This window comes from Diceros bicornis, chromosome 10 (genome assembly GCF_020826845.1).
Source record: "Diceros bicornis minor isolate mBicDic1 chromosome 10, mDicBic1.mat.cur, whole genome shotgun sequence".
Taxonomy (NCBI): Eukaryota; Metazoa; Chordata; class Mammalia; order Perissodactyla; family Rhinocerotidae; genus Diceros; species Diceros bicornis.
In genome coordinates, this window is record NC_080749.1 from 70,348,878 (window position 1) to 70,493,056 (window position 144,179).

At 40.0% G+C, this 144,179-nt stretch overlaps 1 protein-coding gene and 1 long non-coding RNA gene across 2 annotated transcripts; one reads left to right on the top strand and one right to left on the bottom strand.

Moving 5' to 3' along the window:
* Positions 1 to 24,013: 24,013 nt before the first annotated feature.
* Positions 24,014 to 97,611, bottom strand: LOC131410922 (uncharacterized). The gene is made up of 4 exons (XR_009221435.1): positions 97,453 to 97,611; positions 96,027 to 96,117; positions 27,865 to 27,921; positions 24,014 to 24,870 (listed from the first exon to the last, which is right to left on the bottom strand). It is a non-coding gene; the product is annotated as an uncharacterized LOC131410922 (long non-coding RNA).
* A 262-nt stretch (positions 97,612 to 97,873) lies between these two features.
* On the top strand, positions 97,874 to 107,695 carry NABP1 (nucleic acid binding protein 1). The gene is made up of 6 exons (XM_058549459.1): positions 97,874 to 98,420; positions 98,708 to 98,846; positions 101,504 to 101,575; positions 103,247 to 103,322; positions 103,771 to 103,837; positions 105,170 to 107,695. Exons 1-6 carry the CDS (start codon positions 98,330 to 98,332, stop codon positions 105,337 to 105,339), a joined length of 615 nt encoding a protein of 204 aa, XP_058405442.1. The 5' UTR covers positions 97,874 to 98,329; the 3' UTR covers positions 105,340 to 107,695.
* Positions 107,696 to 144,179: the final 36,484 nt, after the last annotated feature.

Genomic DNA, 144,179 nt, shown 5'->3' on the forward strand with positions numbered 1-144,179 from the left:
TGAAACTGGATCACTAGAACGGAGAGTGATGGCCACCTACTCAATTAGGGTGGCTCTGTGTGGTGTGCCCCACCGCTGTGTGTCTACCTAATTTGTATACATGTTCATTGTAATCATGGAGCCTGAGTCTTGGGAGCATTTGTAAGAATCATAAAGCTAACTGGGTGAGTGTTAAATTGAGAAGGGACTCCAACATACTTGTAAGTTTAGCTATTTCAGTGTCACTGCATTTGACACACAATTATACAATACATGCATATACAGAATGACAAATGATTCTGACAAGGAAATGAATCTTGTTACTTTATGGTCACACTTCTATGACAGTACAATTTTATTTTGCCGAAATGTATAACTGTATTTATGCACATATACACACTCCTTCATGGCCTATTTCTATACCCAACCCAAAATAAACACAATAAAAACTGTCTCTTTACAATCCAGTTAGTTATTTCTTGCATGTGTTATGACAGAAGCATTCACTGGGATTTCTGTTCTTGGGTAATGAGGAGCTGTGATAGACAGTAACAGAAGAGGCTTCAAGTGGAAAGTTCCCCCAGATTTTCTCATTGCCTCCCTCCAAATTTGATATGCTATGATGTTTTTAGTCTTATTATTACAGTGTCTGGGTGGAGATGTTGAGAAAGAACAGATGAAGCACTAGAATCTAAAAATGAGTAAACAGCTGTCAAGAGAAATTCTGAAGAAGTGTCCTAAAGCTTGGAGGTTTAAAGAGTTCATTCTTGGCATCATTGCCTATAATCAGTAATTAGTAACCCATTGAAATGGCATTTGTTAAATACCTACATTACAGATAAAGACTATTGAAATTGCATTAAGCCAGTGGGAAAACATGGTGCAATATTCACTCTAGAATAGATTTCAGTTGCTGAGAGTAGGTAGTTTGCCTGAACCCAAGTGGTTCTTGGGAATCAATAACCTAATTAGCTCCAGGAGACAGAGCTCCAGACTTAGCAGAGTGGTACAGTTGCTGGAACATCTGCCCACGGGCACCCACCTTAGTGGAGAGATCATTTTTTTGCAAGTATTAAAGCTCAGAAGAATTCAGAAAACAGCTTTCCAGGTGCTGAACAACTATTTATCAATATTACAGTTGGACTCATTACTGTTCCTGCCTTGAAGCTTTTGCTGAAGCCTCCTTCCAATCAGTCAGCTCAGGGTTTAATCTGGTTAATCCCACTGAGCACTGGAATCCTTTTTCTGCTATAGCTTTTCCTCAGTCCAAGGAGAAGGGACAAATGTTTAGCTTCACAAGAGGTTTGTGTTCTCCAGCACTGCAGCAATAGCAGATATATGTGGCAAAAAGGAAGCAAATTGTTTTTCTTTTTCGATGGATAGATGAGAAATATTTGTAGTTTCTTAAACTCAGGTAAAGTTAAACCATGTGTGTTTCTGTTGCATGGCTTAACTGACTGCTGGGTGTGTTAAAGAAGTTAGTTGATGATGACGATCAGGTATGGTGGCATTTTCCCATTTCCAGAAGTGCTCAGTTTGAGCAGATAGTGGGTACAAAGCATAGGGTTTAGAAGCCCAGGCCCCCATAAAACTCAGATTAGAAGGTTGTCTTTAGGGCTGGCCCAGTGGCGCAAGCAGTTAAGTGCACGCACTCTACTGTGGCGGCCCGGGGTTCGCGGGTTCGGATCCTGGGTGCGCACCAACGCACTGCTTGGCAAGCCATTCTGTGGCGGTGTCCCATATAACGTGGAGGAAGATGGGCACGGATGTTAGCCCAGGGCCAGTCTTCCTCAGCAAAAAAAGAGGAGGATTGGCAGATGTTAGCACAGGGCTGATGTCCTCACAAAAGAAAAAAAAAAAAAAAGAAGGTTGTCTTTGCCACTGCCTATCAACCTCCTTTCCTATCAATCAAAATATTTGTGGAAATTAATGGTGGTCTGAATTATGTCAGTGGCATGAGATAGAGGTAAAGGGATGGCTTCAAAGACATTAAAAAGGTAGTATCAAGAGGATTTGGTGACTGTATTAGCTTCCTAGGGCTGCCACCACAAACTTGGTGGCTTAAAACAACAGAAATTTATTCTCCCACAGATCTGGAGACCAGAAGTCTGAAATCAAGGTGTTGGCAAGAGTGTATTCCCTCCAGAGGCTTTAGGCAAGAATCCTTCCTTGCCTCTCAGCTTCTGGTGACGCCACGCATTCCTTGGCTTCTGGCTGAATAACTCTAGTCTCTGACCTGTCTTCACATGGCCTTCTCCTCCTTCTCTATCTTCTGACTATGTCAAATCCCCTCCTGCCTTTCTCTTTCAAGGACACTTGTCATTGGATTTAGGGAACACCCAGATAATCTAGGATGATCTCATCTCAAAATCATTAACTTAATTATATCTGCAAAGACCCCTTTTCCAAATAAGGCCACATTCACATGTTTGTGGTTAGGACATGGATATATCTCTGTGGAGGTCACCATTCAAGTCACTTACAGTGACCACCTGAATATGTTAGTTTGTTTGATTGAGAAGGTGCCAGTGAGGATGAATCCCAAGTCCCTGGTCTGGACAGATGGGAAGATCGTAGTTTGGCATATACCTAGAGAGGAAACAGAGGAGATGCTGTTTTTTTCATTTAGTTTTGGACACTGAGTTTAAGTGGGGGATAGAGAAAGTGGAAACTGGACATCACCATTTTGCCTCATATCATCACAGTCTTGAGATTTCCAGTAACGCATCAGTGTTATTCAATTAGCAGTCATGAAAACAGATAAAGGCTACAGCACTTCTGAGTTAGGTCTTAGATTATTCTATCATCTTTGCAAAACTTTACTTTAAAAATACTTTAGAATAAACAGTACGATGTACGAATGAAATTAATTTTTCCTTTATATCCTACCAGCAGTGAGTTAGCATTTAAAGTATCCTGATCAGGAATCCATACCCCAGGAATGATTACCAAGCACTTTAAATATTTCTGTGGAAATCTGCACATGAGGATTTGCTAAGCAGCATAAGAAATAATTTTTCACTGATGAAATGAGTGTATTCAATGTATATGTAGACTCTCAAGTCCAACCACCTTTGCATGAAGACTTATGGGAATCTGGCAGGCCCAGCCACCCAGCCCAGCTACTCCAAAATTCCCTTCGAGAAGCCCTCAAATGTTGACCTCATTTAGTCCCAGGTCCCACACTTCACAGAGCACCTTCTCCTGATCAGAATGTGGCCTGTTCCCACCATTAGAACATCATGGCATCTGCCTTGGAGTGAACCTTTCATGCAAAGTGCCTGTTGGCCTGTCTGAGGATAGAGAGTGTGACTTCCCCAAACTTACCAGTTCTAGTTGACTGTTTTTGTGCCTACTTGTTAATAAATTTGAGTATTTCACAGAATTTGGCTTCAGATTGACTTCATCTTAGCCAACCGCTTGTTGAACAGGATGTGGGAAAGCTGAGGTAGACTTACCTACTTCTAATCCCCAGAGGCTATTGGTCAAAAGTTTTATTTACCAAAAGTCTCAGGCAGGCCGGCCCAGTGGTGTAGTGGTTAAGCTCGCATGTTCCACTTTGGCGGCCTGGGGTTTGCTGGTTCAGATCCTGGGCGTGGAGCTCCTCACCGTTCATCAAGCCATGCTGAGGCGGTGTCCTACATAGAAGAGCTACAACTCTACAACTATGACATACAACTATGTACTGTGGCTTTGGGGAGAAAAAAAAGGAAAACAAAAGAGGAAGATTGGCAGCAGATGTTAGCGCAAGGCAGATGTTAGCGCAAGGCCAATCTTCCTCAAAAAAAAAGTCTCAGGTATTTGTTGAATGAACACATTAGCATGGGTAAATTTGCAACAGAATCCGTTGGCCTTTGAGCCCAGATCCCTGTAAGGACAGTTGACAATACACTGCGGACCTGGGTAAAGAGATGGGCTGGGTGATCGCCTCATTCATAATCCGAAGACAATGGTCTGCCTGAAGTCAGGTGTTGTATAGTCACTGCATAAAACCTAGAACTCAATGATTTCTCTGATTCAAGAGATTGGATCCTCTGAGAGACAATCTCAGAATTAAAAGTGTACTAACAGCGGACTGCAGCGCTGTGTACACAGCAAGCTCAGGGTTTGATGAATATATATGTGTGTGTGTGTGTGTCTTGACTTGCATTTGCAAATAGAGAGAGTGGTGCACCAGCTTCAGGGATTCTTTAGCCTTGCAAGATCTTCTATATGTACACACACACACACACCCCCCACGCCTGAATGAGAGGAGATAGCCTTTCTGGTGCTTTATAACTGATGCTTGAAAATTGGAGGACTAATAAACGATTGCTATTTGATATTTGCTTCTATAAATGCATAGTATTCTTGATGATTGAAGTAATAGTTATTACTAGAAAAATAAAGCTTTCAAAATTCCATTTATTAAACCTATGTGATTTGAAGGAGTTACAATAATACTGCATCAGTTTAGAAACTACAAAAGGGAACAGTTCTAGTAATTTAACAGTGCTGTTGGTTCTCTGTATCATAAAGTCACCACTGGTCTATACTTCTGAAGGTGTGCATAACTGCAACAAATGGAAAGAATTTATTGAAGAGAGACCATGGAAGTATTACAAGCAAATGTATAGTAAGGGTAAAATTCTCTAAAACATTTTATGTTTCTAAGAGTAAAATTTGCATATGGAAGAGAAAATGGCTTTCATAAATGAGGGAAATGTGTCAGTTTTAGGGAAGACTGCAAGCAAAGAATGTGAAATACTAGCTCCCTACTTATAACTCTTAGCTAAATCTTATCTTCTCCCTATTTTTGGTGAAGGAATTAAAGAGTAGGCAGAAACAGGAAATGTGTTGAAACTTTTTATTGGAATTATCCCTTCTAAAAAAATTTATGCAATAACTTAAGGGCAATCATTTGGACTTAACACTTCTCTTGAAGTAGAGCCAGCGAGTATCACATAGCTACCCAAGTCTCAGGTCTGAACAATGCAAGAGGCTCTTACTCTGATGGGAAGAGGAGGGGGAGGCAGACTCGGAAAAGAAAATAGGGAAAGAAAGAATACAAACCCAGTGGAAATCTCCATTTTTTCCTTATAATCATGGACTCATAGAATTTTAGCAGCAGATGTTCCCTAGAGGTCACCTCATTCTGTCCCCTTAACCGCATTGCAGACAGTGGTCACCCTGGCCCACTTCCACTTAGGGCAGTCTTTACACCTCACACCGCCCTGATTGTTACAGTGCTTTCTCTCACGGTGAGTCCAGCTCCCTCCCTTTAGATTTGATGGGCCCTGCTTCTGTCCTCTGGAACACCTGGAATAACTCTTCTCCCTCTTCGGCCTGACAGTTTTCAAATATTCAAAGACAGCTGCCATCTCCCTTCCCTGTCTTAAAATGAATAAATAATCAGGGACAGTTAGACATGTCTGAGGTTTGGGATGGCAGGGCCATTCTAGGGTGTGTCACACCAGCCCTATGCAGATGTAGGGAAACAACCTGACAACCTATGGGGTTGTCCCTATATCTAGAAGGGTCTCTAAGATAGATTTATTTGTCCCCATCTCAGTTTCTTTGGTCAAAAGCCTTAAGAAAAAGAATTCTCATGCTATTTTGAATACTTTGTTCCTAAGTGAAAGCTGAAAAAAGTCTGGGCATCATGAATTGTGACATGATTTTTAAACTGCTATTTTCATTCATTATTAGCCCAATTTTATGTCTTGGTTTTATGCTGCAAAAAGAATGAATATAGTGTAAACAAAAGATTACCATGATGTTTTGGTAATGCTTAGACCAAATGATAAATGATTATTATTATTTTTTTCTTCCCCAAAGCCCCAGTAGATAGTTGTATGTCATAGATGCACATCCTTCTAGTTGCTGTATGTGGGACGGGGCCTCAGCATGGCCAGAGAAGCGGTGCGTCGGTGCGCGCCCGGGATCCGAACCCAGGCCGCCAGCAGCGGAGCGCACGCACTTAACCGCTAAGCCACCGGGCTGGCCCGATTATTTTTTATTTACATTTTTTTCTTAAGAATCCCAGAGAGACAGCCTTACAGGGACTTGCAATTTGAATGTAAAATGGCAAGTGTAGAAATCATCCACTCAGCATTCTTTTGGACATCTACTAGTGTTGTGTTGTCTGTAATTTACTTTAAAACACTTTAAACTTAGACAATGATTTAGTTTCAGTGGCAGTAGTAGTTGTACATCCAAGCGATGCTTAGTTACCATTTGAAGTGCCCTGATTAGGAATACACTATGGGAATGGATATCCAACATTGCAGAGACATGAGTCACAGGCCCACACCCCAGAGGAGCTGCTCCAGCTCTTTAGCTAGTTTCCTTCTTAATTTTTGATCAACACCAGAGATTTTTTAATGATTATATTACTAGAAATATGTTTGTGCTTATTAGAAATGATTTCTTTATTGATAAGATTAGTAAAGAAATGTGGATGTACTGAAAGTATTGTACAGGAATTCCTGCTCTCGCATGCACAGGGTATAAGAAGCTCACAATCCCAATAACTGTAGCCTTCAGAAGGGCACTCCTGACTTCTGACTCTGACCCGGTAGGCTCCAATTTAGAAGATTTTGGTCATTTGACTCCTATTAAAAAGTTAGATAAATCTCGCCACTATAAATAAGCCTTTCGTTCAAGGAGCCATCAGGGCACCTGAAAGCATAGAGATCTGGGACTTTGTTAAACTTAAAGAACAGTTTCTAGGACTGCTTTTGTGCCTCCTTTTCTGTATGTATGGCAGAATTCCATCTGAGACTTACACCGTATCATTCTACCCGGCAATAAGGATATGGGAGAAAAGACCAATGGCCCTCACCCACCTCTAGTTGTTGAAGGTGTGTTAGATTGGATAGTTGTTCAAAAACATTCACTCTCTCCCCCAACCTCCCCCACCCCCAGGTAAAGAGTACACTTCCCCATGCTTTGACCTTGGGATGGGCATGGGACATGCTTTAGCTAATGTGCTATTAGTGTTCATGACAGAAGCAGGGGCCTCAATTGTGCTTGTGCAGGAGGCTGCCCTCTTGCATCTCTGCCAAGACCATGAGCGGGACATGTCCTAGGTGGTGCTATGGGATAAGGAAGCTGAGAAACACAGGGAGCAGACCTGGACCCAACCTGCAGCACAGAGTTCCCAGCCATCAGCAGAGCTGTGGCAGCGGACCCACAGAGAGACCTCCGTGTTTATTGTGGAATGCCACTGAGACACTGTGGTGGTTGTTACATGGCAATTGTTGACTGGTATACGAGGCTATCAGTATTTACCCCCCTAAACCTAACAATCACGAATGTCCAAATCAGATTAGGTACTAGGCACTTTACAAATATTACTTCATTCAATTCTCATAACAAATCTGGAAGGTAGGCATTATTTTTCCTATTGTATAGATAAAGCAATCAAGGCTAAGAGAGATAAAACAACTTGGCCCAAATCACAGAGGAGGAACAGGACGAGAGTTACCTCCCAGAGTCCATCCTCTCCCACCACACTTCATGGCTCACTCTTACTGATTTGCTTAGATTGAACTGAACATTAACCAAAGCTGTATCTGTGCACACAGCAAGAGGGACAAAAACTGAACCCATGAACCAGTGAGGGTCATTCATGTGCACATTCATTCATTCAACACATGTTTAATAAGCACCTACTATGTGCCAGCACATTGCGATATGTCCTGGGGATTTAGTGAGACAGACGGAAGACATTGTCGCTGCCCCCACAGGGCTTACACTCTCATCTTATGATAGATGTGCTTGTTAAATACATGCTTCAAGTTTTGTTTGTGGTGTAAGGATTACAGCCTCATTTTACACTGTGTCTATAAACAGCGACCCTAGACAGAGGAAACTCCCTGTCTTTGTGCAACTTTTAACGTGGTGACCACTAACTAGTTGGAATGCAAGTAACAACTACTCTCAGAAATACATTCAGCTACTGAGGATAAACCTGAGTTGTTCCACAGAGCTCTCTCGTATGTCATAGGTCAAAGAGTTTGAGAAGACAAAGTTGCTCCTACTGTTCTACAGGGAGAAAAAAAAAAGCCAGGGGATATTATAATTCTTGTAATAAACATTATTAAACCCAGACGATTTCTAAATTTTAGAATAAAAATAATTAATCTACTGAAAGAATGGTAAACCAGGAAAGATGAAAAATTATAATTAAAGAATGGGAGTGACGTTTGGTATCAGAGGCACTCAGCAGACTATCTGAACAGTACACTAAACAAAGTGAATTATTTCTACTATAATAATGGTATTTACTATAATACAATGGCATACTAGAAATCTAATTGCAACCTGCCAAGGATTTAAAAAAACACAGTTATAATGTAAAAATACAAAAAGAATAGATATGATCTGTATTTTTAAAAGAAATGGTAATGCTACTATATGGTTCAATTTTCAGATATCAGGATTTAATACAATAAGAAAAGACAGAGAAAATGAAAATTGGGGAGACTTTTGAATAGGTGCTTTAAGAAGGGGATTTGCAACCGAATGGAAACAGGCTGATTTTGATTATACTTTAATACGAGATAAAGTAAAGATGGGGTAAATCCAGAGTAAAACATAATTATAAGTTTCTGCATAATCCCTGGCAAAAGTATTAAAGATTAGATTCCAGAATTGTGTTAGTAGCTCCACACAACTTTGAGCATTCACGGTTACTCACTGTACATTAAGCATTGTCAGAAAACAGATAAAAATGTATTCCTAGATGGAAATAATCATAAAGGTATTTAATGAGATATCTGGATTTAAAGGTTTGCCTTCCTCTTTCTGAAAAAGAAAAAAAAATAATAATTCTGCTCATAATAGAAAATAATCCATATAAACACCAGAGTAGGAGTAAGAGAGAATGCTATGAATTCATTTCCAAGTAGAAACTACTTTTTCTATTAAGAAAGTATGAACACACCATGCTTTATACTGTCCCTTGATTTCTTTTCACAATATCTTTTGCATATGTTGATGAATTCCCACGGGAGCACATTCAGCTGGGAAGACTGATAATGAGTCATGGAGGTTAATTGACCAAAAATTCAGACGAGCAATGCCTACCTCCACAATGGCTGAGAAAAATGGGCGTTATTCATCCTAACATAAAAATAACCCACAAACGTGAAGCGAAAAATCAACAGCCCTTAAATTAATGACAATCAGTAGATTTGCAGTATTACATACAGGTGAGAATAATAGCGTCATTATAGGCAAGTATCTGAGATATGGGAATATCTGATTATGAAGAGTCTGAGATTGACCAGGTCAGTGTTGATAGAACTGTTCATGAAATGTGGTACTATCTCTTCTATACTCTAAGAAACCAACAGCACGGTAATAAATCTGGTGATTTTGGTGCCTTTTTTGTCTGTCTACCTCCAGTACAGAAGCAGGTAGACGTACACAAAATAAGCTTCTACTAGAAACTATGATGGGTGATAAACACCATCTGCCATAGCTAGGTCAAATGGACTTTTAAGGGTTGTATTTTGTGGGAATGGAGAGAGAGAGAGAGAGCATTAGAAGATATTCTTTTCAGAAATGGATGCAGACATTTTTGCAAGTGAAATGAAAAAAAAAAAACAAAAACCTGAGGCAGTGTAGGTAGGGAAATATAAGTAAAAGTGCATTCCTGCAGTGATATAGGAATTTCTCTGAAGATATTGTTTTAACCTTATCCATTTAAAGGTATTTTTCTGGAATATGTGATTAAATAATGATAATATTGACTTCTTATATTTTAAAAAGGATAAGGATATGTTATTTTATTATTTTGTTACTTTTTGAATTCATTATTAAAGATATTGACATTTGAAGTGGTTAGAGTACTAGAAGACTTAGATATGGCTATGAATTTATTATGTTTTAGAAAAATGTGTATTTTATTTCTGATTACAATGGTAATACATTGTGGGAAATTTGGATAATCAGAACCATAAAAAGAAGAAATTGAGGGGCTGGCCTGGTGGCGTAGTGGTTAAGTTCATGTGCTCTGCTTTGGCGGCCCACAAGTTCAGCTCCTGGGCTCAGAGCTATGCACTGCTTATCAAGCCATGCTGTGGCAGGTGTCCCACATATAAAGTAGAGGAAGATGGGCACGGATGTTAGCCCAGGGCCAATCTTCCTCACCAAAAAGAGGAGATGTTAGCTCAAAGCTAATCTTCCTCACCCAAAAAAGAAAAAAATAAAGAGATTGACAAATCTATAATCCTGTTACACAGTTATAGGTGTTATCATTTTGGCATATTTCCTTCCAGTAATTTTACTGCTCTCTTTAAAAATATATATACATATTATATGTACAAATTTGTGTTCTAGTTTTTCTAAATAACACATCAGAAATAATTTCCTATGTGATTAAAATTTTTAATGAAAATCATTTTTTTTTTTTATTGATGTTTTAATGGTTTCTAACATTGTGAAATTTTGGGTTGTACATTTTTGTTTGTCCATCACCCCATATATGACTCCCTTCACCCCTTGTGCCCACCCCCCACCCCCACTTCCCGGGTAACCACAGTCCAGTTTTCTCTGTCCATGTGTTGGTTTATATTCCACATATGAGTGAGATCATACAGTGTTTGTCTTTCTCTTTCTGGCTTATTTCACTTAACATAATACGCTCCAGGCCCATCCATGTTGTTGCAAATGGGACGATTTTGTCTTTTTTTATGGCTGAGTAGTATTCCATTGTATATATATACCACATTTTCTTAATCCAATCGTCAGTCGAGGGACACTTAGGTTGCTTCCACTTCTTGGCTATGGTGAATAATGCTGCAATGAACATAGGGGTGCATAAGCCTCTTTGGATTGTTGATTTCAGGTGCGTTGGATAGATTCCCAGTAGTGGGATGGCTGGATCATAGGGCATCTCTATTTTTAATTCTTTGAGGAATCTCCATACCGTTTTCCATAGAGGCTGCACCAATTTGCATTCCCACCAGCTGTGTATGAGGGTTCCTGTTTCTCCACATCCTCTCCAACATTTGTTGTTTTTTGTCTTGGTGATTATAGCCATTCTAACGGGCGTGAGGTGGTATCTTAGTGTTGTTTTGATTTGCATTTCCCTGATGATTAGTGATGTTGAGCATCTTTTCATGTGCCTATTGGCCATCTGTATATCTTCCTTGGAGAAGTGTCTGTTCATTTCCTCTGCCCATTTTTTGATCGGGTTGTTTGTTTTTTTGTTGTTCAATTGTGTGAGTTCTTTATATATTATGGAGATCAACCCCTTGTCAGATGTATGTTTTGCAAATATTCTCTCCCAGCTGGTTGGTTGTTTGTTCATCTTGATTCTGGTTTCATTTGTCTTATAAAAGCTCTTTAGTCTGATAAAGTCCCACTTGTTTATTTTTTCTTTAGTTTCCCTAGTCTGGGTAGGCATGTCATCCGAAAAGATTCCTTTAAACCCAATGTCAAATAGTGTGTTGCCTATATTTTCTTCTATGAGTTTTATAGTTTCAGGTCTCACCTTCAGGTCTTTGATCCATTTTGAGTTAATTTTTGTGAATGGCGATAGCACATGGTCCACTTTCATTCTTTTGCATGTGGCTGTCCAGTTTTCCCAACACCATTTATTGAAGAGACTTTCCTTTCTCCATTGCATGTTCTTAGCACCTTTGTCGAAAATTAGCTGTCCGTATATGTGTGGTTTTATTTCTGGGCTTTCAATTCTGTTCCATTGATCTGTGTGTCTGTTTTTGTACCAGTACCATGCTGTTTTGATTACTATTGCTTTGTAGTATGTTTTGAAGTCAGGAATTGTGATGCCTCCTGCTTTGTTCTTTTTCTTTAGGATTTCTTTAGCTATTCGGGGTCTTTTGTTGCCCCATATAAATTTTAGTATTCTTTTTTCTATTTCTGTGAAGAATGTCATTGGGATTCTGATTGGGATTGCATTGAATCTGTAGATTGCTTTAGGTAATATAGACATTTTAACTATGTTTATTCTTCCAATCCACGTGCATGGGATATCTTTCCATTTCTTTATGTCATCGTGGATTTCCCTCAATAATGTCTTGTAGTTCTCATTGTATAGGTCCTTCACCTCCTTGGTAAGATTTATTCCTAGGTATTTTATTCTTTTTGATGCAATTGTAAATGGTATTATCTTTTTGAGCTCTCTTTCTGTTAGTTCATTATTAGCATATAGAAATGCAACTGATTTTTGTAGATTGATTTTGTACCCTGCAACTTTGCTGTAGTTGTTGATTGTTTCTAACAGTTTTCCAACAGATTCTTTAGGGTTTTCTATATATACAATCATGTCATCTGCAAATAGTGAGAGTTTCACTTCTTCGTTACCTATTTGGATTCCTTTTATTCCTTTTTCTTGCCTAATTGCTCTGGCCAAAACCTCCAGTACTATGTTGAACAGGAGTGGTGAGAGTGGGCAGCCCTGCCTCGTTCCTGTTCTCAGAGGAATGGCTTTCAGTCTTTCCCCGTTGAGTATGATGTTAGCTGTGGGTTTGTCATATATGGCCTTTATTATGTTGAGGTACTTTCCTTCTATTCCCATTTTATTGAGAGTTTTTATCATAAATGGATGTTGTATCTTGTCAAATGCCTTCTCTGCGTCTATTGATACGATCATGTGGTTTTTATTCTTTGTTTTGTTGATGTGATGTATCACGTTGATCGATTTGCGGATGTTGAACCATCCCTGCGTCTCTGGTATAAATCCCACTTGATCATGGTGTATGATCTTTTTAATATATTGTTGTATTCAGTTTGCCAATATTTTGTTGAGGATTTTTGCATCAATGTTCATCAGCGATATTGGCCTGTAATTTTCTTTCTTTGTATTGTCTTTGTCTGGTTTTGGTATCAGGGTGATGTTGGCCTCATAGAATGATTCAGGAAGTGTTCCATCTTCCTCTATTTTTTGGAATAGTTTGAGGAGGATGGGTAGTAAATCTTCTTTGAATGTTTGGTAAAATTCACTGGAGAAGCCATCTGGTCCTGGACTTTTATTTTTTGGGAGGTTTTTGATTACTATTTCAATCTCTTTACTTGTGATTGGTCTATTCAGATTCTCCATTTCTTCTTGGTTCAATTTTGGGAGGTTGTATAAGTCTAAGAATTTATCCATTTCTTCTAGATTGTCCAATTTGTTGGCATATAATTTCTCATAGTATTCTCTTATAATCCTCTGTATTTCCATGGTATCCGTTGTAATTTCTCCTCTTTCATTTCTAATTTTGTTTACTTGAGCCTTTTCTCTTTTTTTCTTAGTTAGCCTGGCTAAGGGTTTGTCTATTTTGTTTATCTTCTCGAAGAACCAACTCTTTGTTTCATTAATCCTTTCTACTGTTGTTTTGGTCTCAATATCATTTATTTCTGCTCTGATTTTTATTATTTCTCTCCTTCTGCTGGCTTTGGGCTTTGTTTGTTCTTCTTTTTCTAGTTCTGTTAGGTGTAATTTAAGGTTGCCTATTAGGGCTTTTTCTTGTTTGTTAAGGTGGGCTTGTATCGCTATGAGTTTCCCTCTCAGGACCGCTTTTGCTGCGTCCCATATGGTTTGATATGGCATGTTATCATTTTCGTTTGTTTCCAGATAGTTTTTGATTTCTCCTTTAATTTCATCAATGATCCATTGGTTGTTCAGTAGCATGTTGTTTAATCTCCACATTTTTGTCACTTTCCCAGTTTTTTTTTCCTGGTTCATTTCCAGTTTCATAGCCTTATGGTCTGAAAAGATGCTTGTTATGATTTCAATCTTCTTAAATTTATTGAGGCTTGCTTTGTTTCCCAACATATGGTCTATCCTAGAGAATGTTCCATGCGCGCTTGAGAAGAATGTGTAGTCAGCTGTTTTTGGGTGGAGTGCTCTGTATATGTCTACTAGGTCCATCTCGTCCAGTTTTTCATTTAAGTCTAATATTTCTTTATTAACTTTTTGTCTGGATGATCATTCCATTGTTGTAAGTGGGGTGTTAAGATCCCCTACTATTATTGTGTTGTTGTTGATTTCTCCTTTTAGGTTTGTTAATAGTTGTTTTATGTACATTGGTGCTCTTATGTTGGGTGCATATATATTTATAAGTGATATGTCTTCTTGATGGAGTGTCCCTTTTATCATTATATATTTCCCTTCTTTGTCTTTCTTAACCTGTTTTATCTTGAAGTCTACTTTGTCTGATATGAGTATGGCAACACCTGCTTTCTTTTGTTTGCCATTAGCTTGGAGTATTGTCTTCCATCCTTTCACTCTGAGCCTGTGCTTGTCTTTAGTGCTAACATGTGTTTCCTGAAGGCAGCATATTGTTGGGTCTTGCTTTTTAATCCATCCTGCCACTCTGTATCTTTTGATTGGAGAGTTCAATCCATTTACATTTAGGGTAATTATTGAAATATGAGGGCTGAATGTTGCTGTTTTGTCACTTATTTTCTGGTTCTTTTGCATTTCCTTTGTTTCTTGTCCCATTTGTTTTGGACTGCCAATTCAGTTTGGTTGTTCTGTCTTATGATTCTTCTAGTTTTCTCTTTGTTTATCATATGTGGTTTTAATTTGATTATTTGTTTAGTGGTTACCTTGACGTTTGGGCAAAAAATCTTCTGTATGAGATAGTCCATTATCTGATAGCCTCCTATTTCCTTATACTAAGTCAATTCAGTCACTTTCCTCTTCCCCTTCTAAGTTGCTCTTGTTATACCTTATTCTATCTTGTGTTGTGGCTGTGTGTTTACAGTGATGAGGTTAAATTTATTTTTGGTGAATTTCTTCCTTTGATCTTTGAGTTTAGTATTTAAGTGGTTGCTAACCTATTCCGGTAAAGATCTACTATTTCTCTGATTTTGTCTACCTACTTTTCTCCTTACTCCAAGCTTTGTGTTCCCTTTCTCTTCTTGTTTTCAGGCCTGAGGGCCTTCTTGAGTATTTCTTGTAGTGGGGGTCTCGTGGCCATGAACTCCCTTAGCTTTTGTTTATCTGGGAGAGTTACTATTTCTCCATCATATTTGAAGGATATTTTTGCTGGATAGAGTATTCTTGGCTGAAAGTTTTTGTCTTTTAGTATTTTGAGTATATCATTCCAGTCTCTTCTAGCCTGAAAAGTTTCTGTTGAGAAATCCGCTGAGAGCCTGATGGGAGTTCCTTTGTACGTTATTTTTTGTTTTTGTCTAGCTGCCCTTAATATTGTTTCTTTGTCGTTGACCCTGGCTAGCCTTACCACTAGGTATCGTGGTGAAGGCCTTTGTCTGTTAATATATATAGGCGTCCTGTTGGCTTCGCTTACTGGTATTTCCTGCTCCTTCCCCAGATTTGGGAAATTTTCAGCTATTATTTCCTTGAATAGGCTCTCTGTTCCTCTTTCCCTCTCCTCTCCCTCAGGAATACCTATAATTCTTATGTTACATTTTCTAATAGAGTCCGATATTTCTCGGAGTCTTTCTTCATTTCTTTTTAGTCTTAGTTCTCTCTCTTCTTCCATCTGGACTATATCTGTATTCCTATCCTCTAAAGTATTAATTCTTTCCTCCATATTGTCAGCTCTGTTCTTTAAAGATTCCAGATTCTCCTTTATCTCCTCCATTGTGTTCTTCATCTCCATCAGCACTGATAGGTTTTTCTTTATGATTTCAATCTCTTTTGTGAAGAAACTCCTAATCTCATTTAATTGTTTGTCTGTGTTGTCTCGTATTTCGTTGAGTGTTTTTATGATAGCTATTTTGAAATCTCTGTCATTTAGTTTATGGATTTCGGTGTCTTCGGGGTTGATTTCTGGGTGCTTGTCATTTTGTTTCTGGTCTGGTGATTTCATATATTTTTGCATTGTGGTTCCTGTGTTGGTTTTGATTTTCCTCATCCTGGAAGTCTCTGGTTGCAATTTCCACCTGCCGCCACTGTCTGGTGGTAAAGGGCTGTGTAGTCTAAGCCCCCTGTGCTCTGCCCCAGTTTTTCTGCTGCGATCCGCAGTTTTGTTTTGTTTTGTTTTTTTCCCCACTGCGATCCATGGGTCCAGTCCAGTTTGTTCAGGTCTGCCTTGGATCGCTAGATCTGGTCGAGCTGCAGACTCCGGGTTGCAGGGAGGGGGGAGCTCTCTCTTTTGCCCTCTGGGTCCCTGATGTGGGAGGCTTCTCGTTTGCCCCTCTTTATCCGCTCTCTGGGTTGCTCAGATGTTGATGGTAGCCCTGTGGCTCCTCTGAGCCCTCTGTGCGGGAGTTTCCCACTGGCTGAGAGAGCCCGAAGAGCTACAGTTTCCCACCGAGGGCCGCCCCTCCCCCCTCTCTGGGAGCCGCGCGGACCGGATCGCTGATCTGATGGGGAGGGAGCAGAGTTCTCCTTACCTCTCCCCACTTCCTCCGGGGGCCCAGCACGTTCCGCTCTCAGATGTGCGGCAGTGTGGATCCCTCCGCTCTAGCTTTTCACTGTCTGGGATTCCGTTGTTGGTCTGTGGCTGTTGCTTTTGTTGTATCTTGTGGGGGAAGAATTCACGGGAAAGCTCACTCCGCCATGATGCTGACGTCACTCTCATGAAAATCATTTTTAATTGCTGTGTAATATTCCATGACATAAATGGGCTCTACCTTTAATTTTCTATTTATTTATATATTTATTTTTGGGATGTTAAATGACCTCAGAACAAGTGTCTTTGAATTTCAGAATATTTTCTTAGCAAAGATCTTTAGAACTGGAATTACTGAGTCAAAGGCTAAATATTTTATATGATGCTATGGCAGACAGTGGCTAGCTGTTTTCCAGACTTGTTTGATTTTACTTCTGGGCACAGAGATAGAGTACATTTCTCAACCTCCTTTGCAGTTAGGTGTGGACTCATGAAGGAATTCCTTCCAAAGAATGTGGAAGAAGTGATGAAATGACGTACAGGGCTTCCAGGCGTGGCCCCTCATCACCTCTCACACAATGCTAAGGCCTCTCTCTTCCCTCATCTGCTGGCTGTATGTCATTGCAGGCTGAGCTTAGAAGGCTTTTGCTGAAGACAGCAGGGCATCTGCCAGGCTGTTTCTGAAAGATTGTGGAGCAGAATACACTGAATTTCCACTGCCTCTACTTGATATTATGTGAGCGGGAAATAAAATTCTATTATGTTAAGCTACTGAAATTTGTGGGTTTATTCCTTTTAGTACTAGCACAATCTTAACTAACAGGAATATTGGCTTTGGAAATGAGGTACAACTCTCTAATAAAAACCTAAAATATGTGGCATCAGTATTGGGTGGTGAGGAAACTATGTCAGAGGATGGGAAGATGGAGACCCATGTAATACAGTGGTAAAATATGTGTTAAAGCTGCCACTGGAGATAGCTTGAAGGCAGATCAAGTACTCACTGAGCCTGTAGTTCTAGGGAAAGAGACTGGAAAACAGGATTTTGTGGTGTGTATTGGTTGTTACTGGTTTCAATTAGGAAGATATTAGAAGAAAAAAATGAGTCAACAAGTAGACAGATGATTTTCAAGCAGAAATAAAAACAAATACAGAGAGAAAAGAGATTTGGGGCATCAAAGAGTTGGAAAAGCTAGCTGTTTCTAGACCTCAAACAATAGGAGAAAAGATTGAAAATGTCTTTAAGTGATGGCCCTGTGACAAACACCAGATTAAGGGAATAGACTTGGTTCCCAAGACTCTCGTACTCCTGTATGAACTCAAGGATGCTGGCATTAGGTTCTGTGCATGTGAGAGAGGCAGCATGAGGGTGAGGAAGCAAGGAAAGAAATCAAGATCAATAATTATGTTTAGGAAAGAATTTTGGGTGGGGTTCCTGGCATGTGGAACTGTATGGAAGTAAATGGATTAGAAGCCTACTAAGTAAAAACATATTGACAAAGAAATCATAAGCCTGGACTGAAAAAGCCTTTGACTGCTTGAGCCTTAAAATCATCCTTGGACCCCCAAACCTGCATGAGCAAGAAATGGGCTGAAAAAGCTGTGCGGTCCTCCTGGAGAAAGTCTCCACTCCCACTGCAAACATGACCAAGAAGAAGGACCAGGACAGACCTCCCAGAGGGCAAAACCAACAACCGTGGAGAAAAATGGACAGAGAGGCTTCTCACATAAAGCAGAATCAAGGTTTAGCCAAAGCATTTCTCCCCCCAGACGTAGGAGTCTTCAGACTTCTTGCCCAGCATGAGTGCTATAGACCAATGACTCCCGTGTCCAGAATCTTCTCTTTTTTGAATGGAAGGATTTTTTTTTTTTACAATTATCAAAAATGCTGTTTGGCAATAAAAAAGGAATGAAGTACTGACACATGCGACAAGATGGATGAACTTCAGAAACACTATGCAAAGTGAAAGAAGCCAGAACAAAAGACCATATATTGCATGATTCCATTTATGTGATGTGTGGGAAAAAGGCACATTTATGGAGGCAGAAAGTAGATTAGTGGTTGCCTGGCACTGGGGTGGGAGTGAGGAACGATTACAAATGGGCGTGAAAGGCCTTTTGGGGTGCTGGAAATATTCTGAAGCTGAATCGTGGTGAGAGTTGCACACCTCTGTTAATTTACTAAAAAATAATTGAATTGTATACTTAAGCAAATTTTATGGTTGTAAATTTATTTCAGTAAACCTTTTTTTTTTTTGTGAGGAAGATCGGCCCTGAGCTAACATCGGCCAATCTTCCTCTTTTTTGTTTGTTTGTTTGTTTGTTTGTTTGTTTTGCTGAGGAAGACTGGCCCTGGGCTAACATCCATGCCCATCTTCCTCTACTTTACATGGGACGCCGCCACAGCATGGCTTGACAAGCCGTGCGACGGTGCGTGCCCAGGATCGGAACCAGCAGTGGAGTGCACACGCTTAACTACTTGCGTCACCGGGCCAGCCCCTCAGTAAACCTTTTTTTTTTGGTTTATTTAGATAACCTGCTGATGAACATGGAGGAAAACAATGCACGGTAAGAGTGAAATTTGTTGTAACCTTTTTGGAGACATTTACTAATACATATCAAAACTTCAAATGTTTGTATTCTCTTACCTAGCAATCCCACTCCTAGGAATTTATTCTAAGGAAATAATTGGATACATGCTACAAGGTTGTTTCTTGCAAAGTTGTTTACAATATTGAATAATTGAAATAACTTAAATGTCTGTCAATAGGGTATTGGTTGAATATATCAGGATATATCCAAACATTGAAATAGCCACTCTAGTGTGGTTTTTTTTTAGTAGCCCTTTTTTAAATTTTTATTTATTTATTTATTTTTTGTGTGTGTGTGAGGAAGATCAGCCCTGAGCTAACATCCATGCTAACCCTCCTCTTTTTGCTGAGGAAGACCGGCTGTGAGCTAACATCTATTGCCAATCCTCCTCCTTTTTTTCCCCCAAATCCCCAGTAGATAGTTGTATGTCATAGTTGCACATCCTTCTAGTTGCTGTATGTGGGACGCGGCCTCAGCATGACCGGAGAATCGACGTGTCGGTGCGCACCCGGGACCCCAACCGGGGCCGCCAGCAGCGGAGCTCGCGCACGTAACCGCTAAGCCATGGGGCCGGCCTCTAGTGTGGTTTTGCCATGGAAATCTTAATGCGTTTATGTGGAAAACTATCCAACAACAGAAATGCAGTTAAAGGATGGTGGTTATGGTATGGACCCATTTACGTTTACAAAACATGGGGGTGTAAGGCTAGAGGTTATAAACTTTTACTTTTCCTGAAATATGTGCATTCTTTTCAGCCACCATATATTTTTCAGAAAAATAGCAACAAAGACATACACACTTTGGAAATAAGCTTATGTTAAAGTAAAATAAAAATCAGATTAAAATTTCATGGCTTTGTTTGATATGTTTGTATGTGTACATTAATTTGACTAAATTCAGGGATCCTCCCCTCCAGTTTGAAAATAATTAAATTTATGTGCATGTGTGTAACTCATTTGATGTTAAATCACCCATTTGACATACATTGTCTTATTTTAATTTCTTTGACATTGATGAAGTAAATCTTATAATTCACCTTCATTTAATTTTTCCTATGGGCTGATTTTAACTAATAGGTAGTACCATAAGTAAAATCTGGTCTGTGTTCTGGAGGAGATTCAACTCTGTGATACAACATATAGGATCACAGGATCTTTTAACGAAATGAGCTAAAACAGTCAGATGTGGTTTGGAGTGAAGGTCACTCTTATCCCTCATAATTACCTAAAGAAAACGGAAAAAAATGTTTAGAGGCTGGATTCCTACTGGGAAGTAAAAGTGGAAAGAATTTGTAAATTTCTTTTATATAAGAAAGCAAATATTTAAGGAATTTTTCCATCAAATAGCCCAGTAGAAATAAATGTGACTTGACTAGCTCTTTCTTACAGTATGTTACAAACACATTTGCTCAAGGGATTTAAGATATTTGTTGATAGATGCTTGCTAAAATCCAAAGTAAAGTATCTTTCTGTACATATATCAATCAAATCTAGGATAAAAAATGAGTAAATATATCAGATGATGTATCAGAGTTTTCTGAATAGATTAGAGCTGTGATTGGGGGCAGATGATGGAAAAAAATCATCCCCTTAAAAGGCAATCTTTGTCAGAGCTCCTCTGACATTAAGCAACAGGGGATAAGCTATGTGTTAGAAAGAAGAAGTGCCTTGCAGTTTATTTCAAAAAGGAGCAAAAATAGTATATTGGCAGGTATTCGAAGTTCCAGGTCATGTAGGTGTCGACAGAAAACTATGAATTTAAAGCAATAAAACCTGTATTGAGAGGTGACTGACAAATGAGTGATTAGACATAGTTTGGAACCAATAAATATTCATGACAATAAAAATAGCGTGTTTGTATTTGAGGAAGAGAGAAATACTTGGATATGAAGCACAGGACGTTAACTGCCTGAAAAGTAGAAAATTCTGGGGCTATTTGAGAAATAAAGCACTGAACTTTTATTTAACGTAAGAAACTATCATTTCTTTGAGTCTTTCTGTAAAAGAGAAAATTAAGGGCTTATCTTGCAATTTAATACGAAACTATTATAAATTTTTAAACCGACAGTATTTAGAACTGTAATAACCTTTTCAACAGGTTACCATTTTCCCCTAGCTTAAATACCTAATAGAAATGTCGTATCTTTTGACTGGGCAGTATGTGGTAGCATCATATTCTTATTCCTTTAGGCCAGATACAGGAGAAGCATTTGCTGGAGAGGGGACCCTCTGGCCCAGGGACAGCCAGAGGGTCGGGCATCTCCCAGTCAGTGTTACTGTTCCTTCTCCCTAACATTTACTGGCTCCCTTTCTTCACTGTTATTTTGGCCTCCCGGGCAGTGGCCACATTCCTTCAGGAGCCTCCGGAGAAGAATCTGTTTCCTTGCCTTTTTCAGCTTCTAGAGACCACCTGCATGCCTTGGCTTGTGGCCCCTTCTTCCATCTTCAAAGCCGGTAGTGTAGCACCTTTCAAAGCTCCGACTCTGATCCTCTCTTTCCATTGTCACATCTTCTCTTTTCCGATCCATGAGCCTCCCTCTTATAAGGATCTCTGTAAATATACTGAGCTCACCCAGATAATCCAGGATAATCACCCATCTCAAGATCCTTAACGTAATCATATCTGTAAAATCGTTTATGCCAGGTAAGATTCAAAGATTTTGGGGATGAGGATGTGACATCTTTGGGGGGCCGTTACTTAGCCACCACACATATCAAGACACAAAAGAAGACAGGGAACATTTTCTACGGGAGACCCTTGGAGACTAGACTGTAGTGGAAAGTTGAAAAGTAGCTGCTTGAGTTGATCCAAAAGGCAGTACATTTCAAATTGCAGTGTGCTTAAACATCACTCGGGGGTTACCAAAAATATATTGCTGAGCCCTGTCCCCAAAGATTCTGATTCAGTGGGTCTGTGGTTCAGCCTGGGAACCTGCATTGTACATGCCAGCTCACATTCTCCCTTCACCAGCAGTGTTACTGGAGAGGGCTCAGTGGAGTTCACCCAGGACCACACCCGGAGGAGCCGTGGAGCAGGAGGTGGTGACCAGCACGGAACCTGAGACAGCCCTACAGCAGCATCATTATTAACTCCAGGGAAACATCGAAATTACTGGGGGGAGCTTTTAAAAGTACAGCTTTCCCGAGCTCCACTCCAGAATTGTGATTCCAGAGGTCTGGGGAGGCCTAAGGCCTGTGGTTTTGAAAAATCCTTCTGGGTGATTCTGTCTGAGGACCCTTGCCCCTTGCCCTCCATAGCATTCCTCAGTGTCCTTGGCAGTCTCATCTGATCCAGCTGTGGCCAGGGGAGTCTCCTATTTTCCTGTCTTTAAAAAATGATTCTACCAGCTAATCTTCTTTTTCTTTGTGATTAAACTATGGATCATGTTAATTTTTTATTTTTATATTTGTTAATATTTTATTTTTTTCAGTGCCTGTCTCAGAGCCTGGCACACACGAAGCACTCAATAAATGTTTTTGGAATAAATCAGTGGTTCTTAGATTTTATTCTTCGTCAGAATCACCTGGAGGACTTGTTAAAACACAGATGGCTGAGCCTCACCCCCACAGGCCTGGATAGGGCCCAAGAACGTGCGTTTTGAACAAACTCCCAGGTACTGCTGGTGCTGCCAGACTGGGGACCACACTTTGAGATCACTGGAATAAATAGAGTTTGAATTGTTAAAGCTCTAATTCTTTTATTACAAAATGAAAAAAATTTTTTTATGTGGTTGAGGGATTTAAAACTTTCCCCGGTTTTTTTTGGGCCGGCCCTGTGGCTTGGTGGCTAAGTGCGCGCGCTGCGATGCTGGCGGCCTGGGTTCGGATCCCGGGTGCGCATCGAGGCACCACTTCTCCATCCATCCTGAGGCTGAATCCCACATACAGCAACTAGAAGGATGTGCAGCTATGACATACAACTATCTACTGGGGCTTTGGGGGGAAAAAGTAAAATAAATAAAATCTTTAAAAAAAAAAAAAAAACTTTCCCCGGTTTTTGAATTGTCCTTACCTTTTTTCATCATTTCTACTTTTTCTCTTTAAAAATTTTATCCTCTAGAAATTGAAAAAGAAAATCATATTTCTCCAGTAATAGCTGTCCTATAATGTTTTATTCTTTATTTCTTCTCTATATGTGAATTCTGTAGAGACAAAGCAATTGAGAATATGTGGGGAGTTCCTATTGATAAAGGATGTTTTCAAACTCTTATCTTGAGCATTGTGGATGCAGAATTTAAGAGGAAAGTATCTCTTAACCTGAAGTTTTAGTTTGATTTGCGGTTTTGCTTGTTTGATTAGTTGGGTTTTTTTGGTCATACTTCTCAAAGTGAGTGAAAATGTAAAGGAAGAGACTCAACACACGTTATGAGGCCAGTCACCACTAGAAACACAGCATAATTAAGAAAGAGAAGTACTACTGAGGAATTTGTCCAATTTGCCTGAGACACGTCAGTGCATACTTTCTATTATAGAAATAAATATAAAAATTATGCAGTATATATTTTCAGGAAATTTTATTTCTTTGAAAAAATAGCTGACTTTTCCATCCATATTTATGCAGTTAGAGCTCATACATAGGGGATTGATACCCCTTATATCTACTTTTTCAACCTACAAAATCCTTCTTAGGATTTAAGGACAGCTTTCCTTATTCACACAAAATTATAATAGTCCACTTTCCTCACAAAATACTCCCTGAAGTTTGGATCAGCCTTGCAGACAGGCTTATGCCTTTGAATTTGAGTGTAGTAGCAGTTTCTGGTGGTGAAGTAATAAAAGATATTGATTTTATTTATTGTACTCCCACGAAAAGGCTGAATAACTAGATTGATGGGATGGAGGACTGCTAAAAATATTTTTATAGGGTTGGGAAATTTTAATCTTGTATACAGTGCTGAATTTGACTATGTTGCTGGGCTGAAAGGAGGCATCTGTAAACAAACTCTTGCAATGAACTACTCTTGCGTGGCTGTTAGTGGTCAACACATTTTTATTGAGTGCACACCATGTTTGCAGTCCCGTGTTAGATCATTTCCTACCTTGACAGTTTTTTTTTTGTCTTTTGCATTCTTTTAAAGGATATAAATTGGTTAAAAAATTGGTAAAAATAATTTTATTGTTACCCAAAATAGGTATACTCAAGTTAAAACATTTAAGATATGATTTGTCTACAATGAAAAGCACAGATCATAAAGGTACAATTAGATAGATTTTGACAAAGGCATCTACTCCTGTAATGCACACCCTTGTCAATCAAGACATAGACATTTTCATCACCAAGAAAGTACCCTCAAATCCCTTCCCAACCAATGCCCCTCCCTCCCGAAAATAACCACAGATCCGGTTTCTATCGGATGCGCTCTGCTCTCTGACTTCTTTCACTCAAGAGAGTGCTTTTGAGATTCACCCCTGTTCCATGTATCAGGAGTTAGTTCCTTATATTGCTGAGTAGTATTCTGTTGTAGGAGACACAGGCAAATTCCCTACGTTGCACTGAGGCTTCCCCAACGGAGGGAGGGTGCAGGCAAGATTGAGGGCTATCCTTTATTTCCTTCACTCCCCATTCGTGTAAGCCGTTTTTTCCTTGAAGGACAAACCTCTGACTTCCTTCATCAGTAACACTAGGGCCCTACTATTCGATCTGATCTTATTAGATCAGAATTTAAATACAGGGAAGAGGGCCTGGTATTGCTAGCAAACTCACTGTGGACTACTTAAGAACCTTAATGATCGACACTATTGCTTTAAGCAAATATTTTGCAAATATAAAGTGTTAAGGAAAGAGCTAGAAGAGTAACAAACAAAGTGGCCAGACTGCTCCCAGAAATTCCTGTTGATGGATTGAACGAAGCGGGTTTCCAAGATGACAACAGGCAGCAGACGGTGTGAGGCGACAGGAGCAGGAGTCCTGGGCCCCTCCTCCTCCCAATTAAGTGGAGGAGAGAGAGAGACTCGGATGGAGCAAGTCACTTCACCTCCTTGTGCTGGAAAAGAGGGGTCTGGACAAAACAGAAGAGGAAAAGGAGAGAAGGGAAGAAAGTGAGACTGTTAGTTTGTGGTGTCTCAAAAGGGGAGAAAACAGATTTGGTTTACCTAAAGAACCAAAGCCCTTCCTCCTTTTCCCTGATCACTCTCCGCCCACCTGCTGCCTCCCCGAGGGCTGCCAACCTCACCTGTTTTCTCCTTGTTGTCGCCTCCCAGCAGAAATGTGAGTACAGCTCGAAATTAAAAGAGCAAGCCTATCAGTGCTTCTGAATCACTGGTTGAAAAACAGCCCAAAGAAATGGGATCTTTTCTCACATGTATGGCGATAAGGCACTTAAAATGCCAACATGATAACAACAACATAAATAAGAGCAAAAAGCCCTGTGACGCACCCAGAAATATCAGGCTGGTGTCACATGCTGTCCAATGCAATGTTTTAGATGATCTAGGGGCTGAGAGGGGAGGATATACTTTTCATTTATACAATTTATTCTTGTAAAGTATCCAACTGCTACAGAACATTTCCACCGCTGTGGTGAAGTGTCTGGCGATCTCATCGCTGCAGTCGCTGCACAGATCAACACACGTCTCCTGTTTCATCTGTCTTGTTCAGTGCTGCTCAGGGCATATCTCCTCCGCTGCCACCATTACCCAAGAGCCCTGGAGGGCGGGACTCAGAGCATCTCCAGCTAGGTTGTATCAACAGGCTAAAGCATCTCCACCCTCCACTCACCTTGGGCCGTTCCCTCCTCTCTTCTTAGGGCTCAGGGGAAGGTAACTGAAGCCATTCTGACCATTGTCCTAGCCAGATCTTTCCTCTTCCTCAAGAGAAAAGCTTTTACCTATACTTAGGTCCATTGGGTGTTTTATTACACATCATTAGTGGAATATAGTCTAACAAAACTACAAAGAAATCTTCACCTTCAGTGGTCTTGTTAGTAGTAATATTGATATATTCTATTAAACTATATTATTTTGAAATTATTACATACGCTATACTTATAAATAAGTAATTATGTTACTGTTATGTTAGTGGTAATGTTAAGAACCATAATTTTCACTGTAGGAGAAAGGAGATACAAGTGTGAAATTAAAAATAAATTTAGATTACTTTTGATTAAATTTGAATTTGAACTATTTGGAAATTTTAATTTGATATATCAAATATTCAAATATATTTGAATTTGAGATATGAATATAAATTCATGTTTTTAAATGCTTAAATTTTTTTTTTTTTGCAAGGAAGATCAGCCCTGAGCTAACATCCATGCTAATCCTCCTCTTTTTTTTTGCTGAGGAAGACTGGCCCTGAGCTAACATCTATTGCCAATCCTCCTCCTTTTTTTTTTTTCCATTTTACTCCCCAAAGCCCCAGTGGATATTTGTATGTCATAGTTACACATCCTTCTAGTTGCTGTATGTGGGACGCGGCCTCAGCATGGCCGGACAAGTGGTGCGTAGGTGCGCGCCTGGAATCCGAACCAGGGCCGCCAGTAGCAGAGCTCCCGCACTTAACCGCTAAGCCACGGGGCTGGCCCCTTAAAAATTATAAATGTTTTAAAAATTCAAAATGTTAAAATACCCTAGCTCTGTCCACTGAAAAGACCCAGTAGCAATGACAACCCAGTAACAATGAGAATGTTAGCACCCAAGCTATAGTCTCGGAACACTTCCCTGCTAAACGGAACCGGCGATTCTTGGAGAGATCACTGGTTCCGGCTGTGCAGCGGCAAACGACACCCTGAGACTAGATCACCTTGTTATGCAGGAAAACAAGGAAGCTGTCCACGGGCCAAAGGTGGCTAATTTTACCATCAAAGAGAAAAATGACAGCAATTGATTGAAACACACTAATTAAATAAATATCCCTGAATTTATAATGATACTCAAAAGAGAAAGGCAAAGCAACTAACACAACTCATGTGTCGCTACTGGAGGAAGTCTATCAACTCCATATTCTGAAAATTAGCAATTAAAGGGAAAGAATTAGTCTTGATCTGTCTTTCCCGCAAAAACTGTATTTGCAAGTTACAAAATAGCTCTAGTTGATGAAGGAAAACTTTCCTTACAGAAATATTGTACCTAGTAAATGTAGAAGGAATGATAGAATTAGAAAAATCACCATTTTTGGAACATCTAATGAAATAATTGATTCAGGCAATAAATATCGATTGATGCTATAATTAAGAAGCAAAATATTACTGCTTCTCTGGCCATGCTGAGGCCGCGTCCCACATACAGCAACTAGAAGGATGTGCAGCTATGACATACAACATCTACTGGGGCTTTGGGGGGAAAAATAAATAAATAAATAAAATTATAAAAAAAAAAAAGAAGCAAAATATTAATGAGGAAACTGTATATTCCAAGGGAGCCAAAAGGTCACACTGAAACTTTACAACTAGGAATCAGGTAGTCACCACCTGGATCTACTGCTCAATCAGCATCGTTAAAAGCAGGGCAAACAGAGATTTTGTACATCCTGGTGTGATGTAATATGAAGTACATAGGACCACCTGTGAAGTGTCTGTGCCAAAAAAGTTAGCTGAGTCTAATCAAGCCTTTGTATCTAACTTCTGGGTTACAGAGACATAGAAGATGGAAACAGGTTGAGAAAATCAGCAAAATCCAGATTGTCTTGGGACAACTGATGCAGTCTCTTTAAGAAGTTACTGTCTAAGAAACAGGTAATGGGGGAGACGAACATGCCAGACAAAAAGAGACTTGAGAGACATCGCAACCTCAAAACGGCCCCAACAAAATTCCCCTGTTAGTTCACTCTATATCTTGAATTTGCATACGTATTTTCCCAAAGGACTGTGGTTGGCTTGTTGACTGACGTAGTGCTTCTGCTAACTTCTTGTGAAGAAAGGAGCTGGCTGGTGATTCCTGCACCCCTTACTCAGTTCTCTGCCCTCCCCTTCCCACCTCCATTGAAATCCAGAGGGGATAAGTTCACGAAACTACTAACAAGTAGAAGGGCATAAACAGACAGAAATAGTTCTTACTCAGAATGGAGCTGGTCTGAGGCAGTCATGGATTCTGGGGGGGCACAGAGTCAAGTGCTGTAATAAAAACCAGATAATTTTGTGACCAATAATAACAGTTATAGTTACATTTGCTGAGATAAAAGTAATCAAATCTTGTGCTCTGTCTGTGATGGCAATCATTGCACGCAGTGCAGGACTGTGCTGCAGGGGTCTAAAAAGAAATTTCCCCCTAATTGTGTGTAGAATATGAATAGTCGATTAGAGCTCTCTCTCGAAGTATCAGATATAGGTAGCTCTAATGGGAACAGTCGTCCAAAATACAAACCCCATTTAATCAGGCCCCTTGTTTAAAATTCAGAACATATTTATATACATGTACATGAGTATGTGTGTGTATCTACCCAGTTTCATTTAACTTATACTCATACTGTCAGAATTATTCTGACTTCTTTTTAAAAATTTTAATTGGATAAGTTTCTTAGTGAACCATAATTAGATGCTGAACAATTACAAGTTAGTAGCAGAGATTAAATATCCTTAAAAGGAATATTAGGGTATAAAGTAAACTTATGTAATAGACCATAATCTACCTAGATCAATGATTGTTTCTACTCCTTTTTCTTTGTCATAGATTCCTTTGAGGATCTTATGAATATTCAGGATTCTCTTCAGAGAAAGATGTAAATATGTGAAAAATTAGTCACAATTTCAGAGGGTTCCTGCCAACTCCCCACTGGGGCAGACTGCATCTTCCAAAGATGGCCACAATAATGGCTTCCCTCCCACAGACTCTTCTGCAATGTGACTTGCTGCTCTCCCACCAACAGGTGGAGCCTAATTCTTCTCCCCTTGCTGCTGGGAAGTGATTTGCTGAAACAAAAGAATGCAGAAGAAGAAATATTTGGGGACTTCCAAGGTTAGGTCAGGAGAAGTCTTGCAGCTTCTCTCTGGGACTCTTGGGACACGCCCTCTCATGACACTGCATCTCTGAGCATAGTGATGTGTGGCCTCTCAGGTTGGCACATTCAGCTGAGCTCATAGCCAACAACTTGTACCAATCGCCAGCCCTGTGAGGGAGCCATCCTTGACGCTCAGCCCAGCTGAACCATCAGACGATTCAACCCCAGCCAACATCTGACTGCAGCTGCAGGAGAGACCCCCTGAGAGAACTGCACACCTGAGCCCAGGTGGCCCACAGAACCATGAGTGATAATAACAAACTGTTGTTTTAAGCCACTAAGTTTTGGGGTGATTTGTTACACAGCAATAGATAACCATAACACCCACCTAGCCCTGTTGAGAACCACTGTTCTTAATGATTTATTGAGAAAAGGAAATCAAGTTAGTAGATTGCAGTTAAAATTCTTAGACCCAACAATTTACTAGCTGTATATTTGTATATCTTATAAAAATTACTACCTAATTTTTAACAACATTTAGATATGTTCTGATTTGAGTGTTTTGGGTTTTTATTTCATTTGCAAATCAATAAGAGTACACCTGGCTATTTAGATATCAAGACGGCCTTGATTTCAATACCAGAAAATAGAAGAAAAACCTTTTGAAAAAATTGTTTGTTATGCTTTGACCTAGAACTTCCACTTTTAGATATTTTTCCTTAAAAATAAATGGTTAATTTAGATAAAGATTTAGTTAAAGGATGTTTATCACAACATTACATATAGTAGGGGAAAATTGGAAACAATCTAAATGCACATCAATAACAGACTTAATAAATGATGGCATTCCCATGCTAAAGAATACTATGAAATAGATAAAATGAGATAAAACTATTCTTATTGACATGGGAAGATGTTCAGGGTATACTGCTAAGTGAAAAAAAAAGCAAATTGCTAAACACTAGGTATAATTAAATATTTTAATAAAAAACCATAAAACACATGTGTACGTATAGGAAAAAACCTCTAGAATTACATACCATGCTGTTAACAGAGGATACCTCTGGGCGGTGGGACTATAGGCTGACTTTCAATTTCTATTTTCAACATTTTTATATTATATGAATTACTTTTGCAATGCTAACAATTTTAAGAATACTAGTTTTATTTAAATGTTATATGAAAGGAAAAATTCATAAAATAAAATAGACTGTACACTGGAACCCCTTACTAAAAGTTTTTTTTTCTTTCTGTATGAAGAAAGAATGGACAGTGAATCCATGTTCTCATCTATAAAATTTACCTTTTCAAGGAATTCTGTCCCACTTACTATACCTGAATAACTTCTCCCTGGCACCATGCCTCCTATCATTCATCGTTTTGGACTTGTGCTACGATATACACTCTTTTTCAAAGATTCCTAAATAGTTTTTACACGTATGTATCTACATCTTCAACTATATTGTAAACTCCTTGGTTATCGCTTTTTCTTTGTATTGTACAATCTTCTATCATCAATAAATGCTAAGAACTTGGCTCGTTGAGGTGCTAATACAGGGGTCATCGAACTACTGTCTATAGGTCAAATTTGACCAACTACCTGTTTCTATACAGCCCATGAGCTAAGAGTAGTTTTTACATTTTTAAATGATTGAAAAAAATCAAGAGAAGAGTAACATTTTGTGACATGTGAAAATTATGTGAAATTCAAATTTCAGCGTCCATATACAAAGTTTTATTGGAGCACAGACACACTCATTTGTTTATATACTGTATACAGCTGCTTTCATGCCACAACCTCAGTTATAAGAAAGACAGTACGGCCTGCAAAGCTCAAAATATTTACTATTTTGGTTCTTCACAGAAAAAGTTCGCCAGCCCCTGGGTTAATATAATGGAGCATCAGAAGTTTCTTTTAAAATATCTGCTGTTGTTGAATGCCTTTAGTAGTATGGTAGATTGCATTACTGTTCTCAATTCTTCTCTGCTGCTTGTGCAATAGGATTATATACCCAATAACCTTGCACATGTGATGTTGCAACGTCTCCCAGTACAGCACACAGTAGACACCCCTGCCCCAGCGTCTTCAGGCTTGGCCGTGACATGCTTTGGCCAATGGAATATTAGCAGATGTGAAGTGAGTGAGGCTTTAAATGTGCTTGCAGAGCTTGGCCTGGGTTCTTGAGTGTCTGTGATCTGCCATGAGGTAGCAGCCATTTGTCCAAGTAACCACTGGATCCAGAGTGAGAGACGTGCAGAACAGACCTGAACTTGAAGCAGAGTCAGCTCAGCCAGTGCACAGACCCACGAGCAAGAAATGAGTGTTTGCTGTTGAGAGTCACGGAGGTTTGCAAGTTGTTTGTTATGTGAAAATCTGACTAATACTGTGGAATTCATCACTCAGTTATGGTGATGTTTGTGTAGCTTTATTTAAAAATAAAGAAACTGGAACTCTCATTAGATTTAGGAAGAAGTGATATGGATTACCCCAGGTAATCAGTAAATGTAACATATTCATACTGCTTTATGGGTATAGTCATAAGTTTGAGAAAAGTCTATTTACCTTTTCTACTGAGCTGTTACGATGCCTTGAAATCACATTTTCAGCGGACTTATTGTCCAATATTATGAAAGCCACTTGGTTGATTTAAAATGAACACGCTGAACTTCCATGCTTCTCCACTCCTCCACCACTCCTGTCTGATGTATGGAGTGACAAGTGATTGTATGCATTTCTGTACGTGATTTCCAAGTCTTGAAATGCAAATGTATTTTTACCTGTAAAATGAGAATCTTTGGTTGATACAAAATTTTGCTCTAGTGAGTATTCTAAACCTATACAAATTTGGTGCTATGTACCATTAGTATTTAGAATCTGGTTATATTAGTTAAGGTGTATAATTCTCTTAAAGCAAGGTTTCTTAACAGTGGCACTATTGACATTTTGGGCTAGATAATTCCTTGTTGTGGGTGGCTGTCCCGTGCATATTACCATTTCAGCAGTATCCCTGGCCTCTATACACACTAGATGCCAGTAGTACTTCTCCAGACCCCACTCCCTCCCTGAACCTTCTACAGTCATTCACAATCAAAAATATCTTCAGACATTTCTATATGTTTTCTGGGGGCAAAATCACCCAGATGAGAACTGCTGCCCTAACGAGTGTGTGTGTGTGAGGAAGATTGGCCTTGAGCTAACACATGTGCCCATCTTCCTCTATTTTACATGTGGGATGCCTGCCACAGCATGGCTTGACAAGCGGTGCGTAGATCCGTGCCTGTGATCTGAACCTGCGAACCCCGGGCCACCGAAGCGGAGCATGCGAACTTAACCACTACGACATGGGCCAGCCCCTTAACGAGTGAATTTTAAGGCAGTGATTTTCCTACTGGGTTACAAATTATAATAATCTAGTAGGCTTTTTTTTTAACATCTTATTTTGAAATAATTTCATGTACCATTTGTTAATATGTGCCAGATGTACTGTTTCATTCTTTTTCTACATATATGCATAGATACTTTTTCTGGATCAATTGGGAATAAATTGCAGACAGGATACCACCTCACCCCCTAACACTCAGCGTGTATTTCCTAAGTATAAGGATATTCTCTTCCATAATCACAGTGTGAGTAACAAAAACAGAAATTTTAAGATTAATACAATATTATTATTGAACCCACAGTCCCTATTCAAGTTTTGCCAATTATCCCCAGAAGTGACTATTTTTTCACAGTCCAGGCTCCGGTGAAGGACACACACTGCATTTTGTCTCCATATTTCTTTCATGTCTAGAGCAGTTCCTCAACCTTTCACTGGTTTTTATAACCTCAATATTTTTCAAGAGTACAGCCTACTTTTTTTGCAGAGTGACTCTTAGTTTGGATGTGTCCGAAATCTCCTCATGGTTAGATTCAGGTTGTGCAGTTTTGGCAGGAACATTTCGTGAGCAATGCTGTGAGCTTCTCGGTGCACCTCATCAGGAACCACAGGAAGTAAGTTAATCCCTTTGTCGGTGATATTAACACTGATCATTTGGTTACGGTGGTGCATTAGTTTCCTAGGGCTACCATAAATTACCACAAACTGGGTGTCTTAAAACAACAGAAAAGCTTTCTCTCACAATGTGGAGGCCAGAGTCCAAAATCAAGTAGCTATCAGGGCCGTACACCCTCTGGAGGGTCTGGGGTATAATCCTTTCCTGCATTTTCCTGCTTCTGGTGGCTGTCGGCGTTTCTCGTAGCTGCTTCACGCCAGTCTCTGCCTCTATCTTCACATGGCCTTCTCTTCTTTCTCTCTGTCCCTGCCTTCTCCTCTTCTGTCTCTTATAAGGGCACTTGTCATTAGGATCTGAGTGATCCAGGATGATTTCATCTTCAGATTTTTAACCTAGTTATATCTTCAGAGACCATTTTTCCAAATACAGTTACGTTCACAGATCCTGAGAGTTAGGACATGGATGTATTTTTGGGGGGCCACCATTCAAGCTGGTACAGGTGGGGCCTGCCAGCCTTTTTCACTGTAAAGTTACTATTCTACCTTTGTCATTAAGAAGTAATTTATGGAGAGATACTTTGAGAAGTGTAAATATTCTATTCCTCACAAACTCTCACCCATTGCTTTTAGCATAGATATTCATGATTCTTGCTCAACTGGTGATTTTTAAATTCCATTATTCCTTCTACATTTGTTATTTGGCAGTCTATTGTAAGAGTTTTTCTCTCCTTCCTTCCTTCCTCCTTTCTTTATATCCATATAGACTTATTTTATTCAATGGCTCATAATCTAGTATTATTTTTACTTTATTTTCATGTCTGAGTGTTCCCAGATGTGACCAGCAAGAGCCCCATCAAGCAGGCTTCTGTGTTCAAGCAGGGAATGACATGGTTCCCATCATTCTTTGAGAAATTTTCTACTTTCCAGCACCAGAAAATGTTCTAAGATCATCTTATATTTTCCCCACCCCAGCCCTAGAATCAGCTATTTCATCAAGGATCCTTTGTTTCTTTTAGTGGGGAATGATGTTTAGAAACCAAGATTTGGGGGTCTGAGAAGCTCTTTAAATAAACAATTTTGAGCCCCACTTTCAGAGATGGTAATTCACTAGTCCTAGGGTAGGACCCAGAAGAGAGAGTGTGTGTGTGTGTGTGTGTGTGTGTGTGTGTGTGTGTGTGTGTAAAGTTTTAGGTAGTTCTGTTGCATAGCAGTATGTGGGAAGTACTGCTCTAATGCGTTTAAACCATGATTTAGTTTACACTACATTTTTCAGAGCACATTTTTTATCTAAAGGGACAAATAATTGCCTCATATCGTAATTACTAGATACCAGAAAACTAAGCAAGATAAAACCTACAATATCTGAAAAAACATACTGGATATCAGATGTCAGTGATGAATGTCTAAGGTAGAAAATGTGTTCCATAATGTAAAACAATTATTGATTACAAAATCAAGTCAACTTAGATTCAAGTCTAGATACAATTATAATCTCAATTAAAAAAGAAAGTGGAAATTTTACTTTTAAATTGCATTCCTCTGACTATAATCTCTCTCCCTCTCTCTCCTACACACACAAAAGAATACATCACTTTGTGGGGAGGGGTGCAGGGAACACGAGAGTTTTCACAATGGAATAGAAAAGTCATCTATTTCAATATCCATTGCTTGACTATCTTCAATAATAGATAACTTGGAGAAGGAACAAAATTACTTCAGCGAAGCCAACTGTGCTGTTGAATAGCTATATTACATTTTGGTATTGAATGTGAAAAAGCATTTTTTTCCCATATGAAGTTTGGGTTAATCTTTTTTTATTTCTTAAAAAAATAAGAGCATTCCAAGGAACTAACATTTATATCTTGAGGAAGAATTTCTTGTTCTATCTACAGATGATCAAGATGTATACTGAAACTCTGGGTCTGTAACTTTGCCTCAGTAAAAAGGAATACAATATATCTCCTCTTTCAGATAGCAGCACTTTTTTTCCCCCCTGATAATCCCTAAGATAAATTAGAAGAAAATGCTCCATGGGAGTAAGAATTAGGATTCTTATCATTAACAAATAATAATAGTTGTCATTTTTGAGTATGTGCCAGGAATTTTACCTATCATCTCTATTTTACAATAAAGATGATAAGTGCAGAGAAATGAAATAACTTGTCCAAGGTCACATAGCTAGGAAAAAGCTAAGCCGGGACTCAAGCCTAGTCAAGACAGGCTAGGTTATGCTCAGTAACAAACCTCAGCAGCTCATGCTACACGTGCATTGTGAGTTGGCTGTGGCTCTACTCAGTTTCCTCTTCATTCTTGAACCCAGGCTGACAGTGAAGCCTCTGTTTGGAATATTGCCAGGAATTGTGTGTGGGGGAAAGACTATGGCGAACCACACACTGGCTCTGACCACTTCTGTGTGACAGAAGGAGCAAAATGGCTTCAGTGCAGCCAAGTGTAGTGTTAAACAACTATGTCCCATTTTGGTATTGAACATTGGTATTTTGCATTTCAACAGCCAGAGCAAGCTATGGCCAAACCTGATGTCAGTGAGGGGGGAAGTATAATCCTCCCACGGGAAGGGGCAGCAAACATTAGTGAGCAGTAACCAGCCTACCACAGACTGGTGTGCAGATGGCATGACTTAACCTTAAGCCAGTGTAGCAGGCCCTTGGTCTCAGCGACTGGTCCATGTTGGTCCAATCAGAGTGAAGCAAAAATGGTTGTTTGATGGTTGGGGGAGGAGTTGACCTTGCTCTCTCTCTCATCTGGAGCTGCTGCAGCCATTTTTCTGCCACACAGTAAGAAGTGTGACAAAAAGGCTGATACAAGCAGCAAGGCAAAGTCAAGAGAAATGGAGCCCCAGCACTGAAGACCCCATGAACCTCTGGAACAGCTCACCCTGAAGGTGATTCAACCTCTGAACTTTCCAATGATAGATCCCAATCGATTAGGCTAAACCAGTTTAAAAAAGATCTTTTATTACTTCTAATACTAACTGATAATCTTAAAATCCAAGGCCTAGCAAAGTCTTAAACTGCATTGGAAGTGTGTGTATGTATAATATGCTTAATTTTCTGTAAAAACAATGTAGCAACATTATGAAAATTTTGAAAAATAAGAAGGAAATGACCCATAATCATATTATCCTGAAACATCAACTATTAATCAGGTTTGCATATGTCCTTCCTGTCATGTGCATTTCTTTTTACATAGGTTGTATCAAAGTATACAGATAATTTTGTATCCTGACCTTTACACTTACATGTACATTTGAATTCTTTTCCCACATTGCTACATAATATTCTAAGGATCACTGGCACAGCTGCAAAATATTCCAGCAATCAGCTATAAAACAATGTAGATGAAAATTTCCCTAATTTTGAACACTTTGTTTGTTTCCAGTTTTTAACTTTATAGATAACAGTGCCATGTATGTATTAACATATGTTCATGGAGAAAAATGGGAAAGGAATACACAAAACCTGATACCAGTGGATGCTTTTGTTTAGGCCTCTGTGCCCTCTGGACCATAAGGTGACGAAACTCACAGAATTAGGCAGGGGTTGGGCTCTGCCTACTGGGAGTCATTGTTCTAGATATCCATGTATGCAAATCTGGTCTTATTTATTGTGCTAGGTTAAAAGAAATGGCATAAACAAATTGAAATTTTTGGTAGAATAACGAATTCTGATGTGGAATAATATTTGGAATAATTGGTTAAAATTTGGAAAATTGGTTATTCAGAAGACAATAACTTCTAGGTGGAAGCTAGTAGGATAGGGAGACTTGCAAACACATTAGTAATAAGAAGTCAGAAGGAAATGGTACTGAGATATATCAATCAAGATTATAGGCAAAAATAGTCTTTTTGTACTGAGGTCCTCCACTGGCATGAACTGCTTATGCAAATCTGTTTGGCCACTGTCAAACAGATGGGGAGGTTATGCTGAAAGAGGGCAGCCCCTTACTGTTTACTGCCCTGCATGGATCAAATGGCTCTGCTGGCCTGGCCTGTTCCAATGGCTCGCTGTCTCTGACCTTTGATGGCTCTCTGTCTCTGGTCCAGCATTCCTCAGACAGTCCACAGCTTGAGAACTTTCCAGTGAACTTGAGATGATATTTCCCTTGCTAGCTTGAGATTCATTTAGATTTATATCTATCTGTTATAAATATTTAAAAGGGGTGATGTGGTTACTCAAGAGTAGTGTCCAGGCAGTTCTCCAAATCTATTTATCTTTCTCAGTCTCATTTAGGTGGACCCTTGATTAGATGTAGAACTTTTTCTCCCTGCTAATCTTAGTCTGGAGGGACACGGCTACAGCTATAAATCTTGACACCTGTTTCTCAGTCCAGGTCCCAAACCCAGTTTCTTGACAACTATATTATCAAAAGCATTTAACCTGTGCCCACAGGAGCACTAAAAGCAGAGCCAGATAGTTTGTTTAGTAGATCTGATTTCCTAAATTAGGGAATCTTTCTTTGGCAGAGTGTGGGCTGTCTTGGGACAAAGCTGTTTTATGTAGTAGAGCCATAAAGGTACATATTAGTAGCTTCTGAACAGAGAACAAAAAGTGGGCCTAGATCTTCGAAAGAAACCGAGTAAGAAAGTATCTCCTAATAGCACAGTTGGTCAAGCAGGGGCTCACAGGGAGAGGCTATGGCATCTTCTCAGAGACGATGTGAGTATAGGTTGACTTAGAAGTGAGAGGATCTCTAGCTCCCAGGAAGTCGGGGAAAGGATGAGGACTACCAGCAAAAATTAGGCCTGGAAGACAGTCAGACAAAAGGCCATCCCTCCTTGTAACCCTTACATAATCACTGCATACGTGACCAACTGGTGCAATCACTTTGACTGAAATGATTAATAACATATACCTTTGGCTAAATTCCATTCAAAGTATACAAAGAAATAGCAACTATCTTCTTCTTATGAATTTTAAAATGTTTTAATTTTCAACTCGTGGTTTTAGTATTATTTTAGACAATGCCTTAGAGTCACCATTTATAGCACTTTTTTCCCAAAAAACTCCAGTATAACGCCAAGATCATTTATCCCCCATCATTCAAACTTGGGGTTATGCCAAAGCCTATTACGGGATTTCATTTTGATACTTGATCTGGAATATTGAATGTAGACCAACATATCCTTATTCTTTTCCAACAAATGCTAAACCTTCAAAGCAGCACCACACAAGTGACTTGTGTATTAAGGCCTTGCTCCTCAGGCTCTCAGGGCCCCGGAAGGTGAGCTCTCTGGGGCAGACCAAGCCTGTAGCATTCACTGGCTTCTCCTCAAGCTTAGTAAGTACCGTGCTGGCTCAATGCATAGTAAGTGTTATGGATTTCCTGTATCCTTAGAGCACTATTTACAGAAAAAGAGAGAGAAAAAGGTTAAGGGGAAGCAGAGTAATAGATAAACAAACGTTATAGGATGAGAGAACTTGAATGAAGCTCCCATTTTGTGAAATATGTGCTTAGCACATAAACAAGGTGTGTACCTGTTTAAAAAGAGAGAGAAGTAGAAAAGTCCGTAGCAAGTTTTCTCTTTTCAGAATTCCCCAATGACAGTATATTATTTCAGATTTTCTTAAGGGTTTTTCTCTGCACTCTCCAATTACTCTTGGAGGACCACTACTGAAGGATGGATCTGGCACTTCTGCTTTCTGAAATAGCCCTGGTACCTCATGGAGATGAAATTCTCTGGCTTTCAGTTCCCATTTGGTCATAGCCCCAAGCACATCAAGTCTGACAGGCCCTTTATTGCTTTTGGCAGCAGAGTGAAGTCTGTGCACAAGAATGGCTGATGAGGGAAACTCCGCAGAAGGATTCAGGAGTGAGAGCAGCCTGGACTGGTTGGGAAAGGGCAGCCAAGGGAGCTGGTGCCCTGGATGCTTGTTAACGGGGATGGCAACTGGGAGAGCTATTGCTAACCCACAGGGCCCCGATGGGATGTCCCCCTCTCCCAGTTTCTGAGGGAGCCATTGCCCGCCTCATACATTCTTTAGGTCCTCAACCCAACCCATTGCTTGCCCAACAAATCTGTAAAGACTAAAGGCAGATCCTGAGAATCATCAAGAATAACTTGGTGCATAGAGAAAACCAGTCACATCACACCACAGTTACTCAGGGAGCAAAGAGTCTGAGGTCTTTGGTTTTATTTCTGAATGAAAAATTTACTTTAAGGTGGAAATATACTTGACATCTTTACTTTAATCAGTCCCCTGTAAAATGGGCATAATTGCATTCGTTTATGCCGCACAGATGTTATAAGGATTAATTAATGCTTTTAAAGTGTGGACTTCAAATCAAAATTACTTCAACTTAAACCAAACAGATGCTTTTTAAAATAACAGGCACATATACCAGTATATGTTAAATGTTAAGGAATTTTCTTTTTTGCTCTGCTAAAATTTAAAAACACTAAGCAATAGAACGTTTTCAATCCTACTGTGTAACTCTAGTCATTGATTGCTGAAACAGTATATCATGTAAATACTGTACGACTTAGTAATTCCTTGCAGAATCTGATTCATTAGGGAAAAGTACTCTCAGGCTATTTTAAGCACTTAGGTACATGTTCTTTGAGCGAGTCAACTGTCATAGCAACTGATCTGCCACAGAGAAGCAAGGAAGTGCCTTACCATCAGAAGTGCTTTTCCTCTCCCTTCGTTTGGGAATCTTTCCTTGGCTCTTAGAATGAAATTTCATGACTCAGACACTGATCATGGAAAATTTCACTGAATGAATGATAATTCTTTGACAGCTTTAAATTTCTGAAGTACTAGATTTAATGGACGCTCAGATGCTATGGTTTAGCTCTGCAGGTTGGGAGAGCACACCAGAATACCAGAAAATCATGACAAATGAATGGGAAAAATGAACCCTGTGAGTTTGTGTAAATGTATCCAGAAAATTCAGATTGAAAAAACCCAGAGCAGTCAGAAATTTAAGGCTAATCTAGATCATCTTAATTTTAATCACATTATGGTTAATCTGATCCACATGGAATTATAAACTGCTTTCCATATTCCAAAAAAGTCCATCAGAAAACCAACCAGTGGCTTGAGAAAGCAGTCTCCCACATTTAGACACTGTCTGATGGGGGGAAAAAAGTCAATTCTTTGGGGGAAAATGTTTTAGTGGCTCACAATCAATGCACAATGAAACAATCTGCCAAGGGGAGACTGTGTCATGACTTCTGATGAACAGAAGTTGAAAAAGGGCTCCACTCTAACACTTGAATTTTCTAAAGTCACAAAGTGTTTGTATAACTTGGCCGTAGATGTCCACCAAATCAAAGCATTAGACTTGGGAAAATATTCAACACTTCATTTGAACTCTTTAAAAAAAAAAGTGGGGAGGGGGTAACAGAAAGGAAATACACATCCGAAATCACTTAACTGAAACCTTGGGGTCCAGATGTGTTTTGTAAGTTGGGACTTTTTCCATCTTGGATAGATAAAAAGGTAAATATAGGATATCATACATAAAACCCTGACTGAGGTCTGGGCAGCACCCTGTAATAAAACAAACTGATATTTCAGCAGCGAAATGTGTGAACGTTCACACTGACTGTGATCAATGAAGATTAAAAATAGCCTTGAGGCAGTTCAGGGCAGGTGTTGTTGCCAAATGACTTCAGGCCTGGTCAGGCTATGATGCCGAATGAGTTCTGAAAAGCCTTTCATTTATCAAACCTCTTTGGACTTCAAAATTGGTGGATAAGAGATTGCGAGCCTGTACTGCTTGATGCAATGACTGACACGTGTCTCTCTCTCTACACTGAATAAAGCTGAAAGTATGCGCTGTTCAAAAAAGAAAATAGGTGAATTAAGGAGTGGGGGAGCTACAACAAGTTAGAAAAGGAAAACAGTAATATTTGGGAACATCTGCCTTCCAGCAGAATATTCTTTATGTTTCTAATAAAAACAGGAAGCCGAGGGGAAGAAGAACTGATCTGAGATGTGTAAGGTGATTCTTGTGTTATGTTGGCCAAAATATGGGCAAGTAGGACATTCCTTCACACAACAGTGAGGCAGGAAAGTGAAAGAAGGAAGAATGGATGTCTAGCGATAATAGGGTTGATTCTGTGACAGGCACATTTGTGGAGAGGCGAAGAGTAAGGGCTTTGGCATCAATTCACAGACTTCCTGAGTTCAAACCTGACTCCATTACTTGCTTAACTTATCTAAGCCTCAGTTTACCCATCTGGGAAATGAAGAGAGTAATATCATGGGTTGTTAGGAGGCACCAATAAAATAACACCCATAAGACAGTTAGCACAGTCCCTGGTGCATGGTTAGCAGTTAAAAATAAACTAAAATAGGGCCGGCCGTGGCTTAGCGGTTAAGTGCTCGCGCCCCGCTACTGGCGGCCGGGGTTCAGATCCCAGGTGCCCACCGACGCACCGCTTCTCCAGCCATGCTGAGGCCACGTCCCACATACAGCAACTAGAAGGATGTGCAACTACGTCATACAACTATCTACTGGGGCTTTGGGGGAAAAAAAGGAGGAGGATTGGCAATAGATGTTAGCTCAGAGCCGGTCGTCCTCAGCAAAAAGAGGAGGATTAGCATGGATGTTAGCTCAGGGCTGACCTTCCTCACACAAAAAAAATAATAATAAAATAAAATAAAATAAAAAATAAAAAAGTTCACACTTGTAACTAATGGTAGAGATACAAATATCTCATTCATCTAGTCTGTTTAGTTTACATCAATGGTGTCATGGGATTAGGTACCAATGCACAATTTTCTCACCTGCAATATGCCTCTGATGGGGCCACTCTTACAAGGAAAAACACCTTTGAGAGATGTCTCTTGAATAGGAATTTGCTTCAGTTAAGCTGTAAGAGGCTTTTTTGTTGAAGTAACTTACTTCCCCTCTCTAGTCCACTGCCCTGAACCTTCCACTTTGTTTTGTGTGACAGTAGGTTTTAAATCAGTCAATGTACAAGGCCCCAGAATTCTGTTACATCTGGCTTCAGAAAATTATTTATTTTCTTCTATAGTTTTCTGAATTAATCTTATTTCTTGGTTGTCATATCTCATAACTCACAACCATTATGTATTGAATTTTGGGCTTTCTCTTTCTCCTTCACCATAAAGCTACATCCCCAAAAGACAGTCAGTCCTTTCTTTTTCACTGCAAAACTAATTCACATACTTTGTTGAATTTTTTTTAATCCAAAGCCAAATAACATAGCAGTGTGTGTGTGTGTGTGTGTGTGTGTGTGTGTGTGTGTGAAGTAAACAACCAAAAAGGGAAAATCTGCTGTTAACTTCCATAATTTCATCACCTCCATCCCACTTTCCAGAGATAATTGATGTTAACCACTAGGGCTGTGTTCTTCCAAACAACTTTCTATGTATATGCAAACATTGATATCCTATATATTAGGGAGAAATCTGTGGTTGTTGATTTAGAAAAAAATAAAATCATTCTATATATACTGTTATGTAGCTTGCTTTTTTTCCTATTTAACCATGTACCATGGACACCTTCTCTTATTATTATTGTTCCCATTCTTTTGAAATAATTTGTGTTCTGTAAGCATAATTGTGTATGGTTATTAACTTTTTCTTCATTCACTGAGTTAATATTTATTGATCATCAAAATGAGGAAAATATGCTAGTTGGTATAGAAAGTGCAAGGTTGTATGAGACATAGTTTTTGCCCTCTGGATGCTTACTATAACCTGGAAAGAGAAATAACACAGGGACACATATAAAACTACAATATTAAGTAGTATAGAATATGTAAACTTAGATTTTAGTACCACTGTAGGTCAGAAGAAAGTAAACTAACTTTTGGAAGGGCTGATCCGGAAGGTTTTTCTAGGAGATTTTGGATATAAATTGGGTCTGGAAAGCTTGATTGGATTTCAACTGATGTAAAAGAGGAAGAAAAAATACCTTTAGCCAAATCTCTGAAAGAAGAAATGATAGGACGTGTTTAAAGAAAGGCCATAATCCAAATGCATTGATTGTAAAACACTTCTTGATTTCAGAAATATTAAAAAGTGGGGGCAAATGTAAAAATTAAATCAAGAAAATACAGTATTTGGTCAATTTGAATGGAATGGCAGATTTCCAGAAGGTAGAACTGATCAAGAAATCTAGAAAAGTAAGTAGAAACAACAAATCACGGAGAGTCTCGAACGCCAGGGGAAATCCAAAATTTGCATATTTTCACTCTTGTATATAATTCTCTTCCAGATACTTCTTTTCTTCTTATCACAAGCCGTTAGAATTTAGGAACAGACCAGACAAACTAGTCTTAAAACATAAAAGTTTGTATTCTGGAGTCCTTATTAAAATGATATCTTTAAAGCTATTGTCCATTTTGGCAGGCCCTCCCATTACAGACTGGTTTTTTCCATAAAGAGAGACACATTTCATATTAATTTACTTATGTGCCCAGCGCTCTGCTAGGCACGAAGATGTCAGTGGTGAACAAGATAGTCCCAGCCTCACATGCTCATGGCTTGGTTGATAGAATTTCCAGTGCCTTCTCCCCACTTCCCAGACATCATCAGTGTCATATTCTGCTGGCCTATCACCCATTAAAAATACACATCACCTTGACGTCACCTTCTGCTGCCTTGGCCTTGTTTCTCATTTGTGGTTATGATTTCCTGCTTGCCCTGCTGAACTCTGATTTCTTGAAATCCCCACACTCTTTCTTAACACCTAGGTGACTTTTTCCCACTGTGCTTTTATGTAAAGCAGAACTATTTACAAATGAACTTTTAGTTGTTACAGCATCTCCATAATTATTTCCTAAAATAAAAAAAAAATATTGGTTTTTGGATTCCCTTTATGTTGATGAGGACAACTACAATGAGGATGATGATGAAGCATAGGTGGACTTAGAAATATGCCAAATATCTCCTATAGAAAAGGTTCTGTTAAAAACACAAATGGAGAAAATCTCTATTTGGGTCTTAGAATTAGGCATGTAGCTCAGTATACAAATTTAGGATTTTCATTTTCTTGAGCAGTTAACTCCTTTACTGTCGTGAAATGTCCCTCTCCATCCCTGATAATATTCCTTCTTCTAGAATCTACCTTGTCTGACGTTAATATAGCTATTCTAGTAGCCTCTGGGATGGTCCCCAATGGTCCCCACCTGGTGTACACACACTTGTGTAGTCCTCTCTCACATGGTACCAAAGTTGGTCTGTGTAACCAATAAAATATGGCAAAAGTGAAGCTATGTCACTTCTGAGATTAGTTTATAAAAGACTGTGGCTTCTGCCATAGGCCTTCTGTCTCTCTCTCTCTTTTCCTTGGATCACTTCCTCTGAGGGATGCCCTGTCATAAGCGGCCTATAAAGAAGCCAGGTGGTGAGGAGCTTCTGAAGCCCCATGTCAACCACTACGTAAGTGGGCCTGGATGCAGAGCCTTCAAACCCTTCCAAGCTGGATACCTAGACTGTGAGAGACTCTGAACAAGAATACCCAGCTAAGCCACCCCAGATCCCTGACTCACAGAAACCATGAAATAATAAATGTCTGTTGTTTTAAACTACTAAATTTGGGGTAATTTGTTATACAGCAATGAATAACTTATACATCTAGCTTTCTTTTGATTAGTATTTTCATGGTGTTTTGAGGGTCCCCAAACTACTCCAAGTTCAGTGATTAGCGAGAGGACTCACAAATCAAGAGAAGGTTATATTCACAGCTAAAGTTTATTATGGTGAAAGATACAAAGTAAAGCAGCAGGAAAGATATTTTCACTGGGCAGAATCCAGTGAAATCCAGAGAGGCCCAGTACAGGCTTCAGAGTCCTCCTTCATCAGAGGCCACATAGGATATGCTCTCTCTCTTAACAGTAAACTACAGGAACATGTGTGAAACGTCTCTACCCAGGGAATTCTGTTGGATTCAGGTCCAAGGCTTTTTTGGTGTGCTGCTCACATAAGCATATTTTGCTATGCAACCAGCCATGGCAATTGAAACCCAGGACTCCAACAATGAAACCTGGTGCACAACATTAATCTTGATATTTGTGCAAATCAACCTGATAAGCTGGTAGAGCATAGCCCATTGCTCCACATCAAAATCATCAATCCCTGATATCCAAGGACCATATTCTCAGTGGTTGGCGAAGGGTCAGTCACAGTTCCAGGTCCTCTTAGAGACATTCAAGGAATAAGCAACCAGACCTACCTGCTCTGTTAACTATTTCCTCCTAAATGGTGGACACCAGTTAGTACCAATTGCCAAATATGTGGATGAATGAGCCTTCAGAAAATTCCAGCCTCCAAACTTCAAGTCTTCCAGGTTAGGCCCCAAACATTATGAGGCAGAAATAAGCACTCCCCACTGTGCTCTGTCAGAATTCCTGACTCACGGAAACCATAATAAACAATAAATTATTATTGTTTGAAGTCACCAAGTTTTCGGGGTAGTTTGTTATATAGCAATAGATGAATAACATAGGGTAATATTTTCTTGTTTCTTTGCAAGTCTGGCAATTTTTTATTGGCTGCCCGACATGAGTTTTATGTTCGAAGGCACTGGATTTTTTTGTATTTCATTAAATAGTGTTAGATTTTGTTCATTGCTAGCTAAGTCACTAGGAATTAGGATCCTTTGTAGGATTCTTTTCAGGATTGCTTTTAAGTTTGTTAGGGTGAGTCTAAAGCAACCTTTAGCTTAGGGCTAATTTATCTCCACTATTGAGCTGATAACTTTCTCAACAATATTTCAGGGATTGGCAAACATTTTTGGTAAGAGTCCATACAGTAAATATTTTAGGCTTTGCAAGCCACATATAGTCTCTGTTGCATATTTTTCTTTATTTTTACAATTCTTTAAAAGTATAAAAATCATTCTCAGTTTGCAAGACGTTCAAAAACAAATCTGCAGGCTGAATTTGGCCCATGGGCTGCAGTTTGCCAACCGCTGCCCTCTCTGACGTCTTTTGCGTTAAGAGGTGTTTCCACTCTGGCTGAAATGAACATGAACTATTCCCAGCCCTGTTATGAGTTCCAAAAACTTTCCTGCCTACTCATTCTCATGGTTCTGTCCCAGCCCTGGTGGTTTCCTCTCAGGCATGTCAGATTAGCACTCAGCCAAAGACGTGAAATTTCCCTTTAAATTTCCGGGACTCCATCTCTCTCTGCACAGCTCCCTCCTCTCTGGCACTCAGTTCTACAAATCCTAGCCACTGTGGCCTCTCTGAACTCTGATCTCTCTCTTCTCCTCTCAACAAGACTGCAGGTTCTGTGTGGGTTCCCCCATCCTGTGTCACTGCCTGGAAATGGCTTCTAGGAAATAAGTTCAATCCCATGAATCACTTCCTCTGTTTCCTCCTTTCAGAAACCACAGTCCTGTGTTTCTTGTTTTTCAATTTTTTGAACCATTGTTTCATATATTTTGTTTTATAGTTGTTTCAGGCAGGAAGGTAAATTCAGTCCCTTTTACTCCATCTTGGAAAGAATCTCTATTCATTCTTGAATTTAGTTATTATCAGTGGTCATGTTTTTATTTGCTTACATATACTTACTCCTATGTGTTGGTTTCTATCCACATTGAACATAAATTTCTAATAGAAACTATTTAGTTCTATTTAATTTTTTCACTGTTAAACACAGCACCACATCCACACTCATGCAGATCATCATAAATGCCACTAACAAAAGCTATATGTCAGTGACCATAGACTTACAAGATTTCTAGTTGAGATAAATCTTAAATGATCTAATTGATCTCAGTCCAACTCTACCTTTACAGAATTTCCTTTATAGAATTTCCCTCTTCAATATCTTTAGTAGTAAACATGTAATTTTGAGGGACATATTCTACTTTTTAGGATAGCCTGTTTCATTGTTGGACAGCAAATAATTGTCAGAAAATGTACATTATAATGAGCTAAAAGGTAACTCCTTACAACTTTTTAGTTCTTATTGAATTTGTGTTGAACCTAAATGCAGAGGACCTTTCTTACCAAATCCTTTTAACCATGTTGGGCATTATTGATTCAGTTTACAAATACGTGTCGTGCTAGGCTCTGTGCAGAGCTTGGGGTTGTAGAGGTGAGAAAAAGAAGGTAATGTCCAGGTCTCATGCATCTTTCAGTTGGGTGGGGGAGTTAGAGAGTAATCAAAGAAATTAACATGTAAACATGAGTAAAATTAAAGTGTGATATGTGCCATGAAGAAGCATGGTGTGATGCCATTATATAGAGGAGGATTTGATCTCCTCTTCCTCCTTCTTCTTGAAGGACATTCTTGGGGAGATATGAGTTGAGATCCGAAAGCAAAGTAGAAGATAATCAGACAAGAGAGGTGAGAGCTTCCATGAAGAGGGGATGGCCTGGGTAAAGCTACTGGGGCAAGAAAACAGCAACTGATGTTAAATCTAAACGTAGGACTTTCAGATAATCCTCTTAAATACTTGACTCACTCAGTGAATACACCCAATCTCAGAAATATCACTACATTACCAAAAATACATTTCTGACATTTTGGGCATACTTGTAGGGAGGCAGATTTTATTTCACTGTAAGGTAGTACTGTGGATTGCCCTTGGAATATTATTGTCCCCACCTCAGGTTTTGTGGGACCCGAAGCTTACACATTTTAGGGGCCCTCTTTAAGACAAGAAATACAAATGATGGAAACAAAGTTAAGCACAGGGCTTGGAAGAGGCCTTTGTAAGTAAGAGGCCCTGCTTCATTAGTTTCATGGTAAATCTCACTCCTCCTTTGAGGTGTTCAGACAAAGGGTGCATGACCATTTACTGGTAATGTTATCAAGGGAGTTCAGATGTTGTATAGAAATCTGGACTTGATAGATGTCTAAGTTTCCTCCAAATGCAAAGATATTCTGTTTACTAGGCTTAAATTTGAGAATTGAATATGTCAAAGTTTGACTCTGCAATCTTCACCCCCAAGCTGGTATATAGAATGAGTTGTCTGATAGTCTAACAATGGTGTGATATTTGGGACTCAGTGGCTGGGTGTGGGTGTGGGTGTGTATCTTTCAGCTTCTGAATTAAATGAATCTGAAAGTTAAATGTCTAGTTTCAACCCCTAGCCAGTTGTTTTGTTCTAGCCTTCAAATCTCAAGCCATAGAATCTGAGCTAAAAAGTCTTCTGAATCAAAGCCTGGGTTTGATTCACATGCTAGCCAATGCTTGTCCACGGAGAACATGTCAGGGCTGGCCAGAGACAGACCTGCACCCTCTACCCCCACTATTCCCCTCACACCTGATTTTGCTGGTCAGAGGAAGCTTGAGGAGAGGGGATGGATGCTTCTTCAGTGCATGCCCTTCAACCCTGCTGCATACACTGTCTGTGCCACTGGCAGAAGGGAAGGAGGGCACATTACAAATGAGGACTGCCACTCCCTCTCGGACGAACAGAAACAGAAACAGGACCCTCAGAGTCAATTATGCTCTGAATCATTATTATACAACAGGAATAATACGGACAACAACAAAATAACAACAGCAGCACTGTGACTGAGTGCTTCTGCATTCCCAGGGTAGTTGTGTGGGAAGATCATAAAGCTCTTAGGAAACTTTAATTAGAGCTCAGATGTAGGTGAGTGACATGGCTAAAGTTCCTGCCATTCTGGTCGCCAGAGAAATAAAATCAGGTGAGGTTAAGTGGTCAATTTATGGACAGCTGGTCATGCTCATCTGCGATTGCTTTTCCAGTCTGTCAGGTTTTCTGGAATCTGACTTGTTGGCAGCTCTGCCAGGCCCTGTGCCCTTGCTTGCAGGAGCTCAAGTTTAGAGCTAATATGTCAGTAATGTCAGCTCGTTGCCCCAGGGCTTGGCCACACCAAGTCTGGACCTGTTGCTTTGTTTTGGTGTAAGTCTACAAGGGACACTCTGAGCCCGAGAAGAAGAGTCCTGGAGGCAGGTAGATTCTGAGCACCTGCCAGGCGTGGTGGGGACACAGGGACAATGCTTTTCAATAGGAGATAAGTGACTGCGAACGGCTCCATGTTGGTTTACGCTTTTTCTACTTTAATATCCAGGAACAGTTAGAAAACGTATTTTTCCTATCTATGTATTCTTAGAAACTGCCACCACTTCTAAGGAGACAGGAACACTTGAGTATTAGTAAGGAAATAAAAAATAAAGTCCCCTTGAAGATATGCGAAGACTGGGAACTTCATATCCTGTATGTCTCCTACCCAACAAGACTTCTGGAGTGCCTTTGTTTTGTGCCCTGTGAGGACAGAGCAGTTCTGTCTCAGCCAGGGACTCTGGGACCAGTGGTGGGTGAGTGGGTTTGCTCACCCTGGATAAAATCCCAACTGATAAGGAATTTCCCAAACATCCACAGTTTCCATTAATATTATCCAAACACCTCCATGTTGATACAAATCCACTTCAAATCCATGTCCTTTTTTTGTGTGTGTATGTACCAACAATTGGGAGAAGGGAAAATATTGTCTTTTACTTGCCTATTATTCATCCTAAAACAATACTTTTCAAACTTGAGCAGCTTTCATTAGGTCTGGCGCTCTGGGGTTTGGAGAAGCAGCCCCGGTGCACCCAGACTTCTTGGGCATAATTTCAAAATCCGTGATTCTGTTCCTTCGTGCTCCCTTTTCCCTGGTTCCATCTGTCTTTATTTCTAAGGCTCATTCTTTCCCTTTGAATTTTCATTGTCTTTCTCTGTCTTTGATGTCTTCCTTACATCACTGAAATCAGAATTTCCCAGACCCATCCATCTTTCACTGTGGTTCTTGTTCAAGGATACTCTAATGAATTACTTTTATGCTTTTTAAAAATGTTTTGTGTATAAAAATTCCCAGCTTATGACTTTTTTGGTCTCAGTACTAATTGAACTAATGTGCTTATTTAGGAAAGAGTTAATGACTCCTGGTGCTTTTCTTAGATTTTAACTGATAGCTCAGAATCCATTTTTCTGCAGGTGAAACAGTTTTTCCCCTTCAATTCTTCCTTATTTTTGCACACATGGAAGCTCATTTCTCTTTCTGCTTACAGGGTCCCATCATCTCTTCCTTTCTCCTCAATGAGTTGACACTGCACTACCTGGAAAATCTTAATATTAGCAATAATTTACCAACAGTTTAAATAAAAGAGTCGTCCTGAGACGTGGGCTTGGTGAGGGGAGCCTTCAAGAGAGCACTTACTGTTCTCCATTCCAGGTGTAACATTAGGACACGACACCACAGGGGAAAAAGCTGCTTGGTTAGTGTCTTTGTTTGCTAGGGCTCCCATACCAAGTATCACTGACTGGGTGGCTTAAATAACAGAAATTTATTTTCTACCAATTCTGGAGGCTAAAAGTCCAAGATCAAGAACCAACCAGCAGGGCTGGTTTCTTCTGAGGCCTCTTTCCTTAGCTTGTAGACGGCCCTCCTTTCCCTGTCTCCTCACTGGGTCTCCTAATATCTCTTTATAAAGAATCAGTCATTGCATTAGGGCCCACTGTAACTCATTTTAATTTAATTATCTCTTTGAAGAACCTATCTCCAGATACAATCACATTCTGAGGTAATGGGGGTTAGGATTTCAGTATGTAAATTGGGAGGGGGGCACAATTCAGCCCATAACACTATATTAACAACTCCTCATACAGGTTTCCAGCAACAATTAGCTCCAGAACACAGCCTAAACCCTTGAAATCTGTGCAAAAGTTGGATTACGGAGCCCCGTTAGGGTCACATGTCACAGACCCCTCCCTCACTTTACAGTCTCTTCATAACAAACGTAAACAAGCCGCTTATCTGATTGCCCAAACTGCAGCAGACCATGCATAGAGTAACCGCCAACCAGAAAAAAGCTGCACTGCCAAGGCAGATGTGCAGACCGCAGCAGGAAGTGACTCCAGCACCGAGAGGGCAGCAGAAGAACCTTAAAAGGGCAAAGCTGTATTGTCAAGTGCCACGTAGTATGAAGAGAGCAGACAATAACAATACTCCTGACTTGTCAAGAGTAGGTGATACTTTCAACAACCTATAGCAGAAGGCTGTGGAAATTTTCCCACTAAATATCGTGAAAGTTGTGCATTTGAAGGACATAAACTTCAGTTATTAGAGTAATTCACCTATGCAAAATTAAAATTTCCCAGTTCTACTGGATAAATGCTTCATTCTATAGATGATAGATAAGGTCCTGCTTGGAATTCATGAAGGTTTTGCTATAATCCTGAACATGAGCATGTAAAAAAGGGCTCTGGGGGCCAGGGCTTTCCTGTCCCCATAGACTTAACCTCCCAACGAGGCTTAACAAGCGGTCACTGAGATTCCCTAAGAGTTTGTAAAGATGTTTATCAGACAACTTTTTAATTTAAGCCATATCCCCTGTAGCGTGCAGTGAATTAATATTTTAACAATTTCTGTAATGCTTTTGTGACTAGTGCAATTATATGGCCTTATATTTTGCGTGTTCATGTGTTAAGCATAACCATTTTAGTGGAAACATTTAAAATATATCACAATTTTTATAACCTTCTTTTGGCATTTCTTCATGTTTTAGTACGCCAGGAACCTCAAAAAGGGAGCCACCTGGGCATTTCTCAGCTCTGGGAGGCCCTGCACTGGAATGTGCTACATGCTCAGCCTCACCCTCCTCTGAATCATCACCTCCAGTTTGCACTTTATGCCTCTGACCACCTTCTGTCTCCTATCATAGGTATTTATGAGGCTGTCTTATCTATCTTACAAGATTGTGAGCTTAATTCCCAATGGTCAACCCTGCCCCCTGATGGTACTGTACCTAGTCTGTTTTCTACTTGTGAAACCATGTCAGTCTTTTGTGATGTTTGTTGCAGATGCCTTCCAAGGTAACCCTCAGAACTCTTCCTTATGTGCAAACGGAGATCACCCAGAATGCTTTGCTAGAGAGTTTGTACAGCTCACTGCAGTGGTGTGCTGGTAAATGTTTAACAACTGGGTCTGGGGTGGGTTGTGAGAGGCAAGGCCTGATTCCTCATGTTTGCTGGTTCTAGACCTCACTGAATGTGGAGTTAGGAGACGCACACAACGGTTCTTGCTGGCCAGTCCAACTTCAGAAGGTTCTAGTGCATCTCTGGATCATAGCTCAGGGATAGTGAGAAATGCTATTCTGTAAGGAATGGAGAAGCCCACTGAATCCCTTCTCCACCTGCACAGGGAAGCCTGTAGGACATATTCACAGGACTGTCTCACTTTCCAGGTTTGCCTCCTCTCAACCCTCTCCAACTAACTGCACAAGATCTTGACAAACCCTGAAATAGCTTTCAAGTCATGAGCAATGAGTCACAAGATGAATCAGATGTTTCTTAAGGGTCACTAATATGAAGGCAGTTCAAAACTTTCAGAATTAGTCATGTATACATACAGGCTGACTTTGGGGTTATAGTTATTAACTCTCCAAATTATCTTTTTTCAAGCATTTGCTCAACTCCCTACCCCTTTGCACGCACACACACTCACTTCTTAGACACATGTAAGGTGTCTGTGACTCAGTGATTTTTATCAATGAGAGGCAATGGGAACACTCTCTCCCCATCCTACCTCTCCTCTCCCACTTCCATATACCAGAGTGAGCAGATTTTAAACGTCTTTAATCAGGGATTTTGGTTTACTCTCCTATCTCCCAGTACGATGTTTTGTTCTTCACAGATAGTCTAAAACATTTAAGTTAAAATTAACTCTCATTTCATGTAGTATATAAGAAATACTTTTTTCCCCCTCACTGCAGGCGCCCACAAATGTTCACTAATTCTTGCATAAACAAGTTGAGATCATTTCTAATCTAAAGGAAACTTTTCGTCTTTAGAAGAACTAGTTTTCCTGCCTCGGACAATGAAGGTTTGACAAAAGAGGTGTCCGGCTTGCTCTCCTCCTTCTTTGTTATAATAACAAGCATGTAGTTGTCCATCTCCCATAAGCAAAGTCTTCCCTAAATTGCCACAGTCTCGAAAGTCTTAGCCAGTTATGACCCAGATCTTATGCTTAGCCGTGCTGGTTTCTGAGACTTGAGGGGTGAGAAAAATCTGAGTCTTAAAAACAAATAAACCCACTAAGAAAACTATAGTAAAAAAGACAATAACAACTGTTAGTGAGGATGTAGGATGCCTGACAAAATGTTGGTGGGGATATGAAATGGTACAGCCACTTTAGTAAATAGTTTGGCAGTTTCTAAAAAGTTAAACATAAACATGCCATATGACTCAGCAATCCTACTCGTTGGTATCTACCCAAGAGAAATGAAAATGTATGTCCATACGGAGACATGTATGGGAATGTTCATAGCAGGTTTATTTATAAAGGCCCCAAACTGAAAAAAATCCGAACGTCTATCAACAGGCGAATGAAAAAACAAAATGTGGCATATGCATACAATGAAATACTCTGCAGCAATAAAAATAAAGAAGTACTGATACATGCTACAATCTTAAAGAGCCTCAATAACGTTATGCTAAGTGAAGAGAGCCAGACACAACAAACTACATGTTGTATAATTCCATTTATATGAAATCTCTGGAAAAGGCCAATCTATGAGAGACAGAAACCAGAATAGTGGTTGTTTGGGGACAGGGGATAAGAACAAGGATTGACTACAAATGGACACAAGGGATCTTTTTGGGGTGATAGAAAGTTTGCACATTTTGCACAAAAGTAAATTTAGTAAAAATCATTAAATTGTATGCTTAAAAATGGGTGAATTTTATGGTATGTAAGTTATACCTCAATAAAGATTTGAAAAAACAGCATAACTAATACAGGCCTTTGTTAATTTTATTTAGCTGTTGTTTTCCTTGTCTGTTTCCAAATCCAAAGTGGCTACGTGTCATCCAGTCCATGTTTTCTTTTATTAGAGGGAGGCAGGGTCTAGATCAGGCCCAACAAATTCACAGAGGCATTGACAGATATTTTTCAGCTGTAGGCAAACTAGTCACATAGCGTGCGGGGAAGGACATGGCCTATTCATTGGGTTACCACAACTGCTTTCACGTAGTTGGCCCTGGGAGGGAATGACATTCCTATGGAGGAGTGTGGGCCCCTGCGGTCACCTGCATGCTGAGGGAACTGTATTGGATGTAGGATATTGCACTATCTTGATTCCTGGGGACAAAGACACTCCTTGTTGAATGAGAGCTAGTCATACCTTAGCCAGCCCTGGTGGTCTAGTGGTTAAGATTTAGCACTCTCACTGCTGACCCAGGTTCCACACCAGGTTCCAGACCAGGGAACCACACCTCCCGTTGGTTGTCATACTGTGGCAGCTGCGTATTGCTGTGATGCTGACAGAATTCTGCCACCAGAATTTCAAATACCAGCAGGGTCACCCATGGTGTATAGGTTTCAGTGGAGCTTCCAGACTAAGACAAATTAGGAAGAAGGACCTGGCCACCCACTTCCAAAAAAATTGGCCATGAATACCGTATGAATAGCAGCGGAGCATTGTCTGATATAGCTCTGGAACGTGAGAGGATGGCACAAAAAGACCGGGCAGGGTTCCACTCTGCTGTACACAGGGTCACTAGGAATTGGAATCAACTCGTGGCCAAACAACAAGTCTTACCTTGAAGGATGAGATCATCTCTTTCTTACCAAATGTCCTCTCTTCTGCTACAACAGAATAGGAAGCCCATAGGGAAACTTCTGGTTTCAACTTGGGCTTTTGACATTGCCTTTTTTTTTTATGTTGCGTCTCCAGAACAGCCAAATATAAGATGGCACTTGCCATAAGGGGACTAGCCAGGAGTTGGAGGGCAGGAACTTTCGTAAGGAGTCTGTGATATTGTTCCAGCCTCAGGGGGAAAATAATACACTATTTTTTGCCTATCAAACTGGCAAACTGGAAAATTAAAAAGTACGTACTGTTCTAATTTGGAGTATTTAGAAAATAATGGGCCTGAGAGTATAGTCCGGGTGGCTTAATCTGCTTGCAGCAATAGCTCTAAGGAATGCTTCGCCCTGGTGGTCTAGTTACTCTGTCTGTGGCCTCATCTACTTTTTTGTTTTCATATCCTCTGATTCTCTTGTGTGTACCTGATTTTTTTTTTTTTTTTTTTTTTTTTTTTTTGTGAGATCAGCCCTGAGCTAACATCCGCCAATTCTCCTCTTTTTTTTTTTTTTTTTTTTTGCTGAGGAAGACGGCCCTGGGCTAACATCTGTGCCTATCTTCCTCCACTTTATATGGGACGCCGCCACAGCATGGCTTACCAAGCAGTGCGTCGGTGCGCGCCCGGGATCCGAACCAGCGAACCCCGGGCCGCCGCAGCGGAGCGCGCGCACCCAACCGCTTGCGCCACCGGGCCGGCCCCTGTACCTGATTTTTTTAAAGGCGTATTCATCCTTTTTTTGTGTGTGTGTGAGGAAGATTAGCCCAGAGCTAACATCTGTTGCCAATCCTCCTCTTTTTGCTGAGGAAGATTGGCCCTGGGCTAACATCTGTGCCCATCTTCCTCTACTTTATATAGGATGCCACCACAGCATGGCTTGATAAGCGGTGCGTTGGTCCATGCCAGGAATCCTAATCTGCAAACCCCAGGCTGCCAAAGCAGAGCGCGTGAACTTAACCGCTATGGCCCCCAACTTTTTTTTTATTTATAGTGAGAACACCTAACACGAGATCTACCCTCCTGAGAAGCTTTTCACTGCACAATCCAGTATTGTTAACTATAGGCACGATGTTTTACAGCACATCTCTAGAACTTTTTCATTTTGCATAACTGAAATTGTACACCTGTTGAACAGCAACTCTCCATTTCCCCCTCCCGCAAGACTCTGGCAACCACCATTCTATTCTCTGTTTCTATGAATTTGACTATTTTAGATACTTCATATAAATGGAATCATGCAGTCTCTGTCCATCTGTGTCTGGCTTATTTCACTTAGCATAATGTCTTCCAAGTTCATCCATGTTGTCGCATGTAGCAGGATTTCCTTCTTTTTTAAGGTGGAATAATATTCTACTGTATAAATACACCACATTTTCTTTATCCATTCATCTATCATGGACACTTAGGTTGTTTCCATATCTTGGCTATTGTGAATAATGCTGTAATGAACATGGGAGGGCAGATATCTCTTTGAGATCCTGATTTCCATTAGTTTGGACAAATACCCAGAAGCGGGATTGCTGGATCATGTGTTAGTTCTATTTTTAATTTTTTGAGAAACCTCCATACTGTTTTCTATAGTAGCTGCATCATTTTACATTCCCACCAACAGTGCACAAGGGTTCCCTTTTCTCCACATCCTCACCAACAGTTGTTATCTTTTGTTTTCTTGATAATCACCATCCTAATAGGTGTGAGGTGATATCTCACTGTGGTTTTGATTTGCATTTCCCTGATGATTTGTATTTACTCTTCTATTACTAGTGCCTGTTAATGCCTGGAACACAGCAGATGTTCAACAAATATTTGTCGAATGAGTGATTTAAGTTATAAGCAACACCACCCTCAGTACGAGCACAAATGAAGATTCAACGTGAGCTACGGGGGTGCGGAGAAGGGAGGAAGTAGTATGACACAAAAGCAAAACTGGTGGGATTCCCTTTGGTTTCATATGAGAAGGCTGCCCAAAGCGGCCGGGACCTGGGGACTTGGATAAGTTCACCACAGTGGAAACAGATAACTGTTTTGAGAAGGAGCGAATTTAAAACATTTTGCACAATCTTTTAAAAATCATTATCTTAAACATTTGCATTTCTGGAAAGATCATGGTTTTCCTTCTGTTTCTATGTGGCATGACGGAAGCAGCCACATAAATCCTATGATGTCTGTGTGAGCTGGATTCTGGTCTTGACTTTGGCGAAAAATAAATGAGTGACCTGGAACAAGTCATGTGGGACCTCAACTTCCTTATCTGAATCTGAATTATGAGGGAAGTGGGCATCATGATGCCATCAGCAGCTCGTAGGATTCCCTGTCCCCTCCTCTCTTGCCAACGCCCACAGCTGAGGCTCTTGGGTTCACTTCCTTTTCCCCCCCCATGCAGCTGCACCCAACCACTCTCAAAAGAACCAGGACCAGGTGTCTGGAGGCTGAGTGATGATCAGTCCAGGACAGGCAGCCTATGTTGCCATGCTTGGGGTGAGCACGTAGGGATGGGGCATGAGATGAAGAAACTTAAGCATGGGCAGGGGCAAAGGCTGGAGAAGAAATTGTAGGAAGACTGGATCCTGCATGCCCAGCATCTTGGGGCAGAGGGAAAGAGAAGACAAGGGCGTGAGGACAGAAGGAACTACCTGGGCTAAGAGACCTGTGTGCAGGTTGGCTGGGCTCCAAGTCCTGAGGTTGTCACTAGGAACCTTAGACAATGCTCCCTCCCTCCCAATCCCCATAAACTCCAGGATGGACTTCTAGCAGCCTCATTAAGGGCCTTTTTCACACTATAGTGTAAGCCAATTCCAAGCGAGGATTAGATCTCTTGGGATGAAAGGGCGTGAGGCATTGTGAGTCTAAAGTGGGAACAGGCCCCCTCTCCACCCTTTGCTCACCAGGGGAAGGTCCTGTGAAAAAGGAAGCCCATGGGATCTTCCTTCTCTTTTCCATCTGGAGCTCACGTAGGCCCACCTGTGTTCCACTGGATTCTGCCCCTTGAGGGTTTACCTCTGCTTCTGGGCTTCCACACTTCCCAGTACCCTCATTCTTCTTCAAGATTGCATCCTAAGAATCCTTCCTCTAGTCAAGGCTGGACCTCAGGAATGCAGGGCTAAATGTTTCCATTCCTTTCTTTCTGCCCCATTGCAACTCTCTCCTGAGGAGGAGAGAGTTATACCGGGGAAGCAAATAGGAGACACAGCTTATGCTTCCTTCTGATTTTGCTTGGGATAGACAAGGCCTCCTAACAGACAGACTTTTTGAACAGACTGAAATAAAGAAGCCAACAAACAGTGCAGGCGGCACTGGGCGGCATGGCGTATGTCACGTACTTCAAGGGAACACTGTGCTGCTCCATTTCTTCTTAAAACTCAGCTGCCTCAAGTCTTGCTTTTCAGCCTTGGCCAATAGCTGTGGAATCTTGATTGACCTGTATATCACGTCTGCTTGTCTGATCTAGTATTTAATTTATTTTTAAACCTTCCTGACAAGGCAGGTATGCAATATTTCCTGAAACATTCTTTACTCCCCAACTCCCTACAATTAGGCTTTATTTTTCAAGAGAAAATTGTTTCAAGTATATTTCTAATATCTCCAATGACTGCTTTGCCCTCCCTGCCTATCAATCCAGATCCTACTCCTGCTTCTGCAGGACAGTATTGTACTTAGAGTTGGGGTGTTGTTGAGGATGTTAACCCCTACATCACTTTATCCTCACTTTACAAAAACCTGCAGAAAAATATCTCTTAGACCTAAGTGCAGGAAACCTTTTGCTTCTCCTCTTTAACCAATGTGTTTTCACAGATGAGCACGTGATTCTTATAATGATCATGTTTCTTTGTGACTTTGGCACAGCTCCACAGCAGTAATTGTGTGAAGCCTACAGCATGTCTCCTGGGTACTAATTTTCTATCGGTCTCATCTGATCGCTACTTATCTGTGTGTGTGTGTGAATGAGGTATGGGATCGATTTCTCCTAGTTTTCAGGAAAGATTTCTCTCCAATTTGTTTATAATTCAGGCTATTTTTTTAAACTGTTTATTTTGAATGAATTTTAGGTTTGCATAAAAGTTGCCAACACAGAACAGAGAGTTCCTGTGCACCCTTCATCCATCTCCCTTTACTTTTAGTTCTATTTTCTTGAATATATTTGTGGAGGTCACCTGAAATTCTTGTTGGAACAAGGCCCACAGGTGTGTCACTAATTTGGCCACCCAGAGGCTGTGTGCCTCAGAGCAAATGGGTTGGAAATGACTGATGCAGACATCTCTGGCAGCTCTGACATGGATGGATGCCTAGCTTAAAAATGAACTGCACCTTCTAATAATTTGCTCAAAAGTGATTTGGCCACAAGCAACTAGGAACTAAAGAATATAATCCAAAGAAAACTGGCCAACAGGATAGTCTGGTTAAAATTCTGAATCTGTAGAAACTGAACTGTTAAAATATTAATAATTAGTATTAATCACAGGCTGGTTTCATAACTCTTTATGTGGCTTTAAGCATTTGTGTCCACGTAGCATATTTTTTTCCTACTATCTGGACATAAGATAATTCTTTGTTTTTGGCCAATAGAATATTAGTTAAAATTACATAGAGGTCCAACAGTTTGTGGCCTGCTTATAGATAGGTTATATAGCAGGTTATGAAACATTATTATAGCATGATCCTATTTTCAGGGGTTAGATGTGTGTGTGTGTATCTTGGAAGGAAATAACTGAAGGTTTCAAAGTGTCAACTGGATAGGTAAATTTATGAGTGTTCATCATATTCCATTTTGCATGTCTATATTTTCTAATTTTTTTGTATTGAGCAACATTACTTTTATACCAAGATAAAATTAAGAAAAGAACTTAAATAATAAAATAAAGCATAAAAGAAAACATATGAAAATTCCATTTTAATAAATTCCTTTATTAATGGATATTTACGCTGTTTTAACCAATCTACTTTTGTTGGTCTTTTAGGTTGCTCCGTTTTTGTTGAACAATTCTTTTTTCCAACTTTTCAATATTGTAAGAAGCAAAGAGCATAAGTAATCACCAAAAAAAAAAAAAAGGAACCAATTTTAATAATCAGACAAAAATGCTTAAGAGGCAGAGAGCTATAAAGCCCCCTCATGGTTCACATACCAAAAAGACCAACACTAAGAGAAGTGGTGATTGTGGTTACTCATTTTCATGTAAGTATTATTTTACCAGTTTTCCTATAGACCAAATTACTTTTAAACTAAATACCTATAAACACTTTATATTTGGTCAAATTATATTTAGCAAAATTTCATTTAACCAAATTGTTTTCAGTCAAATTACCTGCTGTAGTTTGTGAAATTTGAAACAGCTTGCACTTCCAGTCAGGGCTTGATGTACCGATAATGCACAAGAGTCTCAAAATGTGAAGCAAAAAGGATGCTTTCATCAGTCCTGGAGCCAGTTCAGTCTACCTTTTGGAATGTGCCTACCATTCAATATAATGGGTCACTCAAGTTTTTCAGGGATGAGCAAGAGTCACATTGTGTAGTGAGGAATAAACGCTCTAACAGGTATGGGGCTCTGGTAGCATTCTGGACTGGAACAAGACTAAGCCCTTCCCCCTTTCATTACTTTAGGTGACCGGTTAGTCCATAATGAGCCTTGGGGCTGTGCTGGCTGTAAGTGACTGAGACTTTCTGCCTGGTTCTAGTGCAAGAAAAGAGTACGCTACGATTTCACTAAAATCTGAAGTGATGCTGAAACTTTGCAATAAAAAAACTTCATCCTTCAAGACGTTGAGTTTCCAGGGAAGTTGTCATGAAGACACAACGCACGATGGAGGCTTCTAGCGGATATTATCCCCATGTTCACAGCATCTTGCCTTTTGTACACATTGGGACGGTGAGCAGGCAAGAGACAGGCTTAGGGCTCAGTCTCCTAAATGTCTGGTAACCAAAGGTGCCTTGGAGAAGAGAATTGGGAGTCTTTTCGTTTCTCACAAGGCGTCTTTTTGAGCCACACTGCTATTCCTAAAACCCTGTACACCCCGATGCTGTGATTTCAGGGTCCTTTTGCCTCTAGTGTCACCACACTCTACCTGCCCTAGAATAGTCTTAGAGAATTTATTTAAAAACAAAATCCCCAACAAAAACCCCATCTGCGCAGACCTAGCAGATTTGTGAATTGGAAAACAGCCCTGGAATCCAGGGTTCTCTCCTGACTGTGCAGCTCACTTTCTGAGTGGCCTGGAACAAATCAGTGATCGCTTTGCTCCTTGGTTTCTCTATCTACCTTTCATCCATCCTTCTGACGGATAATGATTAAGCACCAGGACCCTGTGGATACAAAAATAAGAAGAACCTGGTTTCTTTGTCAAGATACTTGGAATTTAGGGGAAAAGACAAACAAAAATCAAAGATTGTAATCCAGTGTGGTAAGTATCATGTTGGAAGTATGCACAGAATGCTAAAGGAGCAAAGAGAAGGAAGATCAGATCACACTTAGAGATGGGAAGGAGAGTCAGAGATCACTTCGAAGAAGAGCTGATGTCTTCTTGGAAGTTTGAACTCTGAAACGAAAGGGGTCCATTAGTTGATCTAGAAGAACAGTCCTATATCTATATTCTTATGTTAATTGAAGAAATGCTCATTTGAGCTCCCCATATAGGGAGAAGTTTTCCAGAGCTGCAAGAAAGAAGCAAAAGATATGAACAAATTTGCCCAATTTATCCATGACTGCTTACACCCTAAAGAGTAGTCTAGGTCTTAAAACCTCCTTCCTAATGTGCTCCAAGAAGAAAATATTGGTTCCTGGGATCTTCCTGTCACTTAATGCATTTACCTGTGTGAAGGATATCTGGCCTTCACGAAAAGCCTCACCTGTACAGCTCCTCCCTCTCAACAGCTCCTTCCTCTGAACATTTCCTCGTAATAAACTGTATAGTCTTTTTACCATAGGTTGAATCGTTCAATGCTATAATATTCACAGAGAAGCAACGACCAAACTTTGTCTCCATTTATGGTACATGTAACCCCAAAGTTAGTTTTTCATTAAATATCTCTGGTTACCATTAGATTTTATTTTAAAACAATACCACACTTTTCTAAAAGTGATTTGCTCCAAATCTGAACTAATTATAGACACAGTTGCAAATCTATAAAAATTGTTTAAAAAATCATAAGCAGACAATTTCAATTTTTAGCATATACTGTTGGTTCCCTTCCCACTGTCTACTTTTTACTCTTCTTGTTCCTAAGAGGATTCCAATTTGGTCCAGGATGCTAATTAGTCCAAGTCAGTCATGAGAATTCTATCCCCCTAGTCAGTGGTTGGTTTAGGAAAGAGCAATTCTGGGCCCTGAGGGCAAGTCAGCTGGGGGGCCCCTGGTAAAGGTGTCCTTCTTCTAAAAGAGACACAGGAGATGTTCTCCCTCCTTCCTTGGAACATTGCTGTGTCAGGATGTGCCTCTGGAACCACTGCAGCCATACTGTCACCAGTTGGAGGATGAAGCCAAGCATGAAAGAAGGCAGAGCTGGTAGAATTACCAGGAGCAAAACAGGCCTAAAGTATGATGCCTGAACTCCATCCTCTTTGGAGCTTCTTTGTTCCATGAGACAATAAATTGCCTTGTTGTTTAAGCCATGATAAGTCAGGATTTTCAATTATTTGCAGCCCAAAGCATCCTATCACCAAGTACACACTGAAGTGTATGCACTCCATTCATAGAACATGTCAGGAATTTAGTTCTAGGAAACAGGCTTATCTGATTTCCTAGTTTTAGCAACAGGCTCAGCTGATTTCCCAGTTCATGGCAGATTAGAAATAGCACATTAGAAGTGGAGAAAGGGACGGTTAGAGACAGACAGCTGGACAGGAAAGGAAGAGACCTCAAGGTAGAAACAAGAACTTGGTCACAGCAGTGTGGGATTATTTACTGTTGGGGCAAACAATCCTCCCACCTCCGTAGCCCTTGTGGATGTCAGAGTAATCTCAATGACTAGTGCAGAGTGACGGCCACGTGTCATCAAGGGAGGTTTGCTTTCTGTTTACTGTATTCTGTTTTAGAAGGGGGATGAGGCTGACTAATATTTAAAAATATTTCTTTGTAAACAAGGAACAGGTTAAATGATTAAAGGGAGAAGCTATTTCGAAAAGGTACACAGAGACCAAACTTGTTCCCTTGCTATGCAATAAATGAGTGCTGTACATACATGCAAATAGAATCTGTTAGAAGTTTGCTTCATCGAGGCAGTATTTTGATTGCTCATGGAGCAGCTCATTTCAGTTTTGGTCCCTATGAGAAGCCCCAGCAGAGGAGAAGCAAAGCTGGCGGATAAGGGTGTGGTGCAAGTTACTTGCTTTTGGTTCAATGGCTCAGCGAGCCTGGCTAAGCTGTTTCCCCAGAAGCCTGCCTGTAGGAAGTAAATAAGCTTCTTGACTCGCCTCCTAGAGGGGGTTGAGCATTTGTAATTAAAATGTAAATAATTCTCAGGGCCAACAGCTTGTAGACAAAAATGACTGGAAAGATCACAGACACTAAAATTGCACCATGCAAAACAGGTTCTAAGTCGTTGTCTACACAAACGCTAAGCCCACCAGTTGGTTTAGTCACCTCAGTGAGAAATCACTCAAACGAAGTCATTTGCAACCATGCACAGGAAACCAGCTGGTTACAATACCAGCTGACGCTAGGGACTAACACTGAGGGTGGCTTGTTTGCCAAATTCCCCCGGCACAGACAACTCAGAACACAAGGGTTAAGATGAACTCAGGGCTTTTCTGCAATCAGCTGGTGAATCTGTGGTCCCACACACCTTCCACCCTTTGGACGGGGAGAGCTGCTCCAGGCTGCACAGCTGCAGGCTCAGCGCGGTCCCCAGAGGCCAGCCTAAGCCCTGCGTAGGCTCAGAAGCAGAAGCTGAGCTGTCTGTCCAGGCATCCATCCACCAGGGTGTTACTCTGGTTTTAAAATCCCCCTTCATTTGAGGAGTACCCTGAAACTTAAATAAATAAATAATAAAAAGCTAAAAAAAATGGGAGAAAACCAAATACCCTTTCTATCTAATTACCATCAAATGTGCATGTGTCTTATACATGGTAAGCACTCATAATTTTTTTAAATGAATAATAAATAATTTAACCTGAGTACTATATGAAGAATTAAAGAATTTTATTAAGACTATTTAGATTAGTGGTTTCCAATGGCATTTTTTTCCCTTCACACTGGTGTATTGTCATCTATACTGAGATTGTTACTGGTAAGTTTATTATTATTATTATTAATAGCCAACATTTTGGCATTGTGCTAAATGCTCTACATTCATTATTTCATTTTATTATCAAAACAGCAAGTGCACAATTATTAAGCACATTTTACAGATGGAGAAAATGAAACTTCGAGATGTAAAGTAATTTGCCTGAGGATGTAGATTGGGGAAATGGTGGATTACCAGTCAAATGTGGGTCCATTCCAAAGCCAAAGCCCTCACCACTTCATAGTTACTGACAACAGTTGTACTGAAGTTTTCTAAGATTTCCTCTAGTTTTTTAAATAAAGGGGACACAGAATCTCTCATTTGCATTCTAACGTGTTGTTTTGAGGGAGAGAGGAGGCTAGACTCATAGCTAACGTGCAGGAAATGGTATTATGTATGCTCATGAAGTCTCTCATATATTTGTCATAGTAGAGAAGAGATTGAGACCTGATGGTCGAGTTACTTATTCAGGTGATTCTAATTATTGAAACTGAGTTTAGTCCAACACTGCAGTATTCTCCAGTTCAAAGTTCTAAATAATTTTTACTCTAGTTTTTTCATTCTCCTGAAATGCTGACTTGATTTTTAAGGTTCATTTAAAAAAAACTGATTTAAAGTTTTTTCACACTCTACATTCATTCATATTTTAGACTCATTCATTTAGAAAGTTACCATTTATTGCCTTCATAATGTCTAAACAATACCAAGTCTGTAGCAGAAGGTTATGGCACCAGTGGCCTGTTTTCATAGTCTATCTTGGAAGATCCCACTCTCTGTGTTGATTACCTGGTTTGGGTTCACTTTTGTGATCTCCAAGTGGGTCCTACCTTTGTGATATATAAGCTGGTTCAGGCACCTAAATTTTAGAGTACAGTCTTTCAATATTAATTAAAATATACATATTATAATTTAAATATATATATATGGCTTTTGTAACATATGCATGTTACAAAATGCATGCTCACTATTTCAGCAATACATACTCAGTGGAAAAAAGTATTAAATAACAAGAAGCATATGAAAATTTTCAGAAATTTTACTGCCAAAGATAATTATTTTTTAAAGTTTAGTGTTTTACCTTTCATATTTTGGAGTTGATTCTATTTTGTGAAAGTTTCCAACTCTGTTCCTCTCCCCGACTTTGGTGCGGCCCTCTCTTTCTTTCTTCTTTTTTTTTTTTTTGTGAGGAAGATCAGCCCTGAGCTAACATCCATGCCAATCCTCCTCTTTTTGCTGAGGAAGACTGGCCCTGGGCTAACATCTGTGCCTATCTTCCTCCACTTTATATGGGACGCCACCACAGCATGGCCTGACAAGCAGTGCGTCAGTGCGCGCCCAGGATCCGGGCCCAGGCCACCAATAGCGGAGCACGTGCGCTTAGCTGCTATGCCATGGGACCGGCCCCTCTTTCTTTCATTTTTTATTGGAGCTGTTCTGCTCAATTTGATTCCACTTCCAGGAGTTTCTCGTCTGGGTGGGGCCCTGTCTTGGAAGGGAGCTGCTGTCCTCAAATCCACTATTTTGTGGATCTCCTTGTCTCACATCCTTCAGACACCCAGCTGCTTCTCCTCTGCATCCATTAACAGACACTGTGCGGTTTGCAATCACCTGCTTTTACTTCGTGGTCTGTGGGCACACATTGGGTTGCATATGTTGCATACGCTGTTCATTGGTTTTTGGTTTTTCTATTTAGTTGTTCAGTCTGTTTTTAGGTAGAAACACAGAAAGATTCAAAAGCCATGTCACTATTACTTCTGTCTTCCCAGAATCTCCCTTTACTCTTAGGCTTCCTATCTTGAATAACAAGTTAAAGCTAGCTACAGAACAAGACCACTGTCATCCTTAATTGGCCCCAGACTAAGAAATAACGTTCTACATACTATATGCTTCACATCAGCAGCACCTCCAGAGCTGTAACAATGCTGATGCCAGGGTCCCATTCCCAAGAGACTCTGATTTAATTGGTCTGGGGTGGTGTGCTCCCTACGTGGTTCCAATGTATAGCTAAGGTTGACAATTGGTAATAAGAAAAAAAAATTTTTAAAGCATTTCAAAGTCCTTAGCAATCTACTGAGACTAAATCAGTTACTGTCAGCTCAATTTGCACGTGAGTGTAGTCCCTTCCCAATTCATTATCCAGTATGGGTCAGGTGAGACTGACCCAGCCCCAGCGAATGGAGTCAAGTGACCCAGGTGTGGCCAATCAGGGTGCTCCATTCCTGTCCAGGGATAAACACGTGACCCAGGCCGAACCAATGAAAAATTTCCCCATGATATTTGCTAGAAAATTGTAAGCTGCAAGATCAAGGTAAACTTTGAACTTCCTTTTGCCATCTTTACTCCAAAATGAGAAAAATCTGCCTGAGAATGAAGCATAGAGAGGAAAGCATTGTTGGGAGATGAAAAGAGTAGAATGTATTCTGATGACACTGTTGATGGAGTTTTGAGAGGTCTGAAATATAATGCCCTCTTTGTCTAAATTCAGAATAAATTGAGAGAGAGATGCAGAGGTTAGGTAAATGGAGATGAAATAGTTTTATTACTGAGAAGCTGACTGAGCTCATGGCTTTGGATTGCTGCCCAAAAGAACGATCTAACCTTCTACTCCTTAGTTAATTTGATTTACAACCAGTCACTGGCGTGGCTGGAATCTTTAGACTTTGCCCTCCATCGCAGAGTGCTTAGCACAAGATAGGAGGGCAGACTGGTAAGACACATGATCTGGTCAGACAAAATGAAGGGCACTGGAAGAGGTGAACCATGCCCACATGCCAGATCCTTTTCCCAGTTCACCAGCTGGATAACTCTCTCCCAGGCCATGGCTCATGATTTGGTGACCTGAGTTTCTGCTAGGTTTTAGCCCCCACCAGCCCCCTCTGCATGCATGTACCTGCAGACCCAGATTACTCCTCCTACCCTGGGGAGAAATGAATGAGGACAATGAGGGTGCCGGAGTTCTTCTCATGCTTGCTCACCCTGAGAGATTTACAATCATCTGAGCCCTTGGGTCTAGCTACATATGAAACCACTTGCACTCCTGAATTTCCCAATTGTGACCAAATAAATTCTCTTTCTTTGTCTAAGCAGGTTGACTTAGGTTGTTGTCATTTACAAACCCAAAGTTTTGATTATGCTTAATAAAATTAATTTCAAGAAACATGGATTGAGTGGCTATAGGGAAATACTGTCTTTTCTAGTGCTGTAAATGGGCCTCTTTTGAGTGCACATTAGGCTTATTATTGGATTGGACATGATTGTCCTTTTGGGATCTTCATAATGTGGCCTCATCCTCAGGCTCCCCGAGTTCCCGTCACTGCTCCTTCACTCTCCCTCCTTTGGTCCGAGGTGGTAACAGTTTCACTATTACTGGCCCTAGCATGCTGAACCATCCCTTGTTGTTCCTCTATCTGCCCACACCTTTTGTAAACAGTCCTTTGATTAATCCTCCTTGAGTTATTCTACTTGTTCTTTCACTGTCACATCTTTTCTCATTGGCCTCCTGGCTGACAGCAGATCAGTCATCGTGTTACACTGACACAGGCATACCTTCACTGGCACCAAAATGTTCTCAGGACAGCTGACAGAGTCACTTTTAAATGTATTTACTATACAAAGGTCAAAACCTCTGAATGTTTTGCTCAAGAGGAACTTTTTACTCTCCTTGCCCCCAACAAGGACAACATTTGGCTATCTATTTAAAATAAATCAATTTTTCAAAAAAAATATTCCCCCCCTTCTTTTTTTTCCTGATCGGATGAACAAGAACAATAAAACATAAAAACAGATAAGAAGATAAGAAGAAGTGTTTGCTTATTCAATTGCTTGCTTAGTCAATTCAAACTGTAAATGTTGCTGTAAAGTATAACATTAAAAAGGAGCTTGAGAATAAAGTGGTATTTTGGGGGAGAGGTAATGTGCTATGGTTTTTCATGCACTAGTCTCAGATGACTGTACTATTTCTTCCTACTTTTTCCCCTCTTTTTTCTCTTTATCCAAGGGAGAAAGAATCTAAAATGTTATTCCTAATCTCCATTTTTTTCTCATTACTATCTACTAACTTCACCTGATATTAAAGGAGCACTAGACATAATTAAAGTTGCTTTTTGGAGGGGTATTTTAAATAGTACTGATGTGCTGCTGAGGTTCTTTTAGCTCCACAGTATAAATGAGTCAATAGCTTGCACTACATTAAAAAATAACCAATGAGAAGACGGAGAGAGAAAAAGAGACTTGCACGACAGTATGGAAGGGCATACAATATTTATGAGGAGACTTAACAAGAAATGTGCATGACCTATATGACGACAATTATATAACTTTATTGAGTGTATAAAGCAGATGAATAATAATAATAAAAGTTAGCATTTCTGTGTGCTTCATGCTAGGCGCTGTGCTCCAGGCTTTCCCTGGGTCGCCTCCTTATCTACGAAGCAGAGAAGCACTGCAGGAGCCAGCACACGGCTCTTGAGCCTGACTCAGTTGACTTAACCTCTCTGTGCTTCACTTTCTCCATCTACGAAACTGGGAGAGGGACAACATGTACCACACAGGATTGTTGTAAGATTTAAATAAGTCACTACATAGAAAGTGCTTAGAACTGTGCCTGGCAAATAGCAAGCTCTTGCTATATGTTAATTATTTTCACCACTTCTTACAACAACCACATGGCACAGGCACCTTTATTATAATCATGTTACAGAAGAAACTGATATCAGAGAGGCTAGTAGCTTGCCTAACGTCATCTGGCAAGCAAGCGACTGGGACTCCTATGCTGACCTGTGCAACTCAAGAGCTAGGACTCTATATTTATTACGTTTGTGTTTCTAGATAAGAAGGCAATGACATTTGTTTTGACACTTTGTAGAATAATTCTAGAGTTCAACTGGAAGAATGAACAGGTAAAGAATTTTAAAAATAGAGAAATAATAGGAGATAAGTCATATAGGATGACCTCAAAATTTGAATATTTCTATGTTCAAATAGAAGATAATTAGAGTGATGGAAATGTTCCCTATCTTGATTGTGATAGTGGTTATAATACTGTAATCCTAGCTAAATTCTTAAAACTTTACACTTAAAAGAGGTGAATATTATGTGTGCAAATTATACTGCAATAAAACTTGGGAAAAAAGAAGAAAAGTATAATTAAAAAGGCAAGCAATCAACTAGGGGTAAATTTACCCAAATATGACAAAGAGTTAATATGTTTGCTATAGCACCAACCAAAGCTAGCCAGTCACATAACCCATGACCCAGTAATTCTAGTCCTGTGTATACACCCAGACATGAGTGCCTGGATCTGACAAAAGACACGTAAAGAAATGTTGATAGCAGCCTTATTCATAATAGCTCCAAACTGCAAACAACTCGAATTTCCATCAACAATAGAATGAATAAATAAATTGTGGTATATCCATACAATGGAAAACAACACAGCAATGAAAAAGAATGAACAGTATATGCAACATGGATGAATTTCTCAAATGTAATGTTGAATGAAAGACGCCTGACACAAAAGAGTACAGGATGTTTCCATTTATAAGAAGTACAAAACAGATTAAATTTATCTATGATGATAGAAATTAGAATAGTGGCTATTTGGGAGTGGTAACTGCTGACTGGGAGGAGATATGAGGGAGCTGCTGGATGCTGGAAATGTTCTATATCTTGACCTGGGTGGTGGTTACATGGGTGTGAACGTACATAAAAATTTGTTGAGATGTACACTTAAGATGTGTTCCCTGTATGTAAATGACGCCTCAAAAAAAAAAAAAGACTTAATCTGAATTAACAAGATGGGCAAAGACTTGAGATCACAAAAGAAGAAATCAACTGACTTAACTATTATGTAGACATGGATGCACACTCCATCTTTGTAATCAGACAAATGCAAATGAAAAGCTATTTTCAGGTATAATATCTAAGCTGAGCAAGATGAGGAAGTTATGAGGAAGATCCTGAGACGAAGACTTGTGTGCAAATGACTATCAAGGAAGTTCCAAAATGAAAAATCAGTAAGAGAGTGGGTGAAGTAGAGTAGGGGAGAGGAAGAAGCCAATCAAAGGTATAATTTCTGGTGAGGTCTCATTCTCAGCCTAGTCCCACGGGGAGCTCTGGAGTGTAAATGACATGGCATAGTTTATTCTGCCTCCAGGCAAGTGACCTGGGCTTTCCTACACCTCTACTAGTCAGGAGCTGGCTACCAGGGTAGGGAGCAGGACATCCCCCTACTCCCTTTCTGGCTCTCAGTGCACCCAGCCTAGGGGGCTCCTGTAGCCAAAAGGTAGTTCTGAGAAAGGTTGCCTGCTGGTGAATTAGGTTAGAGCTAAGTATGCAGAAGCTGGGGGATGTGCACACAGAAACAATAAAGGGGAATCTAGCGGAGCACCGACAGTGTCTGCAACAATTGTGTTGATGCTAGGGTGGGGGATTAGTAGCCTGAAGGCATCACCTTCATGGGATTCAAATGATGAATTATGACCAGTTGAACAAGTGGAGAAATAAAGCCAGGAATGAATGAATGGTCTTCCCCTAATCTACTCTGTCTTTCTAACAACGTTTCCATACTTTTTATATAAAATAGGTCCTTTGTCTCTAAGTTTAGTAGAAGGGAAATGTAGGAGATTTATAGGCAAAGAGGTGAGGAGTTGATTTGTTTAGAAAACATTCAGATACTGTTCAAATCTTAGAATTTGATTAGTCATGTATGTGCCACAGGGAAGCACCTGGGTTGTGCAATTGTGTGTTTGTTCTCTCTGGCAGTTCTATTGGGTTGCCTTCCATTCTTGTCTTACCTTTCACAGGCATATACAGTCCCTTCTTTGCTAGAGTACTTTGCAGTTTATCATGTTTGATTTTAATGACATCCTGTGAGGCAGCAGGACTAGTTGTTTTCCAGAAGAGGAAAGTGAGGCCAGATAGATTAAATCCTTGCCTCTCAAACATAAGAGCCCATCATAGCCACTTGTGGGAGTTCTGTAAACAACTATTAGGAGGCTGCAGATGAGGAACAATCACTGTTTTTTAAAAAGCTCCCAAGGTAATCTTGAAGCACAGCCAGATCTGGGAACACAGGGATGAAGTGATCTTCCCAGGTCCTAAGGAAAGAAAATACACCCAAGCCATTAATTTATCTTTTTATTCATCCTCCCACTTATTTATTGAGCATTTACTTTGTGACAAGGATTCTGCTAAATACTGGAAATGCAACAGAGAAAAGATAGTCATAATCCCCTTGGCCTCATAAAAGATTATGGTCTGGGGAAGGGATTAGGGTATAAAGTGGGAGAAGCAGGATATTGCATCACACAGTTTTTAGGGCACCATCCAACACTGTTGGGCAGACAAAGCCTGCATGAACTTAAGGATGAGACAGACATTGAACTAATAATTCCAAATGTGATAAACCTTATAAAACTAGAGCTTTAGTGTATTTGGGGAATGATAATGTCAATCATCTTCACATACAGAAGAGTTACTGGTCATTGTGGGCCACTGGCACTGCCCTATGAAGACAATCTAAACTGGTAAGTGGTTATATATATATCAAGTGCTCTTTTATTAAAACATTACAGAGGCCCATGGGTAGGCTGACGTACAGAGGTGCCCCTGACCTTTTGATCTCAAATTCCACAAACCAGATTAAACTCCCTACCGTGGGATTTTTTTAGTTATCTAAGTCAAGTACAACCCTGCAGAGAACTTGCCTAGAGTCCAAACAGATATACAATTCATCCTTTATTTCCCATCTTCTTCTAAAGATTCAGTAGAGGAGTGGGGGAAGTGGTTTTTTTTTAGATAAGACAGGAAGACATATGGCATTTGGTGAAGTTGAGCACACAGATTTTAAGGTTTTAAGGCCTTTAGACAAGTACTCCCCAAAAGCAAGTGTGAGCCATTTGTCTGAGTCTTGCAGCCCAGCACAAAGTGAGGGCAATGGGACTTCCCTTGTACGGGTAGTGGAGAGTATCGGCTTCCCTGGAACAGGGCAGCTCCATGGAGAGTCCCAGGAAGAGACATGGGGACCCCACTTCCAGCGTGCTTTCCTCTCCACAGCAGCTGCCAACACACACACCATTTGCCCCAGAAAGTTGGGCTCTCTTTGTGTTTAAAAATACAATCTATTTCTTCAAAGTATCCTTAGCATATTTTTAGCAAGCCTCAAGATAATTCTAAAGAATGATTTAGTCTTCCTCACACTATTCTTATAGACTCTTGCTATTCTGATTTATTGAGTCACACTGTCTTCTGTCATCTTTTTTTCATGTTCTTTGAGTTCATCAAAATCCTCATAACAGCCATGTCAATTTCTTTAAGTTCTCTTTCTTTATTCCTCTTTAGTATAATTTACGATCTCATACTTTTGTGAGGCAGGAAGAGAGGGGTACCACAGGAGTTGGTTAAGTTTTGGATTTCAAAGTATTTCCCTGAAGACAGCATAATGTCAACAAAGCAAGTAATTAAACTGAGTTGGTGCTGACTGTGGATGAAGCGTATGCCAAGTTGTTAACAAAGCAAGTCATTAAGCAAAGTGACTACCAAACTCAGTAAAGCAAGATTTGCCTTGGATAAGCTATTCTGGGATAATACAAAGTTGACTACATTAGGCAAACTTTCAACCAGGGAAAAGGTTGAGGACAAAAGATAACTCAGCACTAAACAACCTTTCAGAATTGGAGAACTGGAGGGGACCTCAAAAGATCCTTGGGTCTAAGCTCTGACCTTAAACACATGATTAACTGACCTTTCTGGGCTACATGCCAGTCCATTCCAGTTTTCAAAGTTCATCAGAACAGACATGCAACTTATTTTTTAAAAGCAGCTAATTCCAGTGTTCAGTGCTTCTAAATGGTTCTTCCTTGTGTCCAAATGAAGGTTCTCCCAAATTTAAGATCAGTTTTCCTTGGTCAAATTTTTGGCCTCTTGAAAATAATTGCTCATCACCTTTCTCATCAAAGGAATTAAACACACAGGCTATAAAGCTAGATTGCCTGGGGTGAACACTGACTTAACCACTTGGACCCACAGCTTCTTAACCTCTTCCTTAACTTGCCTGAGTTTCCTCATTGGTAGAATGGAAATACTACCAGTTAGTTACCTCAGAGGATTGCTGTGAGAATTAAATGGGATAATGTATTTAAAGTTCTTCCTTACTACTGGTACATGTTAAGTATTCAATATTGATAATAATAATAATTGTTTTTATATAACGCCTCCTATATTTGAAGGTGGTAACTGAACCAATCTCCTAGTCTTCTGCTGAGCATTAAAAAATTCGAATTCCCTTTTGAAAACTTCAAAATTGTCACACTTTTTTTCTGGGCAATCGATCTGAGGCTATTTAACATCATGGTTAATATCCCTATACACTCAAAAGACTAAGAAATTTATTATATTACATCATGTTTTTTATAATGATGACTTTGAAGCTTTAAAGGAAAGATTGCATGATATTCATTATACTGAAATTCTTCTGAATTTGAGGAAGAAGTCAGCCAAGGTGAATATTACCTTTTCTTTTTAAATCAACCCTTAAAGGGACAATCAGCAATTAGCCAGGTCCTGAGAATATAGTGGTGAAAAGTAATAGACATGCTCTTTGCTCTCATGGTGCTTACAATCTGGTGGGGGAGGCAGATATTAATAAAACAGTCATAAAACCCAGGGCCTAATTAATAAGTGAGATAAGAGCTATAAAGAAATGAACATGCTTTTGTGTGAGTATATTAAAAAGAAGCCTGACTCACCAGGTTTCCCTGAAGAAGTGACTCTAGAACCAAGACTTAAGGAATGAGTAGGTGATAACCCGGGCCAAGTGAAGTGGCAGTTGGGCTGGTGAGAGCAGCTGTGGGAGGGAGCTGTTCTGCCTTAAGGGGCCTGAGAGGGGAAGGAGCGTGGGAACAAAGAGGATCAGAAAGCAAGGCAGCATGGCTGGGGAGCTGACAGCAAGGGGAGGAGTACCACTAGACAAGGCCAGAGAAGGAGACAGGCTAGTCTCTGCAGGTCCTTACAGGTCTTGCTAAGGACTGTCTTCTTTATCTAAAGAGTAGTGGGAAATCACTGAAGATTTTAAGCAGATAGTGTAGAACAAAATCTGACTTGCAAAGGGAAATGGACAAGTAAGGGGCTGGAATGGTTGCAAGGAGACCAGTTAGGAGACAACTGTAGAAGTCTAAGTGAGATGTGTTGGTAACTTGAACTGGGGCCTTCACAGTAGAGATGGAAAGAAACAGACTCATGTCACAAATATTTATAGGCAGGACTTGGAGATGGGTAGCTGTGGGGGCTGAGGAGGAAGAATGTGTTAGAATGACACCTAAGTTTCTGACATGAGGAACTGAAAGGATGAGGCACCACTGACTAAGATGGTGAACACTGTATAATACCCAAACTAGGGTATTAGATTATGAATTTTATCTTGGACATGTTGAGTTTCACATAATTAGAAGATTTCTGGTGAGCATGGAATCAAAAAAAAAAAATATGGAGAGTCCTGATGGACATTTTGTCCAACTGTGATTATCATGGTTCTTAAGTGACTGTGATTGTGTTTGCTAGATTTAATATCTGTCTTTCTAGAATTTACAGTTACAATAAACCTTGCAAACTTCTTGATAACATATTGATAATAATGTAGGATCTGGCAGTCCAGTTAAAGATGTTAGATTGAACATAAGCATTCAAATCCCTTCCTTCCTTCACCTAAGAGAACAATAAAGTGATTTTTAACAAAACATAAATACACAAGGGCAAAGTGAATGGGATAGGAGACAACAGTAGTTAATATTTTAGAAACTAGAAAGCAGACAAGTAGTAACTGAATTAGGACACTCAAGAAAGCTAAATTGTAAACTTGATGATAGCCAACCCAATTTACAATATAGAACCCTAAAAAATCGAAGCAACAGGTACTTTAAGAAGGGGGAATGAGGGTGGGGACTGCACAGGGGATTTGGTGGAAGAAGGGGGATTTGTAAGAAGCTGGTAGGTCCTTAATCCCCCACTCCTATTCCTTGCAGGTAGGAGTCTGCCTCTCCTTCATTCAGTATGAAACTGACGGCTTATTCTCAAGCCAAGAACAAACAGAGGTAATCTGGATTGAGATTATGGGGAAAGGATGAGGGTTACAATATTGAAGACTGAGGATTAAGCATATAAATCGTGTGTTGAGACTTCCTCAATCTTCTTCCTCCACTTGGCTCCTAGAACACTGTTAGCCAGGCTTATGTTTTCTTGGCAGAAGGCTGGAAGAATTCTCTGTGTAATCTAATCAGCCTAAGAGAAAAGATACTGACATAGGTCTAGTATGTTGACCTATGTCACATCATCCTGTAGCAAACTCAACAAACAGTGCCCTTATGCACACAGAGCATCATCCCCTTTTCAATGCCCCTTTCTTAAAATAAAACTAGACAGCCAGCAATCACCAGATATTTGAGAAACACCTATTAATGGAGAAGACCAATAGAAGAAAGCAACTCGAAGAAAACAAACTCTGCCAATAGAAAACTTCAAAAACAAACTCTCTTGGGGCCGGCCTGGTGGCGCAAGTGGTTAAGTGCGCGCGCTCCGCTGCGGCCGCCCAGGGTTTGCCGGTTGGGATCCCCGGCGTGCATCCATGCACTGCTTGTCGAGTCACGCTGTGGCGGCCTCCTTTATAAAGCAGAGGAAGATGGGCACGGATGTTAGCTCAGGGCCTATCTTCCTCAGCAAAAAGAGGAGGATTAGTATCAGATGTTAGCTCAGGGCTGATCTTCCTCAAAAAAAAAGAAAAACAAACTCTCTTGTCCTCAGAGAGATAAGAGGAGATATGAAACAATAACAGGGTTATCTATAAAAGGAATATTCAGTAAGCTCAAAAGAAACTTAGATATTAAAAATATGACATTAGAAATAAGAAATTCAATATAAGAGCTAAAAGATAAAGTTAAGTCAATCTCCCAAGAAGCAGAGTAAAAAGACCAGCATACAGACAGTAGGAGAGAAAAGATATAAAAATCAGGGGAGCATGGGGCCAGCCCGGTGGCGCAAGCGGTTGGGTGCACAGGTTCCGCCGCGGCGGCCCGGGGTTCGCCGGTTCGGATCCCGGGTGCGCACCGACGCACCGCTTGTTAAGCCATGCTGTGGCGGCGTCCCATATAAAGTAGAGGAAGATGGGCATGGATGTTAGACCAGGGCCAGTCTTCCTCAGCAAAAAGAGGAGGATTGGCATTGGATGTTAGCTCAGGGCTGGTCCTCCTCACAAAAAAAAAAAAAAAAAAAAAATATTAGGGGAGCAGTCCAGGATTCCAACATTTAATAATATGATTACTGAAAGCAGAGAACAGAGGATAGGAAATCATCACAGAAAAAATTTATGAAAATATCCTACACTGTCAGTGTCCAGAGTGAAGGGCCCACAAACCGCCCAGAACAAGGGGTAAAAACAGATGCCCACCTGAGTATATCATAATAAAACTTTCATTGACATAATCCCAGAACCTATAACGGTGCCTGGCACATAGTAGGCACTCAATAAATCTGTACTGAAGAATAAACTAAAACTCTAGAACAAGAGGGACAAAGAGATAAGACTACCAACTCCCAGAAAGAAAAAAAAGTTTAATATAACAAATCAACAACCAGAATGTCATCTGTCTTCTCAATAACAACACCTTAATCTAAAAGACAATGGAGAAAATGCTTTCAAAATTCAGAGAAAAAATAGGTTTCTATGCTGTGAAAACCATTAAATGTAGAATGAAGATATTTTCAGATGTGCAGGATCTCAAAAATTTCACCTCCTGTGCACTCTTTCTCAGGAAGTTCCTGAGTTGTGTCCTTCACTAAAATGAGGGAACAAACCAAGAAAGGGGCACACATAGGAATCAGGAAAAAGGATCCAAGACTAGAGAGAGGTGAAGAGAATCCCCAGAAGAAGGATGAAGGGGCTGCAATCTCCCAAACGGAGCTGATGCTAGGGGGCTTCTGACCCAGACTGGAGCAAGCCCGATTTCCTCCAGAAGATGAAGTGGTTAGAGTCCCCAGTGCAAGCGAATATACTGAAAGGAGATTTATACAACTGAGAGAGAGTTTGAATTTGCAATAAGGACAAAGAAAACCAAGCAAACAACAATAAAATAATCATGACAATAATTCCAGGGAAAATAGGAGGTTGTGTAGGGAAGGAGAAGTAGTCGTGGTGGTCTATAGGCATTACCTGTGAATAGCATTTGCCGGCTTATAATAATGTGAACACTGAATATTAGATATAGTGAAAATCACAGTATTGACTGTCTTTGTTCAGGCTGCTATAACAAAACACCACAGATTGGGTAGCTCATAAACAACAGAAATTTATTTCTCACCGTTCTGGATGCTGGGAAGCCCAAGATCAAGGCACTGGCAGATTTGGTGTTTGGTGAGAGCCCACTTCCTGGTTCATAGACAATGCCTTCTGGCTGTAACCTCACATGGTGGAAGGGGCAAGGGACCTCTCTGGGGTCTTATTTTATAAGGGCACTAACCCCATTCATGAGGGCTCCATCCTCATGACCTAATCACCTCCTAAAGGCCCCACCTCCAAATATCACCACTTTGGGGATTAGATTTCAACATATGAATTTTGGGGGGACAAAATCATTCAGACCACAGCAGACTATATTGAGAAAATGGGAGGAGGGAGTGAGGAATGAAGGGAGTGAGGAATGAGGAACACAGAGGGCTAAGTCCTCACCTTCTAGAATGAGATGACCATAGACAACGCCTAAAACAGGAAACCCACAAAGTAACAATTCAAACACATAGCAATATGGAGGTAAATACGTTACTAATCAGCTTTTGCAGGTGGAGGGAATGAAAACAGTTGCCTTCAGGTTGTGAGAAATGGGGTAGGGAGGTAGAGGCTAGGGACTGTTATTTTCAAACAAACCTTGAAGAACTGTTTGATTCTTTAAATTATGTACAGTAACTTCAGTAAAAATAAAATATAAATTAAAAAAATCAGGCTCTGGAAGTATACTGCTTGGTTATAGATCCAATTCCTAACACTTACTAATTGCATGATGGTGAGTAAGTTATTTAATTTCTTTGACCATCAGTTTCTTCTTAAGAAAAATGAGAATAGTAATGGTACCTATGGTGAGGGTAGTTGTGAGGAGTAAATTAAATAAAGCCTGCAAAGCCTTAGCACCATGCCTGGTCTATATTCTGGCATTTGGGGGATTCCTTTTGCTTTGCTTCTTGCCAATCCTTCTTATTTTATTCAGTCAGTCCTTCCCTGGATTATCAAATTACCATCACATTTCAGATCAGACTGGCTTCCCAGATACTCTACCCAACTGATTTTGCTTGGAATTCTGAGTGATCTCAAATACATGGAAAAATTACACCAATATCCTGTTAAGTGTCAAAAGCAGATAAGGCATGATCTCATATACATGGATCGGAGGAATTCTTCCAGAACATATTTGGAAATACATTCACTAGGAATTATGAGTAATCCTCATTTTCTTCTTTACTGTCTGAATTCTTTTTAATACAATGGACATGTAGTACTCTACAAAATCAGGGAAAAAATAGGCTTATTTTAAAACAACTCCTGGGGCTGGACCCATGGCATAATAGATAAGTTCAGTGTGCCCCGCTTCGGCGGCCCGGGTTAATGGGTTTGGATCCCGGGCGTAGACCCACACTACTTGTCAGCCATGTTGTGGTGTCAACCCACACAAAATAGAGGAAGACTGGCATAGATGTTAGCTCAGGGCTAATCTTTCTCAAACAAAAAAAAAAAGAAAGATTGGCAACAGATGTTAGATCAGGGCAAATCCTCCTCAGCAATAAACAAACAAACAAATAAATAAAAACAACTCTTTTGTCATAAATTTACAATTTCATGTGACTTTCTCATCTATCATGCACAAATTTTACTAGTTTGACTCTGTAAGAGTCTGTAAGCCAAAGTATTTCTAAGCTCCTAATGGCACTTCAGTCTTCCTACCCAACAGAGCAACATTCACAGCCTCTTTGGGGCATAAATTACTCCAATTTGCCAATATAGAAATTGAGGCTCACTGGCTTATCTGAAAGCCACCATCAGAAAGGGGCAGGGTTAAGACTCAGGTTCAAGTTTTCTCATTTTCAGTCTAGTGTTGTTTCTACCACATGAACGGAGCGCCCATCAATAAGTAACTTAATCTCTCTGGTCTCAAATTCACGATATAAAGGTATAAAGTAGACGATCTTTAAATCTCTACTCGTCCTAACATTCCATGAATTATTGAGGTATATGACAAAAGTAAGCCTGTACCATTAACAATATTTATTTCTTCCATATAGGGACTGTGGATTCTTTCTAAGTGCCCAAAAGTCCATGTGATTGTGAAGTCCAGCTTATTTGCATGCAATTTTCACTTCCTGTCTTATTCATAAATACCAAAGTACACATGGCTTTCGGTTTTATTTTCACTTTTGCAATCTCTTGGAAATCTTATTAAGGCTGAGCAAAAGATTTGGAAACACATAATGCATTTCCCAAGAAGCTGCAAAGGTCTTGAAATTCACAGGGCTCTAACCTTCCTGAGAGGATGAGAGCTGCCTGGACAAGACAGCTCATTTCCAGTAATGTTTCTGGGTAATTCTCTGGAAATAATGGAGAAGGCATGGTAGTTGCAGCCTAATTGTACGCTTCCAGTTAGGGCTTATATCCAGTGGGATACCCACAGGATTTTCTTCTCCCTCTGCCCCAGACATTCACTCAGCAAACTGCACTCAGCCAGCAAGGAGAGGCCATAAATGATATAGCCCAGCCCAGTCCCCTGCAGAGCTCAGAAGATAACAAAAAGCAAGTTGCTGCCAGCGACAGTTTCAAACTGGATACAGATCAAAGAGATAGAGTGAGATTGCCCTTTGCTTAACTCTTGGCTAAACTGTGTGTAATTAATTGTGTAACCCACTTTTTCAGGCATTCCACTCCACCTCCCGACCCCTCCCAGCAGCTACGCATATGTCTTCTTCAGTCTGAGCGATTTTAGGCCTTGATAAATTATGTCTCTGTAAGAGATAACCTTTAGTCTATGCTTTAAGACCCTGGACCAGTTCTTGAGAAAATTCTTTTGAAAAACAAATCACCATAAAACTGTTCTTAGAGCTGATTGTATTTAAAAAAAAAACAGGCATAATCCCAAACACCCTTCATAAGTACCCAGAAGCAACTTCGGAAGACTGTCTAATGCACTGATTACAGTTACTGATCTTGGGGCATGCTGTACTTGAGTCACTAAATCAAGTTAATTGTTATAACACTGCAGAGTCAAAAGCTCCATCCTGGCCTTTGTTTTCCCACACATTCAGAGGGGGATTTAAAATGGGAGGGAACGATGGTGGTGATAATATTCCAGGGACTACTCTGAGGCAAACTAAGCTTTTCTGTTTGTCAATCTTGTCTTCTGGTGCCCCTGTCTCAGCGGCACTCTGTTGCCACCCTACAACACATCTACAGAGCTCTTTCTCCCCCTCTCCATTAAAATGTTACCCTGTAAAGAATATGATAAAATCAGCCAAATTGGTGTGTAAAGACTGGTTCAGTTTACAGTGTTCCCTCTTAGAGGGATATTTCTTTTCATTTTAATAGCTCTCAGGACAAACGTGAGAGTCTGGGATCTGGCTTTACTTTTCAGGAGGGAGCAGTATGGAAGCTACGTGGTATGGATCCCATCACGTGGCTCCTGAGGGCATTGACTGAACAGTCACTGATAAGGCCCAGGGGGTGGTATAATCCACATTAAATTAACTGTTTGGAATTTGCTCAGAGTATAATGGCCTCTGCTCTGGACTGGTAACTAGAAAACAACGCATGTAGCTTTCCTGACCCTTGCTACTGGGAGCCTGTGAAATATCCTGGGGATTACAATTTTAAGAACTCTGACAGGAAATGTTTACAAAGTTTTGGACATATACAAGCTTCCCCAGAAGGGCCACAGACCCAGAGACTTTGCTGAGATGTCAACTTGAATTGAAAGGCTTCTGAAGCCAGTGAGTACATTGCTATGCTCACGAGCAAGGCCAGAAAACTGCCTGGTATTGTTCTTAACTTGTTTCGCAGGCAGTCAATGGTATTATTACTTTTTTGTGTGTCTCCCAATTGCTAGTTCTGGCAATACAGGTGAAGCTCTAAGAAATGATTGTTCTTAGCAAGGCAACAGAGTCTTGGTGTAAATTAGTGTTTGGAATATATAATTTGGATGTAGTTTCAGTCTATGTCATGAATGAGTCTTTTATATCAAGCAAACAAAAGATTAAAGTGTTTTAGTGAGTATTCCTGCCCCGTGCAAAAATTGTTCATCGAGTGAAAATGAAATTTTGGTGAAAGATCAAAAGGCAGTAATTTATTTTACAGATATCCTTCCAAATGCGTGAAATGGCATATGTCTCGGCTTACATATTGCAGCGTTGTTTGTAAAATCGAAAAATTGGAAATAACTCAAATGTGCGTCAACAGGGGATTAATCAAATAAATTACAGTATATCCATCAATGGAATATTATGAAGACCTATAAAAGAATGAGCGAGCTATGTTTCACTATGGAAAGATCACTAAGATGTATTATAAAGGAAAAAAGCAAGGTGCAGAATATTGTAAAAAGAGGTGGGGGAAAGAATATATATATACCTATTTGCTTATAAACGCACAGACTATCTATGGAATAATGCACAACTGGCAACTTTGGTGGTCGAGGGGAATGGGGAACTCGTGACCAAGGAACAGACGTGGGAAAGAGATGTCAAACTAGAAACACTTCGGTATCTTTTGAATTGTTAATCATGTGAATGTGTTATCTTCTCAAAAATAGATTAAATTAATTTTTTATTTAAAATAGAGAAATAAAAAAAGGCAGTGATTTGTAGGGTGTGTTTATGTGTAGGGGTATTATAATGATTAAATGAAAGTTTATGTTAAGTGCCCGACACAAAAAAAATGCTCAAAAAATATTAGTTTCCTTCTCCAGCCCCACAACAATATCCTCCTCTCTACACACATGAGAATTAGGCAACACCCCAATCTTAGCCACACATATTTGCAAACCCTCTCCTTAGATGGCTAATCTCAGAAATTCAAAATTCATTCTAATTAGCCTCAATCACAGACGATGCTATTTTTGAAAATCTGTCCTCAATTTCTGGGAATCCATTTTGTTTAGTTCTGGCAACCTCTTGCATGTTAACAACAGCCCACTATAGCACATCATCAAAGCATTTAACCAAAGGCCTTGATTCTAGTAACTCTCAAGGAAGTAAAGGAAAGCTATAAAATATACTATCAGATTTTAAAGGGCCACTACTCAAAAGAGATCTTGCAGAAAGAGTAACAAATTTAGATTCTATTTGATATTTGCTATGACCATGACTAGGCTTTTTAGAATTGGTTTTATTGTAACATTTCTTAAGAAATTCACTGTCAGTGCCATAAGTAGTGAAAACAACACTACTTTAAATTATTCCCCTTTGAAGAGTTTAATTAAAAACACGCATACATATGTGACGCACCAGGGATAGCAAGGACTTGCATAGCAGGAGAGCGATCCTGTGTTTACTCACTTGTACATACATACTTGGATACTACAAAATTTAGTATATTTAGCACATACTTTTTTGGTTGGAGAATATTTAAGTCCTCCCATAACTAAACAAGAAAAAAGAGGGGCCAGCCTTGTGGTGTAGTGGTTAAGTTTGGCGCGTTCCACTTCGGCAGCCCAGGTTTGCGGGTTCAGAACCCGGGCGCGGACCTATGCCACTTGTCAGCCACACTGTGGTGGCAACCCACATATAAAGTAGATGAAGAACTGGCAACAGATGTTAGCTCAGGGCTAACTTTCCTCAGCAAAAAAAAAATTAAAAAAAATAAATAAATAAATAAGAATTTGCTTCCTCACTAGGGAAATTATTAGAATCAATGCTAATATGGCTATTTAAGATCTGTTAAAAATATTTTCTTTGAAGATTCAAAGAAATAATGTAGTGCAAAAGCAATATAATTTTGGAAAATAAAAAGTACCCCAATAGGTGAGAGATACTATTGTTTCAAGCATGAGAACTGAGAATTTGGCGTCTTGGTCAAGGAGCTTTGGCCTTGACTCCTGGGATCAGAACTCTTCAATATGCAACTCACTGCATTTGTTTCTTGGTTCATTCATTCATTCATTCACTTGCCAAGTACACATCTATTAAAGAATTACCATTTGTGAAGCACTATGCTAAGTACCAGGAACATAATTTATTTCAGAGACAGATGCATAAATAGTTGATAACAACATGTTTTATAAGTGCTACTACAGAAATATGTACCAATAACTGAGAGAGCAGTGCAGAGGGAAGGATTCATTCTAGAAGGGCCAGACAAAAGTGTGGGGAGAGAAGTGGTTAGAGAGGCTTCATAGAGAATGCAAACAGCATCTGAGGTATTTTCTGAGCATGAAAAAATGAGGAATTCTAGACAGAGAGAACTACATGGTTCAAATTAAAAAAGTGTAAAAGTGCACTTTGCATCTGAGTATAGCTGTGAGTAGTTTGATGTGGATCACGGCTTCATGGTGGTGGGGGGGAGGTTTCAAGCCATACTACAAACCTTGGTCCTTGACCCAGTTGGTCAGCGATCCCCTGGCCACCATACTAATTTTCTCTATAAAGCCTATGTTTTGAATGGCTGAAAACCCAGGTGTATTTATTAGTGAGGTGCTTTCAGGTTTCAAGGAGCACAGACATACCTCCGATCTTGGGTGATTGGAATTTATTAAAGGATATAAGAGGAAATTAGGAGGCAAGTATGGGAAACCATTTTAGTGGAACAATTAGGCCTCATGAAGAACCAGAGAATTGTTCACTGCTCTCCAGGATCATATAGCAATTGTAATGTCCCATAAGGAATACTGGGGATGTTGTCACATAGAAGGGTATGCGTTGTTCCTGCACAACATACCCTTCCATTCAGTTGATTTGCCTTCTCTGCTTCTTCCTCCTGCCATTATTACTGCCCTCTGGGTACTTCTCAGTTTATTTATCTCATGGATTCTATTTACTCATTGCTTCTACTAACTCATGGAGTCTGCTTAGCCTCTGTTTAGTTTCCTGGTTCATATTCCACTTTACTTCATGCATCTGTCTGTGGTTTTGTGCAGAAAAGAGTTAACAACAGGCCCAAGACTGCTATTCTTAGAAACTCCTGCTTGCAAGGTTGGCCCTTAACTGGCATCTGAGCACTTAGGTTTCAGGAGGGTTCTGACCATTCGCTAAATGATAAGCATGGCTCACTCTGCCTAAACTATTTGTACAAATAATACAGCTTATGCTAAACACCTGCTTTCCTTCTGGCCGTCAGGAATTTGGTACGCACCACGAAGAAGGTACTCATGTGATCAGTCCTCAGTAAAAATCTTGGGCGTTGAGTCTATAATAAGCCTCCCCGATAGACAGCATTTCATACCTATTGTCACAACCTGTAGCTGAAGGAATTAAGTGCCTCCTCAGTGACCCTACTGGGAGAGGACTCTTGGAAGCTTGCACCTGGTTTCCTCCAGACTTTGCCCATGCACCTCTTCCCTTTGCTGCTTTTGCTCTATATCCAGTCACTGTCATAGCCATAAGTATGACTATATGCTGAGTGCTGTGAGTCTTCCTAGCAAATCATGGAACCTGGGGGTGATCTTGAGGACCCCTGACACAACTTTGCTTTCAGACTCCTAAAGAGAGAATATCTTATTCAGAGTCTACTTCCTGGTCCTTACCATGACCTGACCTCTGGCTCTTTCTTCATCCTCATCTCCTATCACTCCCCCACCCCCTGTTCTAGTTATGCCAGATTCCTTGCTGTTCCTCAAACATTCCAAGCATGCTCCTGCTTCAAGGCTTTTGTACTTACTGTGCCCACTGCCTGTGCCTTTTCTCCCGGATATCTGCACGGCTGTTCCTCACCTCATTCCTGTCCCTGTTCATATGGCACCTATCTGAAATAACTATCCCCTCCCACCCACATGCCTTAACTGTCTATCCTTTAGATGAATTATTCACGGCACTTATCATTATTTTGCATTATATTGTTTATTTGTTTATTGCCTATCTTTCCCAATTAGAGTGCAAATAAATGAAGGCAGGAAATTTGTCTGTTTTGTTCATTGCTCTATTTTTAGTTGCTGGAACAGTGCTGGGCACATAGAAAGGACTCAGTAAATTCTGTGTTTGCAGAAGGAGTGAATTAATAAATAATGTACCTCTGTTGGGCATATTTCTCATACCAGGCCACATTATATGCCCATGGACAGTGCACAGATGTCTGCCTTTAGGTCGAGCCCTGTGGCAGAGACTGCTGATTGTCCACCAATATCTACTCTCTCCTTCTTCTGTAGTAACAGAACTCCTGATTTTTGGCTGGGCACATGGCCACCAGAAATAAAGACTACATTTTCCAATCCCCCTGATAGGTGTGGCTATGTGACTAAGTGCAGGCCAATGGGATATAAGTGGAAGTTGAGTATGCAACATCTAGGTAGTATCCTTAATTAGAATGGGTTCTGTTTTTCCCTCCTTTTTTTCCTTCGTGCTGGGTGAAACTGGCTGTAATACTTGGAGATTTGGCAGCCATCTTGGATCATGAAGCAACCCTAGAATGGAAGGTACAGTCAATGGAGCAAGAAGATAGAAGGGGTCAGATAATGTGGAGGCCAATACCAATCCTGAAGAACCTACCTCTGGACTTTGACAAGAGCCAGAAATAAATTTATACCTTATTTAAACCCAGCCAAGTGGGGTTTCCTCTCACTTGAAGTTGGCCCTAATCCTAACTAATACACACACTAATCTCCAGTCCGACTTCTTGAAGCCAGGTGGCAGACTTACAAAGTACAAAGCATGATACTGTATGAACTATTCACTTTGTTCAAAGGAAGCTGTGGGCATGACCGGAAGGCTGGCATGCAGAATGTTATCCTGTGGGAAATGTCAGCTGTGGAAAAGCATTACAGTAATGTAATATACAGCAATACAGTAATGAATCACCTCTTCTTGTGTCCACGTGCTTCTCTGCAATGTGATGTTGCCACTCCTCCCATCAAGAGGCAGAGGCTCTCTCTCCACCCCTTGAATCTGCTTTGGCCTTGTGACTGGCTTTGACCAACAGAATGTGACAAAAGTAACACTGTGCTAGTTCCAGAGTCTAAGCCATAAGAGACCTTGCAGCTTCCACTCTTACCCTCTTGGAACCCTGAGATCACCAAGCTCTGACGCCTAGGATAGCTTACCAGAGGATATGAACCCATGTGGAGGGCAACAGAAGCACCCTAGCACAGAGCCAGCACCAACTGTGAGACATTTGATCTTGGATTTCCAGACTCTGCAACTGTGAGAAAATAAATTTCTATTGTTTAAGCTATCCAGTCTGTAGTATTTTGCTGGGGCAGCCCTAGCAAACTAATACAGATGTTTTCATATTGAAAAAGAACTAGTATCTTCAACGAGCACAAGGTCCTTACCCTTGAGGTGCTCATGTTGAAGTAGGAGGAGGGAGACATTAACTTTTAATACAAAGCATATGATAAATGCTACGGTGGAACCACGTGAAGAATATTATGGGAGTCCAGAGGAGAGAGACCTAACTGGCTGTGGAGAGGGAGACAATGGTGGGTCCAGTGGGAAGAGTTTAGGAAACCTATCCTGGGGGTGAGATGCCACCTTCAGTGTTGAAGGAGGAGTAGGGATAATAGCAGAACTAATTACTGGCCTCTTTGCTGACCTTCTGTGCTTGATTGTCATAAAGAGCATTGGTCCCATACAAGGATTTCAAGAATCAGTAAAATCTCAATAAACATACATACACAAACTGGGGAATGGGTATACTGACACAGTGTTGCCAATATCCTATTTTACTTAAAAAATAAAAGGACATTTAAAATGGTATCTGTCATCATCACCACATCATTAAAGATATTTTCACATAAACAATAGGAAGCACATTATCTCAAAATAAAGGACGATTCCTTAAATTCGATACATTTAGCTTTAGATTCCCTCCATTATCCTTGGTTTTTGCACTGTACATGCATTAGTAGTCTTAGACCAGCAATTTGATGGCCACTAGAGCTTCAAGGCAACTTTTATCAGTCAGATTATGAGCCAGTATTTGATTTCTTTATATAGCAAAAACTTCTAGTTTTTCTCCATACTTCCCTTCTTCCATAGAAACAGAGCTTATATGAGGTACATGGCTACTCACCCAGAGACTACATCTTCATCCTCTTTTCAGAGTTAGATGTGATTATGTGGCTAAGTGTTGGCTAATGGGATATAAACTGAAGTAAGGCGTAAGGTGAAGTTATATGTAAATTTCCGGGTCACCTCTACCTTAAAAGATAAGCCACTTGCCTTGGAGTTTCTCTCTTTTCCCCTTCCAGAGATTGGAACACTGAATGTGCCCACAAGGTAACTGTGACCATGAGGATGAAGATATCATCTTATGGAATACTGAAGCAATAAATGGGAGGAATCTGGGTCCTTGAGTGACTTTGTCAGAGAGAGACTCTCCGCCAAGCTGGACCACTCACCTTGGGACTGTAACATGAGAAAGAAATGAACTTCCATGTTATTTAAGCCTCTGCATATAGATGTATACTTTTTAGTGTTTCTTTTTTGGGACAGCTTAGTCTTTACCCTAATAAACAAGTCCCACTCTCTCTTGCTTTTACAGTGCTTTTACTTCCCCTTCAGAAGTTCCATGCTACTCCTATTATCCCACCCACATGGGATATACGAATTACTAGGTCACCAGAGGAAGACATTTATACAATATTCTCCTACCTAAAGTGGAATTCCCCCAGTGAAGCCCAGTTACCTTCTTACTGCTCTTGTATAGTTTCCCCCACAAGCCTCCGCCTTGTTCCCTTTGACCTACTTAGACTGCAGTTAAGAGAACCATTCCCATGGTGGTTTGGCTGCTCAACCAGTGGACACAGTTCACTCTCAGGACTTTCCACGCCGCCTGTATGACTTCCCTTTTCTACCTTCTGAACACTGCCTCTTTTACTTTCCAGAGAACTAGATAATACACATTCCCTTTCAAATCACACAGACACTTCCAATAGTTATTGAACTGATACTTTGTAAGGTATAACATAAAATGATGAAATATGGAAAGTACCTGACTTTTCGGTCTACTTGGAAAAAACAGGCAAATAAATAGGCAATTATAAATTAAAGTGAACAGTTCTATAATTGAAATAAGTACGTATATCATGGGAATACTTAAAAGAGGCACCTAACTCAGTGTTTGTACAGGAGGGAGTATGTCAAGTGAAATAAAGGCGTGGATAAAGGTGAAGTAAATGTGTACCTTAGCTGTATAAAATGTACACCTGTTAATTAGTAATGAGACATAATTTTAAAACTTCGAATAATTTAGGGTATATAAAATAAAAAGTGAAAGTTCCTCCACACGTATTAACCTTAATACCCATATAATATCTGACATATGTTCTTCCAGATATGTAGATATAACAATATATATCCATATAGGGTTTTATTTTTCAAAACTCTAATCACTGTATACATATTGTTATGCAGCCTCCTTTTTTCACATGGCCTTGTTTCCTTATCATGCATGTATATTTATCTTATTAAAAAAATAGTTTATAGACTTCTCTACTAATGATACACTAACTTATTTAATAAATCTCTTCTTTTTTGACATTTAGGTTGTTTTCCATTTTTTTCTTCTAATAGTAGTATTTCAAGGAACATTCTATCCATTGGACTTAGCAATAAATATTAAGAGAAAAATATTACAATCTAAAGATCTTATACCTGCCTAAAATACATGTATGTAAGAAAGAAAATTAGACATTTTTAGATATGTAAAGTACCAGAAAGTTACCTTCTGATTTTCTTCCTGGTGAATTCACTTGAGGAATCACTCTAGCAAAATCAAAATAAAAGTAAAACTCTATATCTCAGGGGAATTTAAAGCGTATAAAAACATGAATGAGTAATCAATTCAGTAAAATTTAAAAGACCAGAATAGAGGATCATAGCGTGGTTCCTGAATGGGGAACTTGAATATTATAATGAAATTGATATTGCCCAAATTAATGTTTAAGCTTCTTTCAATTCCAAACAAACTCTGAGAGGGGTCTGTTTTTGAATCATGACAAAATTTTCTAGATAAACAAGTAAGCAAGGACGGTTAAAGAATGTTTCTAAAAAAGGGGCTGGAGGTTCGTATTTGCCTTATCAGATGTTGAAGAATTATAAATATACAATAGTTAAGGCATGGTAAATACTGAGAATAGACAGATAAACCAGTGACCCAGGAGTGACAGCCTGGAACTAGGGCTCATAAAATATAAAAAAAAAACATATAACATATTTTAAAGAAATTACAAATCTAAGGGTAAGGAATTGTTTCTTTAATAATTAATGTGGGGAAAAAGGAATTTTTTTTTTTTTTTTGGTGAGGAAGATCGGCCCTGAGCTAACATCTGCCAATCCTCCTCTTTTTGCTGAGGAAGACTGGCCCTGGGCTAACATCCATGTCCATCTTCCTCCACTTTATATGGGATGCCACCACAGCATGGCCTGACAAGCAGTGCATCAGTTGCACGCCTGGGATCCGAAGCGGCGAACCCCAGGCTGCCGCAGTGGAGCGCCCGCTCTTAACTGCTTGCGCCACCCGGCTGGCCCCGAAAAAGGAATTTTTTGATAAATATTTTATTAGAAATTTGCATCATAACATACATGCAGATAGATTAAAGAGTTAAAAATTCAACCATATGAAAATTGGAGAGGGCATAGAAGAAAGTTTCTATCATCTCTTTATGAGGAAGGACTCCCTCAAGCAAAAAAGCAATGGAAGAAACCATAGGAAAAGATAATAGATTTGACCACACAAAAATATAAAGTTTCTGTAGTTCAAAAGAAAAAAAAAAAAGAGATAAAAGGAAAAGGCAAATTACAAACTGGGAAAGATTTGTACAACATCCATTGCAAAAAACAGGGTTACTATCACTTGTCAAAACTCCAAATACTGGTTAAATCCAATTCTGAGCCTAGTCTGTGCCTAAACCTTCACCTTTGTAAAAAAATACAAAACCACGTGCACTAACTTTAAATTTACTGTCAACTGCCTTCAAGCGAGACTTTAGTCCTGTTCGAAAATTGTAATACATTTCCCTAGTTCACTTACTCTCCCAGGTTCCCCGATCACTATTTCATACCCTGTCCACACTTCAAACTTCCATCATCTCCTCCCCATCCTCACTGTAAACTGATGATCTTGCTTATTTCACTCAGGATATAGTAGCAATCAGAAGAGAATTTCCACACACTCATACCACCATATCATCCCACCCACTAGCATTTCCCATCTTGTTCCAGAAGAACCTTCTATGCTCCCATCAATCCCTTCACAGGGTGTCTCACTCCCACCCCCTCTCACCTATTCAAGGACAAGGACGTGTCTCCAGAAATTCCCATTCCTCCCTTTCTCTACTGAACCAGTCTCTTCAACAGTCATGATATTATTTTTCACATCTTAAAAACAAATCTCTTTCGTCCGACTTTCCCCTCAAGTTATTGCCCCATTTCCCCACTCTCCTTTGCAGCAATCCCCCTAGAAGGAGCTTTGCCATTTCCAATTCCTTGACTTCCATTCTCTCTTGAACTCAGTCCATTCAGGCTTTCACCCCCACCAACTCCATTGCAACTGCTCTTGTCAAGGTCACCAGTGACCTTCATTTATGCTAAACCCAATGATCAACCCTGTTTTATCTCGCCTGACCTATCAGCAGCATTTGACACAACAATCACTCCCCTTCCCAGAACATTCGATTCACATGGCATCCAGCCCACCACTCTCCTTACTATGTTCTTCCTGACTGTCATGAGAGGTTCGGGGGATTCGATCGGAGACGTAAAAGAAACTCTCCACTCCAAACAAATGGACTGAAGGTATATTTTATTATATAGAGGAGAGTAAAGGTGATAGTCCGCAAACAGATCCGAATAGGTCAAATATTAAGAGGGGAAAACATCAGCTTGACTGGAAAGGGAAAACATCCACATCAACTGAAGGGAAATGACACAAATCAACCGGAAAGAGAAACATCAGGTTGACCAAAAAGAGAACACATCAGATCGGTTACTCACAACATCCACGGCCCACTGCCGGGAGAGTCCCTTCAATTGACATGGCTGGGCGGGAATCATATGTCCTGGGCAAGGCGTCCCTTCCCGAGGTGGAACTCTCATCAGGCCTCCGTTTCCAGCAGTTTATATAAGCAGTTACAGAGTTTTGCAGAGCAAGCATTTAGCATTCCGACGCACAAATGGTTATCAGTGGTGTACCTGCACTGAGGCCCCCGGCTATCGTCCCAGCCCAGCAGTCATATACGTGCATTGTTCTCTCTGGTTATCGCCCCAGCCCGGCACAGATGGCCAGTCCGCCCCGTGCTACGACGCCCACAGAGCCTTGAAATGTTACAACTTGCAACTCTCTCCATGGGAGAAGGGGCAGTTCCCACCACACAGAAAGCAGCTTTTTATATTTCTTTGTGTGCTGGTGGCTTAGGTCAACGGAATGGCCAAACATGGCTGTACTCATGTCAAGACACTGCCCCACTGTTTTTCATGTCTAAAATGACCCTCCTGGTCTTTCCACATCCCCAAAACTGTTCCACTTGTGGTCTTCCCCATTTCAGTGAATGACGACTCCATTTTTCCGGTTGCTCAGACCAAAAATATGGAAATCCTATTTCACTCATCTCATTTTCTCATACCCCACTTCCAACCAGACAGTGAACCTGTTGGCTGTATCTTCAAAATCGATCCAGATGCTGATCGCATCTTACCACCATCACGGCTACCACCCTGGTGCAAGCCACCACACATCTCAAGTGGATTAATGCACTAACCTCCTAATGTTGGGTCTTCGCTGAAAACATTCCAACAGAGTCCTGTCTCAAAGTAAAGCCAAAGTCCTCATAGATGATATGTCCCCTCCCCATCCTCATCTTGTATACGCTATCCTTGCTCACTCTGCTTGCGTCACAGCAGCCTTCTTACCGTTCTTGGAAAAAGCCAGGCAGCTTGGGCCTTTTCACTGGCTCCTTCCCCTCCTTTGTATCTTCCCTCAAATATCACCTTTCCTGATGAGTGTCTGCCACCATTCCTGCTAAATCCCTATCCCTTCCCTTGATTCATTTTTCACCTTAGAACTCATCACCCTCGAATATACTACATACTTTTACTTATTTATTTTGCCAATGTCTGTCTACTCACATTAGAATGTAAGCTCTACAGGGGCCGGCCTGGTGGCTTAGTGGTTAAGTTCGTGCGCTCCGCTTCCGTGGCCCGGGGTTCGCAGGTTCAGATCCCGGGAGGCAACCTATGCACCGCTTATCAAAGCCATGCTGCGGTGGCCTCCCATATAAAGTGGAGGAAGATGGGCACAGATGTTAGCCTAGGACCAATCTTCCTCAGCAAAAAAGAGAAGGCTTGGCAACAGATGTTAGCTCAGGGCTAATCTTCCTCAAAAAAAAAAAAAAGTAAGCTCTACAAAGTCAGAGATTTTTGTCTGTATTATTTTTTACTGATGCAGTCCCAGTGCTGGCACATAGCAGTTGTTCAATAAAGATCTGTTGACTAAACTAATGAATTATGTTTAATGAATATACAAAAGGCAAGTGGGAGTGTAAATCTCTTCAAAATTCCTAAAATGTAATTTGACAATACATACCAGAAGTCTTAACTACATACTCAGTAATTTCACTTCTAGAAATTTATTTCAATGCAGGATTTTCTAAGTTAATATAAAGGAAATACTGTTCCAGAGTATTAATAGATATGTGGAAAACAAAGAAAATATTCTGAAAAAAAAATCTCTTCTACCCTGCTGTGGTTCTCAGACTTGGTTGCACATTATAATTACCTGAAGGGTTTTTAAATATATTGATGCCTGAGTCCCACCTTCAGAGAGTCTGATTTAATTGGTTTGGACTGGTTGTTCCTCTTATGATATTAGCACCCTATGATGATTATTATTGAGATCCATTAATTCATTAGGGGCTGTAGGTGGTAATCTTGTTCACATCTCTGGGCCTGTTTTTTTCATATACAAAATGAAGGGGTGAGAGCACTTTATCTGTCAGCATCCTTCCAACTGGGACCCTCTATGTTGAGATGGGAAATGCTCTTATTTAAGGGTTGGTAGGAAGTATTTGCTGTTTCTTCCTGGTGATTTATTGGTGTATTTGTGTGCACGCAAGTGTGTGAAAGGAGAGCACATCTGTGAGCTTTATAATGCTCTGAAATAAGAAAAGGTGTTTATTTTTATTATAGAGAAACTAAGATAAATCAAAATTCCATCAAGAGTCATCAAGCCCTCCACTCAAACATGTGTCAGATGGGAGGTTAGGGGAAACTGTCACATACTTCTTGTAGGGCCAGCTAGAGCAAGTTAAGGAACAGGACTGTGAAACCAGGAGAGCTAGTTTTTTAAAATGTCATTTGTTTATTTGGTTTTATATATGTGTTACTCTGTTTGGGTTGCTATGACAGAATACCATAAACCAGCCGGCTCATAAATAACAGAAATTGAGAAATATATATTTTCTCACAGTTCTGGAGGCTGAGAAGTCCAAGATTAAGGCGCTGGTAGACTTGGTGTCTGGTGAGGGGCCGCTTCCTGGCTCACAGATGTCCATCTTTTTGCTGTGTCCTCACATGAGGAAAGGGGTGAGGGAGCTCCCTGGGGTCTCTTTTATAAGGGCATTAATCCCATTCATGACGGCTCTGCCTGCATATCTAATAACCTCTCAGAGGCCCCACCTCCACATACCATCACACTGGGGATTTGATTTTAACATATGAATTTTGCGGGGACACAAACATTCGTCTATAGCGACAATGGACACTGGGAAACATTAGCAAACAGCAATGAGTAACTCTTTTTGAAACATCCAGACATATACTATGAAAAGGACTTTTGATCCTACAGAAGCCCTCTCATGCTCTCTTTGTATGTGTGATTTGTAGCATTTCCTACAACATCCCTTTAAGTATGAGGACTATGATATATACTTGAATTAGCTAAATCTTCTACCAATAAAGAAACAATTTTGTTTTATTAGTTTTGACTTAGTTCAGTTGCCAATATTTTGTTTGTTCAGTTGAATAAACAATAAATTCCAGCAGCTATTTACACATATGGTGCACTTGAAAAAAACATGAAAACACTGAAGCCAAAGCTGTTCATGCTATCTTAACAAGATAATGCAGCTGAGTGGAATTAACTCATTTAGGGGTGCCTTTCTTCCCAAGGGAATCTACAAAGTTATTCCTCACAAGCCAACTTCACTGTACCCACACAATTAGACATTGGACATCAGATAAAATGCTACTGCTCTTATCACTGTGAACTACAAACCTCCAAAAAAGTCCACTTAGATAACCAAAGAAATGCACGTTTTAGGACAAATAACCTGTTTTGTAGAAAAAGTTACTGCATGAAACAGACAGCTGGTTTTAAAGCCCAGCTTCATAACTTACTATAAAATGAGAAAATTCACTTCACATATATGAATTATTAAGCAATATATTAACAAATATAAAGTGCTTAGAAGTGTAAAATGCCTGGCACTCAACAAATGCTCAATGTGTGTTAGCATTTATCATTATAGGGATGATTTGTGTGACTATTGCTGCACATATTACTAAATATTACTTATGAGTCTTTTGGTTAAACCTTTTTAAGAAGATTAAGAAAAGATCTTTTTTTTCCTGACCTTGCCAATTATGCTACAAAGTGGATTACCTCTGTAATGTGAGAACACTGTAGTTCTTGTTAATCTTTTTTATTGTTAGCATCACCAGACAAGACGTCTAGTATCAAACAGTACTTGGCCAGCTGTTTTATTGATGTTGCAAAAATTTTAAATAGAAGGATAGTGCAAAGAAAGTGAAAATGACCTTTGTGATCCCAGAAATCAGGACCTGGGAGTGACCATGGGTAGTGGGTGGCAGGCAAAATTTACAGGAAAATTTTTATCAGTGAGGACCCAGATAACTAGAACCTTATGTACAGGATTCTAATGGATGCCCTTCTGTATTGTACTGGATCTTACGAAGCAATATCTTCTTTACACCGAGTAGTGGTGTTGAGCTTCTCCTCATCTCAAAATAAGTTTATGTTTGGGCTACGAAAATGAAGAAGGCCTGAAGAACAACAGTCTTAGAAGGAAGAAGACCACGAAGTAATCTTGTGAGTATAGTAAAGAATCAGCAACATAATCATTAGGACCTAACTGGCTGGGCAGAGTGATGGATCTCTTTGCTTATTTCACTGAATGGTAATATTAGGAGAGATTGTCTGGGTGGCAATAGTTGTCCTAGGCATTCCCTTTCTCTTTTTCTTAACCACCACCCTTGAGGAGTGATTTGGGGGTAGGTGAAACCAACTGGCCTGGTTTGAAGACTTCCTGCACTGCCCATACCATCTTGTTTCTCAAGGCTGTCTTTAGTTTTGGTGAATGAGAAAGCGCTTGGTTGCCATTTCCTTTCTGAGAACTGCTGAGTTACTAGGGAAGGAAGTAAATGTTTGGCTGAGTTCTGCCCTGTGGGGGAAGGGCAGGGCTGGGCTGCTCCTCTGAGCACCAGCTTCTGCTTTTGTGGGGCTTGGTTCCTAAGTGTCTGGTTCCTCTTTATAAATGTCAATGAAATTGTTCTGAGCAGCCCTACCTAATCCCCTTTCTGGGAATAAATGACTGAGGGGGCAGGGAGTGGCTAACTTTCTTTGCCCAAACTCTTGGCCACAACTTTGCTAAACATTCTTAATTGGTTTCCTGTCTATGGTTAATCTTTTAAAGATCTTGACAAACCTTCTAAAAGAAAAGGTCTGATTTAAATATTGCTTCTATGAGAATGTTTTTTGCCTATGTTAAAGAACATAGCTTTGAGGAAAATCCAATTGAAGCATCAAGTTCTGTCAGATAATCATGGTAGAATCAGAGCTTCTGATCAGGATCCAGAGTCTTTGGGAGCCCTGAGGTTGGATGTGGTTCTGCCATTAACTGACATGTTTCATCATTTGTTTTATTTGATGTTGAAATCATGTTTATAATATTATTTTACACCACTTTCCAGCATTACATCAGTGTCTTTGGCACTCCAGGCCTTATTTGTCCATTAAATGGAAGCTTCTGCCTCCTTAAGAATGTCTTAAACCTCCTGCTTTGAAACTCTTTTCTCTGGCTATAATATATCTATGCTCCTTTTTCCAGATGTTTGGGAAGTGTTGGTTAATCTAAAAATATTCAGAAAGAATCCAGGAAAAATTAAGGCATCTGCCATGCAAATTCTCTGACACTCTTCTCAACATTTCTGCTACTGTCACAAATAGTTAATTCAATGATTCTTTAAAGCCCTACGGATATATTTTGCTGCTAATACTTTATTTCTTCTTTCTGTTTTTGACCCTTATAATTCCACCACTGCAATGTAAGTCTAAAAATTACCTTTAGGCTGGAAGGCTCTGGTGTCAAGATTGCCCAGATTCAAAATCCAGGTTGGCCATTCTTTAGCTATGTGGTCTCTGAGTTTTATCATCTGTAAAATGGGGATAAAAATAGCAGTCATTACATAGGATTGATGAAAGGATTAAGTAATCACGGTTTAAACTATTGTTGTTTTTTTCTTTAATAATAGAAAATAGGCGGGGAGAAAATATTTATTGAGTATCTACTATTTGCCAGATACTAGTTGGACAATTTATTTATGACCCCATATAATCCTCTGTGAAACAGGCATCCTTTTATCTTTCACATGATTAAATTATGACTAGAAAGTTTAACCAATTGTCCTAAAGGTCACATAGCTAGTAAATAGTTCGAGCCCAGGTATGTTTCTAAGCACACGCCCTTTTCACTACAGGTAAAGAAAACTTTACTCATCTTCTTTTTTTTTCCTAGGTTATAATGTTTCAGGGTTTCCCACTGCTGTGATATTTCTTTGGATGCATAAAAACAAGTGCACGACTAGATAGCTCATGAAAAGACATGGAAGAAAGTTAAATGCATATTACTAAGTGAAAGAAGCCAATCTGAAAAGACTACCTACTATATGATTCCAACTAAACGACGTTCTGGAAAAGTCAAGACTACGGAGACAGTAAAAAGATCAGTGGTTGCCAGGGGTTAGGGGAGAGGGAAGGATGAGTAGGTGGAGCACAGAAGATTTTTAGGGCAGTGAAACTACTCTGCATGATACTATAACAGTGGATACGTGTCATTATACTTTCGTCCAAATCCATAAAATGTACGCCACCAAGAATGAACCCTAGATAAACTATGGACTTTGGGTGATAATATGATGTGTTAATGAAGGTTCACTGCAACAAATTTCCCACTCTGGTGGGGGATATTGGTAATGGGGGAGGCTATGCATGTGTGGGGGTAGGGGGTATATAGGAAATCTCTGTACTCTCCTCTCAATTTTGCTGTTAACCTAAAACTGCTCTAAAAAATAGTCTACAAAAAAAACCACACCAAAACCCAAACAAGCGTAGACAAGCAAAGCAAAATGGGGAAGGGGTGTAATCTGAGAGAGGAGGGGTAGGGAAAGATAAGTCTGCAAAGGAACTTGACTACTTGTCTATACGCCTAGTATTATAGGGTGAAAAGTGCAAGACCTGGTTGGACGACGTGGGTTGAAGTCCTGCTTGCTCACAAGTTGCTGGGTGACCTTCAGCAAACTACCTCACCTTTCTGGATCTCACTTTAAACATGCTTAAAATGAGGCGGTTAAACTGATCTCCAAGTTCCCTTCTGCTCCTAAAATTCCAGCCTTGCAGCAAGGACCCGTCCCTGCCTGGTTTTCTGCTCCCTCCCCCACCAGCCACCCGAGCCTGCACCTTCTTATTCGACTGCACACTTTTTACCGTACCCACTGGGTCCTAAACACAGCAACCGTTCCCCGTGACCGTGGGACAAAGGGCAGGGGCGGAAGACTGAGCTCAGAAGTAAAACAAGCAAGAACACCCTGAAGGTGGACAGTGACGGACAGAAACCGGCAAAGGTGAACCGCACAGCGAAGAGAACGCTGCGCGACGACGGCGGAAGCGGGAGGAAGGTGGGGCGGGGCCGAGAGCCGATTGGCAGACTGAGGGGGCGGGGCCTGCGTTGACAGCCCTGGGGAGGAGCGAGGGAGGCTGCGCGCGCGTCGCCCGCCCGTTCGCGCCCCTACGCTTCCCCTCCCCCGCGCCTGGCAGGCGGGGCGGCGAGCGTGCCGACGCCGCATGACGTCATAAGGGGCGGGGCGGGCCGGGGGTCCTGCCGGCGCGCGGGCGCGTTCCGCAGTCGGTGTTTCGGGTGCTGAGGGTGCAGCTGCTTGTTTTCTGCTCCCAGTGTGGTGTCACGGCCCGTCCATTCCCGGAGCCCGGGTCACACTGGGCGCGCGCCCGTGCGTGTGAGCGGGACTCAGGGAAGAGGCGTCCCCTTACTGCCTTTTTTTCCTTCCTTCATCCAAAGAAGGGGGCAGCTCGCACGCTTGCTTTCCTGTCGCCCCGTGGGGAGCGGGGTTGGTGTGCGGAGTGGTTCGTCTTTTTTCTTTCACACTTGTGAGCGCTTTTTTTTTTTTTCCTCCATTTTTTAGACTCAGTGCCGTCTGGGCTGGTTTCCTCGGTCCCTGACTAACTGCTTTCTGCCCCTTCTGCCACCCCCGCCCAAGGTCGCCCGTCCGCCCTCGCCCCTGGCCCGGGAGGGTGGGAAGCTTGGTCCCGCTCCCTGCCCACCCGCGTCTCCGCAGCCGCACCTGCCTCGATATGAATGGGGTCAACGACCCACTTCTTTTTATAAAAGATATTAAGCCCGGACTGAAAAACTTAAATGTCGTCTTTATTGTCCTGGAGATAGGTAAGTGGGGTCCGCAGCCCGCCCCGCCGCCCCTGTGCGTCCCGGGGCCGGAGGGAGGGGCGCCGCCGCCGCGAGCCGGGGGCGCCCCTCCCCCGCCCTCCCCTCCCCCCTCCACGTGGCCCCGGTGCCCCCGCTGGGGCTCGGATCCTACCTGCGGCGAGAAGCCGGGCCCGGCCTCCTCCCGCCTCTCGGATGCAGTGATCCCGAAGGAGGAGTTAGAGAACCGGTCTGGAAGTCCTGGTTATCTGATACACCCCTCCCCGCTTTTGATTTTTAATTCCTCACAGGACGCGTGACCAAAACCAAAGACGGCCATGAAGTGAGATCATGCAAAGTAGCAGATAAAACGGGCAGCATCACTATTTCCGTGTGGGATGAAATCGGAGGTCTCATACAGCCGGGGGATATTATTCGGTTGACCAGAGGGTAGGTGTGCCTAAAAGGTGGGGGGCGGAGGGAGAGTGCTGCCTCGGTAGCAGTCTGCGGAATCGGAGTTGGCAGATGCCCCGACCTTGGCAAGCTCTGAAGTTCTGTGTTTTTTCTGTGTGCAACTCCCAGGAATTTTGAGCCCCTTCGATGTTCACTTTGGGTGGCGGACAGGGTTGGGAAGTAACACCTTCGCTTTTAAAGCAATCGGTTTCAGCCTGAAATGTAACCCCAACTGCCCCCCACACCCCCCCATACACACAGTGTACCAGTTAAGTATTTTTTTAAAGTCTGTTCTGGGATTATTGAGTCTTTTTAGTAGATTGATAAGATTAACATATTCAATACTTTATCTTTGTCGTAAGTTACTTAATACAGTTATCACTTCTTTTCCAAGCTTCTCCCCTTTTTAATGGCTTTTGAAATCTTGCCAATATTTTACCTGTACTTATTTTACTTATTTTATTTAGACGGTGTGGACATAAATTAAGATTGTAGTTGGAGAAGTTAGCAGTTTTTGTTGCAGGTCAGATTTGTACTTGGAGGTAAAAGTTAAGAGAAGTTTACAATATCTGGAATGCACATTCTCAAAAATGATTTCTTGTGCCTACTGCTCGAAGGTCATTGTTGTACAAAAACCAGAATGATATGCAGAATATGTTTGGCAGAAAGACGTCTATGATACCTCCATCCAAGAGAGTCAGTTGGCAGATTGGCTTTAAAAAATAATTTAGCACAACCTTTTTTTGGGTTAGTAATTAGACTGCCCTTAAAAATTTACCAAATTTTTATCTTAGGAAGATAAAAGGCCAGAAAAGGGTCTTGAAAATAGATTTTGGGAGCTTTTGTGATCAATAGAATTGTAATAATTTATTGGTCATAAAGGAAAAGTAGGTGGAGATTGATGTTGGCATAGTAAATAGAATCTCAGAGAAGTAGTGTTGGATCACCCTGAATGGAGGAGTTTAGAGCCCTTAGATATCATCTCACAGACTTACAACATCTTCAGGATGTGAGGCCGAGTTTCATCCAAGGAGGAAGTGCGAGTCAGGACTTAGACATTTCATTCTCGTACACTGACTCATTATGACACTAATTGTGTCTTAAATTTCCACTTCTTTAACTTCCACAAAAGAGTTCCTACCTGAGAGGGCGTGGTGAGGATTAGCATAATTAAAGTTTTTTTGATTGCCAAACTCTCTCTCATCCAGTGATTGAAGGTATCTTATACACTGTAAACATCATCTCCTTTCAAATATTTTATATTTTGTAGTCACAGAAAATACATAGATATGTCTGTCAAAAAAATTGTGGAAAAACTAAATTTATTTGCTCTATAGTATCTGTAGGATTTTAAGGAGTACGATTACCAAGAAGTACAATTTAAAGGAAAATTCAAAACTAAAGAAACTACTATTTCCTAACTTAAGTGTGATCTTGAAGTTATTATACTTCTTCAACATCTTCTGGAAAATGGGAATAATTATACCTTACTAAAATAACACATCCGGCTTGGAGTCTGGCCCATTGTAAGGCCCTTAAATTCTGGTTGAATCTAAGAAAAGTCGCTTTTGAAGAAAGGCATACATCTAAATAATGGTAATTTGAGTATTGGTATGTTTATCAGAAAACACTGCAAATACTGATCTCATTTATTTCATTCCTGAAACAAGTGAAAGTTAAATTTTTTAATTGTAGTAACAGTTCAAATTTTTTCTCAAAATAGGCATTAATTCTTACTTTAGTAAGGTGAAAGATTAGTGTACTGTCTCCTAAGTCACTTTTTGTATAACATAACAGAGTGGTGAATGGAGTCTTTCATAAATAACCCTTAGTAAAGGAAGAGAAACATAGGATATGGAACTAGCAAATTTTTATAACCTGTATTAAAAGAACTATCAAGCAGTATTTAGTTATAATTTATCATTCTATGTTACCATAGTAATTGTATAATGAACCAATGAGAACCAAACCTTGGACTGATTTTATAATATTGATTAATTTACATTTTTCTTAGATTTGTGTATAGGATTATCTTATCTAATGATGCTTTCTGCATTCAAAATTCTTTAGGATAAACAATTGTTCAAGTTGGTGCTAAAAATTGGGAATTTGGAAAGGCAGATAGGTGATAGATTTGTGACCTTAGTTTTTTTTAGCACGTTGATTAAATTTTAACACATTTTCAGTAGCTTGAGAACCCTGTCTTTTATGGAGGCAAAGGAAACACTTATATCAATATCTGACTAGACTGAGTAAATGAGTGTAAAAGTAAACACTAGGTTGTTGATTTCATATATCCTGTGATTGAAAAATAATTTCTGCTTGAATCTGCAATTGAAATTTGCAATTGTTAATTGACTAAAGATGTGATCTTTGGAGTATAACAATGCTTGCTTTGCAAAAAGACTGTTTTCTAGGTTAGTTATAGTTTAGATAATTATGTCAAAATTTGTCAGTAGATTTTTCTTTGTATTATTCCTTACTAATTAACAAGTTAGTCAAAATTAGATTCATTGTATTTGATTTGTTCTGGTAGACAGAGGGTCTGATCTCCACCTTGCTGCAATACAAAAAATTTGGTGGAAAGATTTACCTGATATAAGTAGTAGGAAATGTACATATTTCTACAGAAGTGATGTTTGTTTTCTTTCTAGGTATGCATCCATGTGGAAAGGATGTCTGACACTGTATACTGGAAGGGGTGGTGAACTTCAAAAAATTGGGGAGTAAGTATTAAAATGCATTTCATATAATTGAGTAAATTACAATATAATAGCTATAGAGTAACTGGTAGGTATAAACTATAAACCCCTTCCTTGGCTTTTTTTGACTGGTGAAGTGAATGCCTTCAGCAGCTTAAATGTAAAAATAGCTTAGCATGTATGTACTAGTTTAACAGCTATCAGTACTGTTTCCTGTAGTTGAGAATGTCAGTTTTTCCTGGCAAAGGGCATTAAGAATATGCTTGAGACAAGCCCCAGGGGGAGCATTTCTGTTGCCTTCAAAACACGCATCTTTCAGGTGTCACAGGTGCCATTTGAAGTAGGTTCTGTCTTCTAGTGAATTGCCAAATTTAGAAGCTAAGTATGGGTTTCAGGCCATAAGTTTAAATTTTCTTTTTCTCTGTTTATGGGTGAATATGTACTCGTGGTAAAAGGACTTGAGCAGTGAAAATTGAAGTCCTGTATTTATCCGCAGTCTAGGTACCGTACAGGCAGCTGCAATGTGAGCTTCCATATGCTACTACCCTGATAGTCTGCACCCTGACTTGGAGGAACCATCCTCTCTAGGGGTGTGAAGGTAATTCAGCCTCCATGCTGGCCTAGACATTTGGGATGTACTCACAAAGTATGGTATAGGCAGTGAGCCAAATCGTTAGTCCATTCTCTTTGGTTAATGCCGAGACATCTACTTAACACCCATCAAATTGGAGGTTATTTAAAGAGAGAAGCCACAAATGGCACACTGAACAAGAGAAGACTCTTGTACACTGCAGAGATAAGATACTTTGGGGAAAAATAAGCAATCTCGCTAGTTTTTAAAGATCAGAAACTGGTAACACTGCCTTCACTAGGAGGAAAATTCAGATTCACGTATATTTGTGTTTAGAGTAGTATTAGAGCAACGTGTTATGAAAGGTCTTAGAGTCAATATTACCAAAACATCTCGGATCCTGTCCTGACCTTCATGTACCTAGAGGTATTTATAATAATGGAGGTCAGTTATATGAAGAACCACTGGAGATCACTCAGTTCTTGGTGACTTAAACTTTGTCACGGTTTGTCTGGTATTTACCTAAACTTGTTTTAGTTTCTTATTTGTGGGGTGAGGAGTTAAGAAAATGCTTGTGTGTAATGTTAGTATACTCGATAGTGAACTTAACAAGAAGCATTTGAATAAACTGTTGTCTTGATAGCCAGTTGTCTTCTCAGGCCTGCAGAATCCACTCTTAACCTTGAATGATTATCTTTGCAGATTCACAGTGATTGGTCAAAAGAGGGACTGGAGGAGAGTGTGTGAATGGATCAGTGCAAATCCATCACCACTGCTGGGAGAACCCTCTGGAATCCTAAACATGGTCCAGTGGCATCAGCCTATGTGGAAAAACAGGACAAAGATGTGTTTCTGTGTCCTTGATCTTTGACATGGTTTATTTCTTGCAGTGCAGAAGAATTAAAATACAAAATGGAATGTTTATACATTGTAGGCAATCAAATATGTGATGTTTTTATGGAACGTTTAGGAAGTTTTTGTTGTAAACGAAGAGTGAGTTAGCATGTTGCTTTTTGGTTAATTCATTTGACACCGAAATTCTTCATTCCTATAAGTTCTGCATGTTCTGTAAAGAAGGTTGATTATTTCAGAAGTCATTTAACTTGTCCTTTATTTTCTTTTAGATTTTGTATGGTTTATTCAGAAGTGCCAAATTTCAGTGAACCCAACCCAGATTATCGAGGACAGCAGAACAAAGGGGTAATTAATCCAAATGTATAGTCTGTTTCTATGATTAGGCTAATGGTGACTGTGTATCGTAGTTCTATGGCTAGGTTTCTGACCCTGTTATACCCAGAGTATAATGAAGACAATTTAAAAAAAAAATCTTTTTAAAGTCATTTTTATTCTATAGTTTTGTGAGTCTATATGTGTATCTGTAGTATCTAAATATATGTGCCATTGAGCCTTTGAGGAATGGGGAGTGGTATCAGGAAATACAGTAAGCTGTAATAGAAGCTATGAAAGGTTTGGAAAACATTGTTGAATATTTTAACATTGAATGGAGCTGAGTAAATCTTTAAAAAATTTGTTGAAAAAAAAACTTCAAAATTAAAAAAAGAATGAGTACAACAGTGTTTATTATAATAATATAAATGTGTGGTTTTTTTGAATCTTCATTTGGTTAAATTAAAAAAATTTTTTTTAGGCACAGAGTGAACAGAAGAATAATTCCATGAATAGTAATATGGGTACAGGTACATTTGGACCAGTGGGTAAGATTTTTTTTTTTCTTCATGTTTGTGATCAGGTGTAAGTATTAAGAGAATATGTCTTAGGAAAGATTTAGAGGAAAAAATTGTCTTTAGGCATAAATTAGTACTAAAAGGGAACTACTAGTAAACGGGGAATTCCCAAATAACTGATTTTTCTAGAAAGCAGGTACCCTTTTAAGCCAATTTATTGAGCACATTCTGTATTTAAACATTTGGGCCAGTTACTGGGAATACAGTGGTGAACATTGGCTAATAATAAGAAATTTAAGTTTTAGTGGTGCATCATGTTATTTTTCTACTGATTTTTATCACATTTCTGTAATCTATTCATTACTTATAATGGATGCAGAATTACTGGTTATTTTCTGTACACCGAAAGCCTTTTATCTTGAGACGAATAGCTCACCTTAATATTTCACATGCTGATAGCTGCCTCTTTAATAGATTAGCCTTTACTCCTCCAATACCCAAGTGTCATGTGAATGGTTCTTGCGGCCATGTTAAAGATCTTTTGAAGTCTTTATTTAAAAATAAATAAGACTGAGGAAATAAAAAAGACTGAAGAAAGTCTTTCGTGATTGGAGTTTATTAGGTGGCTGAAGTTTTATTTGGCCTGATTGCTACATGTTTTGGTACAGCTGGTGATCATCACATTGTGGGAAACTTTGCTATCTTTTGTTGTTGTTTTTTTTTTTATAGCACAGGCCACTGGAACTCTAATTTTTTTAATCTGTTTATTTTTCCCCCAAAGCCTCAGTAGATAGTTGTATGTCATAGTTGCACATCCTTCTAGTTGCTGTATGTGGGACGCGGCCCCAGCATGGCTGGAGAAGCGGTGCGTTGGTGCGCGCCCGGGATCCGAACCCGGGCCACCAGCAGTGGAGCCGCGCACTCAACTGCTAAGCCACGGGGCCAGCCCTGCTGTCTTTTTTAAGAGTTAGAATTACATTGTCTCTTTTGAGACATTATTAACCATATTTGAACAAAATGCCAATACTCGTACAACATTCTGCCCTTTCTCTTTTTCCATGATAATGTAGGCAGGGCGTTATCTATGCTTTTTTTCCTCCTCTACTGATTTCTCGTTCTGTTGCCCAAACTGCTCTTTTTTCCTCTCTCTATTAATATAGCATCAAGTTAATATATTTACAGTAATCATACGTTTGGAAAAACCTAGAACCCACATTGAGTTTTTTCCAGTTTGAAAATAAAGCTGTTTGTTTTTCCTACTATTACTTGTAAACATTAAGAATTTCTGTTAGAACTTCAAATAGGTATATTTCTATAAATCAGTATCTGAACATGATGATAAATTTTGATATTCTTTTTTAGGAAACGGGGTTCACACTGGCCCAGAATCAAGGGGATGCCAGTTTTCTTATGCTGGTAGAAGCAACAGCCGGGGACCTGTAAATCCACAGCTACCAGGAACAGCTAATAATCAAACAGTCATGACCACAATAAGTAATGGCAGGGACCCTCGGAGAGCCTTTAAAAGATGACCTATGCCAAATACTCACATGTAGTTTTTAAACTACATGCCCTACTTGAACACTTATTGCACTTTTATTTATTGTTAACTGTGAAAACTATGTCCTTTATCGGTTTCCTTTTACATTTTTGGTTTGTTAATAAGAGTGTTTTTGTTTATAGCAGAACTGTTAAGCTGCTCAAGTCTCCTATTGAGGAATGGGAACACCCTGAGAAGTAGGGGCATTTATTTTTAGAGCAAAAAGATCTTTGGGTATCCTCTAAAATAGCTGCACCCATTTCGTGGGTGAGTTACTTAAGACATCAGCATTATAGCCTCTATGAGTCTATCTTCTGTATAAATTTTGTAATATTTAAAATAAGGCTTAGTGGGAGATGTTCTTTTGTCTTAAATTCAGATATTGCCAACTAAAGCAATAACCACCAAAAAAAACAAAAACTCAGTCAATGCTAACAGCAATTTTTGAGTGTGACTCCAGGAATGATTGACTTCTTCATTGAGTGACTGCCATTAAGATTTTCCAAGGACTGACTCATCCTAAACTGTTGTTTTATTACCAGAAAACATATTCTTTATCAGAATTATGGGAAAGAAAGTGATCTGTATTATAATGAGTAATTTTTAAAAGAAAGCTATATTTATTTTAGGGTAGTCCTATTAATATTTATCACTTTGTGCATTACACAGAAGGAAAATTTAAAACTGAGGCCTTGAATATTTATTTTTTGAAGCTACCGTGTTGAATATTAAAGTATAACTTGAGGGAGTTTTAAAGTCATAATAAACATTGATCTAATTATTTAAAAAAATTTTGGTAGATAAACGTTAGAGTGAAGGCAATTCAAATTGAATTCATGTAGAAATATGCAATCTTAAGTTATGTGGTCCTAGGTACTTGCAGAAACTCAGCCTGGAGTGAAAATCCTAGGCACTTAAACTTTGTTTGAGGTGCGTGTGTGTGTACGTATATTGTCAAAGTTTCTGAACACAATTCACAAAGCCTTATCAGCAAAAGTTAACAAATGGCTCTCTCAAGTGAATACAGCTTTATTCAGAAATGTAAAAGTAGAATTTATTTATGTGTTGTAAATGGTCCCCAGTTCCACTTTTTAGTGTAGGGTGGATAACTGGTCAAGTTTTCCTTTGTTAGAATTCAACTCTTCTTCAATATTCTCTCTTGAATAAAATTGCATTCATGTTAACAGACCTACCTAATTTTTGCTTTCAGTGATTTACAGTGGAGAGCCGGGACATTTGCCTGTAGTTGTCATGATGCCTTCAGCCTGGCGACTACTTAGCTATATTTGTTGCTTTGTCTTTTTTCCCCACCTTAAATCCCCCACTGGCAAAATAATTTAAGTAGACTTTGTTTTCTGAAAACTCCATAGAATTCGAATATAAAAATTTGTGCCAGATTATTTGTTTGCTTTAATTCAGTGTATCTAACAAATATTTCAGTACATGCTGTGTATTAGGCACAGTGTGGAGAGCGTTAAGGGTCAGACGAGATAATGAATAATTTCAAGGAGCTTATCTATGATTTATAGTACTTTGGTAATGGAGTTTATAAATTCTAGAAAGAAATGTTTTCTTTATTCATATACTGATGATTATAGTTACTTTGACCTTGTGACTAGTAGTTTCTTAAGACGTTCAAAAATTGACAAATGTTTGGAGCAAAAAAAATGCTACAAATTAGTGTATAATTTTTTATTTTAATTCTAAGTAGAGGTTGGAGCAGTAACACTCCAAGTTATTTGTGGGAGGATATAGCCTTAAAGGTGATTTCAAAAGAAAGAATTTTGGAGTTTAAGAAAATTAAAATATCAGGTATGGATTGCTGAGCTTCCAATCCTGGCCTGGTTATCTCGCCTGTGATGCTGGGCAAGTTATTGCATTGAAACCTCTGAAAGCCTTAGATTCCACAACTGAAAACAAGTAAGGAATGGTACCCCTTTGTGGAGTTACTGAAGATTTTCCATGGAAGTGATTTCTGGCACATAACAAGCAGTCAGATGTTTGTTGTCTAATCATACCTCAGTAACAGAAGAAAATGCAGGGTCAGGTGTGAAAGTATTGTTACCTTTAACATCTTGAGATACGTAGGGAAAGACCTAAGCTTTTCCTTTTGTAATGGACACTTGCCTGAGTAATAGAACCTTGTTATTCTGTGTTCTTTATCATTTATTAACAAATTTCTTTTTTCTTAAGGGAAACCTCCAAAACCAAAGTGAGTCACAGTCCGTAATGAATGTTTGCCTTCCCAGTCTGCTGGAACAGTACTCATCAAGAAGTTAAGAGGAAGCAAGTTTCCTACCTTCCTCTTTCCTGGTGCTTTCAGCTGTCAACTTTTAAATAAGTTTAAACACCTCCTGAAAACAAAAACCGTTTAGTGTAGAAATACACACTACTAAGATTGGGTTCCATTTCATTTCTACAAAACAGTCCTGAAGTGGATTGAAGTCTCATGAGCCAGTGGGCCCCCCATCTGGGCGATTTCTTGGGGACTTGCCACAGTATGGAAAGGGGACGGCGTGTCACAGTGAAGGCTGTGGTGTGCTTTCCCATGGGCGTTCAGAAGGCGGCTCTTCTGTTAGAGCTGTGCCAGCTTTTTTGCTTTCTTCCTGTAGTTGTAGTAATTCTGTTTTCAATTTGACGACAACTTAGCTTGAGGATACCCTGAATATTTGTAGTACTGAGTATTTGTCACTCGTATTTTTATCATTTAACATTTTAAAAGTGTTTAATTTGCAGAGTTGAGTGATGATGCCAAGGGAATGATGTTGGAAACAAATAGATGTGAGGCTACTAAAAAGCTATAATTTATGATATGAGAACATGTAAAGTATAGGAAGCAGGTTAACTGGCCCTAAAAAGTTTTCTCAGAAGGTACAGATTGAGAGTGTTTACGTCAGTCTGAAGACACTGGGGCAGTTGTTAGCTTATGTAGATCTAACATTCTAGTTTACTCACTGAAATGACTTCTGTTTTCTGGTATCATTAAGGTAATGACTGTTTGCTCTTGACTCTTAAATCCTTTTCTCTAATGTATTTGGAAAGGGTCTAGAAACAACAAACCTGAAAACCATGAGACAGCAGAATCAACGTGGAACCCTTTCCCCCACTTATGTCTGTTCTTACCTCTAGTTTTATTCTTGGGATTGCTTACCCTGTGATGGCTCTTTTTTTTTTTCTTTTAATCTGTTTCTTCTCTTACTTATTTTATCCCCTATCTGATAACAGCCTATACTTTTGTATTAGAAAAGAGGGTCACAGTCATTGTCTAGTGTGGGTTATATGACAGGGGTAAAGGCAGATGTACTTGGCCATGGTGAAAACCTGTGTGTTGAGGATCCAGCCAATGATTAAATGTTGAGATAAACAGCCTCACATTTCACAAAGTGGCTATGATGATTAACAGTTAAGGTATGCTTCTGAGGAAATCAAATTGTGACCTTTGGAAAATAGCACTGCCGTGAATGGTATATTGTTAGGCCTTGAGGGAGAAGCTTGAAAAACATTTTCCAGGTATATTTTTTCTCCAAATTCCTTGAAGTTTGCTTTATTAGTGACGCAACAGAGTTGGTGTTCAAATACTGTAACCAAATTACTCCCGGTTTCTGATCTAAAAGGGTCTACTGATGTTTCTCAAAGCACAGATCACAGATGAAGGAACAGACTAGAGACAATCAAGTCTGGACTATCTGACAAGCCATTAGCATTTTTCCTCATTAAAAACATGAGACCCAAACATGTTACTTAGGGCTGTTTACCACTATGAGGTAACCAGTGTGATGGGAAGAAAGTGAACATTTTATCACATTTGACAGACATTTAAGCCTTTTGAAAGGCCGTGAAGGGTAACCCACAATTTTATTGTGGCTTCCCAAGTTTTAAGAAGATGCCAATCCAACGCTTTCTGACTGGCTGTTGAACTGCAGTCGAGCCCAGGTCTCTTGAGACTGTTGACCCACCACAGTCCTCACCGTCACATCGTGCTTACTGTCTAACTTAACCTCAACTGAGGGGCTGTTGACATGTCTTTAAAAACCAATTCTTGATGTAATCAGAAATTCAAGTAAATTTTGTCTATTTTAGTCCGTCAAAATTTATGCCTCTGGACATAGTACAGTCTCCTGGTCCTTGCATTGAATATATATTGAATAAAACTCACAAAATAGTTTATAAACCACCTATATGAGATTCTCCTCAGGACTTTGTCAGAAGTACAGATGGCTTCTCGGCTCTATCAGAAGGAGAATTTATAAGTGTAGGTCTGGGAGAGCCGTACTTGCAACAAAGACCGTGAAGATTTTTGTCTCCTGCCCTTGATATCTCCCCCTAACACAGAAATAACTTTTTTTTTGAAGCAAAATTGCAAGATATATATATCTCCATATATCCTCAATTCCTTTTATCTTTGTGAGGCTCGAATATACCAGAGTTCTGGATTGTAAAACATGGAAAAATGGTGCTTAGAGGCATATGCCTCCAAAGGACAGAACTGATGGGTAAGGCAGGGTCGTCCCAAGCAGAATAGAGGTTGCTTGTGGCCTCCGGATGTGAGCACTGTGAGTTTTGAATTAGGTTTAGATAGAAGTATTCAAATTATATCAGTGTTAAGATCAGATTATCTATAGTGGAGTCACCTAGCTTCCACTGGGCCTATGTAGATCAGAGTAAAAATAAGCTTTTTTACTGCAGGTTTCTGTTAAAAATTTTTTTAAATAGATTTTATTGGTTATCTTAGCAGATGTATGTTTGCAGCGTCTTCTGTTTTCCTCCTGTCCCCCAGAGCATTCCTCAATTCCCTACTTTATTTATTATGTGGAGAGAGCCTGGCCAAATTGAAAAGTAGTGGATTGCAGGCATGATAAACATTCCTGAGGATGCATACGGAACCTACCACTTAAAGTGAACCTACCACTCAGTCCCGTTCTGTACAGAGGGGTACGATAAATTTCCACCAACAGTAATATGCACAGCATATCTGACTGCAATGTGGGGCTAATTTTTTTTGAATTTCAAATATTTATAACGAGTAGGAGATTGAGTAAGACCTCTGACCGAAGTCGCTGGACTAAGGATAGAAAACAAAAACAGGGTGGTCGGCATGACTGGTGCCACCTACTGGGTGATGACTAGATCGTTCCTGTCATTGAGGAGTCTGGCCTAACAAGCGAGAAAGCGCCATTATTCCATTGGATACGAATTTTTGTCTGATGGTTTAAGCATGATAGGGACGATCATTAAGGGGTAGTTGGGCCATCTGTGTAATTTATGAACAAGCAACGTTGTGACATCAAAACCCCTCAGTTAAGCAAGTTTATTAAGCCCTGAACTGCCCTAAAGCTACAGATAATACGGGAAAGGTTGCCAAATTTTGTATTCTTGTTACATTTGTCAGTGATACTGGTGGGAAGTGTAAACTGTTAAAAATACCTTTGGGTGGGTGGTTTGGTAAAAACAGTTGGAGTAGAACACGAAACTGCCCTTCCAAATTTTACCCCTTAGCCAATGGTATTTTGTAGAATCCTGGCCAAATGACGTGTTCTTGTAGTTCTGTTACCTTTGCAGAGCATACCCTATTTTAAATGTCAGCGACATTGTGCTTTGGTGAAAAAAACATAGTTTTAAGCTGAGGAGATGTTGGTTTGAGTCCTGGATCTACTGTTTACTGGCTACATGACCATAAGCCTCCTGATAAAAGAAGGATAATGGAGCTGCATCGTCGCAGGGCTGTGAGAACTGTGAGCCGACGTATGCAAAACGTGTGTTCCAGATCTAAGGCTCAACAAGTGTTAAGCTCTTCCCCCCTGAGCAATGGAAATAAGAGGCAAATACTGGTCATTTCTCCATGCCATTATTAGAAGACAATCTCTTCTGTAATTTAAAATCTGAAATATGAAGCAGTTTATATAAATTATTGTAATCAGGTGTTTTTTTTGTTTTAAACAGTCAGGCTTTTACAGTCTTCTCTAGGCACAGAAGAGTAAGTATGCTGACAGTTGACCATGACAGCATGCAGAGTTGAGTCTCCATCATAAAGACCTGCCAGTAGCTGAGTATCCTCTGCTGTTTTTCTGTTCACATTTGCCCAGAGGGTGAGGGCATGATTATGAAAGTTCAGAGGAAGAGAGAGGACGTGTGGGCCAGGGTTTGTGCCAGAGAGGAGGCCAGTGGCCAAGGGGAAGGTGGAGGGTACACTGGAAGGAATTCTGTATTCCCGGTGACAGCCCTCAGGATTGCTGTGCAGCCAGAGTGCAGAGTAGTCTGCTTCTGATAAAGCGCTGGGTAACTTCCCAACATGTTGTTATGAAAAATTTCAAACATACAGCGATGTTGAACGAATTTTACTGTGCACACCTGGGTACTAGATTTTACCATTAACATCTGACTCGACTTGTGTTATCATATCCATGTATCCATCCCATTCCTGCATTTGTTTTTAATTTCATTTCATGTAAACTGCAGACATCAGTACAGTAAATATTTCTCTATTTCATCATGCTTCTTCAATAGGGTTCAATATTTTGCAGGTGCTAGTGTAAAATTTACAAAGAAATGCAAAAATTTTAGGTGTACATTTGTGAGTTTTAATGAATGCCCATGCCTATGTAACTCAAACCTCTATCAAGGTATAGGACATTGCCATCACTCAGGGAACTTCCGTCATGTGTCTTCCCAAGTCAGTGCCCCTCCCCAGGGCCATGGTGGCAGTGACTATTTTGATACATTAAAAACCATTCTTAGCTGAACTAAAGGGAAGTTTAATGTGTGCATAGGTCAACTCTAGATTGCCTCACTGAGTTAAATAACTCCAGCCGTGCCAGAGTCCCGCCAAACCCAGTCCCTCACGCGTCTCAGAAATGCAATCCCGAGACCACGGTATTTTTTTTTTTTCTGTCTCCTTGTTTCTGTTTACCTTCAGCTCTGCCCTTAACATCTATTTTTTTCCTCAGGATTTGCAGCTGGCCTCCTAGACTCTTGGGGCAGAAACTGCTGAGATGAAAAGCAGTCCAAGGACTGTGGCTGGAAGGAGTTCGCTACTTGGGGCCTACTGCTCGGCCCGAGGAGCAGCTCTGGTTGAGGGAGGGCCTTGGCAGGATGTGGTATGAAGCCCTCTGGGATGGAGTGCCAGGAGGAGAAGAGGTGCACGGTGTACCCTGAGTGCCAGGGGTAGAAAGAGTACACAGGGAGCCCTGAGTGCCAGGGGTAGCAGGGGTCCGCTGGAACTTCAGTGTTTTCAGGTCAAGTGCTCAGCTATTCAGCAGATTTTGTTCTAAAACTCGGATTTTCTTAAGGTGTGAGCTGACCAGAAGGGCCTCCTGCTTCTTGGGGTTTTGCCTTTTCTTCCCATAGGTAGGGATTCCGAGTTGGTGTACTCAAGAGTGTGTAAGTTCCTTGCCAAGGAAAGACCCCACCACTCTCAGTCTACAAGGAAGCATCCCTGAGAGAAAAACACTAAAGAAAACACAATTGTGTGTTCTTTCCCAGTTTGTGCACACACGTAGACACACGCAACACACAATCACTACCAACAAAGTTGTTTCTGCATTAAGCTCTGCATTCCCAGTCTTAAATACTTTCCTTTTTTCATCACTTGGTGCTTGAGTCCTCTCTCTCTACCTCTTCAGTGGGCTACTCAATTTATCAAGCATTTACTGTGTGCCAGTTCTATGCTGGTGAGTTATCTACATCATCTCACTTATTCTATTAAATGACCCTGTGAGGGAGGTTATGTTACCCTTACGTTAGAGATAAAGAGACTAAGATTTAGAAGGATTGAGTAATTGGCCTGAGATCACAGATTCAGGAATTGACAAAGTCCCACACTCCTGACTCAGTGTCCACTGCAGAGTCACTGGACAGGGCTGGACAGGAGATGGGGTTTGAGTTGGTTTTAAAAGGGAGTGTAAATTCAGTTATAGGCAGAGGGGAGGATGGAGAACAGAAATACAGAATTTGATTAATTCATATTTTTACTTAGTCATACTTTAAACGTCAACTGAGTACAGACCCAATTAGTTAAAGAAAGTTAGTCTACAATAAAGGTAGTATCTAGACAGAGAAAAGGAGATAATTGGATTACCCCCCATACAAATATTAGAAAAACATGAGTGAATTCCTCTGTTATTTGGGAATGGAGAAAACTTTTCTAATAATGGCTCAAAATCTAGAACCATTAAAGGAAAGATTGATAAATTTAACTACATTTGCATGGTTAATCAAGTATAAAGACAAATCGTAAACTGGGAACAGTATTTGTAATTTATATCACTGACAAAGGGCTAAATTCCTAATATATAAAAAGTTTGTAAAAGTAGAGAAGATGAATCACTCTTGGAAAAAATGGACAAGAAATATAGGCAGATCACAGAAAAAAAAAATGGCTCCTAGGCATATGAAAAGAATACTCAACCTCATAATGAGAGATGCAAATTAAAATGCCACTGAGATACCATTACTTTTAGATTGGCAAAAAGATAAAAGTTTGAAAACACTCTAGTCACACTGTGAGAAACAGGCCCTTTCACTCATGGTTGGAGGGAACGTAAACTGCGGAATCCCTAGGGTTAAGGCGAGGCTTTGGCAATTTTACATTTGAGTATGCCCTGTGACCCAACAATCCTGCCTTTGGGGATCTCTCTCTGTGGTAGATTGTTTTCAAATGGCTGCTAGAATACCCCTGCCTATGTGCATGTGTTTGGGTAGGCCCCTCTTCCCAGTGACAACGGGCTTGTCCGCGTGCCCTAGGACAGTAGTAAACTTAATGCAAGCAGGAGATTGAAAAGTTCTTGTACATTGGGGCTTGCTCTCTGTTGACGTGCTTGGAACCCTGAGAGGCCACGAGAACATATAAAGGAGTGCTAGCTGGCCTCCTGGGGGATGAGAGGCCACTCGAGGCCCCTTGGCTGACAGCCTGCCACCCTCTCCGACATGTGCATGAGTCTCTGGCACTATCCAGCTCCAACTGAATCGACAGCTGACTTAAGTCACATGAGTGAGGACAACAGAAGGAAGGACAGGGCTGAGCCCTGCCAAAATTGCCGACCTACAGAATCTTGAGCTAATAAATGACGTTGCTTTATGCCACTGAGTTTTGAAGTAGTATGCTATAAATAGCAAAAGCTAACTGATACAGTGCTAAAGGTACACTGGCAAAAATATGAAAAGACGTGTTCACTGAAGCATTGCCCATAATAGCAAAAGATTGGAAAAACTCAGATGTCCACTAATTCAGGAACGATTGCATACCCTACAGGGCATTCACTCAGTGGAAAACTAAGCAACTGCAATAGAAATCTCCCCACGTCCTTTTATGAAGAGATTTTTAGGATATTTTGTTAAGTTGGAAAAAAGCAGGATTATATAGAATAGTACATATAGTGTGCTACCTTTTATTTAAGGAGAGAATGTGAATATTTTTGCTTTTATTTTTAAAAATAGAAGAAATGACAAATTAATAAATGATTTCTTAAAGGAAAAGGGAGGGGACAGATAGAAGCTAGACTTCACTAAATATTCCTTGTTTTGTAGATATAACTTTAGAATCATGGAAATATTTTACATATGGCTGAATACATGCACACAGATATATATAAAATTAAGGTAAAAATACTTATATCTAAAGCTAAAGCAAAATGAAATAAATGAAAATTCTGTTGGTGGCTTAACCACATAGAGAAGAAGAATTTCAAGTATTTTAAAAACAGTCATTTGTCTATGCATTCTTAGTGGATATACCCCAAGATAAAAATGAATTAGGAAGAAATGTTAATATTGTTACTCTGAATCTATTATATATATATTTTCCAAGATAGATAAAATACATAATTTTTAATATTAGGAATCAAGAAAAGATATGCAAATATAAAATCAAAGATGCTAAGTAAAATTATAATTACAAATTTGAATTGGAAAGATCACTGTGAAGTCATAATATATTTCCTTAAAACAGATCGTGTCTTCTAAAGTCATTTTGGAAGAATCGATGAGAAACTTCTTGATAGATCTAGTTGACAATTCAGGACCCCCCTAATCAATCACAAAAAAATAGACAATCAGACATTATGCATTTCCTAATATGAAGCAGAAAGAAGTGCTAACACTAGTATTTTTTCAAAAAATTGAACTGAATCTATTCAGGTCTCTAGGTCTAACTACTAGTTCACAGGATGGACGGGGTGCCGAGGAGCAAGTTGGGCAATACCATGGGAAATGACAAGACCAACAGCCCCGATTCTTCTACAGATCTGTTATAAGGAGAGCCGGGGGGGGAGGGCAAGTGGTTGTGGAAAAGACACTTGAGAAACATTCATCAAATGCGGTGTGTGGACTACTTGAATTTTGATTGGAAGAGGATTAGCTGGATAAAAGCACTTATTAGACGTTTGGGGAAATCTGAACTCTGACTAAAAATTGATGATATTAAGGAATTAGAATTTTTTTTAAGTTGTGATATAGTTTTGTGGGGATATTAAAGGAATCCTTACTTTTTGGAGTTACATTCTGTATCAATTGGTGCAGTCAGGACAGGAACCACACGGTGCTATGAACAGAGAAAGTTTAATAAGAATTAGTATCAGGAAATTAACTAAAAAGGGATAAAGCAAACACTAAAGAATAGAGCACAAGAATATATAAGGAGCAGCCACTACTTCCAGGGCCAAGACTGAACAGCCAAGGAAGGAGCAGACCCCCCTGTCGTACCCCTACTCGCAGTCATGAGATCCAGATCTCCTTGGACAGGTTGAGTTTGTGGTCCGCTGGATGGCAGAGAAGTTCACTGGGGTGGTGCAGGCTAGGAGTGGCCACCAGCTCCGTGGGATGTCACCCGCTGGGCACGTATGAGACCCACTGCGGAGCTGGCTGAGATACCAGCAGAACTCACAGGGAAGCCATCCATTTGGGTGCTGCTGAAACTCGCTGGGAGGTGAACACCACTGTGCGGCTCATGAGCTGTAGCTGCTTTCAACTACAAGTCCAAGCAGGGGAGAGCACAGTGGAACCTGGAAGAGAGGGCCCTTCCTCTTCCAGTGTCCCCCTGGCATTCTCCTCTGACAAAGCTTAACATCTTGTCAGCTGGCAAGAGAGAAATATTTATAGGGTCCAGCTCCAGTGCCACACATTGGAGCAAAGAAAGGTGGATTTGGATCTGAGGAGTGTTATACTGATGACTGGCACATATATTGAAGTAATTATAGATGAAATAATAGGATGTCTGTGATTTGCTTCAAAATAATCCTGTGGGTGGGGGTATAGATGAAATAAGATTATTCACATGTTGATAATAGTTGAAGATGGGACTGGTAGATACTGGTTCGTTATACTCTTCCCTCTACTTTTTATATGTTTCTCTCATATACATACATATATATACATACATATATAAACATATATGTATATGAGAGTTATGTATGAGAGAGAGACGTATGTTTATCTCATGTATATGAGACATTTGTTTTCTCTATCTGATATGTATCTGATGTATATATGAGATAAACATAAATGCATACATGTGTATGTATATATAAACATTCCCTACTCATCTTCATTATAAAAAAGTTTGAAAACGTGAACTGACACATTATCTGTCCCTAGGAAGCCTAAGCTTTATATTATAATCTAGCAGTCTAGGTCTACTCAGAATTTGGGGAAGCCAGGTATCAATCCTGTACAATCTCAATATGCCCTGACTAGGAAGACAGGACTGTCACTCTGGCTGATTATAGGAGAGAAAGGGATTTCCCTCTCACTGGCGAGTTTGGGGCTGGGGCTAGGAAGCCAGTATGGGTACAAACGTGTTCCTAACATTGAAAGGGGCCAGAATAATTGCCTTAAATGAGTTAATGTGCGTCAAGCACTTAAAACAGTGCCTAGAATATTCTAAGTGCTATGTGTTTTTTGTTGTTATTATTTCATGTTAATGATTTCCCATCATCAACCAGCCTGAAATGTGCCCTACTGCTGCCGAGTCCCCGTCCTGCACTCCCGAGGTAGTGCTATCAAGAGTCCGTATGACCTGGGAATTCAGACCTTAGACTCTTGAGGGAGAGAGCTGACTAGTACCTAAGAATGTCCTGTTTTCCTGTTTCTTGTCTTTCTAGGGGAGAGGCAGCAGTAGCAGTTGCTGCTTCAGCAAATGCAGCAATAATAGAGGCTCTGCCGGCAGTGCTGGGGCAGAAAGGTGGCGACGGCAAAAGTGCTGGTGACAGCATGGGCAGCAGAGTCTGTAGTGCACAGCAGGGCCCTGAGCACGGGCAGGTGCTGCTGGGCCCCGGAGGAGCTCAGTGCCCTCGGGGGCATGTGGTCACCATGTAGACATCTCATCACATGGTGAGGGTGAGGTGGAGGTTGTAGACGCCAAGGACTTTAACAGCTAGTGGGAGGAAGTTGATTGAACCTTGACCAGAGATTTCGTAGGAAAGTGTTTCATTTACCGCCCCTTCCGTGGTGGCGGTCTGTTTGTGTATGTGCACATGTGTGACACGAGCGTGCATATGTGCATATGTATATGGACATCTGTTTATGCAGCAATGGCACAGGAGGATTCACTCCCCTGGTAAAAAGGAGTCAAACTTCATATTTAGAATAAATAGACAAATAAGTGAACGTTGCTGGGTAATCAACCTGATATATTTTTTCTCTCTACAGTGGAGTTGCATTTCAGACACATTTAATTTATGAGAATTCAGCTAAAAGTGCTTGGCTTAGCAAACAAACGGCCAACAAAACAATAAAAATGAGATAGAAGTGAGAGAAAGATGAGAATCTTCATTTTAGCCGTGCATCCACCATGACACCAACAACTGGTGCTCCTCCAGGTTGCCTGAGTTCTCCTGTGATTCTCAGGGTGGAGCATCTTGCTGCTCTGTGGGATTCTAGCTCTTAAAAACACGGTTTTGGTTTTCATTTTTTGTTGTTTTGATAGAACATGCACTCTAAATGCAAACCAGCTACCTCATGCAGAACTCAGTGAAGAACACCAACTTCTCACTCTCTTTTCTTATGGACTTAAAAAATTTTGAAAATTATACTTTTCATGTCTGTTATAAGTAGAATATATATATTACTGCGTTGGGCTATATACACAAAATTATGCATTCCAAATTAGTTTAAGGGAATTTTCAATAAATTTAGATGCTACATGGTTTTATTTTATATACTGACTTTAGACCCTATCCCCGAATACAACGTGACTCCTGTGTGGTTTCTATTACACATACTGAATCAACACAAATGTCTCATTTGAATGTGTTGAATCAGTGTTGCACAGACTGTGTCAAAATTCAACGTTTATCATTTTGTTTCAGACAAAACAACAATAGCTCCTTAAGACAGGGTGGGGTGAACATTGAAAAGTGAAGATGAAGTTTAAATGTAGCATCTGGGGAAGCAAGGGTCAAGGGATGCTGGAAAACAACGCTTTTCTTATCTCAAAGGGACTGGACGGTTCCTGGGTGGAAATGTGATAAAGCTACCACAAGGATGTGAACTTGGCTGTGTAAGTTGTGAAGCATAAGTCTGGTCTTACCTGGTCTTACGTGACAATGTGAATATTGTAAATTGCTTATCACATTCGAGCCATCCATGCCCACCCCGACCTGCACATTTTAGCCGTGCTGCGTAGTGGCATGGAGCACCTGCTGATGCAAAGCAATCTTGTGGTCCCTGCTCAGTGGAACTGAAAGTGCTCTTGATCTGCCTGTTACCTTCCCTGTTCTTTTTCTGGACTCTTCCTTGGCATTATTGCTACTTCTAGGGTTTCAGCTTGCCTGGGTTTCTTGTTGACTGGAGGCAGAAGAGCCTCCTGGGAAGTGAACTCGCGCTGGCCCGTTGCTGGGGCTCGGGAGCAGGGCAAGCTGGTGAGACTGCCTGATACTTGTGTTTTGAGGAGGAGAGGAAGGTGGTGGGAAAGGGTGAGAAATGTCCCAGGAGGAAAGGATCTGAGCGTGTGGAACTCGACCAACAAAGCCTTAGTCATCAGTGAGGGAGGAAGCTCTGAATACAATGCAGCCACTGTTCCCAGAACGTGACCTTGGTCCTGCAGTGCTGGGTGGATCTGGGGAAGGAGAGAGCTGACGAGACAAAGGGAAAGTGCTGATGCTCTAAACTGTGTACCATGTTAGAGGACCAGCATGTGCTCTGAGATTCCACTAGTGTAGGGTCTAACACTGCTCGGCCAAAGGATGGAGAGACGCTCTTCACCATCTGCATCTCAGGACCCACCTGAGGATTCAGGGGGTTGCCATCTGGCAGAGTGTTCACTGTGGGGCTCAGGGGCCAGTGGGGACGCAGGTACAGATGCAGAGAAGTGGTGACCCCTGGGTTATGGAGACTCCTAGAGCTCATGGATCAGGGAGCACTTTCCAGGGAGCTGGAGTGCCCGCATCAGCCCTCCAGTGTGGGGTAAACTCAATATTAACTTTTGTGGCTTTAAGTTTCTCCAGGATTTCAAATTATCTCCTTATGTATAGCATGGAATTTGCAACTTTATAAAAAGTAGTTTCAAATATATTGATGTGAAATAAATTTATTATGCTCTAAAACTCTCTTGTCTGATCTCTGGTTGATTTAAGCTTCTTGTTGTTTGGTATAAGGGTGAGTTTCTTGGCTTTCCTGCAGTATTTTCTTTAGACTTAAGAATGTTAATAATGCAACTGACTTTTTAAAATAAGAAAATACGTTGGAAGATTCTCCAACACTATTCAAGAACAGTTTAGGAAGAAAATTAGTTTTCTCAGTTTGCTTTATGTGATTTCCCCATGAACTTCCTAAAGCAAAATCAATGTCCAATAAAATCCTGGGTTCTGCAGCTGCTGCTGCCAGTTTCTCACAAATAAGCATATGAGATCGAATCCCCTGTCCTACGCATGTCCTTTCCCTACATTTTGTGTCCAGGGACACTTTGAGAAAATTAAATGTAAAAATGTCTTGTTGCATGATAATCTCCATCTTGCACCCATCTTATCTCCTGCGCTTTGTTGCCCCTGCTTCCAGTAGAACTTTTGCAAAGCTGCATGGTATTCTTTTAACTTGGCAGGCAGGAAGGAGAGAAAGTCAACATACAGGAATAATTGGCTGTTTTTCCTGATTATAGAGAAGGGAGAGAAAAGGAAGTCAGCAAGCAGGGCTCTCTCATCCTTTGTTTAATTCTTCCCTCCTTCCTCCCTCTTTGAGATTGGGGTCAGGGCTCACCTCAGTTCCAGAGGAGGTAGCCCTGACCATCAGGTGAGCTCCATAGAGGCCTGGTCCTTCTTCTCACCAAGCGGGCTTGGACCCAGTTCTGAATCCTGCCATGCAAATGCTGCTCGTTAATCTCTGGCAGGTCATGTCTACTGGCTTCTCTTTTTCTTTCTCCCATAATCACACGCAGAATGTTGCTTCAAGCTTCCAGGAATTAATAAAGGAAGAGGCAAACATTAGATTGCCAAAACTCTAATTAACTTTGATATGGATTTATGTGTAAATTTGGATGAGTCACTGACTCAGTAAATGGGAGAGAAATCGTAAAGATTAATGTAATAGCTGAGAACTTAGGAGCTAGAACTTCCATGCTTGCTTAATTCTTTCCCCCAACCCATGTCATTAGGAGAAAAAAATATCAAAGACCTTTACAAAGAGGGGAAAGGAAGGGAGATTATGCAAATTAAAAGTTCACAGGACTAAATCATTACTCTTGTGCAAATGAGCTTCTCCTTCATGGGCTTTTCAGGAGTGTTTTCAGGCTATATTTGCTGAGGATAATGAGAAATGGAGGCATGATTAAAAAGAGACTGATTATAAACTAATTGATCTTTCTATGTATCACAAGAGGTTAAAAAAAAAAGAAAAACTGAGGTCCAGTAAAAACTTGCCCTTGTTTACATTAATATTCATCTTTTTAAAAAAGTAACCATAATGAATTAATGACACATACAGTGAGATTTCCCCCTCTTCCCACCCAATCCATGCAGATGTCAGAAGCCTGAACCAGCATGGCCGTTTGTCTGGCTGTCCTGACGAGGGGTCTAAGCTCTTTATTAGCTTCGGGGCTATTGCTGTCCTGCCCCCTTTCCGCCTGGTTTGGGGACTAGGAAAGAGCGAAGTTTTCTGACTGCTAACAGAAGCTTCTCATTCTGGGTGCAATGGGTAAAACCAGCAGCTCTGTGGGTTCCCAGACCACTCGCTTTCCCGTCTGATGGAATGTTCCAGAGTTGAGCATCATCAAGGTTAAATAATTTAGCCTGAATCTCCCTTTGGCCTGGTGGTTGACAGCTCCAACAGATAAAAATATATTTTGAGTGATTGGACAGATTAAGCATTCAATGTTTTCCTAAATGATAAACTGACATGGTGATAGATATGAAACAACGCACAAGGCCTTATTGTGTGTGATTAACCTTGACTGTGGGTGCTTTTGTAGCTTAGGCAGCGGGTTTGAACAAACTTGTAATTTCACAGCCTCACAAAAAAAGTCATTAATCTTTTATCATTTTATAAAGTAGGAACTTAGTATATATTTACTCATAATGAGGGGACATATGTAGGTTGACATAATTTATTGATACTTTATTTCACACCTGAGTTCTGTGGACAAATACTTATAAATAACATCCTGGATGTACATCTCTTCTCACCTGTCATATTTTTTCTTAGAATAAATTCATAAGACTATATGCCACAGAGACTTCTGAGGAAAGTAACTAATAGTGATGCAGACTTTGAAGGCTGATTTCTGGCTTTGCCTCCTATTAGCTGTGCAACCTTGTTTAATTCACTTAACCTCTCTGAGCTCAATTTGTTGAGCTCAAAAATGGAGATAATACCACTTCATACTACAGTTTTGTATTAAATGCAAAACATATGCAATGTGCTTAGGCCAGTGTTGGGCACTTAGGAGAGCACTTACTGGCAGAGCTATTATTCTTGGAAATAGAATTGCTGGGTTAAGGGTATGTATATAAAAATATTCATGTATATTGCCAAAGTTCATCTGAAATTTTGATTATAAAGTCATGAACTCATTGATGAGCATATTATGGTGAGAGGTAATAGGCATGTCCATGAGTGGAAGCATCTGCCCTAGTAGTCACCTGTTTGTTTCGTGTCTGTTCTCCTTTCTGATAACAGCACCCTGATTTGCCTTTGGAGAACCACGTTTCCTCTATTCTCAATCCATGTAGTTCTGTGGGGCTGACCCATCCTCTGGCCTCAGCAGGGAGCAGGAGTACATGCGACAGTCCTGGGTAATCAAGACATCATACCCCTGGCCACAGTGATTGGTTCAGTGTATGACTTGAGCTGGGCCAATGAGAACCCACCCCAGGATGTTTATTGATGTTACTGGGAAAATGACATTACCCTTTTGCTGAGGTTGCTAAACCTGGAGTTGCTGATGCCCATCTTTGCTCCTGTGTGGAAAGAATCGACAGGGGAATGAAGCATGGAGCAATGCAGAGCTGAGATATGGAGATGTGTCCCAGTGACCATGTATGAACACTTGGACGTGGCCGTGTCTGAACTTTTGAGTTACGTGAGTCAATATATTCCCTTTGTTGCTCAAATCACTTTGTGTTGGGTTCTTATTGAAAGGTGACCAAACCCGACAGATCATATTACATTCTTCAAGGTCATGTCCTGTGTGAGGAATAAACAGAGTTTCTGTCACATTAAATGTCAGAGACGTTTATGTTCCAGGATATTTCTGAATGATGGTAGGTCACAAGTCAATACAAGTTAAGTGATGCCTGTTTGATGTTGTCATTGGATTAAGACCCACATTGGACAGGTTTAGGTTTCTTTCAAAAGCATGACTGCAACCATGGATACCTGTTGATTCCCTGGTAACCAGCCACGGTTCTATGAATGTATGTGTGTGTTTCTGAAGGTAAATAGAAGGAATTAAAAAAAAAAGATGAGTGAGCTGTTAAAATGAAAATCTGCAAACTGTATCTGTTGGTGTTAATTTCTAAGACTTCCTCCCTATAGGTTTGTATTACAAAACACAAACATTGTTTGTATTTGACTTTTTCATTTGTCCACAGTCAGTATACAAAGGCTGAAATAGAGGGTCCATGTTGAGGGGTCACAAAAAGTGAAGACAAACAGAACACAAAGGCCAAATTTGGGAGAGCTTAGAGCTCTGGTCCAAAGCATTTGCACTTAATTCTTTGTATAATAAAGAGCCCTTAAATATTTTGAATGAGAAAGTTCTTAGAAGATTAATAGGGTAATAATATGCAGATGAGAGTAGAAGGGAAGAGACAGGAGGCAAGGGAAGGAATTATTGGACTACTGCAGTGTTCAGGTTGAGAGAAAATAAGTAGGGCAAGGGGAGTGGAAAGAAAACAATGTATGGAAGGCATGGAGAAGGAGGAGTAAACAAGACTTGGCCACCCCAAGAATAAGGGGCCACAGAGAGAGAAGAGTCAAAGACGAGCAGATCATTAATTTTCAAAAAAGACAAGTCAGTTGGGAGAACTTGGTTTGGCTTGGTGGAGGAGCGTTGGGGAAGGTAATGAGTTTGGTTTTATACTTATTTGAACCCTTTTCTATTTAGATTTCAGCTCTTTTAGAAGTTGAATGTAGTATGTAGAGTGGGAAGTAACCATGAGTTGGCCCTGGAACTTGAAAACTGCTCTCCCAGAGAGCTATACTTCCAAAGAAAAGTATGGAAAGTAACTTTAAGAGCAATAATCTTTATCCAAAGCCTGTGATTGTATTAACTTATCTAAAAAAGAATGGCTCCTTAGAAAGGGAGTTGTTTGGTAATGGAGTAAATAAAATGGTGAGTCATGGAGGCAAAGTTTGGCAGTGCCCAAAAAGCACTGTTTGGAGTGGACTGAGGCCTTCAGCCATCTGGTGTGATTGGCAGATATGACCCAGCATGAAAATATTTTGATTTGTGATGGGTGGATGTACCAGGCTATTTTAACCTTATGCCACTTCATAGTTTGTTCTAATTTTATGCTCACCAAACCAACCTTCTCATTATAATTTGGCTCTCCATATGGTTTCTATGCTGGAAGAAAAATTCCTTGTGAGTAACAGGTCCCTTTTCATTGTCTGTCATTAAACTGCTATTCTGGGTAAGAAGCACACAGGTCACTCCTGAGTTTCCATGGTGTTAAGTCATCATCCTCATGATCTGTCCAACCCCAGGACACAGGCAAAACTGGATTTTCCCATCTGTAAGGCCAAGGGCCAGTCTCCGCCTGGTAGTCACCTACCAGGTCAAGTCTCATGATAGGTAGGCAGCTGACCTTCCCCCTGGTATGTTTTGACTTTTCCATGATCTCTTCTCAAGTGTGTACATTCTCTGACTCAGAACATACCAGGCAACAGAAAATCAACATCAATGCCTCTGATCTACTGGAAGAGCTGTCATAGGCTGCAAGAATTAATAGCTGGGACATTTTTCCTCTTGTGAAACTCTAAGGCACCGCTCAAATCCTATTTAATTTGTTTAGTTTTGTGTGTATATGTATGGGGTGTGTGTGTGTGTGTGTGTGTTGTGTGATCATAACAGTTACTCTTAATCAAGATAGAAAAAAAATAATGAGAAAACAAAAATAAATAAATAAAAACAAGTTAATGCCCCTACCCAGATGCAACCACAGTTTGCATTTTGGTGTTTTTCCTCCTAGGCAATTTCATTTTTACTTCTAATTTATATACAATTTAAAAGCTTCATTATCTAGTTCCCTATTCCGCTGTAGATTCGAAGCAGCAATTTAGAGAAAAAGAGAAAGAAAAGCCATAAAAAGTAGATACAATTTGTTAAAGTGCATAGCACTCTGAGTCATTTGATGGGCCACAGCCATGCACAGCTCAGTACATCCTGGGGTTAGTCATTTGTACTATAATTGGTACAATAATAATTTTACATCATGGTCACTTCAAATCATCATTAAACGGTTAAATTGTGTTAGGTATCTTTCTTTTAAAAGTCAGAGATATAAAGAATACACTTTTGAACTATATCATTCAAACTGGTTAATATACATAAGGAGTGAAGTGAACCTTTAGCTGCCTGGAAACTTGACTATATAGAATTCTTTGTTTTCTCTGGTTCCACGTAGAGAAGATGTAGCTAAAATTATTGGTTGCCTCCTTGGCATCCATTCCATCCCCCTCCCCTTATGTAGCAGCCATGCTCTTGGTGGGACTGCCCACACTCCTTTCTCCAGAGAAATTCTCTGCTTGGCCTAAGCTACTCATGATCATCACATCCCCTCTCCCCAGTAATTGATTCAGGAATGAGCCTGGAGCCATGGCCTAAACCAACAGCTCAAAGCATTTCTCTGGCCACAGTGACCATTCAGAGGTAGACGCTGGTCCCAATTCATCAGTCAGAATAAAGCCTTTAACTTCTGTTCAATGGCTGTGTAAAAGAGGCTCTCTTCTGTAATCTGAGATGTGCGTTTGAGTCCTGGAATTGCAGCAACCGTTTTGTTACCATGAGAAAGCCTTGAAGATTTGTTTTAAGGTATGGGAAGAGATGATGTATAGTACATGTGTTACACTCAGAAGAAACTGAGAACACAACTAGTCCAGAATGTCACAGGTCCAGGGCAAAAACCAAAAGGGTCTGTTTTGGTATGAGCAAGTGGGTCTCCCAGAGGTGGTTGTGGTGAACAGATGGTGATGGATGTTTTAGATCCATTGAAACAAGTTCTAGACAGTAGCATGCAGTCAGCAATTTGTACCAGCCTCTCTGGCCCCTGGCTTTCCATGGTTTTCTCCTGTGGCCTCTCTGGGTGCACAAGCTAGCAGTTTACTTGGACTTCTGCCTCACCTTTCTCCTTTTGTGCCTCAGCTGCACATTCGCTTCTTCCTCCACTTGGCTCTCTTGCAGCAGAGGTTTCTAAGAAGATGGTGCTAAGGCCAAGAGCCCGACTGACTATTAATGCAACCCTGGAAGAGGGCAGAGCTGAGAGAAGGAGGAAAGAGTCCAGAACTCTGAAGTTTACTCCGTACCTGGGCTTGAGCCAATAATTTTCATGTATTGTTAGGCTATTTTGATTTGTGTATCTTATCTCTCGCAATAGAAAGTAGAAACGTTTTACTGTGCTTTGTTGGAGGTGAAGTTAGGCCATCAACACTTAAATGTCCAGAAGTTTTGTTATGAGGGTGGATCTAATGGTCTGGACACCAGTCAAAGCTGGGCTTAAGTCACAAGTAGGGAGGTGGTGGCATAGCACACAGGAGCTGCTCAGTAAATAAATATTGGTTGAATGTGATTGGAGTAGTCAGAATGCGTCAGGACGCGCTAGGAGAAAAGACACAGAGTAGAGGTCTGAAGACTGAAACTCTGGGTAGCATGAGGAGGAGAAATTGGAATTAGTGAAGAAGCCACTGGAGAGAGAGGGAGAGAGGCAGCATGTCATCACATCATTGTGCCTACTGAGAACAAAGTTTCCATGAAGGGCCAGTGATCTACAATGTCAAATGTTTCAGAGGTGCCAAGATAATCAATGAACAAGATGAACTTGGTAATTTGGAGGTAGTTGGTGACTTGGTGAGATGCACAGGAACAAATGGTAAGTGACTTTGAATTTTACTTGGTTTGGGATAAACATGGTGAAACAAAATTTCCCAGAAGACATTGGCCTAACAAAGGATACAGTTGTAGTGACAGACACAAAATTGATTTTCTTTGGTTCTGCTTCTATTTTCTCTGTAGAAAAATCCAGAGATTTTAAAATTCTTTACACATTTCTGGGGGACTCCAGGGTGTTTCTTGTGTTTCTTACAAACCACTGGTTGCCAAGTGGTGTCCACCATTTTCCTCCTCCCCTCCAGAGGGCTCTCTGGGGACACAGGTATGTTGGCAAAGGCACAGGGCAAGGCAGAGAAGTCACTTCTGGAAGACCAGTCAGCCACCAACCACTTTCCACACTTGTGGCATTCACACTGGGAGTTTCCCTACCATCAGGGAGTAGCTAGTCCTCCGCCCTAGGGCTCGGAAATCTCATTTTGCGAGCACACTGTGATAGTGCCATCCCTTTAGGTGGCCTGGCATTAACCAGGCTCTCAGAGGCTTGTTTCCTATGGGTGAATTTGTCAAATTTTGGAAAGCATTGTAACGAGGAAGAGATGAGAATGCCTGGATTGGCAGAAGATTGGTGAGTGAGGAATCCAAACATTAGGAGTGATTTCATTCAAAAAGTGTCCCCCAGCTGGGACAGACTGAAGTACTCTAGGAATGACGTTGTCAAGAAATTCAAAATGGTCGTGTTCAGTTAGAATTCCTTTTCCTCTAGATAACACTTGCATAGTTATTTGTAAACAATTTCTTGCTCTGGGATCCTGTTTTTTCCCCTGCTTATGTGGCTGATCATCTTCTATTCGTGTGGTTTTTCTTCCAAACACAAGTCTGTTATACTTGATTAGGATTCTACTTACAATCAAATGCCAGCTCTGCCTCCTTGAGACTGCTCTCAGTCACCTCGATTGGAGTTGTAAGTGTTCACAAACTTTCCCTTCATACATCTTTAAAGACAACCTTTGGAGTTTATTCCCACAGTTGAAAATGTATATCCGGGGATGTAGATATTTTCTAGTTCATTCATTCGTTCATTCATTCATCCATCTGTTTATTCACTCCTTCATACCATAAATATTCACTGTATGCCTACTGTGTGTTAGGTGCTGGGATAATAGTGACTAGTAATACAGGCACAGTTGGGCCCTTCTTAGCTTCTGATGATGAGTGCTGGGAGATAGTTCTTTCCAGACCTTGAATATGGTGATTGTTTCTGTTGCTGCTGGAGCCCAAAAAGTCATTGCCTCTGGGAGTATCCATTGATATCCATCAATGATGGTCAGATTTCCTTGTTGCTGGCTCCACTGCTTTAGTACCTAGTACTGCCTAAAACTAGAGACTGCCAGAGGTGGTAGTGAGGCAGCTGTGTCTGTCCCTAAGTCTGGGCTCAGGGCAGCAGGGGTTGTGAGAGCATACATAATATGTACTGAGGTGCCATCTTCTGATGCTGCAGAGGCTAATGGCTTCAGTGCCAACCACTCTGCTCATCATCCTATTCTCTCCTGACCTGTAAGGTTTCTGCTGAGAAATATGCTGATAGCCTTATGGGGGTTCTCTTATAAGTGACAAGCTTCTTTTCTCTTGCTGCTTTAAAGGTTCTCTCTTTGTCTTTGATTTTAGACAGTTTGATTGAATGTATCTTGGAAAAGATCATTCTGGGTTTAAATTTGGGGAGAACCTATGAGCTTCATGAACTTGATCACCCAAATCTCTCCCCACTTTGGAGTTCTCAGCCATTATTTCTTTAAATAAGCTTTCTGCCCCTTTCTCACTCTCTTCTCCTTCAGGGCCTCTAATAATGCAAAGATTGCCTCTCTTTATTGTGACCTATAGGTCCCAAAGACTTTCCTCATTCCTTTTTATTCTTTTTCATTTTTGTTCCTCTGACTGGATAATTTCAAATGATCTGTCTTTGAGTTCAATGGTTCTTTCTTCTGCTTGGTCCTGTTAGTTGTTGAAGGTCTATTTTGAATTCTTCAGTTCAGACATTATATTCTTCAGCTCCAAAATTTCTGTTTGGTTCTTTTTTGTTTTCTTTCTCATTGGTGAACTTCTCATTTTGTTCTTGTATTGTTTTCCTGATAGTGTTGAATTGTTTATCTCTGTCCTCTTGTAGCTCTCTGAGCATCTTTGGAACAATTACTTTGAATTCTTTGTCAGGCAATTCACATATCTCTACTTCCCTGGGACCAGTTACTGGAAGTTTACTGTGTTCCTTTGGTGGTGTTATGTTTCCCTAACTCTTTATGATTCCTGTAGCCTTGTGTAGGTGTCTGAGCATTTGAAGAAGCAGTTATCTCTTCCAAAATTTATGGACTGATTTTGGTATGGAAAGACCTTCACCGGGGGATGGGTACATGCTGTAACATGCTGCAACCCACAGTCTAGTGGTACAAGACACGAAGTGCAGGGGCTTATGGTGGCTCTGTATTGGGGGTGTGTGATGTCTTTTTGGCTTGGCTGCTAGGGTCCATGACATCAACAACTGTGTGGTCCTTGGCAAGCACTTCAGGGGTTCCACAGTGGCTGCAAGAGTGTTGAGGTCCTCAGAAGTACCTCCGGATACCAGAGCAGGGCATCAGTGGTGGTCAGCATTGGTGGTGTGCAAACACTTGGCTGTGGAGGCTGGCTACAGGTGCCTGTGTAGTGGCAGGGGCTGGATGCAGACATACAGGTGGGGGGTGCAAGGCCAGTAGCAAGTGCTGGGGCCAGCTGTGGGCAGAGTAGCAGCTGTGGGGGCCCTGGATGACAGTGTGAACTCCTGTGGCTGCAGGGTCCCCCAATGGGCATGTGTATGGCATTGAAGGCTTGTGACGGGTCTTGCAGGTGCACAGCTGGAGGAACCAGCCCTGAAAGCACATACAGTGGTGAGGGTCAGCTGCTGGTTTCTTGCACTCAGTAGCAGAGGCCAGGGCTGGCTGCTAGTACAGATTCCAGCTCCGTGCGGGTTGGAGGAGGGCAGGGTTGGGGAAGGAGCAGGGAGAGAGCTGGTGTCTGCAAATGGGGAACTTGTGGGGGGAAAACCTCACTGGTGAGATTTGTAGGGGGCTCATGGCAGCTGTGCTGGACCTTGGTTTCTTCAACAGTGAAAGCCACTGGGGCGCTCTGCAGAGTAGGTCACTGGGAACCACTGTCGCTCCTACTGTGTGGCTGATGCTGGTAGCCCCTGCCCTTCTTCCTTGTTCCTAGCCATCTTTAGATGTCTCAGTTTTGATGGTCTCTGGATAGGGTGAGATCGAAGTGGGTCCTTGGTGAAGAGCCCCGAAAGGCTGGGGAAGCTGGTGGCTCACCACATTCTCCCTTTCCTGGTGAGTGGGACTGTTTTGAGGCAAGGAGCTCCTCTTGGCACTGTGCAATGTCAGCCTGGAGGATGGGATGACACAGGGAAGATGAAGCTGTTCTTCCTTCCTTTTTTAGTGTGGTTAATCTAAGAAGACATTTTGTCCAACTGTGCTGCTGAAGTTTCTTAAGCGGATTTCTAAGCTCTCCCAGAGCTATTTTTATTTGTGGATAGCTGTCTAACTGTTGATCTTTGTTGAAGGATGGAGGCTGGGGTCTTCTACTCAACCATGATGGTGACATCACCTGGCTTCCTCACTCTTTTATTGTAGCCCTCTTGTCTAGGACTCGCCTCCCTCGTCCCTACAACTAAAATGTACATCTTGACTCTCTCTTCGCTTAGAATGAGTTCTTTCTCAAGAAATTCTTTTTTTTTTTTTTCCTGCTGTAAATAGACTCCTGGTTTTCCTGTTCCACCAGTCCTCCAGCTTTATGAAGACATTCTAAATCCCTCAGTAAGCAAAACTTAGGGTCAAGTCGATGTACCTGTAGCAGTTTAATTTAACTCTATCACCAAAATACATATATACACGCATACAGAACATTAATCCAGGGCCTAGCAAGGGACCTTGCACCATAAGAAGGAAGAACAAGAGGGAGGGCAGGAAAAGGGAAGAAAATGAAGGAGGAGGAATGGAATAAAGAATGATTCTAGTGCAGAATTCAAGAAATTGAGCACATATTAAATCCTTAATAATTTAAGATAGGAGGAATGGATGGAAGCAAGTAATGATTTACAGTTTTCTAGAGATTCTGGTACATTTTTTATAGAATATATGTTATATCATCTAGAATGGATAAAGAGAAACAAGATTGTGATTGCCAATAGATACAATGTAACTGGCATATGTAACATAATGTTTAAAGCAAAATCCTCAAATACATTTACAAATTTACTTTATATTTCCAGGGATAGCAATGTCATTTCTTTGAAAATTTCAGATGACCAGGTTGTGTCAAATTCATACAAATCATTTGTGAAATTCATGTGAAAAAATAACGGTGTCGAAACTGCTTATCCAGAGTGTAAGAAGGCTGCAGCATCAGCTGGAAAGTCAGGCTGTGACAGGCTTTTCACATCACTGAGAGGTAGAGCCCCATGCTGTGAGAGGCTGAAGCCCCTGCTGGGAAATGCCGTCTGCACATTTGCTGGGTTTCTTGTATTGCTGGGCTCTGTGTGTTTTATGGTGCAAGCCTGAAGCAGCAGAATAAGTGAAATGAGCACAGGTATAGTCAAGATATCTTGTAGCTTTTGGTTGCACATGTTTAAACTGCTTAGAAACAGTAGCTCCAGGTTCATACCTTCTGCCCTTTATGTGTGTTTAATCAGTTACAAAGCTTATCTCCGCTTTGTAAAGCTATAACTATGAGGCTGATCGTTATGTTCAGAAAAAGGGACACAGCAGACTCGCTGTTATCTGGAGTCTTATGCATATGAAACAATGTCTAGTGGCTGGAAAGGATCAGGTCCAGAAAGACTATTTCTCCCTAAGCTGAAATCTTTACTGTAAGTTTAATTACATGCCCCCAAGCAAAGACCCTCTTGGCCAGCTACAGAGGCAAAAGAATTTGTGGAGAAGGTGATTTATGTGGACGGCTCATCTGAGCTCTCTCTAGGGATAAAGGGACTTGGACATATCCCACTATGTCCTTCCCTTGTCTGAAGACTTTGGTCCAGATGAGGTGAGATGAGAGTGACCAGGGTAACTGGTCTGATGACAGTGGAATCACGCTCTGCGTGGAATTCCAAAATAATAAAAGAGTGTTATATTAGTTATGTTTCCTCTTTCAGTTGCAAGTAATGAAAATTCAACTTGAACTGGCTTAAAAAATAAGTTATTGATGCCAGGGTACATGATCAGCCTAGGCTGGATGCTAGTATGCAAGGATTGTCGTCAGGCACCTGACCCACTCCATCACTTGACTTGTCTTTTTCTTGGTGTTGGCTTTGTTCTTAGGCTCTTTCCAAACAGCCAAAGGCTTACATTCTGCCACCTTAGCAACACCAGCGGCTTGTCTCTTTTTCCTAATACATTCAGAAACAATTCTCAGGTTGATGCTCATTGGTCCAGATCAGGTCATATATCCATTCCTGAACCCAACATTTACTCTGATTGACAGAACCTGGGTCATGTGTCCACTCTTTTCCCTCAATCAAATTAGGCTCAACCCCACCCACACCAATGATCTAGGAGTAAGAGAGGGATGGCTCTGTTAGTTGTATGAAAGAACAAAAAAACCCAGAAAACTTAAATAAGTAGAAAGACATTCTTTGTTCTTGGATAGAATGGCTTAACCTCATAGAAATGTCAATTCTCTCAAGTTACTATATAAATTTAAGGAAAGCCCAATAAAAATACCAATAAACATTTTTCCTAGAGCTAGACAAATTAAATCTAAAGATAGTTTGAAAAATAAACAAGCAAGAACAACTAGGCAAACCCTAAAATGAGAAGCAATGAAAGAAACCATACTTTATTCTTCCGTTAGAGATTCTAATATTACATATTATAAACAATACAGCAAAGAGTATTCTCTACATGTGTTCTTGTGTATATATGCAAGATTTTTCTTTAAGGTATCTCCTTAGAAGGGGAATTAGTGGGTTTAGGGTATGTTAAATAATTAAAATTTTTTAATTCTAAAGGTTTAAAAACTTAAGCACAGTGTGACATAGATATTTCCATATAAGTGTTTTCCAAGTCCAATTTATATGGTTATCAAAAATACTGAGCCCCGTGGCCTACTGGTTAAGTTTGGCATGCTCCGCTTTGGTGGCCCAGGTTTGGTTCCCAGGTGCGGACCTACACCACTCGTCCGTGGCTGTGTTGTGGCGGCAACCCACATACAAAATAGAGGAAGATTGGTAACAGATGTTAGCTCAGGGTGACTTTTCCTCAGTAAAAAAAAAAAACAAAACAAAACCATACTGAGACTAATAGAACCCATCCCACAGAATGAGAGTTAATTGAAAGTTGTGTTTACTCAACAATTAACAAAGTAATTATATTAGAGAAAATCTAAAACTAATAGGCATTTTGATGGTGTTAACTGAACCTCCAATCTCTCCTTAGCAGGAAAGTCATATACTCTTGACTGACCCTTGTTTCTTCTTTGGTCACCTTAGTTCTTTGTGGCCTATGATTTTCATTCTGGTCCTCCTCCCATTCTTTCTGAGTTGATTAGTCCTTGTATCAACGCCTTTAATACTTAAGAGAGTTCTCAGACTCTTTGAGTTTTTTTAAATTTCACACTTGACTGAGTTTTCTGTTCCAAGCATCTAGCACAGCGCTTGGCAAATAGGAGACCTTCTGTTCAACTGCAGTCTTCGTCAATTATAGTCTATAGCTCTAACTATCTCTGACCTCATTTGCATAGCTCCATGCAAAGTTCCATACTGAAACTTCCAGTGCATATTTGGAAATAGTATTGCCAGATGGTTCCAACAAAAATACTAAGACCACTTGAGAAAAAAAAAATTGACCACAAACCAAAGTTACACATGCCACGAGGAGTGGTTTGTTGCTGATAATCTATATTACGTCTTATGCTTTATACTAGACAGTTTTAATCAAATATTTATTTTTCAAGAGCATACTTTGCTTTCAAACAAGTGGATAACACGTTCCAAAATAGCAAAATTTATTTTTTTTGTGCCAATACTTAATCTGCTGTGTTAATTGGTCCATATATTAACCATGCCCAGCACTGATTTTGTAGAGGAACCTCTCTGAAGTTCATTCCAGGAGGTTTTTCTGAGAATTACGCAAACTGGAGTAGCATTTTACAGTTGAATTTATATTTACCAGTGAATTTTAATGTTCATGTATCTTTATATGTCTATTAGTTATCCTTTACTATGTAACAAATTACTGCAAACCTTAGTGGCTTTATGTAACATTTATTATCACTCAACATTTATTATTTTTGTGGATCAGGAATTCAGGAGTATGTTGGCTGGGTGGTTTCTAATGAGGTTGAGTCAGTAGTCAACTAGGGTAGCAGCCACGTGAAGACCTAACTGGGGCCCTTATAAGGCAGCTCACTTATGTAGTTGGCAAGTTGGTGCTGGCTGTTTGCTTCTTGCCATGTGGGCATCTCCAAGAAACTCCTTGAGTAATGGTGTATAGGAGCATGATCCCCTATGGCAAGCATACCATAGACCCTATGTGGAATTTTCAAAACATCACCTCTTGTCCTGGGATTCTGATAGTCTGCTTACTTGTATTGATAAGGATGGTATGGGAAAAATTTAGAACTAATACTGTATGTAATAGGAAACATTACATCTATGTCATGATTTTCTGAAATCAAAATCAACGGCATTCTGTCTGCCAATTTTTGGGTGATATCTCAATGTCACCTTGAGACAACAATCCAGTGAGGTGGGCATTATTATTGTCTCCAATTTACAAATCAGAAAACCGAGAGAGAGTCTCCTCAGGTAACTGCTCCATGGACCTAAAATTTGAATGTAGGCAGTTGACTCTGAAGATTGAGCTCGTAAAAATCAAGCTATACTGTCTTTTCTTTGGGTCTTATTCATTTACAAAATTAAAAACTCCATTTTATTATGATAATTTTGAAAGTATAATAAAGTAGAAAAATTCTATGAGCCTGCACGTACTCAACATCCAACTCCACCAGCTATCAACTGATGGTCGTTTCTATCTCATCTACACCTCTCTCTCCCTTGTTTATTTTGAAGGAAATCTCTGACACCATATAATTTCATCCATAAATATTTCAGTATGACTCTTTAAAAGACAAGGACTTTTAAAAACATAAACATTATCAAACAAAAGATAATTATCACTAATTCCTTATCATCATCAAATATTTGGTCAATGTTCAAATTTCTAATTGTTTCATAAATATCATTCCTTTTTAAAAAAGATTTTCAGTTGAGTCATGATTCAAATAATATCAACGCATTGTGATTGGTTGATATATCTTTTAAATTTGTTTTAATTTATATATTCCCCTCTTTTTTTTATTTTTTATTATTGTGATTGATGAACATGTATTTCCAAGACTTGACTATTATAAACAAAGCTGAAATAATCTCTTTGGATTTATTTTTCTGGGAACTGATGCTTCATGTCTTCATCCATTTTTTATTGAAGTGTTTGTTTTTTCAAACTGATTTTAAGAGTTCTTTATATGTTAAAGAAATTACACCATATTCTGATATTTGTTTATGTCACAAATATTTTTTTCCAAGTTGTTGTTTATACTTTGACATCTTTTGTGGTGTTCTTCTCTACAAAGTTTAAAAGTGTGTGTTGTCAAATTTATCAGTATTTTCTATTATGGATTTTGCATTTGGCATCTTGCCTAGAAAGGCCCTCTCTATGACAATATCATGAAAAACAAATTACACATGTATATTTCTAGTACATTCATTTTAAAAATATTTAAATCTTTTACTTTCTTGAGTTTATTTCAGTATAAGTGTTCTAGTTTTATTTTTTCAAACTCCTGCCAGTAATTCTAATATCATATGTTAAATGATCCATCTTTTCCCTAAAGACTTGATATGCCACCTTTACCACACTCTAAATCCCTGTGATATTTCTTTTTCCCCTCTTTTTTACTTGTAATTTATTTGTTAAAGAAACTAGGTTTTAGAATTTCCCAAAATATGGATTTATTGATTGCATATCTATAGTGTGCTTTAGCATATTCTGCTGTCCTCTACCTTTCCTGCAAATTGATGATTGGATCTTGAAGGCTGATTGGACTTTTGATTTTTTTGGCGAGACTACTTCAGAGGTGGTGTTGTAGTCTTCTGTCAGCAAGAAGATAGTGTTCGGATCTCTCTATCTCTCTTTTGTGATGGCAGCTATCGTTGGTAATTGATGTCTAGATTTTATAATTCACTAGATGTTGCAAAATGGTAATATTCTATTACTATATCATTCCTTCTTTATTTGCTAGCTAGCTGAAATACTTGCATAAAGAGAAAACACCCTTCATCTACTATTTGGTTACTCAGTGGTCCAGTTCATATAAAAAATGGAGGGCACGTGCTAGATTATTTCTCTCTATCAGGTTTCAAAATAACATCTTAACTTACCTATAGGATGACCAATTAGATGTTTTAGCATCATTATTAACACATAGATTTAAACATATTGATGCTTCAATCCACTAAAAGTATTATTTTTATCATGCTCAAACTATCCCATCTTTGGCCAATGAAAATCTCTTTAAGTTGGTTCCAGAATCCTTCTGATATGACTCTAATTGTTTTTAAGAGTTTTTTTTCCCCCCTCACTCTATGGGTATGAGAAAATGTTCTGTGCTTACCTTATGTATCTTCTGCCCAAGACTTGGACTCAGGTATTTTTCCAAGGGTGTTGCACAGAGATGCAGCAGGATATTTTAAATTTTTGAGTGAAACACAGCAAAACTCAACACCTGTTGGTCAGGACATGAAGTGCCAGCACAAAGTATTTTCCATTTTCAACATTAGGTAACGCTATAATGTTTTCAATGATGGTGTATATTTGCAGTGCTAGGTTTCTGGTGGTTGCTGGGATAAGAAGTAAGTGCCTCTGGAAGTCAATGTGGGACAGGAAATGGAGGTGGTGTGTCCAGTATGATTCTAAGGTTTGAGAGGCTGTGCAGATCCCAACAGGTGCAGATACCCTATTAGTAAGCGATTGTCGCTGTTAGAGAATGGAATTTTATTTTCAATGTATGTGTATTATTTTTTTTTCTAGTGGCTACTAAGTTGTTAGGAAATAAATACTGAAGTTCTTTGGACCTAACTACTTAATAAATGAAACTATTGCATATTTAATAATTTTTTATCTTGGGGTACCAAGAAAAAACTACTAAGACATCAAGACATAATGAACTGAGAAAGGAGCCTTTGGATTAAATTCTTCTTGTTTTTATCTGTTGGTGGCTAAGGGTTCTCCTATAAGAAGTGTCTCAGCTACCATTTTAAAATTTACTTCTACTTATCGTATTAGTGTCATCTTTCTTCCGTGTTTGCTTTGTAGCAGCTCCTCCAAATCACTTGCCCAACAGTTGAGGGTTAATTTAGCTAAAACGAGATAATATAATACAGTTGGAAGTGGTCCCAGTGCTAGTCCAGTGAAACATTAGAGTTTATTCATTTGTTGAGACTTTTAAGTTGCTTTCTCTAACAATTGTATGTGGTGCTGCATTACTCCAGAGGCTGATTTCCTTCTTGAAGAGCCACATCAGCAAATTTAATTTCAGATGCATCTGGCTGCTCTACCAGGCACAAATTAACTATAGTATATTACAATACACTGAGGGAGATGAAGAGGGCGGGCGCCACTGTCGATTTCATGAAACTCCCATTCTTCTCTCAAGACGTTTTAGGAATTTAATGTGCACGTGGCCACTTAAAATACAGAATGAGGCAGGGTGCCAGGGTCAACTGGTATATGAAATAATAGCAAGGCTTAACTGCTTTATTATTTTTCTTCAGATAAAGTAGAAATAATAGTTCTAATTTTTCTAGAACTTCTGGACTGTATTTCTCCTCTTTGGAGACCACTACTCCAGAGCACTTAGTTACTGCATGGTCACATTTTCCTTGCTACATCCTTCCCTAAGCTAAATCAGTGAAGGCATTTACTGGCTGTCATGGCCTTAAGCAAGTCAACTGTGGCCAGGTCTGCACCATTTCCCGACACTTGCATGGTACAAGGAACCTTATCTGGCTGTTTTGTTCAGAAGCAAGTTAGATGGCCAGCATTTCTGAGTTTTCATACAAATTGGAGCAAAATATTCTGGGTGGCAGAATAAATTTGGGAACTAATAGGGTGGGCTTTGTTTCCCTTGGTTTGCTCCACCTCCCAACCATCCACTCCCTCACTGAGTCAACATCCTCCATGGCCTCAGCAGGCATTCCTTTGCTCCAGGGATGGTCAGACACAGAAAAGTGAGCAAAGAAGAAAATGTTATTTGCATTTCTAAATACATTGAAAAATCCATAGTAGAATCAAGTCTTGAAAACCTGGGTGCTTTTGATTTGCAAGGGCTTTTTTTTTTTTTTTAATTTAAAGATTTTATTTATTTATTTTTCCCCCAAAGCCCCAGTAGATAGTTGTCTGTCATAGCTGCACATCCTTCTAGTTGCTGTATGTGGGACGCGGCCTCAGCATGGCCAGAGGAGCGGTGCGTCGGTTCATACCCGGGATCCGAACCCGGGCCGCCGGCAGCCGAGTGCACGCACTTAACCGTTAAGCCACGGGGCCGGCCCTGCAAGGGCTTTTTGAGAAAGGAAAGATTTTTTGTTTTTGGAATTCCATAAGCTTTGCTTTGAATACCAAGAGCCAAAGGTCTTCACAAATATTTGTGTGTAAAGTTTATCCATTAACTATAAGTGTGAGAGAACACTGCCACCCACCTCTACCTCCCCCCACAACACACACAGAGAAGAAATATAAAACCCTTTTCTGCGCTGAAGATGAAGAAAAGAATTTTCAAAAGTTGATTATGTCCTTAACACTCTCATCTTCCAAGACAGGAAGAGTGATCACAACTCCACGTAAAGTTTAGAGGATGCTATGGAAAAGATCAGTGATTCATTTTAGAGCATGTAGCCCAAGGAGATGGTCAGTTTCTCTGTGAATCCACTGGCTTGCTTGGTGCTGGCATGGTGGCTCAGTAGTGAGGTGGGCATAGACAAATGGGCTTGCAGGCAGCTTCACATGTCTCAGGCAGCAGAGCATTCCTGATCTCTGAGAAGGTGTCAGGAGTTGGGGCTAGAGGGTGAGAGGATCTGAAGGGACATCACAGCAGGGATGAGGAGGATGCAGAGTTCATGGACTAGTCAACTGAAAATCATGGTGGGTATATGCACATTTCATGTCATTTACTTCTGCTTCCTTATCACTATCATTTTTGACCACCATGGACCAGGTACCTCTCCCCTTGCTGCCATGACTCTACATATGCCCAAGTAGAACAAAGATACAGCCCCCAGGGAAAAGTGAGGAAGTCCCAGAAGTTTAAAATGACTGAATTAAGATCCTGGAAAAAATCATCCTGAAAAAAACATCAAGAAAAAATGATTTCATTCAACATGCGTTTTTGAGTTCCTACGAAGGGCAGAGATGATTCTAGGGACTGAAAATACAGTAATGACCATAGGAGAGGAATACTTTGCTTTTAGGAGCTTACATTCTCAAGGGGAGGAACCTAGACAATAAAAAGATAAATGAACAAAATATACAGTGTTTTTGACAACGTGCTATTGAAAAGATTAAATCAGAGAAATGGAATAAGTGGTGTTGAGTAGGAAGGTGGTGGGCAGTGATGGAGAGGGGAGATTGAAATGTTAAATACGGTTGTTGGGGAAGTTCTCACTAAGAGTATAACATCTGGGGAAAGATCTGAAGGAGGTGAAGGAATGAGCCATGTGGGTAAGAGGGGAAAAGACATTTGGGCAGAAGAAACAGTAAGTGCAAATACCCTAAGGCAGGATCATGGCTGGTGGGCTGAGAAATAGCTTAGAAGCTAGTGCAGCTGGCCCAGAGTGAATGACGGTGAGACAGTTAGAAGGACTCAGAGAGTAACAACACTGGGAGTGTGAGGGTATATGTCTGTGTGTGTGTGTGTGTGTGCGTACACAGGTAACATATGTGGCAGGGAGGGGGGAAAGCAGCAAATATATAGAGAACTATAGGCCACTGTAAGAACTTAGGCTAAGAAATTTAACCATTACTACACATGAGATGGGACACCAACAAAGAGTTTGGAGGAGAAGAGCAGCATGATTCAACTTGTGTTTAACAAGATCTCTCTGGCAGCAGTGTGAGAAAGGGGTGGAGAATGGCTTGAGTGGAAGAAGTAAGGAGACCAGTGCAGAGGCTCTTGCGATAACCCAGGAGAGAGATGATGGTGGACTGGACCAGGGTGATAGCGGTGGACACGAGGTGGTGAGATTCTGGGTAGATGGATGGATAGATGGGTGAATGTAAGGTGTGACCTGAGCAACAAAAAGTGTGGAATTATCGTGGGCTGAGATCAGAAGAGCGAGTGGAGCAGGAGAGGGAGATCAGAAGCTCCAAGTGGGCTTGTTGAGAAGGGATACCCATTACATACGCAAGTGGAGACAAGGACAAAGCAGAAGTGCATGAAAGTCTAGAGTTCAAGGGAGAAGTCTGAGCCAGAGCTATAAATTTAGGAGTCATCAACATACTGATGTTATTTAAAGTCAAAGGACTAGATAAGATACCCAAAAGAATAAACAATATAGTGTAAAAAAAAGAGCTCCAAAAACTTAGGAGAGGAAAACAAGACCTTAGGGTCATGTCAAAGTAACACAGGAGCCAACCTGAAAGAGCTGGAATCGTTTGAGCAGCAGAATACATAAAATATTATTGAACTATAACCCAAAGTATAAAATAAACGTAAATGGATCATACTGATATAGATAAATGATTGAATAAATAAATTAATTAATTAATAAATGAAGAAGAGATAAATTTTCCTTACAAAAGAATTCCATTTTCTATATACAGATACTCTCCCCTTCAGGATGTGGGACACTCCCTACCTTGAGGGTAGGCTAAACTTAGTGACTTAATTCTAAATAATAGTCTATAGGAAGAGAGAAATAGTAATTTTACAGTAGAGTAAGCTGGCAAGTACTGGAAAATTGTCCCAGGATATACTGGGAGACTGTCATAGACTGGAGGTGACTAGGAGACTAGACATGACAAGTCAATAAAATATGGTACCCTGAATTAAATCTTGGAACTGAAAGAGGGTATTATTAGAAAAACTGGTAAAATCCAGATAAATCTGGAGATTAGTTAATAGTAATGTACCAAGATTGGTTTACTTTAGCTTTGACAAATGTACTATGGTAGTGTAATATATTAATGATAAGTAAGGGGCACACTGAAACTCTCTGTATATTCTTTCCAACTTTACTGTAAACTTAAAATTATTCCAAAATAAAAAGTTTATTTAATTAAAATAAAAAACTGAGAGAATGCAGGTATCTCTTCTCATTTAGAAAAAGCTTTCCCAAGATTGTCTATATTGGCTGGAGCTCTGAAGTTATCAAGGATGTTCATTATGGCTGTGAAAATAACCTTGGACAACTCACCAACATGGAATAGACAACCAGAGTCAACACGAGTTGCCTTGGTTTGTAGGAGATTTGCTGCTTACGAAGAGAAAAAGTCAAGTAGACTCAAGCTTGATCTTGTTATGTGTGAACTATAAAAAGGAAAATACCAGTCCTTTGCAGGGAATAATACGGCATAGACCTACTGAGCCTGGGAGGCTGGGAAGAGAAAAAGGAGATCTGCGCGTCTGGCTAAGGCTACTTACCACTTTCCACATGATCCCACTTGATTACGTGTTTTCCTTAGTGTGGGCTCATTTTTTCAAAGATAGAATTTGAGTAATTTAAGTGTTTTAAATGACTTATTTTGTATCTTGAACACATGCCACCAATATTGTTCTAGTAGGTTGTATTCATTATTTTATCATTTCTTTCACATATAAAATATTTCCATTCATTAAAACAACAATTGAAAACAACAACAAAAAGATTGAACATAGTATGAAAACATAGGGACTTCTGAAATTTAGCGCTAACAGGGCATAGAATATGTTAATAAGTTCAATTTCCAATTTCACCACTGACCGTCTACATGATTGTGAATTTATTTCTCTTATTTCTTTAAAGTCTTTATTCTTAGATTATTTTTGTTTTCATTATAAATGATAACTTTAGGCCATGTCATGTTCCCAGTGTATTTGCTCAATTTTATCGTTAAGCACAACATTTTTCACCCTGCTTAGATATATAAGACACATATCATGCTCTAATCTAAAATCCCTAAGGGTATGTATATCTTGGGAAATTGTATTATCTCTTGAGATAGCACCGTTTCATTCTTTTAGAATTACATAAACATATTTTTATAAAATTCCATTTTAAACTATACTGTGTCTGTTGACAGTAAGGTGAAAGGCAATGATGTCACCAAGGACTTTAGAATGTCTCCTTTGCTTTAGATAATCCTTGACATTTCTAGTTTGGGGTTTTTTTTCTTTAACAAAAATATATATATATATTTTTTCCTTTCTATCCCACCGCCTGTGAAGCTGGTGGATAAACAAAACCTTCTAAGGTAGCATTTAGCTAGCATCTTTCATGCCCTGGGCATAAAGTCATTGCTGATTTCACATTTCAGTATGTGTGAATACCCACCTGAGGTAGGAGATTCAAGGAGTAGAGAGAAGGGCAGCACAGAGAGTCATCCCATCTATCAATTCACTAGAGTAGGTCAAAGCATGACCTCAGTGACTTTGTATCTGAGTTCCAGTAAGGGATTTTATTTTTAAAATGATACATATCGCTCAAGATATAAATTTCTAGTGATTTTTAAGGAGGTCTAAAGAAAAAAAAAAGAAAGGTCAGCTGGAATACAGACATGATTCAATGGCCAAAGGACGTTTTTGACCCTGTGACTTTCACTTAACAAAACAAGTTTCTGGATTTTAGGATCCTGGGGAATTTCAGCTCCCTCTTTCCCCTTGGCATACCCCTACACATCCGTTTAATTCAGATGCCGAAAAAAAAAATGGTCAGAGTCTTGTTCTTTCACCATATTTTTAAGAACAATTAGAAACTTTGCATTTTCTGGGGGAATGGAGATGCGGAAGTTTCCCCAGCCTTCAGGGGCTAGTTTCTCAATCACAGAGGATCTCTGCCCCTTGAAAGCTCTGATTTGTCACGTCATAAGCTTGGGGTTGGTGCCAGAAAGACGCCCGCTCTGGTCACTCACTTATGTCAAACCGGTAATACTTCTCCTTTCTATTTACTTTTAGCCAAAGTAGGAGAATATGAAATCATTTGAACGTGCTAAGAAAACTATTAGGAAATACTGCTTTGGGCAGCTTAAGTCGTCCAAATTTTATTGAAACATCTGTTCTGTATTTGTATACATTTGTTTTAAAAGGTGCTATTAACAACCTTGAGAAAGCGGAATAAGAATCATTAGCTTCCATTTAAAAAGATTTCTATCCGGTCACTTTGAATAATGTATTTAGACGAATAGTGTATTTTAATAAAAAATATATTTTGAATAGTTCAGGTTGGGTAGTAAATGTTAAGCCTCCCATTAAGATTTCAGATGATTACCGGACAATAGGAAGTTAAAACTTGAAATATAACTGAAAAAGGGCATTTTCGATATTGCAACTATTCCTAAACTTTTCAGAACTTTGACATTCCAGTTTGGCTATCCTATTTTTCTGACAGAAAAATTTTTCTTTGTCTCCATCAATGTAAAAGTGCCACATGGCATGCACATATATTTTAAATTAATGTAGATTTGAATTAACTTAAAATTATGTGAAGCCCATTGTTCAGAGAAACTTTAGGGATTGCAGAATCAAGGTGGCAATTAGCAACGAATTATGAACACTCATTGAGCTTCATCTTCTAACGCCAAATCTCTGGGTTTAAGTGAATAATTTTGATAGAGGAAGAACCAGTATTCCACAAATTCGTGATGAAAGACTACTATTGCTCAAGCATAATTATCATGACTGACATAAATACTTTACTTAAAGTAAGTAACAAAACTCTCTCTCAACACTATCAGCCCATCTTGTATTTGAAATTCAATTTGTAGATAAGGAAAATTAAAAAGAAAATGAGAAAAGGTATGCATTCTAATCTGCCATCAAGGTTATTCAGTAGTCAAATTTCCTTGTTTTTTTCGTTTCATAATATACTCTTTTCTAAAACCTGATTACTTCAGCAATGCAATTTTATTTTCTAAAATGAAAATGTTTATCAAGGAGGCAGATTTCTCTTTGTAAAAAAAACTTGGAAGAAAAAATTAGAAAAGAAGAAAATCAAGTTATAAAAGATGAAATAATTTGATTAGCCAATTTAAATGGTTTGGGGTCTAAGCTTAATCTTTTTCTTTTTTTTTTTTCTGCAGTTAAATTAACCT

Bases quoted from the DNA above. Each gene is read 5' to 3' on its own strand.
- NABP1 (XM_058549459.1), top strand. From the start codon at position 98,330: ATGAATGGGGTCAACGACCCACTTCTTTTTATAAAAGATATTAAGCCC. The intron at 98,421-98,707 runs GTAAGTGGGGTC...AATTCCTCACAG, and splicing joins CTTTATTGTCCTGGAGATAG to GACGCGTGACCAAAACCAAA. The intron at 103,323-103,770 runs GTAATTAATCCA...AATTTTTTTTAG, and splicing joins GAGGACAGCAGAACAAAGGG to GCACAGAGTGAACAGAAGAA.